The sequence below is a fragment of the Dromaius novaehollandiae genome, chromosome 6 (genome assembly GCF_036370855.1).
Source record: "Dromaius novaehollandiae isolate bDroNov1 chromosome 6, bDroNov1.hap1, whole genome shotgun sequence".
Lineage (NCBI taxonomy): Eukaryota > Metazoa > Chordata > Aves > Casuariiformes > Dromaiidae > Dromaius > Dromaius novaehollandiae.
This window is the reverse complement of record NC_088103.1, coordinates 37315003-37459181: the sequence shown is the minus strand read 5'-3', so window position 1 is coordinate 37459181 and position 144179 is coordinate 37315003. Positions and strand designations below refer to the sequence as shown.

The 144179-nt window shown below is 43.5% G+C and overlaps 2 protein-coding genes and 1 long non-coding RNA gene across 6 annotated transcripts; all 3 read right to left on the bottom strand.

Moving 5' to 3' along the window:
• Positions 1 to 48492: 48492 nt before the first annotated feature.
• On the bottom strand, positions 48493 to 50730 carry LOC135328809 (uncharacterized). Its single transcript, XR_010389846.1, has 3 exons — positions 50386 to 50730; positions 48967 to 49086; positions 48493 to 48675 (listed from the first exon to the last, which is right to left on the bottom strand). It is a non-coding gene; the product is annotated as an uncharacterized LOC135328809 (long non-coding RNA).
• Positions 50731 to 53217: 2487 nt separating this feature from the next.
• On the bottom strand, positions 53218 to 57225 carry ADRA2A (adrenoceptor alpha 2A). Its single transcript, XM_026117437.2, has one exon. It carries the CDS (start codon positions 56490 to 56492, stop codon positions 55158 to 55160), a length of 1335 nt encoding a protein of 444 aa, XP_025973222.2. The 5' UTR covers positions 56493 to 57225; the 3' UTR covers positions 53218 to 55157.
• A 15036-nt stretch (positions 57226 to 72261) lies between these two features.
• On the bottom strand, positions 72262 to 143704 carry SHOC2 (SHOC2 leucine rich repeat scaffold protein). 4 transcript variants are annotated; one of them, XM_064514216.1, is made up of 11 exons: positions 143546 to 143704; positions 131196 to 131299; positions 130225 to 130348; positions 115328 to 116260; positions 99398 to 99535; positions 86700 to 86830; positions 83305 to 83493; positions 81761 to 81883; positions 79487 to 79624; positions 78860 to 78977; positions 72262 to 76920 (listed from the first exon to the last, which is right to left on the bottom strand). In XM_064514216.1, exons 4-11 carry the CDS (start codon positions 116028 to 116030, stop codon positions 76712 to 76714), a joined length of 1749 nt encoding a protein of 582 aa, XP_064370286.1. In that variant the 5' UTR covers positions 116031 to 116260; positions 130225 to 130348; positions 131196 to 131299; positions 143546 to 143704; the 3' UTR covers positions 72262 to 76711. The 4 variants fall into 4 exon arrangements, with proteins under 4 accessions (XP_064370286.1, XP_064370284.1, XP_025973263.1 ...); XM_064514214.1 differs by lacking the exons at positions 130225 to 130348; positions 131196 to 131299; XM_026117478.2 differs by lacking the exons at positions 130225 to 130348; positions 131196 to 131299; positions 143546 to 143704 and adding an exon at positions 142986 to 143141.
• Between the last annotated feature and the right edge of the window lie 475 nt (positions 143705 to 144179).

Sequence of the window (144179 nt, the reverse complement as noted above, 5' to 3'; positions counted from 1 at the left end):
TATCGACTTCTTTAATTTTACTGCCCTCTGGCAGAAAATGCAACTGCTTAACTACAAGATACAAGAAAGTTGCCAGAAGTTTTTCAAAGGCCCAAGAATATATATAAGAAAAAGAGAGAGAGAGAGAGAGAGAGATCACATCTAGTGGACAAAGGAAGTCGTTGTGTTATTATTGCAAACTGATTTCAGCATTGCTGGTTTCTTACAAATGATGTTATATAAAGACTCAAAGTTTCACCCCAAATGAGTCATGATATTTCCGTAGATCTGTCGTTACATTTTACATTGGTGTGTCACAAAACACGCTTTAATTATTTTTACTCATAATAGTCTGCCAGACAATGCAAGATGACATCATTACATGAAGTCTTCCAGATTCTTAATACTGGATAAATGTTACCCTGGGAAAGTACTGGCTGCTGATCCTCTGACAGCCTAGAGAGAGGAGCTGTGATGAGTAGCAAAAAACCCAGTTCTCTGCCTCACTACTTACTCCAAGTGAAGGCTCTCCTGGGAAAGGAGAGCCCTTGCTGAGCAGAGATTGTCCTGGATGTTGTTGCAACAACCTGTACTGTACGACTAGTGTACATTTGTCACTGGGACGCTCAGACATCCTGACCCAAGGTATAGCCCACAGGAGGGGCTGAAGCAACCATGAGAACAGGACACAGGCTCAAGAGAACATGGCAATGGTGTGAGAATACCTCCCTAAGTGTATATATAACTGTATAACTATATAGTTATATATAACTTTCCCATGTACTGGATATAAAACACATACTGAGTACTAAGAGAGGCATAAAACCTTTAGATGTACCTTAGCTGCTTTTTCCTCTCTATTCATGCAGAAATTATCTTATCTCATCGGCTGGTGACTGCAGTCTGCTGTGAGGTCCAGACCACTCAGCATGGTGGCAGGATATTTAAATGCCACATTACACAAAGTCAATACCCCCATGCACAAAGAAAAGCTGCACAAAAGTTTCAAAGTTAGGCCTTCTCATCTTTCCTGTATGGCTGTTCACAAAACCAGAACAGGGCCTAAAATATTCAACTGCCTATCTCTTTAAATCAGGTCAGGCTTCATCCCCTCTCTAGTTGCCTTTCTCGCTGGTTCTGCGTTAGTATGATTTTTTTTCTCTTGCCTTAGACCTTGATGCTTCCTGCCCTTACATGATATTAAATACAATGCACACAACCAGGAATACATTTGATTAGTTATTTCCACTTGTCTACAATGACCTGTTACAGCTCTCGCAACACAGCCACTCACCTGGTGGGTAAATGTCCCCACATTGGGAATAGGGATAGTGTTGGTCCAGTTCTTGTCCCCCATCAGGCACTTCAAGAAGCTCAGACTTACTCTCCGCAGAGCGGAGTTTCCCTGAAGCCAGTCAAGCTTCTCATCTCATGAAGATCCAGACCCATCCGCCCGACAAGAGGGCAGCCTCCAGTCTAGCCTCTACCCATCTCTGTAGCCAGTGTTAGAGTTAGGATCGCTCCTTCAGTTTGGCCAGTTTTGCTCTTCACCCCTCTGACCTCAGAAGTGACATTCCTGATTTATGTCAGCGCAGAAAAGAGGAGATGCTGTATATTAGTGACACTCCTCAGTGTGACGACTGCCTGAAATAGCCACCTGTCACCAAATATGCTCAAAAATCTTCCCCCAAAACCCATAGGCAGGACATTGTAATCTGCGACTCCAAAAACCCAAGGGACTTTATAGTCACTGGCCCCCAGCACAGACATCATCTTCATAACTTCTTTGCTTGAGCATTTTTAAATCATGCCTTCTTTTCTAAGTTCCTTTTTCATTTATCTTTAGCAAAGATGGGCCCATTTTTTCAGGTCTGTGATCAGTCTTTTCACAACATCCTCTGCAAGGGAGACTGAAGAGAGGGCATCTCTTAGCTTCTCTGCCATGTCCTTATTCTCTAGGGCAGCTCTCCTCATTTCCTAGCTTGGCCAAAGGACCCATGGAGTCTCCCAGCAGCCTCCATCTGTTTGAGGTGCCACAGCCAGGATGCAGTGATACTACTCTGGTCATCCATAGACTGGTGGCTACACTGTTAGTCAACAACATGGGAGGACCAGAGTCCGGTCCCTCTGCTGCTGCTGCTGTGAGGTCCTGGCAAATCTCTGAGGCCAACAGCAAAGAGGATCGTGGGTCCTTGAGGGCCACTGAGAAAAAGAGATGTCTTGAGCCCCTACAAGAAAGAAAGCCTGATGGGATACTCCAGGGTATAAAGCCAGGTAGTCCCAAATGCATTCTTGGAGGGAAAGGCAATAAACAAATTATGCAGCTGAAAGCAAACCAAGAAAGTCTTCGTGAGTTTTAAAGGATCATAAGTCTGGCGCCGACTGCAAGAGAATAATACAATCAATGGCACCATTGGCCTATCCAGATGGAAGGATGCTTTTCATAATGCTGCGTAATGATAAAAGATTGGCTGGTGGCTGGATTTGTCATTGCTCGTGGTTTCTTGTACTAAAGAACATAAGAAACTCCAAGACAATTTCAGCAGCAGCATTCAAGGTCTTGGCAGATAACAACTAAACAAATGAGAAAGGTATAGAAAAAGATCAGGTACCTCCCAGCAAGCCGGAACTTTTTTCAGTCAGGACTTCTCATGTCATGAAGTAGGAGGGACAACCAAACTTTGCTCCCTCAAGTCTTGCTGCTGTCTAGTCCCTTTGAGTCCCTCAGAGAGCCAGAGAGTCTCCAATTCTGTTAGAGTCTGTCCCACTGTTTCCCATTCCCAGAGGCAAGCGTTACTATTTACCGGCAGAGAACCAACTCTGAGGTCTTGTGCTGAGGTGAAAAGATCTCTGAATTCTTCTGTCTTGCCTAAGATGAGACATTTAAACTTTTCCTTTTTTCCTTGGAGGCAGTAGACTAAAAGATGAGTAAACAATGACATATACAACAAACATAAAAATATATCAGAATATAGTGACCTCTACGACTTTTGTTTCAGATCTGCACACTGCGCACTGAGGGGATACTAGGCTGTGACTGAGCTCCTACATGCAGAAACCGTACAAATAGCAATGGCTGGAGAAATACTGCAACTGCTCTTTGACCAACATATTTCCTTGTTTTCAGTGTAACGACTGAGGTATATGACTCATCCTGCTTAGGCCATGCTCCATTTCATTTTAACATTGCATAGAGGGTTTTACTCTATCTGTATTCAGTTTCTGCTGTTACGTACACGGCTTCAGTGGAGACTGCTCTCCTGCTCTTCTCTGTGCTTGTCAAATTTTACCAGGCAAAATTTAGGTGACATAGAAAAGTTTGGATTCAAGTCATCTCATCAGCAGCATTGCTACACCATCAGAGCACTCTGAAGTGACTTTCCCCATATCAGAAATCTAACTTGGTTCTAAGCCTCCGGCGTATCAGCTTAAAAGCATTTCCAGTGGTCTCCTCATTTCTTTTGAGAATATCGTGTAAGTGATGTACAACCAAGGAACAAATACAATTTCTCAGAGTGCTTAGTTTTCACTTTGGCACAGTCTGTAGTTGCTATGTTCCAAAAACCTCATGGGAATTGAATTATCCCAAGGCTTACTGTCCTGGACCCCTTCATCTGATTTAGCTGGAATTGGCTAATATACTCAGAAGTATAAGACACACACACACACAGTGTAACTGTACAAAATATGTTGAACAAAGCAGTTGTGAGATTTTAAATGTAGTGGTGCATGTCGACATTTCATTAGCATGAAATCCCAGTGCTACCTGGCATAGCCTTCTGCTAAACCTGCCAAACGCTGCACTGCGCACACAGATTACATTATAGGCCCTCCGCTTTTACACCTGCACAAGTGGAGCTGTTCAGTGCAGCGGATGGCCATACCATTTTGTAGATGCATGGACCAGACTGATCTCTCAGCCACAGTTTCACTCCTTTTTTTTTTCCTATTTTTGTTTTGGACTGATGTGTGTTTTCCTGGCTTTCTATTTTGGGCTAAGATTGTCACTGCCAAGAGCCAATCAAATGGGGGAGTCTGCTCTAGAAAAACAGCATCTGCCTCTGTGCTTCCTGAATGATGCTCAGTGCTTGCCACATCCATCCAGTGTGTCAGACATCCTGGTACCCTGCCTCAGGCAAGGAATGGATAAGCACATCGTTTGCATCACAGCACAATACAAGTCGAATGTATTTATTCCACTGCTTAATGCTGTTGCATCTCTTAGTAATTTTTTTAAAAAATTGGCCAATCTAAACTTACTTAATACTCATTCAGTGAGTGAGGTGAATTCCACCATGGAATTAGAAAACAAATTGAGCCTCATACTTAATGTATCTGCAATTCCCAGAAAGAGAGTTAGACAGAAAAAACATAATTTCATACAGATATATTTCCCAGCTCCCTTGCCCACTAAGCAATTTTTCCTAGAAGCTAATAGAAAAAAACTTTTGTCTGATCTTCCGTGATTGCACAGAATGGACCTAGATTACCATAAAGAACTGGACATGAGGGGAAATTGGACTTCTGAAAAAGCAGTCCAGATTTTAACCCCAATAACACACACATGGCTGGACTCTTTGGACTACATATAAACACAGTTTTCAGTCTTCACTGAACTGATGATCAATTGATTTCTAAAAGTTTTGTAGACTCAGAAGAAGTTTGAGAGTTTAAATGATAGATCCTTTTGGTAAAAGTACATCATCATCCTTCACTTCATAAGCTGCAGGAAAAGTGAAAAATTTCATAGAAGCCCAACAGAGATGATGGTTTAATGGTCTAGTAGGATGTGTACTACAAGAGATTGAAAACACATGGATTGTTTAAACATGGAATGATGTATATGTCCTTGTCTTACGTGGGAAGAGGCAGTACAGCTGTATCCTGACACCAAATGTACAGAAGGGCAAGGCAAGATACACAGTGTATGATTTAGTTTTGCTTCTTTGGATCCAATTGTGGAGAGTAATGTGTAGAAGGCACATTAGACATTGAGGAGTTTTTGCTGAGCCTCCGGAGCAAAAACAGAGAGTGCAATTTTTCTTTCTCAAAACTCCTTTTTTCCCATGCCACTTTTGGATGCACAAAGATTAATAGCTAGTTTTGTGTTGTTCTTTTCCTACTATGTTAATTTCAATAGTATAGTTACAGCATTTGTAAGAAATCTGGCCTTTGCTAAAGGAACTGAAAATACTTATCACAAGAATTTCATAGGCACTTATATGTGTGTTCGTCTGATGAGTTTCTTTCTTTTTTCCTTTTTTTTTTGCTCTTATTCCTCATATAATAGATATCCACAACAAGCCATTTGGTTTGCTCGTTAAGAGTTGGGGGGTAGGGTTGTGTAGGTGACTAGAACTATTAAAATGGACATTTTGCAACTTTAATATATAGGGGGAAATTTTATAACCAAACTAATCTGATACAATATCTCATCAAAGAAGTAGAGAAAAAGTATCCAAAACTCCAGTTTCCCTCCACACATATATCTGTGACAGAGACACAACAGAGCACAATTATCCACCCCTGTTCAAATAGAGACCCAAAAAACTCTGAACTTAAAGGAAGCCTACGAGATATACTAGGGAGCCTCCCAGGGAAAGAAGACTTCAGAGAAACCAATGCTCACTTATATTAAAATCCACAAAATGCCCAGTTTCACTGTTTCATTCAGCCCTTCTTCATCAGCAGGAGGGTGTAAATGAGAGGTATGTCCACAGAATTCAAAACCACTATGATTGCCAAGTCTGATCTCTTCATAGCTCCATCCTTATCACGGTTTCTTCACCATATGCAAAAGCGTGGCTGAATAATGACTTTAAAAAAAATAAAGAAAGGCCTTTAATCTTGGAATATCCAAAATGGAGAAGTGATATTAGCCTCTCCAGTGAATGGACCATCTCTATTAGCACGCAAAACACATACTCACTCTAGAGAGGGAGAAGAATGGATTTGAATGAAAAATTACTTCAGATTGAGATTTAGTTGTGATTTTTTTATGGACAAAAACAAATGACTTGCTTGTATCCTGTCCATTGCTTCCTCAATCTCTTTCACAGGGATCTTCAGCACAGTAAAGCATAAGAACCTGTTTAAAGTTCCTATTTTGGATGAATCCATTCTTGCTTGTACTTGGAAACAAACCAAAGGACAGTGAGAACATAAGAAAAACCATACTAGTCAGCCTTAAGGTTTGTCCAACACACAGTCCTGCCAGCCACTATGGCCGAGAGTAGATGATGAGGGAAGAGTGCAGGGACAGGGCCAGCACAGAACAATACTTTCCCCAAATGGTTGTCCAGCCTCCCATAGTTTGCCACTCATGAATTTCCCATGCCAAAGATGATGCCTTTGTGCCCAGTAGCTCTCAGTGGATCTCTCTCTACCAGAATAGTTCCCCTTGAACTTCTGTGAACAAAACCATCACATCCACAACATCCTGTAGCAGGGAGTGTCACAGCCAGGCTACACATTTTATGAAGACCCATTTTCTTGTTTGTTTTGAACTGATTCCATCTGATGCCCTCTAGTCCCTTGTATTGGAAAGACTGTGAACACTCAAGAGAAAATAAAGCCAAAGACAATATTCCCTTGAAGACCTCTTAACAAGAAAAATAAGTCTTTCAGAAAAACAGACAAAGCTGCAAGATAAATGTAGTGTAACTGAACTGGTAACAGAAGCCTTATCATAGTTATCTGAAACCATTCTGTGAGTTTCATAGGGAATAGCAGCTATGATATAAAATGCAATGAGGTGATTCGAAATATGTAAAACGTGAGATAATGTTCACTATAAAACTGTAGAGCATGATCAGTGACTTCCTACAGGATGGCTGAGGACTAAATGGATAAAGACTCACTTTAACCTGTATTCTATTTGTGTCTCCTCCTCTGATAGGAGGTATTACCAGTGAGCCATATGTTCGTATCAGACCAAGCCTAAACAAGACAGAAGCTTCCAGAGAGCAGCAGACAGGCAGGGGAAAGTCCATCTGCTTACTGGCCTCCCTGATGAGTTAAAATTGGCCCAGCCTGGCGATGCTGTATGAAATCTGTGGGTGTCCTGAGCTCGAGAGGGACAGGCTATGCAAAAAAGCAGATCCTAGGGAGAATAGGTTGGGTCCCTTGAGACAGGGAGGCAAAGTCTGGTGAATAATCAGCACAGAGACCAGAAAGATGGACTGCCAGGACTGAGAAGTAGGGCTGTCAGGAATGAGAATAGCAGGAGGAATTAGGCTGAAATTGAGCACTGATTTTCAGCTGATAAAGTAGAAGAGAATTGAGAACCAAGGCCTCATGAAGTGAGAGCTGCCTTTAAGTGCCCTGACCTGGGAGAGAGCTCCCTCAAGAGCTGGAGGTTCACACCAGGATGGTGCTGTCCCCATAGCGGGTTTTCTAATACACCCTTTCCCCATTACAGGCACAATTAAATGTCTCTTGTTTTCTCTTATTTAATCATTTAGAAAAGAGTGAGTGGAAAAGCGAGAAGGTCTGTGACTGTAGAATCAAAAGTAAAGCATTTTAAATAAAATACAGGTGCCAAGAATGTGACCATTTTTAGCAAGCAGAAAAGCAAAAAAAAGATAACTCAAATAAATCTGAACATCCTAAGAAACTGTTAATGAAAAAAAATATCAGAAAGGTCGCCAGGGAAAATGCTCATGTATCTGGGAATAAGCAATTTCTTGGGGTCTAATGTCAGAGCACCAACTCACCAGGGATTTGAGAGATCTCTGAATCAGACGAGACATAATAATTATCATCTGAGAGACAAGTGCTCTAAAGAGCCTTGAGAAGGAGATTTAGATACTGACAGAAAATGTACACAGAAATCCTGCCACCAGCAACACCTTCAAGGCAACAATATTTACTGATCAAAATATTCAGAATAGGACATAAGTTAAGATATGTGAAGGAACAGAATGATAGGCAGCACAGAGCCAGAGATTAATGATGAGTTTCTAACCACCTAATCACAGCTGAATAGCTGAGTGAAGCAAATCACGCCAAATATAGTGAATAAAATCAAATGTATTTCCTGGACTTTGATGTGCAGGAATAATATCTCTTCAGGGCTCCTGTACATGCCCAGTGCAACTTGCCAGATAAATCCAAGTCAAATGCCCCTTTCACTCTACTCAAGCATTCTTGACCCAATCTAAGATGGTGTCCATGTAAGGGTATTATTCAGAGAAGAAAAGAATTGCAGAGAAAAAAAGATGCAGCTAAAGGGTTAACAGTTCAAGAAAGCTGCAGCATCTAGTAGCTTCATTATTGATAAGGAAATTCAATGCATTTGACATTTTAGTGTAGAATTTAAACAGATGAAAGAATAAATCATTTGCAACAGAATCAGGAGTGAGTTTCTTAACCCATAAGTCCACAGCAACCCACTTTTCTTACTGACAGACAGAGACAAGCATCTTCCTCCTTTGCAAGAGACATGGGGCCCCTCCCAAGAGGTCTCTGCTTTCCCACAGCCAGAGCTGCGTGAGCACTGTAGCATGGCATATACAGCCAGAACAGCTCTCATCCAAGTGTCCAAGTTTAAATAGCACCAAGGAGGTATGTCCATGAATTGCTCCTTGGGGTGAACCCTTCGCTCTTGATGCTGTAGAGCAGGCACGGTCCTTTCCACATCCCCCACATGCTCAGCAGTCCCTAGAGCTTTGTGAGCATGTCGAATGCTCCGGTGAAAGCAGCACTGCATCTTTGCAAAATTAGCTGTGACCTATCTGAGGAGCTCTGGAGACACTGCAGGGTTTTGCAGCCTGTCCCAAGTCCATCTCCACAGTCACTTTTATCAGAGCCAGCCAGAAGGGCCTAATCACTCCAGCTGCACTCATGACCAGTTTCATTTTAGACACATGCTGGGGATCTTTCCTTTTGACCCTACGAGCAACTGTTTTCATTGCTTCAGCTCATCAGGAGACAACAAAGAGAAGGGAGGGGGAAAGAAGGGAAGAGAAGGCAAGGCAAGGCAAGGCTGCTGACCTCCTCTTCCAAAAAAGGAAGGAACATTTCTATTGCAAAATTCCAGGAATGTCCCAAAGATTGAGGTTGCTTTGTCTGCAGAGCAGCCCTTTGCTTCGGGAACAAAACTGCTTAGAAACCAAGATTTTATTGCCACAGTTTTCAAAACAGTAGTTGGTGGTGAATGATGACACTTCACACTCAGGTGCTGAGAGAGTATTTTAGCTAGAGTACCTGCCTGTTCTTTTCTAGGAACCTACATGAACTGTAGGAAACAAGAAAACCAGATTTATTGATGGCTACTTCTTTTAGTGCAAATATTCTCGCTTGTGTTTCCCTCATCTTCAGAGCATTTTAGAGACATTCAACAGACGATAGTTTCAGCTCAGAAGTATTCTGTCTGGGTCAGGTAGACCCCTTCGGTCTGACACACTCTATCTTGGACTCAGATCTTCAGCTAAGACTCACCACATCCCAGACGGTCCAGAGAATGTTATATTCCAGTTCACACTGCACATTTGAGGAGACTGATGGCAATAATCCTTGCTCTGACCCATAAGCAGCTAGAAGGTAGTCCTGATTAATGAAGAAATACAGCCTCTCTTATAAAAACCCAGAAACATTGAATTCCTCGAGGCTCCTCCTGATTCACTCTTGCCAATATTCTAGACCACCCTCAAAAAAAATGTTACTGCAAGACTAATATATACAGATGCAAGGATTTTATTTGCTACTGAACTATTTTATGAGTGTATACCGCAGAGCCTAGCCTCATGGCAAGAAGATTTATGGTGTAATTACCTTAGTATATTATGGTACAATTTGCAACTAATGGAAAAGAAATTTACTGGCTACACTTCAACTGTCAGAAAGTCTGTCTGCAGAATGTTACGAAAGTGGAAGGAATAAGTGCCTCTCTCCATGAGTGGGAATGTTAAATGATAGGCATCACTTAACCTGATCAAACATTTTAAATTTGATCAGCTACCCATATCATAATAAGTAAAGTTTGCTACAAAGAAAATTAATTATGCTTCATAACGGAAACAGAAGCGTTTGATCTTAAGAAGCAAATAAATAAATAATTGCCCAGAACACCCATCCCCAGGACAGTCAAGCCCAGTCAATCATCTTTCTAGCCAAGTGTAAGAATTAAGAATTCCACATCCTCTTTTAATTGCTTTAATTGCCAGTATTTCCCAGGGTACTTTCATGTTTTACTTGGCCTTTTTCTTCAAGTTGAAGAAAATGCAGCTGATGATTAATAATCATATAATTAGATTTTCAGTTCACTGATTAATGTCTCATATCCAGTGCTTTAAAGGATGAAAAGCAGAGACTTGTCTTCACTCTTTGACATAAGACCTTTTTGATAGAGAAACCCTCATTCACACCAAATGTTTTGCAGCTACATTTCTCAGTGACTTGCCAGATAATTTCAAGATAGCTGCCTGGTACTAAACAACCCTTTCATTAGAAACATAGAAATTAGAAGCATGAAGTTGAATGTTCGAGAATGGAGGAGTTCAGCAATGGTTTGTGGAGTCACTAATATGTGAACAACTTAACTTAGTAGGAACCTAAAGTTAAGCCCCTCAGAAATCAAATGAAAGCTTGCCATTGCAGTGGAGACACATAGAGTGTTACAATCAAATGGGCCTATGTGAACGGATTAAGCCTATATCCTATCACACTGAATGTGAAAGTTTTTGTATGGCCCTTATATTTGAAATGGATGGAGGGAATGAAGCAGAGAGAGCAAGTATGACTGTCACTTTCTTTCCCAATTTCTATCCATAGTTCACTGTGTTTGGACAGTCCTAGTTAATAACTGTGAACTCCCAGCAGACTACTGCTATAAAAATGGTAGTAAGTCCACATCTTAAAACCTTCCTTCGCACTAATAGAGTTAAGATCTATACAAAACATTAAAAATACAGAAGCACCTTTGTTCCATGTTGAAAATGCAATCAAGCCAATGCAAACCTGGAATGAGGATATGTTAGGCCCCCATCTAGGATCTTGCACAGCGGGAAAGTCTTTGTATCCCTTAGTTCAGTCTTCTTACTGGCTGGCCTAAAGTAGATAAGATGGTAGTAGACTAATCTTGACAGATCATGGAGTGCAGCAAGCAGGTCCATAACAGAAGGAAACACTGCAAAGCTTTCAGTCCCAAGTATCTCCAAAAAATCAGTCAATTCACTGGAAATAATCAGCTCATTATTGCTCATTTAAGAAGAACTGAAAATCCTGAGGCACTATGAAAACAAGTATAATGGTGGTTATCTGCCATTTGATAAAGTCATCACTGTAGACAACAGAAAGATAGGTATCACCTTCAGCAAGTTCTGATTAAGGACTTTACAAAGGGTGGCAAAGTATTTACCTTGACTTCTTGTTGCTTGTCCATCACCCACCAAGCTTCTGATCCTTTTATATTCACGGACTGCCAAGCGGCAATCCTCCACCCATTCCCTCGTCTGTTGGAGACACCTACAGTGGAAGAGACCAGTCATAAAACATCCTTTGAAGAATTCAGCCAAATAAACGAGCTAACCAAGACAAATTAACATTAAATAATAATAACAACAACATGGCTTTTGATTGTCTCAGGGCACATGTTTAGATATTCCCTTAATATATCCCACAGACATATTTTAGTGGGAGTGTTATAGAGGAAAATCCTGGTTCGCTCCCCTAACCCCTGGAAGACTCTCTACAGTTGTTAATATACATAGCTGATTACACTTGTACAACTTCTTGTCTCCTCCCACCATAAGCAAATTCAATTTCATGGCATCTTTCCAGAGAGGGAGTCTAACTGACAAAGGAGAAACCGAGGCACTAAGAGGTTACATTACCTTGCAACCTGAGAGCTGTCAACATTTGAGCATATTCTAGTGTACACAGTACTTTGCAGGTGTGTATGAGCCTCTGACCCAATACAGTCAAGCACTGTGTAAAGGACAGTCTATTCTCCCATTCTTGGTCCTACTCTTTTTTCAGCCAGGGGAACTCCAGGGTGCCCAGAATATCAGCCGGTAAGGTCAAGTCCATCCAACACACACATCTCTCTCATCACTACTCTACTGGAAGCAAAAAATAAATCATTTAACCTCATCCTTGTCTGTTTTCCTTTGTGATAAAATGACAACAGTGTAAGTGCCTCTTCCAAAATAAGAAAAAAATCTTCAATTGTTTTTGCCAAATAAAAGAAACACCTTTTGTGGAAAAATGGAAAATATTTTAGGGAGGAGAAACTGCCCTTCTGTAAGTTTATTGATGAAGATGACGATGATGACATAGAACACCTTATTTTCTTTATAAAAGCAATAAAAAATTGCATGAGCCTAGTGGCTGAGGCCTAAAAGAGAAGAGCCAAATAATTTCCTAACTAATTACATTTTTAACAGCTACTTAGGGAAAGGTATTTATGGACCTGTTATGAGTCCCCACGGCTCTATAAACCTAACTGTGACCAGCATTGACTAAGGTATGAGATTCTTGGAACAAAAGTGCTATAGATTATTAATGTGGGCACAGAGATGAGACCATATATTTCAGTTTCTGGACCTGTGAAACTTTTATGTGTTGCTCTCTCTGTGTTAGCTTTCGCATAAGTACTTGGGTTGGGTTGTGAAAGTTAACACAGAGAAAGGAGGGAGTGGATCTTTTTTGTGCTCTACTGAGCTGGAGGCAAAGAAATCATAAACGAAGTTAGACCTTTCCAAAGGGTTAATTTCATTAAAACAGTGCAGATTGCTATGAGGCAGGCTTTCATATGATCGGTCTTCTCTTCCTCCTGTGAATTTAAACACAAAATGCAAGTTTGGAGGTGAGTAGAGCTAAATGATCTTGCCCTGCTGAATTTATTCATACAACATTAGTCCATTTCCAAGGGTGACACTAATGAGCATTGTGCTGTGTTAGGGAAAATCTGTGTATGGAATATTGACTTGGATGCCAACTACCTGAGCATCCTTCATTAACAAGCTGTACCCTAAATGAGTGTTATTATAATAATTATGTCAAGTAAACCAAAGCTGGCTTTGAAGATCTGCTTACAAAATGAATCACAGAACATCATAATGCATGAAGTCTGCTGCTGTGCCAAAGTTCATTCAGTACTATGTCCTTATTATCATTTTCTTTCAGTATGGCTTGCATGACATCTCAAATGCCAAAAATTCTGCTGCTTCTGCGATGCAGAGCTCTCTGTCTAGGAGGGGTCAGCTCAGGATGCCGGAGTGGAGAGGCATGCAAAATGTAAGCTCTGTCCTTGGCTGTGGTCTTCATGCTGATGTGGCTTCCAGCCCAGATTTCAGGCAGATGCCAGTGTCTGCCCATTTGCCCACAGCTATCTCACTGTATCATTTACAAGTGACCACATATATGCAGTAAAGGGCTCCACAAAGCATCTTTATATTTGTTGGACTAACCTGGGCTGTAAAAGTCAGAGAGGGCATTTTCCTGCTCAGAAGAGGACACAACTGCCGTGTCTCCTTGAGTTCCTTCATGAGTAGGTGGCCTGGAATCTAGCGCAGTCTTCATAAGAGCTCCATGAGGTGATGCCTGGAAAGATGAAGAATTAATGTGTCTCTTGACCAGAATGGCCATATCTCTTTTGGTTAGCTGTATCCTCTAGACAGATATGCGCTCCAGGCCCAGCAGGTTAACTTTGCGCCATCCCTGATCCAGGCTGACTTACCAGGTAAGGAGTTCATGCTGAAAATCCGGCTCACACGCTGAAAATGTTTCCCCTTCAAAGACCTCACCTCTCACTGTGTCCAATAGAAAAGCAGCCCTATCTGTATTAAGCTCCATCATCTATAGATTTTGGCAAGAACTGCTCAAGATGTAATGGACCACTCAGCAGATCCTTTTGCTTTCCATTAAACAAACTAGGCCATGACCCAGGTTATTGTTGCTGTGATGAACATGGACTATTTCTGATAAAGACCTTAGTTATTATTCCTCTTTAAGGCTCTCCATCCCTGAAAGTCTACAGTGTACTTCAGGGTCCCACCTGCAGTCCCCTCCTATCCCTCCTGTCTCTTGGGGAAGTTCTTCCTCTGTCCCTTCTTATGGCACTCACTTCTCACATTACAAGGTGGATGACCACCTGGTTACATCTCTGCACTGCTGGCCATGAGCTCTGTGTCTTGCTTCTGCACTTCTCCAGACCTGCTCCATGACATAGCACCAATCATTTAAACTAATGGCCACTAGGCTATTTTGGTACCCGTATCTCAAGCTGAGGACCTAAAAAAGGGAGGCACCTCTACCAGGGCTGCCCTGCCCACCCCAAGAGAGCCTACTCTCCTGGAGGAGTGAGGGATGAGGACAAAACTCCCCTCAGAAGTATGTTCATGGGACTAGGATAACTCACAACAAAAAATGGGGTGCCAGAAACAGGCCATGTACTTCAGCATCCTACATGCAGATGTGTTTTCATTTCCCAACAATTATTTAATCAAGTGATTCCAGGGCAACAAAAATATGCTATCCAGGAAATTCAGTTTCCCTGTTAGACAGCTGTAGCTTTTCAAAAAAGACTGTCAACTAAAAATTATCACTTTAACCCTTTTCTTACTATTACTATGTTTTCCAGATTGCAACACTAAAGTCCCTGCTGTTGCCTTTCTGTTTTATTTGTCTAGAGTGAGTCTGGTTCATTGCAGCCAGCCTCCCTCCCTCATCTCGCTCACGTTAGGCAGACGCCAGTAAGTAGCAAAGGAAATTCTCACTATGGTCAAATGCAAACCAGATCTGACTGGCTGCCTTCCATGAAGTTTCCCATGCAGACTTCTTCTCCACTGCCAGCTTGATAATGGAGGATGACCTATGCCTCAGTGCATTGGGTATTTGCCAGTAGCTGCAGGGGTAGCACCTCAATAATCTGAAATAAAGATTAAAGCTGTTGGGGACTTCTGTTTCTTCCTACGCGAAGGATCTGTGAAGCCTGCTTCCTTATTAAATTAAACCTGTTACACTTTTTCATGGACTTTTCTTTCATCAGTATTCTCTTCCTGGCCTTCCTCTCCCCTCCTCCGCAGCCTTGTCCACTGAGCATTCATGTTGTTGAGGAGATGCCTGGCAAGGTGATTTATTGATACCTAATCTCTGTTGAAGTCAATAATCTCAAATAGATCCACATGCCACGCTAAACTGAGAGGTTTGTGTTATTCAAAGGGAAACCCTCAAGCCATCCTCTTACACTTCCTTGGGCTCATCTAAATATCCAAGAACATTACTTAGGTTTAATTTTTAAAGTGGATGAATTAAACCATGTTAACAACCTGTGTAAACATTTTTGTTCAGAATCAATATACTCTTGGCACACTGAACTTAACATATTGTTTTGGAAATGACATAGTTAAATCAGATTCAGATGTATGTAGTTCTGAATTTTACTGAATTTGGATTTGCTGTCCTTCATTCCTCCTGTAGATCAGACTCCAGATTCCCTTTGAGCTATTTTGCTTCATCCAAGAGAAAAGAAAGCTGTATTTTTTTTTTCTGCATTAGCTGTACACAGGACAAGATAATGCACAGAAATGTAAGTTGAAGTAGGGCAGGAGAAATCCTTGACTGCTACTTCACTCCTCTTTTATATGTTAATCGCTGGAACTGCAAGTCCAGATATTGCCCACCGGACTGTTACTAGGATCCTTGCAGATTTTCTTCATACACTTAATTGCCAGAGAGCAGATTCATACACAAAAAAATATTAGTACTATGCCATTTTTGACTAGTCTCCATGCTTTTAGATGGCCCGATATCCTTGGACAGATTGTATGCCAGAACCAAATCCTAACCAAAGTCCACAAGCCTTTATGGTCACAGGAGTCTGACAGCCCTTTTGCAGGAGTTTGTTTATGGCTTGGAAGCCACCTCATTGTAATTACATGCTCTCTGCTAACATCCCCCCGCAGCTTCAAATGGATGCTGCACTCCTCCAGCTCCAAGGGGTGGTTTTGTTTTGCTGTGCTCCATTAAACAGTGCAGTTTTCCACCTTGGAAGTTGCTGTATTTAGTAAATAAAGTGATCCCTGATGATAAGCTGCAGTTTATAGATCACCTTGGGGAAGCAAGGTGCTGTAGAGACATGACTATATCCCCAAAAATTCAGCAAGGCCTCATGATCTGCAACTTTCTCCTCTGTACCAGAATCACTCCCTTTCCTAAATTTCATAACCCCTATACAGAAGAGCTTTATGATATTTTATGTGACAAGAGTTGCAATATGATGGGTTAAAAAATATAGGTATAAATAATACAAATAATGGGATAAATATGAGAGTCAAAACGTTTATTAGTGTTGGTCCACAAGTTTTCTAGCCTGGTGTATACCTATTATTACAGGAAATCACTTTTCTTCCTATTGGCCCCAAACATAATATTCATGATCCTAGTATCAGTAATATCAATCATAGTACCACTATGAAGCATAAAACAGGTTATTTGACATGTTACACACTCACCGGAAAAAATGGAAAACAATTTGTCCAACGCCTCGGTGCTCCAGCCTTGTTCTATTCATATTGCTGTCTCTGAATTCTTCATTACTTTCCTGCTCTACATCCCAGTTGAAATTAGACTGCAACCACTTCCAGAAAAAAGAGGAACCTCTGGTTCTGCTCCTGTAATGACTGTAGTTAGTACTAGTGTTACTTTCAACAGAAGTATTCAGACTCTCACTATTCAGATCCCATTCAAGACAGCTCCAAGAGAAAACTCTTCTTCATGTTGCCATGCCAATAGTCCCTATCACCCAAAGTCCTTCCTGCACTGTGGCCAACACTCGATACCTCAGAAAAGGTTACAAAAATTCCATAATTACATAATAGTTTTTCTTAAGGGAAGTCTGTTCCTAGTGACAGGATGTTAGTTGTCAGCTTATGTCTTGAAGTGCAGTGCTAATGGAAATAAGGAAAGGAATATCTGCAGTGTTTAAAAGGAAGCAGGCAATGTGATGAAGAAGGAATCAGAGATGCTTAAAAAGCCTCTTGGACCGCAGACACATTTCCTTGTTTTTAAGCATTCGTTCTGTTCCTCTCAATAATTCATGCCAAGCTGATCAGGGTCCTCAGAATTTGCACAGTCAGAAGGGAGGGAAATTATAGTGTATACTATCTGATCTCATGGTGCAAGTATATATATGGGTTGCTTATGCCTCAGTGGAAGACCATGCTTTCCACTTTCTGAAGGCATAGTCTTATTCAGAAGAATGATTTTTGTATCACCATCACCGTGTTACCTAGCTCCTCCACTGGGGAAAACACTGAGCCACCCAGGGGTCTGGACAGTGCCAGTGTGTTCAGGCGTGGCAGAAGACAGTTAGGTAGGTTGTCTTCTGATGGTCCCTTCTTAAACCAGAAATATTCAATGAGATGGAGTTGTGGTTGACAGGGCTATATTTTTAACACAGGGGCTGTCAGCACGCCCTCGAATAGCCTAGGTTAGCCTGGAGGCCTCTCCAAATGCCCTATTGAAAGCACAAATCAAAGCTACCATATCATGTCCTCTGGGCTGTCGGCACAGACCATGAGCACAGCTGAACTGGGCTGGACAAACGATCTATCTAACACAGTTTCCTGACACCAGCAACAGCCATGGTATTATTCCCCAGCACACTTTCGCTGTCTCTAATAGTTAGCGTCCTGAAGGCACATAGATTTTCAACCCCCACAGCACCCTAGAGCAGGCAGTTCCCCAGCATAACTCCCCTGAACTTCTTCATCACCTTTGCTTCAGGTGATGATAAGTAACTAAGCTAAGACTATCAAGGCAGATTTGAAAGGCTCAAATTACACACAAACCATAAAATGAGTAATATGCACTTACGCATCTTAATGGCTCAGCCAATGGCCAATTTGGTGCACTTTAGACCCCCTGGAAATAGCCAGACTCCACAGGCATATAGATGAATAAAGCAGACTTCACTGGAGCAATATAACAGCAGGGGAGGACTGACCGGGGATAATTCCTGTTCTTCAGAGTTGCTCAATAACGTGTAACTATTCTGCAAACACTGTTGTTGCTTCATCAGCTCCTTCTGGTTTTATCTGTTGCATGAATCATTAAGCATATTGACCAGGTGGTGCTTTTTGTGATATGTTTATTTTATTAGAACATGTCCTTGAACTAACACTGCATTTGAATATACCTGCCAGACAAGTGGCTGAAAGAACTCCGCATCTAGGACGAAGAAGTTAGGAGAGAAAAGGAGGGCAGGAGGGAGACAGGCTGTACCTCAGTACAGATAAGGAGCTGCAATTATCATATTCATGCACAAGGCAGGGACGGAAGCAGCTAGACTCGAAGAGGACACGTTTGGATACATTTTACTTCTCACATCTGACCTCAAAGTACCAGACTGGAGTAAGATCCCGTTTCAAAATCTCTCATCTACATTTTTTTCCCAATAATGATGCCATCTGATTTAGCTATTGATGCTGTCTCTATTAGGTGATACAGTTTGGTATAAACAGGTGTACTGAGCTAGCTCCCTACAGCTTATTTCTAGCCTGGGGGAGCTGGTGGATAAGGCACTTCTGCCTGTGAAATGTCACTGATGCTACTAGCTAAGGCTGGCTCTTTCAGGCTGGGGGGTTGGCCCTGGCATGCGCTTACGGCTGGAACCATATTTTTGGCCATGCCCTGACACATCCCAACTTACAAGCACCCAAAGGGTGTGCGGTCTGCACACACTGCATTGCTTGGATTCATTGCTTCCAGAGAGACAGCAAGCCTTGGACCTGTATGAACTCAGTCTTGTGCCTAGATGAACTTAGAGACAAAAGCCCAGGTATTCTAGCAGAGCAAAGTGTTAAGTACTCCACTGGCAAACTGACCTCTCTGTCCACAGGTCCCGCTTTGGATTTCTCTGAGGCAATCCTCAGCTATGCAGCTGCAATGGCAACTCAGCATCCTCCTCCCACTGAGTGGCCTTCAGGCTGAACTATAAAGCCAAGAACCAAGTGGGGCCAGCCCCACTCCAAGGATCTGTAGGGCTCCCTCTGTGTTGGCACCTTCTTGCTCCAGACACACTGCCTCTCCTCCTTCTGAGTTCTCTGGGGTATTTTTCCCTTTGGGAATGCAATTTCAGCAACCCTATATAGCAATGGTGCTATATAGCAATGGTGCCTGCACTGCCGCCAGTCCTCTCTTCCTGGAGTGTGCATTGCAAAATGGAAGCATAGCAAGGGAAACTTTCTGCGCTCCCCAGGGGTTTCTCTGAAGTTACATTGCTGTTTTGCTCCAGAATTAACAAATTCCTTTTAGTTTAAATAGCTTTCTTGTTAGACATATTTTATAGGCCACTACTATGCTCCATAGCTAGAAATGATTCTCTCTCCTTGCACACAGACTAGATTAGCAGTCAGGGTGATTTTCCCCATCCAGTTGCCCCAGCTAATTGCCTCACCTACATTCACTCTCATATTTTATCAGTTTGAGGGCTTGGCTTCACCAGCAGAAACTAAAAATGAGCTTGAGCAGAGCAATTCAGCTGGGAAGCCTCACCTGGATTCTCACTGCTTCTGGGTTTGTGTCCAGCTCACTTCTATTAGAGAATGAGCAAAGACCACTAGCTCATTTGCCATCTATCATTAAACATCACTAGGAAAATAAAATTCCCTAACAACAAGTGCTCTGGAACATGCTCTCAGCTCATTTGAATGAAACCAGGGCTGAAGCTCGATGCTTATTAATAACACTAGCACAATTAGCACACAGCAAACAAGTCTGCGATCCTGCAGTATCAATATCTCCCCAGCTTTCCTCCGGCTTGTCTGTCTTCTTTCTCCTCCTCCCCCTCCACACTGTTGTCTTTTCCTATCCCTTTCTTAAGCCTTGGAAGACCCTTTGTTTTTGATGTTCTCTCTTGTTTTTCTTTACAAGGGATTTGCCCTCCTCCTCTCCTTTGTCTTGGTCATTCCCCATCTGCCATGCGTTAGCCAAGAAATTCCTGACAGCTCCACTTCCCACCTTGTGTTTTGTCATCATCCCCAGCCTGTTTGTGTGCATGCATGCATGTGCATGACAGAGAGAGCAATCCAGCCAGAGGAGCGACAGTGCTTGAATCCAACACTAATTGGGGGGTGGAGCGAAACACTTGTATCTCCCCTTGCAGCAGCTGCTACCCCAGCGACTGACAGCCACAGCATGGCTGCAAAGAGCAGACTCAGTCCCAGGAATGCAGCTAATAGCAGGGAGCACCTGGGAGTACCCGGAGCTCGTTGCTTTGATACACACCACATTCACCACCGGATTTAGTGAAGCTTGACAGCCACACTCCCCCCTGCATAGTCCTGTCGTTGGTCTGTGCCGGTTTCTAACTTGCAGGGCAGATGGCTGTGCTCCATGAAAAGACTGAGCAAGATTTAATTAATAAATGTTAAAAAATATCCATCTTTTCCCCTTATTCACTCCCCGGACTTGCAGCACATCTTTCCTTCCTGTATGCACTTGCTGGCTGTTCAGCCACTCTCCCTCCTGCCCTGGGACCTGCACCTGCAGCCGGTGCTGGTGCTGTGCCAGGATCAGATGCTCTCCCCACATCGACCAGAAATTTTAACTGGCAGTAATCTGGACAAGCAAGCAAGCAATGGACTTAAATCACTGATTTTTAATAACAAAATAACTACTGAATCCTACAAACTCTATCCATAATCCATTACCTCTAAAACATGCCTCTCTTTCTTTATGACTCGGCATCTAATAGCCAAATCCAAACTTCTATAACACCGTATTATATCCTCTCCAGAATGATTTCTTCATATATTTCCTAGAACTGAACAAAACAACAAGATCAATTGAGTAAAAAATGCAATAATTTACAGTAGCATAGCAACAATGGCAAAATATGTGCTCCCTGTTTATGCATTTTGATTAAGAAAATTATTCACCGGGCGTCAGATGTTTGGGAAGAAATCCATCTTGTGGTTTGTTAATCAGAAGAACGATATACTCCACAGACTATTGAGAGAAGTGACTTTCAAGGCTGAAAAGCACTGCCAATTATTTTCTCTAGGAAGTCGATCAGACCCTACATGCATTTGTTAGCCTGATATTTGATGCTACCTATCGGTTAACATTCCCATCCAGAAAAGCCCTGAAGCATACACTTAACTTTAAGCATATAAGCATTGACATTAAATTCAAGATGACTGCTTGTGGCTTTCAAGTTAAGTCCATTTTTAATTGCTTTGTGGGAAACAGGCTTACTGTCTTAGCAGCTGAAGGGAGCTCAGTGCTTCTCCTCCTCCTCTCTCCACCATCTCCTTGCTCTGCATTCCCATTTGGTCCACCCCCGGGACCCCCGACATGCCCTTCTCCCTTGGACTCCTCCACTGCCACCATCCCGTTTGCAGGACTTTCCAAGATGCTACCTTCCACATTGCAGTCTCCTCACAACACTGCATCCTTGGACTTGCTCCCAGCATTGCTTCCTTACAGCACTACTGGACACACTGGATATGGGCAAAACCCAAGCAAAAGAGCCCACTTCAGCTTTTTACCTTGTGCTCTACTCCATACCTCCCCATCAGCATCGCACACCTCACCCAGCAGTATGCTTACCCAGCACAAACTGGTGCTTAGTTTAAACCACTGTGGATAGAGCACTTTTCAGTCCCAACCTGCACATGGATGGGTTTGAATGAGTAACAAATCGGTGCCACTAAGTAATGAATAAGGTATGAGAAGATTCAGTTTATTTCATTTCTGTTTCCTCTAAAGTAAAATGAACTATGGGGTTACTGACCACAAAGCTGGTGAAGGTTCCTTAGATACAACTGGAACCCAAATTAGATGAGATCATTAACAATCCAAAAAAAAAAAAGCATGGTGGCCACCATTACTCCAAAATTTGGCTGAGAAGTTTTATCCTGAGTCCTTCTTTTTTTCCTGCCCCCAAACATTACGCTGTTTTGTCTTTATGATAAGCACATGATGTACTCAAGCACGTAAAATGCCTCACTTAAGGAATGGCTACATTTCAGCAGTCTTTGCCCTGATTACCAATTTTGATGTTACTCTGGGATTCCAAGTAAAGTTGTCCCATAAAGGTGAGATTTCATTAATACCAATTTAATTTATTCTGCACATAGGTAGAGAGATGTCTCATACACAACAGATCTTACTAGTTGTGCTGGAAAACTTAGTCTGTTTTTAGCAGAACCATCAGCACTGAGTAACAAAAGGCAGATATGTCTCTGTCCTACCATGTGACTTTGTCAGCATGAGGCCAATGCATTTTTTTGGCACGTTCTTTGCTTTGCAAAACAAGGCAGTTGAAGACAGGATGCAGTCACAGAGGTGTGGTGAGTGGATCGGATCTTTCTTTTTCATCACTCAGGAGAGTGAATAACCCTAATTCTACTTCCAGGCTTCTGGGAGATCCAGTGGAACACAGTATCACCAGAAGGACATGTGTTTTATAAATAGCCAATAGTAGACAGAAAGCAATTGAATTAGATCCCCAAAGCTTTACTGAGATAGATGGTCCTGGAAGGTACAGCTAGGATATTAAATGTAGTGAGAGTATAATTCTTAATTTCTAGGCATCTGAAAGAATAGTTACCATTCTTTTGGGAGTATTGTGGTGACTGTAGCTGGTGGATCTCTAAATGAGACCATATTTCCTTTTGATATTGCATCATTAAGATAACTGATTCCTATACCCAGCCAAAGATTTCATATAACTCTTTCCTCCCTTTCTTAATGTGTACAATTGTAAAAGAGCAGCACTGTAGGGATTTAGCGGTGTTATCTCTTTATGAGTCTTAACTGTGGCAAGGAGGACTCAGTGAGTTTATTGATTTTAATTTCTGATTTTGGGGATTTATCTTCTCAGATTTTACTTAATGGCTGAGAGTACTCACAGTGTAGATATAGGAGGCTGCCTACCTAAGTGCAAATTTCAGGGCCTCATTTCTTTACCTGTGCACTTGCTTGTTTACTTCTGGACAGATACCAGCTGCCAGGCTTTGATCCAGGCTTTGATCGAGAGTGGCTAACGGGTGCACTCTCTGAGGGAGCATTCCTCTCTCTCTCTCTCTCTCTCTCTCTCTCTCTCTCTGCCTTAGTAGCTGGAGCTGAGGGTAGCAAGGGCCCTTAAGCGGATCTCCACGAGTAACAGAGTGAAAGATCAGGCATTCCCTTTGAAGATACTTTGTTGCTGAAAACTAGATTTTGGCCCCCAATTTGGCCCTAAGATTCTAAGCCACAGGGTTCACAGTATGGTCTAGCGGAGAGAGGGATTTGAAAGACTGGGGTTGCTATTTGTGGGTGGCAGGGTATTTTCATTGCTTTTTTCCCAGGAAGACAGCTGGAATGGCCCTGACAGCAAAGGGTAAGAAAACTTGGTGAGAAAAATCCCCTTTTCAGGCTGCTACATAAATACCACCATCCAGCTTTGCAGTAGTGAGGAAAAACTCATGGAAATGTTGGTCTAAACCAGGCTCAGCAATTTTTGAACTATTTCAGTACAGGAAGGAGAGCTCAGCCAGCCTGGCTGATTTTCTTCCTGGAGTATTTAAGGAATAAGCTAAGAAAGTGCTTCATGACTGAGAGTTACTGTGGCAATGAAGGGAAGATGAAGAGCTATGAAACAACAGAAGAGTATTTGTCATCCTTGGAAGAGGTGTTTTCTTCTGTGGATACAGAACAACACTGATGTCAGGAGCAACAATCTCTGCAAATGATTTGCTGTTTCACCTTTCCCATTTCACTGCTATGTTTCCCATCACACTCTGTTTTTATCTCTTTCAACTTCCTTAATGCCTTTGGGGCAAGTATTTGTACCCTGTATATCTGTATTTGTGCACTGAAGCACACAGAGCCCCAGCCGCAGGCTGGATATTGCTGCAACCTTAGGTATTGCTGCCAGAGAGAACTAATCACCACAGGTTGCTAGGTGTAACGAAATCTCATCTTGACTTTCTCACCCAGTCACTTTTTCTTGGTTTGCTAATACTGGAAGCTGATGTAAGCCTTGCTTTAAAGAGTGGTCTCCTTCCATCATTCCTTGCTTCCTTTCGCCCTTCCTTCCTTTCCCTTCTTTGTTCCAGTATTGTCAAGCCTAGCAGGTTTGTTATAGCTTTCTCCATCTTCTATTTTGAGATGGGACCAACACCAGCCAACTGCAGAGCAGGGCTATGTCCAGTGCCCTTTTCCAGTTTCCCTGCTAACGCAAAAGGCCAGCACGCATTCATGCCCATTGCGGGTGCTACAGTGGAGTGCCTTCATTCATGGGCTCATTTCTTTCTGCTGTGAGATTTCCTTGCCCCCAGTGCTCTGTTTTCCTTGGCGCAGCACGTAAGACAAGAAGGAATCTTTACAAGATGGGAATGTCTCCAGCTGTGGAAAACATTCCCCCCCCCTGCACACATCTTAGCAATAGACCCACAGCATCTCTAATTGTAGTCAGCATTTGGAATGCGGTGACCTCTCCACATTTCATGACCAAACATAGTCTTCGCCATTGCCCAAGGGTAAAATAGGCTTGGACAATGCCGCCCAATGGTCCCTTATCTACTGCTTTTGTCATTCTGCCCAATTGTATGTATTTGGAGAAAAGTCATGTTGTCTGCTGCTCATGATACCAAGCTGGCTGGCAAAGGAAATTTATTGTATTTATAATATTTTTGCTCTTAGCTCAAAATCTACAGCTCCTACATGAGAAAACGATGAGTCAGTCTTTTGCTCTGTGGTTCTCACCTTCCTAACCCTTCTGGTTTTGGAGAAGCCTTTCCTAAAATCCACAAATGTTCATAAGCTGACCTCTAAGATGACTCCCTCACGTGAGTCAGTGCTTCATCTTCACTTTCTTCTAGGGCAAAATTTAAATGAAGCCAATCCTCAGTTTCTTCTGATGAGGAGAGCACTCTCATACAAACTAGCGCAAGTCTAGAGCATAATCCTCTAGCCTGGACTTCCTGAGACCAGGAAAGCAGTGTCACATTAAACCTACTGTCAAAGAGGCCAGAATGTGCTCTTTGTACAATAGCTTCAGATTCATCCTGGTATTAATGAATCCTGAAATCAACCACAGCATATTTTAATTAAACAAAGCACTAACAGTTCTCACTTAGAGTGGGAGGGGGAAAGATCAGGGTGATTTCATCCTTCCGTGTCTAATGCAGACTATGACAGATGGAAAAACTGTGGGGAATACTAATGACACAGGACAGGAGGAGATCAGTACCGTTACTGCTGGGAATGCTTGACCTCTCAGTTATCCTTCACCCCAGGTAGCTCTTGGGTGGTTGAACAGTAATTGCTTGCTTTTGCAGCCATGATAGCATTAATTCTTTCCACAAACTGATCACATGCTCACTCCTATCCCTCTCAGTGCTTCTCCCACACACACACCTTTCCTTGAGCTGCTTCACATCTCATCTCCTCCAAGGGCAAGATTAAACTGCCGATTCAACATACATGCAAAGCATGCTTTCAGCACAAGAATTTTAAAAATTGCAATTAGAAAATAAGGGCTTTTCTCATAGCCTTCTCATTGCTTCACTCTTTTCTTCTTTCCCCTGCTCCACAGATTTATTCAGCCTATTTGTTTCAATTTCTTCTGCAAAGTGTAACTCATCTTGAGTTCTGGACAAACATCTAGACTGTACCCACTGGATTAAGATTTGTCTCTGCTGATCCGCTTCCAGGGAGGGTAAATTAGCCCTTTAGTAGCCCCATGGTAGCTTAGCTAAACTGTTTCTGGTGCTGACTAAATTCATTTATGGTTAGTTTAATAGCCCTACACTACATTGTGCAATAGAGATATAATTCAAGACGATGGAGCATCATTAGCCTTTAGTGATTGCACTTGAATCTAACTGTAGGTGGGTTCATGGGCTGAAGTCCAAGAGAACCAGTTTGCTCCAGACATCTCTGCAGAGAGATGGAACAGGAAGCCAAACATGGGAAAAGGGCATATAATTCTGGGAAGGTTTTCAGAGGGACTTTGGGCAGAAGGAAGGAGAAGGTTTGGTAGCAGAGAACAGGAACAGTGGAGGGCTGGATGAAGGGAAAGCAAACTCTGTTGGGAACACTTCCATGGCTCAGAAATAGTCATCCTTCTAGCGTGGAGTCCCAGCAACCATCAGTGGGGCTCCCAAGGCAGCCCTGGCAGAAGCAGTGGTGACTGTGCACTGACAGAGCCCTTTCACTGTCCGGGGCTTCTGCCTCCGCACCGGGGCAGACTGTGGCAACCCGGGGCACTGGGCTGCCAAACTAGCCCAGCATTCATGCAGGAGGTGTTTTTAAAACACCACACGCTGGCAAATAATTCTTTAGAGAAAAACTTAACAAACCTGCTCAGGGAGATACAAATCTAAAGAAAATAGAACAACCCACTGGTGCCCAGCCTGACAGAGAGAGAGTCCCCTGTTATCACATGCACAGAAGAAACCTCCTTTATTTAACCACTGTTCTGCCCTTCCCAGCACTTACAGCTGTGCATTTCATCTGCTTTTTGAGCAGCCTGTGTCCCTGCAGCCCGGCTCCACATGCTGCTGGAGAGGAAATGTGCAGTGCAGTAACAGCAAGCCCTCTCTAGATAGAGGAGGCGGAAGGCATGGGGCCCGTTTTGCAGGTCACTTACCCATGTCAAAAGGAAATCTGGAAGGGAGCAATGCAGGAGACGAGCTAAAAGTTGAGATAAGAATTAGCCACCACTCCATTGTGCAGGGAGGAGAAGATTCCCAATTCACCTATGCAAAAAAAAAAAAATCTGAATTTGTTCTGAGGTGCCACAATGACATCAGGCTGTGCCAATTTTTGGCATGTGAAACCTTCTCTGAGAGAGGGGAGCAGTACTCTGCTCAGCAGAAAGACTTCTTTAGCAGGGGGAAGGGAAAAAAAACAGGTAACTTGGGCTCTGCTGTTGGCAGGAGATGCTGTCGACACAATGACCCAGGGCGGGCTGGAGCCACTTGTTTCCTCCTCGCCTGGGAGAGGCTGCAGGAGGCACAGGACCAGCCACCCAGCCCCGAGTCCTGCCCTGCGGCAGAGGGTGCTGCGAGCTCTCTGGGGGCTGCTGCTGCCTGCACCATCCCTCTGCTCACCTCTCCTCTCCCACCGAGGCAGCTGAGCCCAGCTTTGCCCCTCTGCTGCCCAGAAATGACCATGTCACACCTGCTTTCCATTTCACCATTCCCTGTGCCAGCTCTGGTCCACATCTGACCTTCCCAGGGGCCAGTTCAGCTCATTAATCCAGCCTAAAACAAACCATTTCCTTTTTTTTTCATTTCACTGAAGCCATTTTTCTGCCAGATTAGTGAGTTGAATCAATTTAGAGAGGGTCATGCAGGTGCCAGGGCTTGTGCAGATAAATGGCAGGAACTTAAGGGCAGGATTGAAGAAGATGGTAGATCAGCGAGCAGTAGTCAGCAATGAGATCAGCTTACCTCATTTTATGACATCCTTCACCTGTAAGACTCTTGGGACAAGGACTGTGCTTCTACACTTCAGTGCACTTGCTCTGTACCTACGTCTGTAGAGAACAGAATGTATAACACAGCCTGAATGAAACGTAATCTACATACTATAATCTATGTAATACAGTCTTTACACAGGATATAATCTATATAATCTATATATTTATCTATTATATATATATATACTGCAATGTATATTTATTATCTCTCTATATGTTTTATCTATCCATATATTATAGTCCATAATATAATCTATATAAAATATTGGTGTTATATATAGGTATGTGCATGTGTGAAAAATGGTGATCGAAGACATATACAAGAGTTCCTGGTTCCTACAGAACCAGCGATCCTTGTTACGGACGGCTCAGGGCTTTTTCCAGAAGCAGTCCATGTAACGCTGAGCTTTGGCGGGTTGTCTCTAGCTGCAGCAGAAATACAAACAATTGCCATTTTCTGCTGCTTTGGTTACAGCCGAGTCTCCTGGACACAGAGCTCCTCCAGCCATCATGGCACTCAGCGAAGCCGCCTGGCATCTCCTGGGACCTGCTCAGCACCTGGCAAAATCACACCGAGTCTGGTCTCCTGTCTGTCAAAGAGACGGGCTGGCAGAGTCCTCTGGAAACGCGCTCCCCACACTTACCGAGAGTAGTAGAAAGCCGGCTTGAAGATACACACGGGAAAATGGCCTGGCTGTTCAAAACTGGCTCGACATGCTCGCGCTGTCAAGCGCAAAGTGTCCAGCAGCGCCAAGCTAGCCCGGTGTGCGAATGCCAAAGCCGCGTGGTGTGCTGGACTGCGACAGCCAGCCCGCAGCTTCCTCCGCGCGGTTAGCCCTGCTAGTTCAGAAATGAGTCAGGCCCTGGCCACGGCTTTCCTCTCTTCCAGAGAGCCCAGCACAGACATTTGTCACTTGCTGACCGTACGCTTAGTTTTTCTCTCTTTCTTTTTTTTTTTTTTTTTAAGCTAGACATCAAACCATATGGTGCATCTCTCTCTGATTAGCTAACAGCTTGCTGATGCCTGTCGGGGTTACGGTACCCAATGCCTTCGGAGCAGGCATTTATACTGCTTTTACCTGCCATGCTCCACACTGATAAATTCCTGCCTTCAAGATTTTCTTCCTGCCAGGTTACAAAGATCACCTTACTTTAGAACCACTCTATCGCCTGGATACAGTCAGCAAGAGAAGTATGGGTTGTGTTGTGTTTTCTTTAATTATAGTTATTTATTGAAAGAAGATTGATAATAATGACTGCTTAAAATGTGGAGGTGCAGCAGGCAGACTTGAAAATCCCTTAATTACCTTAACCAGGCTACTCTTCCTGTTGTATCCTGATCTTTCTTTTTTTCTTTTTTTTTTTTTTTTCTTTTTTTGCCTTAAGCAGTTTCCTTCTAGTGAAGGTAACAGCCCTGGAGCCTGCAGGCACATGCCTGCAGACTGCATCTCTCCTAGGAACCAGCACTTTCTGCTTCCCCCAGACCGTAGCCCCCCAGGTCCCAGCATGGGACCAGTGTCGGGGCTAGGAAGGGCGGCTGCCGGGGCTGCAGCCTGCGCAATGAGGCGAGCTGCTTCCCAGGGCCGGGACTGAATCACAGAGCAGTGGGAAGCGCCGGGCACGGGCAGAGAGACGCAGCCGAGTCAGACCCCCGAGCGCTGGGACTGCAGGGAAACGCAGAGCGAGACCTCTGCCAGATCAAAACTGACAGAGAACAAGGAATGGAGAATCCCCTCGAGCATACTGGGGAATGAACAGTATTTATATATAATGTTTTATGGTACTGAAATAATACTGTATGTAGTCTTATACTGGATGATACATAGGATATTAGGATACAGAGTTTTCAGTGTGTGAAAATAAAACTTCAAGAGAAGAAGAACAGTTTTTCAGTATTTTCCAATGAGTCATAGTCTTGCTCTTATGAGGTCTTCCACACCTCACGTCCTAAGACTTGATCAAAAATGATGCTGACTTTGCTGCAAGCCCTGGTGCTTCTGAATTGATCAAAATACTGAAATTTATAAGCTTCTCTTCAGCTTGGAAACACTAGTAGTATTTGAAAGTTTCTTAAGCACAGCTGTTATTACAAGATTGCTTGGCTGTTTGCCATTTTAGACTGAACATTGTTCAGGAGGGAAGACTTCATCATTACAGGACGTATTCGTCCAAGGTGTAGAGCTCCCTGAAGCCAGCAGCAATATTTCATGGATAAATTTAATCTATTGGATGAAAATCTTGACACTATTAGTAGCCACAGGCAGAGATTCTCCTGTTCGTCTCCCGTTCACTTCAGGGGCAACATGCCAGTCAAAGATGAAGTGAGACTGGGAAGAGCATGGGTGCCTTTTTGAAAATGCCACCTTGCTCCTTGAAAGTGGAAAATTCCTAGCTCATGTTCATTTCAGAAGCTGTCCAAAAATGTGGTGTCAGCTAGCTCTCAATTCCTGATGAAAAGCAAAAAAAAAGTTTCCTAGCTTATGAAAAAAAAAGAAAAAAAATCATATTGAAAATGAGATATAATCTCAATTATATCTGGAGATATAATCACTTCCTAGTCAAAGGCTGCCAGCATAGTGAGTGTTGCTGACTGCACAGTATCCAAGATATATTTTATTTTATTTTATGTTGATATTAAAGGAAAAAAACAAACAGATCGGGAGAATGGTGCATAGAAAAACTTCCTGGGTCATAAAGTCCAGACTTTTAGTATCACAGGCACCACATAATTGACTCCTTTTCATCTGAGTTATCTCTGGTCTTCTAGATAGATGTGGAAAAAATGTAAAACAGGAGAAGCAATACTAGCAATCAGAAAATAAAAAATGACATGTTTTCTTCTGTGCCATAAACAAAACCACATTAGCAGCGAGAGCAGCTGTAAACATAACAATCGGTAAGACTGTAAGGTTGTAAGAAGAGGAAAAGATCAAAGTGCAGTGAAGGGTCTGATGAATTTTTCAAGAAAGTTGTTGTAGTTTGAACACATTCATAATACAGGAGTGGCTGAAGATCTCTGGGACGGAGACGGGGAAGAAGACAGCAGTGGGCTGGGTGGGTGTTTGGTGCCTTGCTCCATTTTAGTTTGTGCAAACTGAGACCTGGGGCTCAGCTCTTCTTGGGCAGGGAGGAGACGCTGGGGGCAAATAGAGGCACTGACTATGTTGTTGGTTGGGAAGAAATGCCTGGAACCGTAGGCAGGTTCAAAGCTCCGCAACACAATACAGAGTATTTTCCAAATTAGAGAAGGCAGACAGTCTTATGATACACTCTTTCATCATCCTTCAGCTAGTTTGGGCAATTCCTTGGGGTGTTTCCCAAGACTGCATGCCCAACTCTCCATGTATATTAAATGGACCATAAATGGCACTAGGCAATGACATGCTTATAAACTAAGTGCTGCAATATTGACCTTAAAACGTAGTGGATTGCTAGTCAAGGTAAAAAACAGATCTCTTAGGGCTAATCACCAGATCACATTGTCACTCAAGAAGAACCAGGAAGAGTTAAAAAATGGCTTCTGGATTTATCTGTGAAGCCACTACTCAATAGAAATGAGGCCTTGATCCAACAAAACCCGTAAGCGTGCGCCTCTCCACAAGCAGGTGAACAGCATCCCCTCCCCACCAGCTGCTCCAAGGGGCCGGGCAGTTGCTGCGACCCTCTGCCCATCCCCTGCCACAGTGCAGAGACCAGGGCCGGTTCGCGGGACCTCCCTCTGCGGCCTTCGGACAAGGGCAGCAGGCTCTGACCTGCAATCACCGCTGCCTTGAATAATGACCCCGATTTCCCAGAGTGACTTGCTAATGATAACACCAGCATGTGCACCTGATAATAGGGATTTGTCTTGGATTTTGTTTGACATGTTTAAATAGAGAACAAAAAGGCTGATGAATATATTAATATCCCTGATCTCTTGACTGGAGGGGGAAGTAATTCATATGAACCTTTCTGACTCATAAAGCCCTTCCAGACCTATGCCTAGGAATAGATTATTTTTCAATATATAGTATTCTTAAACAGGCACTCACCTAGAAGAGACTAAGCTTTGGAAAACACTGTGTAATTGCAACCTAATAGATAAAACATTGCTCTGGGCTTTATGAAATCTAGAGTCCAGTCTCTCTGCTACAAACTGTCTGGACTATCTTTGGCAAGTTGTGTCCTTATCGCTTTCTCTGGTCTGCATATTGTGATATGGAAACATTAAAGACAGAATTAATTATAAAATAACAGGGAAGGTCTCTGACTTCTCTCTTCCCTAATCTGAGCTTAGCTGCATTATCCACACTAGCTGTGCCCTGCATGGGGCTTTTGATGAGACTTCGTTTCCATAAGCTGTTCCTGTTGAGCTGGTGGGTCCGTGTGGGAGCTGGAAATATCTCCTTTCCAGCCCACAGGGGAGATGAGAATCAGCCCCATGGCTTTTACAGCAAGGCAAGGAAAGGGAGAAACAATAGAGAACTACATGAGGAAGAGAGAATTGATTGCAACCAGCCAGGTATAATTGCATTGTGGAGGACATTTAATATTTCATCTGGATCTTTGCTTCATCGGAAGAGTTAAAAAAAAGAAAAGAAAGAAAGAAAAAGAAACCACAACACAATATGAGCTATAACTTCTCCTGATTTGAATTATAAATTCCTGCAAGCAAAATCAGGAGTTACTTTCAGACAATCTGCATTTCAGTTGCCTGAATGTATGTGACCCCAATTGCAAGGAACACCAAAAATCTTCTCCACCGCTTGGAGACAAAGGTGGCACTGAGCCATCATAGCAAGTCCCCCAGCACAGCAGGTACTTAATCCAATCACACTAATGAATTTCTCTCCGCCCTTCACTCCTGGGTAACTACTGACATCCTGGAACTGGAACTGGGCTCTTTGGTTCACCACTGCAAGGAGGAAAGATCTTTACATCCCACAACCTTAAGTGGCTGCATCCTCAAAGCCATACCTTTTAGACAGCAGAGCCTGGGTTTCAGTAATGATTGGTTTAGGGAATGTACACACACATGGGAAGAAACAGGAGAGTTCACAATGTTAAAAGGAAAAGAAGGTAAAAGACGGGAGGGTTAAGGTCAAACAGAAGGGCAAGAGGAAGACTAGAAACAAGGGCACCTACTATACTGAAGACATATATGTATATGACATATATAAATATATCAGGCAAGCCCATCCCATGCAAACCCTCTAAAACAGCACACCAAATCCCAGTAAATCCTCCCATCCTCCATTGGCTGCTACTTATGGTGTCTGGCCCAAAAAGATGGGCTGCTGGTTTACTGTGGTGGGAGAAAGCCAGAGGCAGCAACGGCAGCAACTAGAAGGAATCTGAAGAGGGGAAGCGAGGACAAGGAACACTCCAAAATACCTCCTCGCAGCTCTGACCGGACCAACTTTCTCTAGGCAGTTCAGCCTCCTACCACTGAAATGCAGCAGCTCGACGTGGATCGGAGCTGGCTTGAGCCAGGCCCCAGCCTGGGGAGGGAATAACATCCCCCAAAGCTGCATGCCTGTTTATCCTTCAGCAGCCCTACGATGCCAAACATTTGCCTTGCTCACTTCCACACTCACACAACTGACTATGATCTGGTTCTATGTGTTAATTATCTCAACAGAGGGAAAGATTTACTCATTACATCAGATGATTAATCAGCTAGTCAGGCATAACACCACCCAAGCTATTGTAACTGCAGTCAAATAATAACATTACTGCAATCACAACTGTCATCAAACACCAGAGGAGTCTGGCAATACAAGCATAACTGCTCAACGTTTTACTCTCTTGGTCTGATGAGCCAAAAGCCATATTTAAGTTTTACGAAAAGAGCTTCTTCCCACATCTTCTTATCTCTGCTTTCCCCCCCTTACGCATTCAAACACCAAAGGAGTGTAGTAATACAAGCAAATTTCTTCCCTTCACAATCTTCACAACTCAGAATGTTAAATTAAAAGAGGAGTTACGGGCAGCACTTGGTGATAAGGATGTAAATACCTTTCATCTGTGCTTCTACTGACAAAATGCTTCATGCGTGTAGACAGGAGGTGGTCTCGAGGCCTAAGCACTGCTTTTCTGCCTGCTCACTGCTGCAGGGACACAGCCCCCCACCCCAAGCATCCTGGTCACCCCAGCAAGGGGGGCAGCATCCCTGACGGAGAGGGAATGGAGAAAGGAGGGCGGAGTTCCTCAGTGCCCAGTGCATCCTAAGGGCTGAGGCAGCGATCTGGAGAGAGAAGACAGATTTCATGGCCAGTGGCTCCCTTAAAATACATCCCACTCTACTTCTTTTGTTACCCACTCTGTTTTTAGGAGAAACAGTCCTTCTGTAAGGCAGAGAATCTGTTTAACAGAATTTACTTGCATCCTTCCTCGTAGCTGTTCCTGGTTAGCTGAGCACGGACCCTAACTGGTAAGTAACTCCCTCGAACTTTCTTCCAAGAAATTCTCCTTTCATTTGCCTCTGTTATCACACTGACTTTATCTTATCATTTAACTTACCTTATTGAATGTATCTTTGAAATGGCTGTTAGTCTTATCTCAGAACTCAAACCAAAAAAGATGACTATTTCCTGATTTTATTCCCTAGCTATCACAATCAACATTTCTCCCTCCTTCTCCATTTTACACAGGAGCAATTTCTCCTCAAACTAGCAATTTCTGACACAGGAACCCATTTACTTTAGGTAAGCCTACCACCTGAAATGGGCTTTTTCTTCCCCTTTCCAGATAGACTGGAGTTAGTCTCAGAATCTGAAGCTCATCTGCAGCAAGGAGCAATTTTCACTAGTTATATATTTATATGATTAGTCAAAGTACGTATCTATTGGGGAAGGCAGGTGGGAATGCCCCCAGGCCAGGGCCTACACAAACACAGTGATGCTAGTGCTGTCCCCAAGGCCTTACAGCATAAAATGCACAAGGCAGACAAACGCACTATCTATCCAGCAACCTCAACCCCTCTCAGACTCCAAAACTTCTTTAAAACATCTTGTGCACTTGCAAAATGTCCTTAACTCACTAAAAGTTTGAGCCAAGCACTTGAGCTCCATCTCTCCACTCGAGAAAAGCTAGACAAAGAAGATTTAGCTTCCAGCCTCCTAGTACTAAATGTCACGTCTTAGCACTCAAGCCAAAAATGGTAATCACATAGCCAGAGCATACAAGAAAGGATGTAACATGGAAGCAGCACGAGGACTTGCATTCATCACACCAGCTGTAACAATATTGTCTTTCTTTTCTTTCCAGGGGTTATGCTGCCCCAGGCTGATGGTGTTCACTTGTTGAGCAGCTCTTTGGTGGTCTGCGGGAAGCTGATCAGTCTTCTCAGTGGGGCGGTTTTAGTTCAGCAGGATAATTTAAGACAAACACTATCAGTCTGTTGTCCAGGTTAAGAAAAGCATCTGAGCCTGCTCAGGGGCTGCCTTCCAGTGGAATGAATAGCTGCTTGACACAGGGATCTTTTCTCAGCTAAGTAATGAGCTGTATTGATTTCCTCAAAAAGAAAATTGGACTTTTACGAACAGCACATCAAGCTGCTTGAGTCAGGATGTTGCCGAAGTGACCTTGTGACCACAGCAGACTCTCATTCTTACCAAGAAAGAGAGAAAAAAGTGTCAGTGGGTTTATTCCACAGGGGCAGGTTTCACCAATAAAAAACAAATCTTATTGGGAAAGTACCAGGCTAATCTGCCCTGGAGGGACAGTTCACATTCACCCATTTAGAAAACAACTGCACAAACCCCAGCACTTTTCCTACGTGTCAAGGCAGAAGGAGCCCATGTCCCTTCATCAGGTGGTCTCTTTGTGGAGATCACAGGAATGCTCTAACTGCTGGCCAGACATGTCTCCAGCAAGGACTGCTGAGCTACTTCATTTGGGCCACCCAAGAGCCACCTGATAGCTGATCACTGCCAGTCTGAGCAAAATAACTCCAAGGGGGAGTCAGACCTGAGGCAGAGCACCTGAAAACATCTCTTTCCTCATTCTTGAGCTGTTGAGTATCTTTGACCTCCTGAGAAAGACTCTTCACATGGCAGAGCCGATGAGATTGCCCTGTTTACTGATATCGGGTTATTTAGACTTGGCAAGCAGAGGTTTGGGTGTAATACTAGTTCTTACATCCTAAGCTTCTAATTCTTAGTTATAATCTCCATTTCAATTCCCATGCTTCCAGCATAGTGTTGAAGCTGACCTGACAGCAGAAAAATATTCTGCCTATTTCTAAGCTGTCGCTGGAATACTATTTCTGCCCTGAAACTTCTCCAAACGTCCTGGCGGCCATGCAGCACTTTCTGCCTTTCCACAGGACACAGGCCAACAGCACTGAGGTTTTTTTGTGGCTGGGAACTGCACTCCTTTCCTTCAGTACACGTGGAAATGCTTCCTCTGCCTTTCCTGCCAGCCTTGTCACCCAGGTGGGACTTGAGGCGCTCCACATCTGGCACCAGGGCAAGGAGATAATGATGCTGTACTGCCCACGCAAAATGCTGAACAAGCACCTGGCCAGTGCTGAGCTCCCTGCTGTCGCGGCTCACTGGGGTCTGTTATCTGAGCTGGCTAATTGCAAGTGAAGAGAACATCATTCTCTTCTGGTGTGTGGGTGTGCACAGGTCTCTCTCTCTCTCTCTCACTCCATCCTTTCCAGACCCTACCAGCTCCTTCTTCCATCCAGCCACTATTGGTCCTTTCAGCCCAAATGTGTGCACTCACTCCTGCCAAGGGCCAAGCGCTCCCCAGGGCCACCGCACTCTAGCGGCTTGAAAGAGCTGAGCCCTGAAATCCCCCACTCAGGTGGGAAAAGGCTCCTATTGCTAAGTGTGGAGTTAAGGCAGCTTATTTTTCTTAGCTTCCTGCAACAGCCTGATGGGCAGCACTCTGGGGAGGAGCTGGTGCTGGAGAGCCCTGCCTTGGGTGAGCACTGCAGAAGCGCACAGCTGGGCCCGGCTGCACACACCAACAGATCGAGATTTGTCTGCAGCCCTCATCCCTCTCCCTCTGCTCCCTCCTGGCTGGGGCAGAGCACCCCGCTCTCTTGCAGAGGGTGCTCCCTGCAAGAGCAAAGGCAACCCCCCACTCTCTAGCCAGAAGGGATGGTTGCAGAGTATCTGCAGAAAGAGGAAATGCAACCATGACATGACACATGGTCTCGCAGCATCGGGCTGCCCCCTGAAACCCAACCCTGGCACTGGTTCACACTGTGCCCCAGCCCCGGGGGCTGCCCCAGCTGCCACCTCTCCAGCCGGCAACACCAGCCTCCCACGTGGCCCCCAGCACCACCTCCTGCTCCCAGCTCCAGCACTCAGGCCCCCCTGGGAGCCCACCAGTACCGAGGCAGCCGGGCACTCACACCACCTCCAGCTCTCCCACAGAGCAAGAGGCACCTGCAGGCTTTTTGGCTGCGATAGGGCAATAATCAAGAGCCTGGCTGTTAAATGCCATGGCACCTAATTACTCTTTATGGTTTGATTCAGAGATCAAAAGATTCCTGTCTCCGGCTTAAATGAGATCTGCGGACTGTGGGATTAAGCACTTAAAAAGGCAATAATTTCTCTGATCGCGCACGGACACTCATAGAAACCTAATAGGCAAAAAAACCTAATCAATGTTCACAAAATTAGAAAACTAAAGAGAAAAATCAATAACAATAAGCTCAGTAACAAGAAGTGTTAATTTTGTGTTGGTAAATAGGAATTACAGGAAAATGGAAAATAAATAAAAATGCAAATTCAAAGTCATAAAAAGCCCAGTTAAAAGAAGCAGCTGACATACTTTCCTGCATCAGAATGGGATGCAATTATAATCACAGAACAGACTTTTCCCATTTATCATATCAGTCATTTTTGTGTTTTACTTAGCGCATCTGAAAATCTGGAGAATATTACCATCCCTCCAGTAAACCAATGTCTTATTATTTATTTTTAAAGGGGAAGCAGAGGGGAAGAGAGATTTACAAAAACTCCAGCTTATAAAAGAAGATAATGTTTTTCTTTCTAATGTGGTACAGAAAGTTTCTGCCTGTAAGCCGTGAACTTACCATTATCGGGAATGGTCAATAAGACGCCCTTGCCGAATGTGTGGGCACAGTACAGGTAGCTGTATCTGCCTTGGATTTAAAGAGAGCAGCTTTGGTGACAGCGGCAGGGAAGACGGGCACCGGGACGCTCCAGGCGGCACGGCAGACCCCGGCGCGCTCAGCCTGTCGTAAAGCCTACAGCGGAGCGCATTCCCTGGAGCGGCAGATGCTCCACCAGGGCGATGGCCACCAGGCCCATACGGCCGCGGTGGCCGTGCTGTGACGCCCGTACCAGACCCAAAGCGTTACGCCATCACCCCCGGCAGCCTCGTGACCTAGTAAGGGAGCCCACGAGCTCCTCAGCCTTCCTGCCCGTCTCCTGCTGAGATTTACAACCGCTCCACTGAATCCCTTTAATACAGGTTGTGTTGGTTTGACAACAAGTGAGTTCCTTTTGATCCTGCCTAGGGCAGCAACAGGAGATCTCCAGAGCTCACACTAACACCACCTTCTCAGAAAAAAAAAACAAAAAACAGTAACAAATTCTGCTCCCTGCCTTAAAAATGAGATGCCTGATCTCAGCTGACCATGTTCACACAGCACCTGACACCCTTCCAAAAAATGGAATAAAAGCAGCAAAATCTCTCCTCTCCCCTTGTTATCGTCCCTTTAATAACCCTGGAGAATTAGCCTTAATGTGCTGATTACTTTCCACGTGCACTAATCATGGACGAATCAGGCTAGTGAAGGGAAATGCACAGCCCGCTGTTCCCTCTCAGCACCCTCCTCTCACCCTGCAGTTAGAGTTTGTGTCAGCCCGGCGGGCATCCTGCTGGTGCAGTTAACAGCAGGTGCAATGGGGAGGAGACAGAGGTGAGGCGATGGGGGAAGAAGCCCTTTTCTTAAAAGTTAAGTATGGCTTTCAGCTCATCAGACCAAGAAAGCAAAATGTTGAGTTATGAAAATAAGGTGGTGAGTTCACCATGAAATGGGGCTTCAGTAGAGCTGATGCAGCCCACTGCAAAGGGGAGCATGGCACCACACCCTGCACTAGCGGCCGCGAGCTTCCTTAGTTCACAAAATCAAGACAGATGCCGTGAGCAACTGCTGTCATCTTCTGCAGTCATATTCCAGTCCTTGACCAGAGCTCCACTCCAAGCTTACATATCCAAACATGAGGTGCATGAGAAATACCTGCCCAGCTACTTCTTTTTCAGCTGTAGCTCTGCTTATTGAAATATTCTGTAAAGGCTTAATAAAAGTAAGTGGTCAGCCTATTGTGTTAGATTTGGATGGAGTCCACCAGGACAAAAGGCAGGAGGAAAGCAGACTGTTCCCTCCTTGACAGGATTTCCCTCTCCTAACTTGCCACTCTACAGTGCAAGGGTTCCCCTCTGAGCTAGCCAGGAGGTTCCCTTCACTGTCAACCAAGAGAAAGCGAACAGATAGAGAGTGACTCAACTCATCTTAATGCAGACATTTAAAACAGATCGCATCCATCAAGCTCTGGACTTCACTGAGGAGATTCCTGGACTTCCTTTTGGGAGGCCTTAGAAGAACATCACCCAGTTGGCCGGGATTCAGGGGATGAAGTGAAATCGTGTATGTCTAATTTAGAGCTTTGAATGTAAAATTTAAGGTTTGATTTGGCCATAACTATTCTCTTCAGGAAGGCAGCCTGTGCTACCAAGCAAGGAGAGAAGCACAAGCTCTGATCTATAAACTCCTCCAAGGAGGAGCCCTGCTGAGGGCTCTCCTCCACAGCAACTGCTGCATTGTAAGAATAGTTTCTGCCAGGAAGACTTTTCCATTTTCCTTTTCTTTTGCCAGTACCCTTATTGGCACTTTAAAAAAAAAAATGCATTCCAAAGAAAGCAGATATGAAGTGGAGATGTCTTGGCAGAAAGGATTTGGTAACTAGGCCAGGAAATGAGCAGTTTGAGCTGGGCTATTTCCAGATGCATTGTGGTCATGCCATACACTAATAAGCTGTGACGGGCATAAACGTAGGTAAATCTTTGCCTAAGAAGCCAGCTGCTTTGTACACAGATACTGCCACTGAGAAGTTCAGTTTTTGGTTATGACATAGGAGCATGTTTCTAGTCTCTGTATTTGCAGAGCAAAGCTAGACAGTGGGGACTCAGAAGAGGGAAAACCCAGAGGTCAAATAGAAAGCATTCAAAGGCTATTAATGCAGCTAAGCAAGTGCACATACACATACACATACACCTACACACACACACACACACACACACACACAGTTCTCATCTCCCATGACAGAAGATTTAAGATGTCCATGTATGTCCAAGAACTGAATACACAGTGTTGAGTTCTTCCCAGGCAAGTGCAAAAGTGTCTCCCCCTGCTGAAAATATCTGAGAGAGATAAAAACAAGGCTTTGGAGATGTACTATTGCTGAAGGATGTTCCTCTTATTCCAGCACCTGGGAAATCCACATCCTCATAAGTTGTCTGCATGGGAGGTTCCTGTCCTGTACCCCTTCCCCACCTGGGTTTTGTTAGCCTTTGAATGCTGCAAGAGCTGCATCTGAAACCTGCAGAGAAGTCTGCACTGTGATGTGGATCAGGCTGTCAGCAGGTGTGCAACATGGCCTGAAATCTCAGACTTTCCATGGTTTGGTTCTCTGGAAATACAGACCTAGCCAAGCAGCTCGTCTTTGGAGTTACTCTCAGCAATCTGCTGTGACAGCAGGTGGCTTGAGGAGTATTTACTGAAAGATGGATTTTCCTCCCCATCATGCCTAGAGCAAAGCAGTTCGGCAAAGCAAAAATGATCACAAAAATTACACACAGTGACAGAGCCAAAACATGTCACAAGAAAAATGCCTTCTGGTGTTGATTTTGTGAGGGGTATCCCAGTTGGGTTCTGAAAAGCTCCCAGTGCTCCCATCAGTTATTTGATCTGTTTAAAGCAGCTCAAAGAAATACTGCAGCTTTCTCCCTACAATATTGATCAGACTGTATTTTTGGCTGGAATGACTTCTCAGTAGTGAGGAATTCTTTTGCAGAAGTCCAGCATTTAACCCAGAATGCAAGACATCCTGGGTTAAAAGACCCAGATTAAGGGTCTATTTAAGTCCTGTGTTAATGTGCTCCTGAGTGAGTCATCTTTGGGGACCAGCCTGCCAGGCGATGGCACAGAGGATGCTCTGAGCTTGCAAGGTGAAGAGCTCGCATTGCTCACCACCCCCAACCCAGGGAACTTGGTGGACTTGACTGCCTGGCCCTCCCTGTGCCATCTTACAGCTCTCTTAGACTTACGCATCGTACTAAAGGATTTGTGTAATGGTCTAACAAATGCGGTAATAGTTCAGGCCTCTAGAAACTCCCTCGAGAAATGGAGCTGACATTTACTAACCTTCTCCATTAGATCATGCATTGCCAACTCCTGATGTGAGCTTGACTTCTTGGTCCCATCATGACATCATTTACGTTTTCATACAGGAAGAAGGAGATGAACTGAATGCCAGCAAGCAGGTCTGAGTGTAAATTTTTTCCTCTAGACTCGTACTCTGTTTCAGACAAGCTGGTTAGGAAAGCCTCCAGTTCTGCACAATGTAAAAGTTCCTTAGGCCAGCGGATCCAGGGTCTTCTCCTCATTGCGTTCTCCACAGACACTGGTTATAAAGGTATCCAGGACCTTTGCTGACATAAATCTAAAAGACGAGGCAAAGTCATCAGGCAGGGATGGAGAAGTGTGCACTTCGTAGGGTGCATGTGTCTGTACTGCAGCCTGAGGTGGAGTGCTCTGATCAGTACATTGCGAATAAAACAAGCTCACGTTCATCATCTCCACTGGAAAAGAATTCCCCTGTAACTTTTTAGAAGGAGGCCCAGAGGGCTGTTGGATCACTGCTTGGAAAGAGCAAAGCTGGAGCAGAGATTAATATTAGATTAGTGAGAAGTTTAAATGGAAAACCCTCCAAGACTACTTGTATGCTATTTGAATGAGTACCGAAGGTTGTCAATCATTTGCAGGGCTCTGGCACCAGCACCTATATTTGCAACCTGAATTCACTTTGAACACAGTGTTCCCAGCAGCAGTTGGAGCTATTGGCTTAAGGAAGAAACCACTTGAGAAGCTGAGGCAAAGAAAGGTGAGAAAAGGAGAGAAACCAAGCTCCCTGCTTCTGCAGGATTCGCAGAAACAGCACACCAGAGATGTCTGGTTAACAGCGGAAGGACTGCAAGAAGGGACTACTGGGGACTGAACAGCAAGATAGCTCTGATCTAGCCTCTCCTCTGTGGATCATTCCCTCTTGTCCCTCATCCTTTAATATTGCTTCTGCTTCTGCTTTAGAAATAAATTTTAAAAATCCCAAAAGAAGAGAAGTTAATAACATGTGACTCCTTTTCTTATGCAAAATACCGTCACTTATGGGAAACTATAGATGTCCTCATGCCATTCTCCTGATTCTTAGAAACTCTTATACGTACGCCCACAAACATCCCAGAACTATGACTAAAGATGGTTGCCAACACGGCAAAGTAGGAGCTTGTGATTCCTCAGCCTCTTCTGCAGGCAAACCCTGCTCATTTGTATCCATGCTTCTCCCCAAGGCTGAAGGCATCAGATTGTGCACAGCCCATTTTCCAGCTTTCTCTGGACAGCTTTTCCCATGCCTACAAGCACATCTCTTGCCTCCAGTGAGAGCTCGCCATCCCTCCCCCTCTGAAGTGACAAGATGCGTTAGACTATTCGGAATCACATTTGGTTCTCATTTTCTAACAGACATTCAAGATAATATTTTTAGAAGAAGCTGTATTGGTATTTGCAAAAAATAGCCTTCTATGCTTTTATCCCAAATGGGGTCTTTTCCAAGTTTCTTTTCCTACTTTAGTCATATTTCTAAAACTGTTTATGTTAGACAATCCAGTCCTGGAAGAGCATTAAACAGACTTTCCTTGTGCTCCTGTTGCTTATGTCTTTCTCTGTGTCAGACGGCAAAAGCGTGATCAACTGAGCCATAACCCAGTGTTCTTACCCCACGGATGAAGCCCCAATCTGAGAGCCATATATGGGTGACAACAGATTCATTCAGTGTTATTTGGGTGCTGCTGGTGTCCACACAGCAAGACGATCAGCTTCGCAAGACTGACCCATCACCATCGCCTACGCTTGCTGCAAGTCCCTCACTAGTTGAAAAATGCTGATTGACAGCTTGGCGCAATCCATCAAATGGAAAGGAGAGCTGCCAGCAGCACCCACGGGGCCAGGGCTGGTATTTTCCAGGTGCTGGACCTGCCCACCTGGCTCTGTTACTATGGGGGCTCTCAGAAATCTACTTTGGGAACTGTTTCCTCTGCTTGGCTATGTTTTTGGCTCTGCTGAAAGCCTGGCAGGGTGAGGGAAAAGAGATCGCTGCTGGCTGCGGAGGCTCCGCTGTGGGCTAGGAATGAAGCTTGAGGCAATTAAGCAGCACAGAGAGCAAGCAGTAAAAAGAAAAGATTGATTTTTTGGCAGATTCCTGAAAAAAAGGGGCCTGGGCTTAATGAGGTCTTGCAGCGATGTCCAGAGGAAAGAAAGGCATGATAGTCTTAGTCTCTGAGGATGGGCCAGCACGGAGCTTCAGGCAATCTGCAGCCGCAGGAAAAGAAAAGCAGAATAAAGCAAAGAGAGCCCTGGGCTTTGGCTCCTTCCCTGAGCATTCGCCCACAGGGCATCCCGCAGCCACAGGGAGGATGGTGATGGATCTGTCACTTTTTCTCTCAATGTCGCAAGGATGCCCGTGCCCAGAGCAAGGACCATTGCACCTGGGCCACCTCAAGCCTGTAGCAGGGCTCCTATCCCCATCGCCAGCAGGGAGCAAACCTCTCCTTCCCCAGGCAGGAGATGGCACACGGCCCCACAAGCCAGCCCAGGCCAGTGGGTGCCCTTCAGCAGTGCCATTTGCTGCGCCTGGGGGCTCTGTGACAGCAGAAACCAGCTGGGCTGCAAAACCTCTGGAGAAAGGCGGGATAGGAAACCAAAGGAGAAACTGGGCCTGACCATAAGGATGCTGGAGGCCAAAGGGCCCAAGCACCGCCATGCCAAACACTCCTGCCTGCAGGCAGGCAGCAAACTCCCTCTCGCTGTGCTGCCCCCAGTAACCACGGACAGATTAGTGAGGGGACGAGCACACGTGTCCACTGAGCCTGAAACCCCAGGGAGGACCTTGGCAAGAGGCCTGGCCTACCCTCTGCCAAAAGGGCCGCAGGGTTCATCCCATTTCTGTCTGCAGCACTGCTTTTGGGAGAAGTAAAAGCAGGTTGAATGTTTCCGACCTACGCTGGTAAGCTTTGTCAGCTGACCCGCGCTCATTTATTAAAACATTGCATCTACCCACAGTCTCTGCGTTCAAGGGAATGACCCACTCTTGAAGGCACAGCAACATCTTCAGGTGGGTGGTAGCGAGGACTCTGAATCCCCACTTTTCTGCCACAGCTTTTTTGCCTGACCTTTTTCAAGTCACTTCGCCTCTCTGAATGGGTTTCGCTAGCTTCACCCCCATGCAGGAGGTGATGAGAGGGACAAGCCATTAATCTGCTAATGCTTTTGAAGCATTTCAGATGCCAGCAGATGGAACTGGTCTGCTGGATAATTAGAGCACTCTATTTATCCACATGCTTAATGGGACAGCTTGTCTAAACATACAGATCGTATTGCTGTGTCCTGACAATAATTTTATTTAGAAAACTCCTACCAAGATCTTGCACATGCTTTTAAAGCACAGCTTACTGTACCCAAAATGAAACAGAAATCAGCTAAAATACTGCCATAGGACAGGGCAGATGGAGAGAAGAGAATTGTGCTAGGGCAGGGGCACTAAAAACCTGAGCGGTGAGGGGCATATATCCCCAGCCCATCTACTTCTAGCGTCTATCATCAACCGTTACCAGCACCCTCGGTATGTGACAGGAGTTGCAATACCACAAAGCCATGAGAGGGCTGCACATAGAGACCCCAAAAAATCAGGCTGTAAAGGACTTTGGAAAATAATCTAACCCACCTTCTTGCCCTAAGGGACAAACTCTGAATCACTGCTAACCTACCTTCAGCAAATTGTAGACCAAACGTGGACACCAGGCTTAAAGATGGGTGACTTCAACAGGGTTTCATCAATTTACTCTCACTGGGGAACTGGCCTCAGCCAAAGTCTTCATAAGGGCTCAGCTACCTCCCACATGCTCTGCACATCCTATTATTTTTATTCCTCGTTTGCCTTTTCAACACCTGTCTCTGCTGACCACCTGCATGCAAGATCTTCAGGGCAGAGGCATTTCCGTACTACCTGTGATGACGTGTGAGACCTCACAGATCTGGCACTACCTCAGTCACATGGAGATGGCATGACCCTGCCCATCAATGCCAAGCATGATCAAACACACCGCCTGGCAAAAGATCAGGCAAACCTGGTAGAAGTGCTCTTGGGACACAGAAACCTACATATCCCCCTCCTGCTTTAAGTAGCTAGAGAGAGGACACGATTGCACATAACTGATAATTCAAAGTGCTTTAATTCACATGAAAAACTCTAAATAATTTACCTAAGTAAGTGCCTTTATGCTAACAAATGAAATTGTATCTACTCCTGCAGGAACAGAATGGATTTATTTGTCATTGCACGTTATAAAGCAATGTCAGGCTCTTACAGATAAAGCAGGATGCTGCAATATTTATTAGATATCTGAATTTATTTTATAAATGAGACTTGATTTCCTCTCTCATCTACAGGTAACCATATCAAACTCTTTGCCAGCAGGCAGGCCGGCAGAGCCCTCAGTCCCAAACAGATCTTTGGTTTGATCAAAATGTAGACCCCTTTTTTTCATTTGTCACTCGCTGGCAGATGTACTTAGGAAAATGAGATTTCTATGTAAGTGTCTACATCCAAGACCAAACAGCTGACTTCTGACAGCTACATATAAAGGCTTGAGCAGGGGGACAGAGTGACAAAGGTGTGTAGCAAGGTCTTAGCATTTCCGAAGGTAATAAGCCATGAGCAAAACAAGTCAAATCCTGCCCAAAGGAGGGTTTTGGAAAACCACAGGGGGAGAGGCAAAGCTGATTTTCCTAGATAATGAATAGGCAATAAATAGTCCAACCAGCACAAACTGACTAGGGTAAGGAGGTAACAGGGCAGGAGCCAAGTGGGTTTTGTCTAATGCACAAGACCATAGCTGAGGTTTATAATGAATTTCCAGATAATCTAGTTCATCTCTGGCCTATTCAAACGGAGCTGAGGGCTGAGCTCAGCTGCAGGCTGAGATGGTGGTTTTGCTGTGGGTTTCTTCCTCAGATTTGACAGCAAGCAAAATGCCAGCTGTCTGTGTTGAGTTTTATTAGCTGTTTTCTTCCCTAATTAAGCACTGCACACCCAGGCAGAGGCCTTTCCTGGCAGCGGCAGCAGCGCTGTGGGCTGCAGCTCACGTGTCCCGCTCTCAGCCCTGCACTGAGGTCGCCAGCAAGCACAGGGAAAGGGCGCCCAATGTACGACCGGGGATTTCCTAAAATAGGCGCCTTGACTTCAGGTACAGGAAGTTGCAACTAAACAGTCGATCCACTCCTGGAAGGGTCATTCCAGGGCTGTTGATCGACTGAAGCACAGGCCCAGCACCAGTCCCTGGGCTGGGCACACGCAGCTCTAGCAGGCAGGTTCCTCACTCCCTGCAAAAGCCAAGGAAGGTTTTCATCTGCTTATTGCAACAACCCCTGCCACCATGCCCCAGTCAGCAGCACTGTGGTCCTGTAAAAACCTGCTGAGCATCCCGGTCCCACTCCTGCATCAATGTTACTCACCAGTGCTGAGAGGAGCTAGTGCCTGTTGGCACTGCTAACGCCAGAGAAGACCTGACTCCGCACACGCGTGGGAGAGATCCATTACACACCGAGCTCACATTTTCTCATGTCTTCTGCTGCCTCTGACTGTACTTACATGTCCCACGCATGGCCATGGATTGCATCAGCCCCTTCTTGCTGCATCTTCCACAGCCCAGAGCTGTTTGCTTTTCCTCTGGGAAGCCCAAATTGCCTCCCAAAGGCTCCAGTTTTCCACTGCTCTCGTGGCTGACCATGTCCTTAATGTTTCTGTGCAATATGCTCCACACATGGAGGCTTTTCCTGCAGCTGGCTGTGGCTGAGCTTCAGCTGTGGCTAGTGCTGAGCAAGACACAAACCTTCCCTCGTCACTGCCTAGGAAGTGCTTCACAACAGAGTCCCATATTGAAAGGCACCAGCACGGCTACTAGCATAAAAGCATTTAAGTCCCAAATTCTCAAAATGGTTTGGTTTGGACAAATGGGGAAAACATCCCATTGGCCTCTTCTAGCCTTTTAGGCTGGATTTTTCCCATCTGGAAGTACAGCAGTATCATCTGCTTTACACCAAGCATTTCCCCACCTTGCTTTGCCACCTCTCATTTTCCATGCATTTCATTTGTATCCCCACAAATGCATTCCTTCTTCCCACTCCTTGTCAATGCTGTATCATCTGCAGTGGTAATCCATGGAACTAAGGTGATGAGAAAAGTTATTTGACTACGAGGAAAAAAAATCCATCCCCCTCACGGATGGACATGGCCATTGCGAATCACTTCCCGGCAGCACCCTTCGGGTGTCTGGGCCACCCTCCTTACCCAGCTGCACGTCTCGGAGAAGACGTTTTCATGAGAATCACGCAGCAGCATAGGCAGGAAGGAGCATTTCTGGGGACACCGAGCAATACCTACCACAGGAGCAGGTCATTTCCATCGCAAAGGACTTAAGCCAATTAAGCTATAACTGTCGAGTTTTACTGTAAGAAACCCTAATCAGACCAAAGCCCATTCATACCAGTCAAACACATTTTCTCACTGGTGATTAGCCCTGGTACAGCCACCAGTTACAGATGTTTCCCTACCTACAGCACTACTTACCTTGCTTTCCGCAGCGCATGCCCAGTTTAGCAGAGCAGCATTCGGCTTTTCTTTTCCTCTTTGCTGCGTTATTTTAAAACCATCTCCTCCAAAGGTTGACCAGTGTTCTTCAAATAATTACTGTGCTGCTCAAAATGTGTTGAATGTGTCTTCATTATCCTGAGACAGCAACAGCAAAGGTCCTATGATGGTAAATCCTTCACCGTAAGGAAGTCTGATTATTTAGTTTAAACTGGCAATTTTAACTCTTCTGGCCCCACAAAATTTTGAGGCTGGTTTAAAAGCCAAAAAGGTGCCTTAAAAATAGTAAATGTAGGATTTAACTAACTTCTCTGAAGTTTAAGTGTTTGGATTACACTTAGATTCCTGGTCAAATGCATAACCAAGAGAGACATAAACAACTTTTCCCTTTTGCCTGCAGCAGGTTCCTATCTCCCCCTAGGACTTCTGCATTTGGGGTGTAAAGAAAACTGTACAGTCCTTCGAGCTTCCTGGCAGGCAGGGTGGAAGTGGTGGGCCGGCACGCTGGGGACCCTGCTCTCTCCTCACCTCTGCCACCGGCTGTCCAGCCTTGGCTGACACCGGTCATGTTACTGCTCCGTGCCTTGGATACTCCTCTGGGAAACAGGAATCCTTAGTAATTTATTTGGAACCCCCTTCAGAAATGTGCCTTTCTGGTTACTTAGTGCTGTCAATTTGCAGCAGCACCGATGAGCAGGGAGAGGCTGAGCTGTGCCACGGCGAGGCTGCAAAGTGCCAGCACAGCCCTGCCTAAATTAACAGGGAGCTTGTCCTGGCAAAGCACGTTCAAGGAGCCATTTCAGGTCAGATGTCTGCATCGCAGAACCAAGAACAAATCCAGCTTCACAGCAAGATGCCTTGCCACTCGATTACCCGGAGATCATGAATGCCGGGATAATCACAGGGGCAGGAGAAGCTGCACAGCAGGTATAAATCAGCAGCACTCCAGCTGAGCTCTGGGGGCCTACCTCAATCAGGGTCTAACCCTGCACATTTGGGTCTGGGACAGGAACCGTTCATCACAATTTTCGTGGTGGCAAAAGTCATTCTGGCGATAAAAAGCCAGAATTCATCATTTCACTCTTTAAAAAAAGTTCAGTTAATTCTGAAAAGCAGAAGGTCAGCTGCAGAGTGTTAAATATTTATCTTTATATTTATTTTATTTTTTAACCCAGGGAATTTTTCAGTAACACCGTAGGGTTTCCAGCTTCAGAAGAATGCTTTGCAGCATCTCCAAGCTTGCAGATGAAGGCAAAGCATTCATTATTTTACCAAAGATGTCCAGCAGTGGGAAGTTCTTTTTTTTCTTTTTTTCATGGAGAGCAACTGAAAAACAAAACAGCAAAAAGGCCATAAAGTCATGGTCCAGTAAAGCAAAACTGTTTCAGTCAGCAAAGGAGCAATCAATTCTTTCATGTACCAGCTGATTTAAAACAAATGTTTTTCGTCTCTGGGAGCAAACTCTACAGCGGGTCACACAGCCTGAGAGGACTGCAAGGCTGCTCTTGCAAACGCAATGCCCTGAGCTATGCTTAAACCAGTAAGGGCCAAATGCTGCAAGAAGCTCGCCATTTCCCATGCAGGAAAGCCAAGGACGGTTGGGTCAGTTTGTCTCACCTCCGGCAGCACTCGCCGGCCCCCGAGCTTCACCCCATTCCTCTTGCACAGAGTCAGCTACTGGCATTTGACTCAAACACGTTTTTGAAAGCCATCCAGATCTCCCAATCTAGGGCATCGCTGAAAAGAAACACATGTTAATAGAATTTCTCTATTAATGCAAAATGCATTGCTGGCCAGGAAATCCCTAACTGTGTAATCACACTAGAGCCTCCTGGGAAGGGACGTTTTTCCTCTGTATTCCCTGAAATGTGCTACAGGCCACTCCCCAAGCCACGGAGGGCAAGCAGGACCTTAGACCCGACCCAGCCCTGACAGCTTCTCCTAAGCTTGACCAAACTGGAATTTAGCCCCATTGCACTAACAGACTAAAACACAGGCAGGGACATTTATTCCTTTACTGATACACTTCCATGCCTCCACTCATGTGAGAGAGACACCTTCCTGCTCCTACGGCTTGTCCTCACGCCCCTCTGTTGGATTTCGGGTGCTGAAGCCCATCTCGCCTCCCTGTGCACCTATGGGTCCGAGGCTGGATGCCCCCAGATGCTGGTGGTCCCCAAGGGAACAAGCGCTCCTGGAGAACTGTCCAACGGCCAAGAAGGTCCCTTGACCAGGAAGGGATGTTAAATGACCAGCTCAGATATCAGCGTCTCCATTCACCACCTCCCAGGGAGAGGTCCAGTGCCGCGTCTGCCTAGGCTTGCCGGGCCGTGCGGACGCACCCCACTGAGCCCGTACGGGGGCTCTGCTACAGCCTCGGTGGATGAGGGACGTCCTCCCTCCTGGGACCAGCCAGGCCGCGTGAGCCTTGCTCCGAGCGCAAGGAGGGTGTTTCACGGTCCTTCTGCTCACCCCTCAGGACTCAGACTACAGACCTCTTCGGCCAGGATCTGGCCCTGCGTATCCCTCGACAGAGCGTTCGTGAACTGATTGAGCGTTAGTGGCTAATGCCGGCGATGGGCTCTCTGTTAATCATAATCTCTCTTCGCTCCATTTCTACAACTTGGGATAAGGCACAGCAATTGCAGCTACAAATATCTAACAAGTCACGAAGATGTTATCACAAACCAGCTGCAAAGTGAGGTTCACCGTAGAAACAGTGACAGAGCTCAAGTGTAGCTGTCTGCCAGGGCACTGATTGTACTAAAGAACTAATCTCCACAGACTTTGAACTTCTCCAGGGGTGAAAGAACAGGCAATGTTAAGAAAAAACAAAATAAAACAAAATAAAACAAAATAAAACAAAATAAAACAAAATAAAACAAAATAAAACAAAATGCTCCAGTGGATGACAACCTCACCCGGCTCCCTCTCACCTGGGCCAGCCACCAAACCCCGAGGGACATCCCAAGGCCAGGAGGCCCAGCAAGCCCTGGGTAAGGAGCAGGGGTGCTGGGTGGGAAGGGGGGTACTCACGGCACAGCACGGCTGAAGGACGTGGGCTGGAACCTCTGAGGGGTCCCCACGGCCTGGGAAACTCATCTTCTGTGAGCAGAGCCACGGGCCAATGCTGTTCCTCGCCCAGGCGTGCTGCCCGTGGGGCACCTCCGAGCAGCTCCTCCCCGTGAGCAGCCTCTCGCCCCTCTGAGCACGGGGCCGAACCCCGCAGCGACAAGCGGGTGCATTAGCAGGATGAGAGATTCGGAGACAGGTGCAGGCAGTCACCGCTCTGCCCCACACAACCCTGCTGCTCCCGCGCTCCCCAGGGACATTTCGGGACACCTGCCAGGCCAGACCGCCCGGGCGGACCCGCCGTGTGTCGCTGAGCTGCCACCTTCAGGCTGAGCTCGGGGGGGGGGGGGGGGGGGGGACCGGGGGGGGGTTCCGAGGGCTGCCCCACGCCGCAGGGAAACCCGCCAGGCCCCAGCCCGGCCGCGGCACCTCCGCACGCCGGCGCTGGGCTGTGTGGTCAGCAGGGCCACCCTGGATGACACCCACGCCGCGCGGGAGGCAGGTCCCCCCTCCCCGCCCATGTGCCATTAACCTTTGAGCCCCGAAATAAAAGATTATCAAAATCAGCCAAAGTCCATTACGCCCCATAATGTGCCATTTGCACGGGAGCGAGCTTGGAGCCCGGAGGTGGCTCTCCCCCGAGCCCAGGGAGGAAGCGGCTCCCGCAGCCCGACGGGCCCTTGCCCTGCAGCGGCACAGGGCCGAGGACGCAGCGGAGGCTGCGAGGACCCGCAATTCAGGGAAAGCAAAACAAAAGCTCTGTCAGAAGCGGCAAATGCAGTAACATGTTGGAAATTCAGACAGCGGCCACGAGGATGGGCAGGCAGCTCTGCCGTGTCAGACCCAGGGAGTCGCTGCCCCCGAGGGAAACAGCCCCTCGGAGACTTTAACTGACGGGGCTGAACTGCGAGGAACATGCTGATATCGGGAGGGACACAACCCTGAAAGTGCTGTTTCAGTTATTTCCACTTTACTTTTACCTTTGTTGGACAGTTGGGAGCAATCGGACACAGTTCATTGCACAAAGCTTCATTAACTAAAAGTGCATTAAAGTCCCATCGCCACCCTCAACCCCACCAACACACTCTCCGGGCCATGCTAGAGATTTGGCCACGAGGAAGACAGAGCACCAGAGGGACAGGGCAAGCGTAGCCGATGGAGCTGAATGATGTCCTGCCCCTGGTGCACTGTCCCCTACGGCGCCCAGGAAGTCTGCTGTCAACTCCAGAAAACCCTCCAGGGCCAACGGTGCCAGCTGAGATGAGAGAGACAGAGAGCAGGACACCATGCCCAGATCAAGCCCTCCTGGCCTGCAACAGCCCCCACAAGGAGGCCGGGGCAGGAGCAGCAGCTGGCCCTGGACCAGTTCATTTACCAGTGTCACCCCTCACAGACACCTTCCCACTTTGGCCACAGACACTCAGAGCCTGGATCATTTGCGCAGCCCAGGTGGGCTGAGAGAGGATGAGCTGGGACATGGAGACATCTCCAGGGATGGCAAGGTCATGGCTGAAAAGCTGGGTCTCCCCTCCACTGGGAGCCCTGGGCTATGCCCTCTCTATCACTGTCCACTCATCCTCACCCCATCTCTCACGAGCTTCAGCCTTGGACACCACCGAGCCCCTACACCGAGCAGCAATGCTGCTCAGCAGCCTTGGCCCATCCCCAGGCTTGCCCAAGCGCCTGTGGCCGCGACCTCAGTGCAGAGCAGGCCCCTGTGGCTGCACGCCCCAGCGCGCCAGCTCCATCACAAGTCTCCGTGCACTTACTTTCCACCAAAGCAGAGGCAGAGCATGGAAGTCGGGTGACTTCAGGTGCCCAAACAGCCAAAGCAGTAGGAAGACTGGTAGCCAGAAAGCTCCTGCACGGCAGTGGAAGGGGAAGGGGAAGGCATTCAGCACCTCTTGGAGCCAAGCCCCTTGAATACATCCCTCATCCCCGTTCCAGCTGAAACAGCAGGAATTTACCTCTAAAAAGTTACCTCCTGGAGGTCCTCAATGTGCAAACAACTGCACACAAGCTCAGCTGCATGGTTACGTGTGGTGCTGGGCAAAACAAAGCACACGCTAAAGCACCCACAGGATCCTGCCTTTGGGGCCACCTGGCTTTTGGGGCAGTGAAGGAGCACAACACAAGCGGGTGCTGATCCAGATCCCTGCGTCCTCGTGAAGGCAGGTGGCAACACAGCACCGTCACATCCAGCCAGAGAGCAACCTCCCGGCACCCTCCCGCAAGGACAGGTCTCAGCAGTGTTGGCTCAAAGACAAGCAAGCCCAGCCGCCCTGCTCTCGGGGCCTGGGAACAAAGCCCACATCTCTAGTCAGATGGACACCCTCGCCCGTATCAAGAAATACCCCTGCCTGCCTTCCAGACGAATAACTTCTATTCCCATCATCTGTGACATAACTATTAGCAACCCCCTCAACTAAGCAGCTGTAAATACTGCCCCAGCCAGACATTCCCACGGAGGGGCAGAAAAGGTGCCGGGCCACACTTCCAAGGAGCAAACCGCTCCGTGAAACCCTAAGCTCTTCTTTTTTTTAAGAAGCACAAGAATGCACTTACTGTGGCATGAAAGGGGAAAAAAAAAAAAGAAATATCAAGGACTCATTTGTTATTATGCCACTCCGCAATGAACTGAGCCATTGTTTCTTACCCGGTATAACAATGCCTCTCAGAAAACACAAGTGCTTTTCCCAATACGTTCTTTAAAAGATGTCAAGACCATAGCTGCCGGAGAACTGGTGAGCAGTTAAAAAAAAAGTACAGCTAACATTATTCAGAGAGTTTTCACACTTGATCTGTAAATGCTTTTTTTATTTAATAAAAATAATCATCCATTATAGCAATTTCCTTTTTTTTTTCTTTTTTTTTTTTTTTTTTCAGTAAAGCACAGCTTATTTGCTTTCCTCACCTCTTGAGGATTCAAATCTGAAAATGTAAGTGAATGTAAACATTGCTCTCCAGGTCCCAAAATACATCCAGGGACCCTTGGAGTTAACTACACAGTCCAAAGAGAGAGCAAAATCAACAGAACACTTCCAAAAGTAAAAAGGTATTATTCTTTAAGTCTCTTCCTGTGCACCGTACAACTCCAGTACAGAAAAATTCACTTTATACAACAGACTTAAACTTTGCCTTTTCCAAACAATTTCTGTGATTTGTCAGCATTCAATAAAGCTGTTCTTATAGCATTAAAAGGCTTTCCAACCCATTTATTGTAACAAACAAAACAAGTTTTTCCTTCTAATATTCTCCAGACACTTCTTCATGGCACAAGGATGCTCGATTTGTTCTGTTCGGGTTTCTTTGTTGTTGCTTTTTGGGGGTTTTTTTTGTTTTGTTTGTAGCAGATAGAGCTGAAAGAAGTTTCAGGAAAGGCGTGTAAGAGCAGTATTAACACTTCCTCTCCTGCTCCAGTCTCTTAATATTTACATATTTCTTTTCTTTAAAAAAGCATAATTACACTATAAAATGCTAGGAAACCTGCCAGTAAGTTTCCCACTTCAGAGTTGTGCCCTGTATAAGACCGAAAGAGGGACGGGTCAGTATCTCCTACAAAAGATGAGAGTGGCAGATTCAAAACTTAACTCTTGCCACGTAACTCGGAAAGGCAGAACAGCCTCTGCTCCCCTCCCCCCCCCCCCCCCCCCCCCCCCGCAGGAAATCCTGCTGGAGTTGAAACGTGGGAAATCAATGCAAACCAGGTAACATGGTATGTGGAGCCCTGGTACCTGCTCTGAAATGTTACCTATTTACAGTCGGCGGTGGGGAAGTGAGCTAGCGTGGCGCACGTTTCAGGGCTGCAGGGCGGTGTAACACAGAGGGAGATCAGCTCGCTGCAGCTGGGCCAGCTCCCGAGCCTCACGCCGGAGCCGAAACGGCCTGTCACAGCCCCCGGGTCATCCCTGGCGACGCGCAAAACCACGGGTCTATTCGCATCTCTTCTAGTGACTCTACTCTTCTCGTTAGGTTATCTCAACTGTATCATATCACAGACAACGCAAAAATTAAACAGAATCAGGTATGATAAAAAAAAAAAAAATGTAGTGTGGTCTGTGCGTCTAAGCTTTATAGCCAAAAAAAACTACAGGGCATTTGAAATTTTGGTAATGGGATCAAACTGCCAGGTAGGGGAAATGACCCTAACTGTTCGCGGGAAGGGGGGAAGGAGAACGAGCAACTTTTAAGATGTCCAAGATTACGAAAGCATTCACAGTTTCAAAGCTGCTTGCCTTACAAAAATTAAGACATTCAGATTCAGGGATACAATACTGTATTTTACAAGGGGTTTAAAACTAATTACACATTCAAAAAAAAGAAAAAGATACAACAACATAAAAAAGCCAACACCTCTGAGGTGGTATACTCCCTCCTGGTTGTTCATCTCATGGAGTTGCACATCAGTTGTTTTGTCTTTAAAGAGTCAAACTGAGCAGTCACAAAAATATCCACTGAGAGATTCTGGCAAAAGAAAAAAAAAAAACCTAACAAAATAACCAAGCAAGTGAAAAGCCATCCTCTCCGGAAAGCTGAATGCCACGGCTCAGACTTCCACTTGCCTGCTGCTCCTCGCTGCTGCTGCCCAGCGTTTCGACAGGCTCGTCTCAGGTTTTAAAGGCTTCCAGCTTGTGAGCTGAAGGAAACCATCCCATGCAAGCACAGCCCAAGAGACCCATGCCTTACTCTCCTACGAAGTCTTGAATCATTTAGTCCTGCTGGTAGCAAAGGGTCCTTCAAACAATCCTTTTCCTCTCTATCCTGCAGAGGATCCTTTTGAATGCCCGTCTGAAGTCATGGTTGAAAATGGTATAGATGACAGGGTTCAAGGAGCTATTGCAGTAACCAAACCAGAAGAAGAACTTGAAGAGGGTGTCGGGCACTGAGCAGCTCTTGCAGACGGCCAGCAGCGTGTAGGTGAAGAAGAAGGGGAACCAGCAGATGACAAAGACCCCAATCACCACCGCCAGCACGAAGGTAAAGCGCTTCTCCCGGTTCTGCCTGCCTCTCCACCGGGACCCTTTGGTGTTCCTCTCCTCCTCCACCTTCCTGGGCAAACTGTCCCCAGGCTTAATCTGGCTCAGCTTAGTCTTGGCCTTGCCCCTCGACGGTCTGTCTGACTTCTTACACTGGTTGTTCTCCTGGTGCTCGGAGGAGGAGGTCTCCTCCATGTCTATGCCGTTGACCTCTCCCTCCTGCCCACCGCTGCCTCCTGCCGCCTTCTCCCCATTGAGCTGGGCTGTTGCTGGCAGGTCCTCCTTGTCGGTCAAGCCGTTCTGCCTCTTCTCGGGGCACTCCGCCCGTCTGCTCGGCGGTACCCTGGTCCGCCTCTTGGCTATCTGGTAGATGCGCATGTACACCAGGATCATGATGAGGCAGGGGGCAAAGAAGGAGCCGATGCAGGAAGAGATGATGTACCACTTCTCATCATTAATCTTGCACTGTGCCACCCCCTGATCGGCCTGCTGCCCACTCTTCTTCTCAATGGAGATGAGTGGCGGGAAGGAGATGACGGCCGAGATGACCCAGACGATAAAAATGATGCACTTGATGCGGCGTGGGGTACGCTTGAGGTTGTACTCGATGGCTTGCGTGATGGACCAGTAGCGGTCCAGGCTGATGGCACACAAGTGCACAATGGAGGAGGTACAGAAGAGGACGTCCAAGGCCAGGTAGATCTCGCACCAGACCTTGCCAAAGTACCAGTATCCCATGACCTCGTTTGCCAGGGAGAAGGGGATGACCAGCGTGGCCACCAGGATGTCTGCCGAGGCTAAGGAGACCAGGAAGAGGTTCTGGGGGGCTTTGAGCGCGCGGCTGGTGAAGACGGCGATGATGACCAGGACGTTGCCGAAGACGGTGAAGAGCATGAGCAAGCCCGCCAGGCTGATGAGCGTCGCGGTGGTGTGCAGGGGGTACGGCGTGCCCCAGCCCAGCCCGGCACCGCTGTCGTTGAAGGTCCCGTTGGTGCCGGGCGGCGGGGAGCCCTCCTCCTCCTCCAGCTGCCGCTGGTACTCCATGGAGGGGAAGAGGCGGCCCCTCTCCGTGAACGGGCGCTCCAGGTTAAACATCAACCCCGGCTGCGCGGACGCCCCCGCCCTCCGCCCCGCACTGCCCCGCCCGGGCTCCGCGCCGCTGCGCCGCGCCGCGCTCGGCTCCGCGGGGCTCCGCGCTGCTACTCGGCCGCCCGCCGGGGCGCGGCCCCGCGGCGCATGGGGGGCGCTGCCCGCGGGAGCGCGGCCGGCCGCGGCGGCGCCGCTTACCTGGGCGCGGGGCGGCGCGGAGCGGGGCCGGGCGGCGCGGAGCGGGGCCGGGCGGCGCGCGGGGCGGCGGGGCTGCAGCCGGCGGCGGCTGCTCTGCCTCGCTCGCCGCCGAGCCGCTTTATAGCCCCGGATCAGGCCGGTGCTGCCGCGTCAGCCCCACGTGGGGAGCTGCCCCCGGTGCGCGCACACACACACACACGCACCGCGCACACCACGCACACACACACATGCACACCGCACACACACTGCACACACACACACACACACCCCCCATGCACACGCACACCCGGCACGCAGCCCTCCTGGCTGCTCGGACCCACACACCCACCCCACTCAGCACACGCAGCCCCCCGAGCCACCTTACACACACACACACCGTCCCCGCTCAGCCCCACAGGCACGCACAGCCTCTCGCCTCACCCATTGCACACTCGCCCTGCTCAGTGTTCGCAGCCACGGGCGCAGAGTGTGCACGCGCACACACACACACACACACACACGCACACACACACACACACGCACACACACACAGCCGCGCCCCTCCCGCGCTCCACGGGCACCCGCAGCCTGTCACACCGCCTTCCCGCACGCCGCTGCTCTGCCCAGCCCCACGCACGCTCCCCCTGCGCAGCGTTCGTGCCCAGCTCGCACCCCCGCACCCGCACCCCCGCACCCCCGCGCACCGCTGCGCAGCGCCGCCCCCCCGCCTGCCCCACCCGCTGGGCGCCGGGGCCCGCCGCCCCTCTCCAGCCGGCCCCATGGCCCCCGCGGGGACCCGCCGAGGCCCCGGCGGCGTCAGCCTGCAAGGGAGCAGCGCAGTGCCACCACGCCGGGGGGGCAAGCAGGGGCCTGTGTCGTGCAGGAGGGCTCGGAGGGGGTGACGGGGGGCGGCTCTTTCCCCCCGGGGGTTTCGGCTGTCGCTACGTGACTTGCGCCGTGCCCGCAGCGAGGGGTCTGCGCGCGGAGGCCCGGGGACACGCGGCCGTGGCGCCGCGGGGGCTGGTGCAGCCGCGCCGTGCGCCCCCACGGCAGCTCGCGGGCCGGAGGCGCGGAGGCCCCCTCCCTGCCGGGCCCCGAGCGGCGGCGCCGGCACGTGCTGCCGCGTGGCTGCGGCACCGACGCGACGCCCCGACGGTGGCGGGGGGCGGCGTCTGCCCGGCCCCGCGGCCTCGCCAGCCCCGCGGTCCGCGGGGCCCCGCTGCGCGCGGGCTCTGCTTTCGCCCCGGGCGAGTCCGGGCTGCACCCGCCGCTCCGGGACGGTTCTGCATCGCCGGCGGCCGGAGGCGGCCGAAGCGGCGGCCGCAGAGCCTCTGCCCGGCGGCGGAGCGCGGCCGGGGGCGGCAGGAGGGGGCGGGCTGCAGGCGCCCGGAGGCGGGGAAGGGGCAGGGGGGGCCGGGAGCTGGCTGGCAGAGGCCGGCGGGGAAGCAGCGCTGCCCGGTGCAGGGGCGCCGGGAGCGGCGGCAGTGCCGGGCACCGCGGCCGCGTGCGGGGCCGCCCGGCGCGCTGCGGCGCGTCCGCGCCCGGTGGGTGCCGCGGCGACCCGAGACAGCGGTGAGGGGCGTCGCCCTCCCCAAACCCCGCGCCGAGGCGCCGCGCACCGACCGCCGGGCGAGGGAGCGGAGCCGCCGCGGGCACCGCCGCCGCGGGCGGGCAGCGAGGGCGGCCGGGCCGGGCCGGGCCAAGCCGAGCCGAGCCGGGCCGAGCCGAGCCGGGCCGAGCCGGGCCGGGCGCGGCGGCGGCGCGGCCCCGGGCAGCGCGGGGGGGCAGTGGCACCTGCTGGCGGCGGCGCCGCACTGCACGCACCGCCGGGCCGGGCCCAGCTGAGGCAGCTCTGCCCCGTGCGCTGGGCGGCCGGGACGGGGGGGAGCGGGGACGAGGGACGGGGCGGCGCCGCTCGCTCCCCGCCGGCCCCGGGCGTAGCCGGGTCCCTGCCGCCGCCGGGGCCAAGCACACCAGGCGCCGGGCTGGCTGCGCCCCTCTGCCGGGGACCCCCGGAGCCGCCAGCTGGGGGGCAGCTCCACCGCTCGCCCTGGCCCGTGGTGAGCCCCGCAGCCCCACCGGGGCAACCCCCGCTCCCTGCTTGAGCGAGGGGATTCGGGGAAGGGGCATCGGCTTGGGCAGCCGCCCGGGTGGAGTCTCCCATAAAAGTGCTTCTGCCCCCGAGGTGAGCAGGCCCTGCGGCAGCGCTCGGGCCGCAGGCGAGGCAGCAGTCCCAAACACAGTGGGAGGAGGGACAGGACCCCACGGGGCACGCTGCCTCCGGGCTGGGGCCAGCATCCCTGCTGCCAGCCCCAAAACCGTGCATGCTCTTGGCTACACGGCCTCGTGCCCAACAGCACCCACGGGTCCTGCACCATGAGACGGCTGCCTTCCTCACAGGGCAGCGGGAGACAGAGGCCACCAAGACAGCAGAAGACACAGCCCCCTGTGAAGCATCACCTGCTGCGTGGCCACCCCCTACCCTGCTCCTCACTGGCCCCACACAAGGAGGGGGGGAGACAGGCAGCGGGCTGAGGTGGGGAATTGCCCACAACACCCTACCGAGCCCCAGCGCTGGGGGACCATCCTGGGGCCCCTCTGAGCTCCTCGCTGGCCTGGAAGCAGCAGCAGCAGCACAGAGGCTACCGTCACCCGCCATTGCAGCTGGAACGGCAGCGCAGAACGTTTTTAATAGAGAAAGAGCAATCGTGACGTACCTGGAAGTCGGTCCAGCCTCAAAAGCTGTCAGCTCTGAGCATGTACAGATTACTCACCAGTATGGCACGTTGACTCCAGTGCTGATCGCTCACACTCACGGTCTCTTCTCTTTCTCCCTCATTTTCAGGTGGCTTTAACGACGCTCGCTTGGTGCTACAGATTCAGGCAGCTTTCAATTAATTGCCGTGCTGAACGCATGGGCCAATGAACGATATTTCCTCTGCGAGATGGAGGAAGCCCTGTCATCTTTGTCCCTGCACCACACACCATGTTATAAGCCAGGCCCAGACTGCCTGATGACACCCAGGAGAGACGGAGCAGGGGTGGGAAGAGGCAGGCTCTGAGAGCTGGAGAGCGCAGCCCCTGGGAGCCGGCCAGGGACCAGGGAGGGGAGAGCAAGGGGGGAATCCCACTGTTTGAGAAAGTGAGCACAGGGTCACTGTGCTCTTTTGCCTGGGAGAAGAGCAATCTGCAGATGTGATTTACAACCTGGAAATTGAACTCAAGGTGACTGACATGCACTTGACTGTGCACGCTGTAAAAATCTCTAGCAGAGAGTAAACACACGAGTGCAGGGGGGTGTGCATGTGAGACGACAACCACAGCATGGTGGCATCTTCCCAAGGCCAGAAGAGCAGGGGCAAGTACTGCAACAGCCATTAAAAACAAGATCAAGTGCATAGGGAGCCCCTTCAAAGTATTACCAGATGCCCTGTGCTCTGCTGCTGATCCAGGGCCACGGTATAACCGCAGACTTTGTAAGCAGCAAATGAAGACACAAAGGATAAAGAGACTCACGGAAGTCTGTGGCAAGGCCAGGGAAGGCATCAAGGAGATGCTGAACTGGGCCGTCTTCTGCTTTCTGCTCGTTGCAGGGGTGACCTGCATGCTCTGCAGGAGGTGGAGCTCTGGGCCCTGGAGTGAGTTTTGTTCTCCCTTAGATGTGGGATCTGCAGGTCCCTGTGATCTCCCCCAACAGAGGCCTCCATGGTCACTGCTTGGATGGAAAGACCCAGTAAAGATAGGGTGCAGGCTATGGAGTGCTTGAAATGCATAAGCCCTGCTCTGGCCCGGCTTGACCTCAGTCATAACAGCGCACCAAAGCCAGGGCAATCACAAGCTGTCAGAGACCCTTTGCTGCAGACCTGAGCTGGTGCCTTTCTGGATATACGCGGTCTGCACTCGTGCTCCCTAGAAAGCTAAGCTGCATTCCCTGACATGAGCAGAGAGCACATATAAATAATGAAACATTACCAGCTGCCTTGATTTTGCTATCTCCCTTTGGTAGATGGCTGAACACCGTTCGTATGCCTGAAGCGAAACCCAGCCAACAACATTGCTCCCAAGGCACAACGTCACAAAAGGAGAGCTTTGATCCAGGCTCTTTGCTGGGATGAAGAATGCGAGAGGGACACGTGAGGCCAAAAGCCTGAAGAGGGCTTGTTCCAGCAGTGCAGCTGGAAAGAGCTTTCTGCAAGCTGGGGACAGCTGTGATCTCGTCGTATTCATGTCTGAGAGAGGGAAAAGATGAGAGAGAGACCACCTGCATTACCGATAGCACTTTCCTTGCACCATTACCATCTTTGTGCGTGAGACATCTTTGTGATTTTATTGACTCTGGAGCTAAAGCAGCACTCAGTGTCGTCTGCAAAGTGACTCAGTAATGTCAAATCTCCCCTTTATTTTCTCTCCAGGTCGTGTCATGGCTCTGCCCAGTTCTCAAGGTGTACGGTAGTCAGAAACTGCCACGGAAAGGACCCTTAGATCTCACGTGATGACCTTTGGTGCACCCTGTCCTACAGGATGGCCATCTTTACGTGTCTATCCCATGCTTTCTGGTAATTTGCAATATTCATTAAGCCTCAACTCTCAGAGCCCTGGGGTTAAATAAGAATCTCAAATTTGCAGCCTCTGGAAGACTAGAGAAAAGCTTCAGGGAAAAAAAACAGAGTAAATAAAAGATTTTTGTATCCATCTTCTGGCATTTGCATCCAGATGCTCAATTTTTGAACGCGTGCTGCTGACAATATTGATACAAGTCATAAGGATTCTGCAGTTCAAACTGAGTCAACAAGTGCCTGATGAGACAGCCCCGAAAACAGCTTGTTCTCCCATCATTCTGGCAGCATCACACGTCAAACTGCTGCAAGGACTTGCCGCTTCCCTAGGAAAGCAGGCTGGTTTCACCACAGAGCCTCGTGCAGAGCCAGGCTCGCCGGGCGAGGGGGGCCCTCCTTTTCCGACCACGTTCGCATTCTGCACTAATAAGCGAGACTGAGCATTATCGATTCCCCTGCTGACAGCTCCCCTCCGCCCGCCGCCCGTCCCAGGGCGGGCGTCTGTGCCCTTTCCGAGGTGCAGCCGAGAAGTTCTCATTCAGCACGTGTACGGGAAGTACGTTCTTCATAAACAAGATGACCTTTGCGGACAGCTTGAGGTCATTAATTAGGCACACTGCTTCCATATTTATACACCTCTTTGCCAGCTAGCTCTGGCGTTGCTTCCAGCAGAGGCGGGGGGAGCTGGGACCCTCCCCAGGTGCCTTGCAGGGAGAGGGAGCTAAGAAACGCTCGCGGGGTCTCAGAGCTGCTCACAGCATAGAGCAAATCACATATGGGGAGATAATCTCCGGAAAGAATCATTATGGTAATAAGGCTGCAAAATGTATGTTTTGAACCAGCAGTCCCAGGAACTGTTTATTTCCCGAACAGCAGCGAGATTCTGACAGGAGAAAAAGCAGCGGTAGATACTAAAGGGCTGCGAGCTGTCCATGCTTTTGGTAGCGGTCTAGTCTGTGCAACAGACAGTCTAGTCTGGTTCAGGGTTACAAAGGCTGGGCAGATCAAAGGGCAGTTCACCTCAAGACACCTCAGTTAAATAAGGATTCCCAGGGGGATCATACAAAAGGGGCAAACATTAGACGAAGTGCAGAAATACTTTCTACAAACAAGCTTTCAAGAACATCTCTCTGCTGACTTGACACAAACCATCAAAGGGGAGGGAGCCTTAGTTTCAGAGCCAGGTGTGCTCTGCGCCCAGAGGTAAATAGCAGCTCCAGTTTGCTTTGTGTGAGAGCTGTGCTTAGCTCATTTGCACTGATCTCAGTATTTGCATACACATGGCAGGAAGCTCTCCTTGGAGCTGCGTACCTGTGTTGCCTGTGCTACGGGATGCATTTGAATAAATCACAACAGGGTGTGTTTAAGGAAGATTTGCTTTAGTAACTGGGCTCCTCTGGGGGTCATGGAGTGAAATCCTGTGGGTTGCAACACTCCATAGACTGATGATTGAACAGCCCTTCATGGCAGCTTTGAGTTGGCCACTTTTCCTCCAGGCAACGGCTGAGATATGCCCGAGTGGCACAAAGTAAGAATGCATATCCCTCTTCCTGCTTCAACCCCTGGAGGAAAAGTATCTCAGAGAGAGAGGATCTGTCGGGGAAGAGGTACAGCTCCTCTGCAGGCAAACCGGGCCCAGCTGGGGATACTCACGGTGTCACGGCAAAGTAATATAGATGTCAGCAAGCACAAGCATCCATCTCCAGGGAGGTGTTGCAGGTGCTGTGATTAGTCATTTTCTTTTATTTTAAATTCTATTTTTTTTTTTAAATAATCACAAGCTTGCCTGATCTGACCGCCCAGCCAGCTGTCACCACCACCTGTTTTGGGAACTCAGGCACTCTGCCCCCCTGCACACATGTTAAAATCTGTGGACCTCCCTTTCCCATCAGATGCTGCACTTGGATTTTGCTCTTTTCACAGCTCTCACAGCAACTGCTTCTACAGAGCCATGTTTCTCCACAGAGTTTGTCTGGACTCAGCTGCTGGATGTACTTTTCCTAGTCATTTGAATAAATCAGTATGGAAGAGATAGCTGCGGCAATGTTCTGTGCTAGCACCTAATCCCCTCGCGAGCAGGGCCGCTGCTGCTGGTATCAGATGTTCAGACAAGAAGAAACGGAGGCGCACTGAATATTACCTACCGGGGCAGTCCTTGCCTATCCCCACGATTGCAGAAAGCTGGCTCGCACAGCACAAGACAGATCGTGTGTGACCACCTGCTCCTCCCGCGTTTTTGCAAACGGCTTTAAAGCTCTGCTCGCGTTTCCTCGTTAGCCGGCGTTTCGGTTGCCTGCCCTGTTCAGCAGGATTTTAACTACCAGGTTTGATTGCACAGCCCTAAACCAACAGCTGTCTGGCCAAGAGAAACATTTCCACGCTACAGATTATAGCGTGGCAGAGTTCGGGGTGAGGCGGAGGAGCAGGGAGAGCACTCGTGTGAGCCTCCGCTTTATTTATCCATTAGTCTCCCTCTTTCGCTTCTCCCTGCGTCTGCTCCGGAGCCAGCTGGCCCCGAGGTCCGCGAGGAGCCGTGGATGGGGGTAGCTGTCTCCCTGCCAACAAACCTCCGGCTCGCTCTGCCGCTGGCTTTGCTGGCAGGGCGCCAGGCAGCTCGGCTCCCGGAGCTGCGGATGACCAGCCAGGTCCTCGTGGGCGCAGGGGAGCTGGGCCCCTCTCGCTGGGCGCAGAGCAGCACCCCGGCGAGGCGCACGCCTGGCACAGCCGCGCGGGGCCACCCCGGCTCGGAAAGCACCAAAGCCTCCCCGCAGCCTGGGGGGCCTCTCGGCGGTAAGGGTTGTTTCATCTCTGCAGAAGAAACGATGGGCAGCAAGAAAGCTCGCGGGCTGCCTGCCTGCCGCTGACCTGCGGCTGGCCTCGTGCCCCTCAGGCACTTCACGTCGAGGGGCGAAGGGAGAGAAAAACGTGCGTCGCAAGGGCGACGTGTGCCCAGGGCTGCGCTGCAAGCAGCGGCGGTGCATAAACGGCCAGAAGGGTTTTTCTAGTTTTCCAGAGGAAAAGCAGGCGGCGCAGGCAGGTAGCGAGGCGCCCGGGCCAGTGCTCAGAGAGGGGGAACGCTGGGCATCCAGCGCTCGCTCTGCCCCGACTTTCTCTGCAACCTTCCCCTAAATGAAAACCACCAAGTTTCCACAGCTTAACAAGTTACGTCTCATGGGCAGAGCTGGCCCAGTTGGAAGGCAAAATCGAGGCTGCTTCACTTTAAAGCATTTAATTTCACCACTGGGACAGGCCAACATTTAATCACTCAGGTGAGAAGCAGCACCTCATTCAAGTTTCACTCCCCAGGGCCCGACCGCATGTCTCTGCCCTCTCCCTGCCTGTTCTTCACCTCCTCCGTCCTGGACTTCGGCACAACGACACTACCTCTGGCCAGGGGCTGCAGTCAGCAATATTCAATCAGTTCTTATTTTGAATTCAGAAATGCTCCAGGAGAAACATCCCATCACTTTCCATAACTCTCCTTTTCATTGCACATGTCTCCAGGAAGGTCCTTCGGCACAGCTGGAGCGAAGCTGCCAGCAAAAGGGTCAGGAACAAATAGCTCTGAAAAAAGACAAAACGAAGTAGCCAAGCAGGGACTGAAAGCGGCAATTGCCACCTTGCATCAGCAAGTCCCACGGCAGTTTTGGGTCATCAAAAGAAAAGAGAGAAATGGGGGAGTGGATCGTGCTTCTATGGCCAGACTGCTGCAAGCTGCTGCACCAGGCTTTCAGGAGACGGCTTTCGGCGCACGCTTGCATCAGGGGGGCTCACGCTCCCCGTTTAACCCAGCTGATGCACCTAAATGAATCAAGCATGGCAGCACTAGAGCTAAAAAGACCAAAGAGCCAGGGTGACAGCAGCGTTTTTTGGAGGCTGAGCCATATAAAACATCCACGGGATAATTGCTGGGTTCCCAGCGAGCAGAGCGCAGCAGCGTGATTTTACAGGGAGGGAGCGAGGGAGGCTGCCCGTGAATTTCACTTATTTCACCATCTAGTGGCAAAAGCAGATAACGCTGAGGAACGGTGCCAGCGTCGCAGCCCGCTCTGCAAGCCGGCTGCTCCTCGCACCAGCTCCCCGGGTGCCCCGCAGCCGGCACGGCCCCGCACAGCACCCAGCACACGCGGCCCCCTCCAGCGCTCCCCTGGCCCCACTTAGTGCCCCCCAGGTCCCATTTAGGCACTCGGGTGCCCAGGCTAAGCGCTGCCCCAGACCTGCTCGCCACAGCTCTGCCCCGGGAGATTTAGCAAAGAAAAGCCCGTTTGTCAGGATCAGGCGTCTTTTGCTTCCGTGGGACTAACGAGGACCTAAAGGGACATGGACTGAATGCGCTGAGCGGCACGGCTGGCCACTGCTCTCGTTTCAGAAATGGGCACAAATGCTGTTAGTTCCCTCGCTGGTGGAAATAGCTACCTGCCCTAACGCTGAGGGCCCACCCAAAAGGCGCCGGAGCTCAGCCAGCGGCGCAGGAGCCCTCCGCAGAGGCAGGCAGGCAGCGAGCTCCCGGCTCAGCGGGGAGCTGCCCCACGGCGGGGTTTGCATGGCGCTCGCAGCCCTCGCTGCAGGGCCGGGAGCTGCCCCGCGGTTGAACCCCGGCCGGCAGATGGTCCTGCACCTTCCCAGCCTGCGTGATAAGAGCCAGGCGAGTGGAAAGCGGACAGAAACGTTCATCATCTGATGGACACCGGAGGGAGGATCCTTCTTTCCAAAGCCAGGGGCTTGGATGCAACATGCCGCAGAGGGAAATCCATCATCGTTACTGTGCTCATTCCCTCATTGCCTCCAATACAATTATCCCTATGTAGATTACAAAGTACAGCTTGGGGTTTTTTTTTCCCCTCTCTGAGAGGCTCAAATTAAGTTTAAACACCAGCTTTTGATTTATTTACTTATTCAGCATTATCAGTTGCTTCTCTGCAATACAAAATAGCTCTCTCCCCAGGAAATGTTTATCCTGTCTGGGAATACTACACCGAGGGTAATATGTAATCAGGACCGAGCCCTGAGAGAAGGCAGCCTGGTACGCTGGGTGCTGAGAGATGAGTTACAACGCATCTCATCTTGTGCTTTTTTGATTCCAATTTCCCTTTTCCCTGGAAACATCATAGATAGCAAGGGAAATTCCTGCTATACAAAATTCAGCAGCAAAATAATCCACATCTTGGCCTGAAACGTCACATAAGACTATGCGCATACCAGCAAGGATTAATCTCTGTTGCTACAAGCAAACTCTCTTCCCTTCTTTCCTGAGAAATCGTTTGCACCCCGGCGCAGAGCAATGGCAGCCCGTTCTGCCGTGGTTTTGCCTTTGCACTCGGACGAAGGATACTGTAGGTCAGTGCTCTCATCAGCACAGGATGAGCACCATCATCACAAATCCCGACGTCTTTAACAGCCTTAGCCACTCTAAGCAACTGATGGGAGCTGCAGGGTGAGAGGGAAAGGAGAAATCACTACTATTTCAATTACGATTCAGCCTGTCAGTGCAAGTTAACGGCAGAAGGGTTGAAAGGGAAAATAAAATTTGTGAGAAAGGCTTGAACTTCCCTACAGATGGTCAGAGCTGAACTCCCTCTGAACTCTTCTTTCCACTTGCTCAGTCCAAGCAATTTGCTGGGTCACAACTGCGAGGAGGTGGCAACTGCCACGCAGTGCCCAAGCATCACGGGAAGCCTAGTCTCACATGCAATCGCATGCATTGACAGGAAAACAGGACAACCTCAGTCTCAAGACTTGCAGCAGCCTTTCGGTTCAGCTAAGCTAAAAACATCCCACAAATCCTCAGGAAGACAGCTCATTTCAGATTTCTGCTGGCTTTAATTGACAGCCCCTCAAAACTGTTTTGTTAAGGACGCCTTACTAGGCCACGCAGCAATCGGCCTCTGGCCACGGACAGTCCGTGTGTGAGGGATCAGCCACCCGCCCAGGAACTTGTGCCGTGCAGACTCATGTGCTACTGAACTGCATTCCAGGCCTTCAAATGCGGGGACACCTCGCCCAGCCAACACAATCCTCTGGAATTGAAGCTGCTGTTTGAAAAATCACCACCAATTCCTCACTACAATCCAGTCTCAGTTTTCCTTAAGTAGAGCAGGGGATGAGTGGTAAAAAGTAATTGCTGCAACTTTAACAAATACCTTTAAAAAAATCTAAATTTTTTAACATTTCTGGGGAATTAAATGACATTCTCATTTCATACGCACATTTTCCTGATTAATATTTCACTAACAATTTAGCTGTGGGAACACGTGGGCTTTCCTAAAATAAAAGTAATGAGTATTATTAAATATTATATATACTTAAGAACTCTTTAAGGAACGTTAAATGTTCTGTGTCATTTCAAGAACTAAGACATTCATCCTTAGCCCTAAATGGCTTGGGACACAGATTGGCCATAGAATTGTTATTTAATCAAAATTCATTCTTTCTGACTCTTGATATCTGCTCCAGACCGAGTCTTCTATTCGGTAAGTGCTCAGACATCAAAACCCTTCACAGAGACTTAGATAACCTGAGACACTGTGAAAAAGCTGGTTGTGCTCTAGAAACCAGCTGTCCAATGGACTAACAAGGCAAGCCAAAAACCAACACACAGCTGTGCCAGGCATCATCAGATGCATCTTTTATTTCTCCTCCTCCCAGACACCTGTTCCCAAATTCTGTTTTTCTCCTGGTGCCTCCATTCACCAACAGAACTAGAGAAAAGGGGTTTGTAACTGATAGAAAGCAAATTCACAACAGGAACTGGCACCAACAGGTACACAGACCAGAAGCCACAGGTCCCACATCTCTTATTTGTTCCCTCTGTCCTGCTCCACTTACTTCGGCCCAGCACAGTATGGAAAGCAGAGGTGAGATAGCAGGGTTTTTGCAGAAAGAGGGAACCCTGAAGTAGGAGATATGGGAGGTTGGAGGTGAGTGGAGAATGAGATCAGAAGTCCCATGGAAGGAGCCTGCAAGAAAACCAGGCAGGGCTGGAAAAGCCCCTCCTCTCCATGGCAGATTCTGCTGCTTCCAAATACGGTTCTGTTTTAGTGTGGCACCAACCTCCCCGAGATTTCAAAAGCTTCTTCACAAGAAGTGGTGGCCTGGCTTCAGGACCATCCATCTGGTGGAGCCACAGGCCCAGGAACCGTGGCTCCAGCATATTCTGCCTGACAGGCTATCCCTGGAGCCTGACGCTGCCAAGAAGCTCGGATGTGAGCTATCAAAGGCACCAACCAGGAAACACTGGCCACTGGGGACCCACTTACCACTTTGCTCAAGTTACTTTCAGGGAATTTCCTCCAGTCCCTTTCACCACTTCCAGGCAAACCTCCGACTGCCTGGCTCTGCTGGGAGTCTCTCCTCGTCTCCCCCACCCGTACCGTGCCACGCTCCATGGTACGGCTTCTTGAGAGGCAGGAAAGGCCCCAGAAGTGCAGTGCTTAGAGACGATGAACAAACCTGAAGTCAGAACAGCCTCACTAACCAGCAGCTCCTTACTGACTCCTTGCTCTTTGCCATGCTGGCAAGGAGAGATGATTCAAACTTCTTAGTTGTAACTTTCCACTCAGGTAACATACAAGGACAAAAAGAGCTAAAAGACGTCCAAAAACCTTGGGTCATATAGAGCAACAGTGAGGAGAGTTTTACTGTGCTATTCTTACCATGGCTGTTTTCAAACAACATTTTAAAATTTTCATGAAAAAAATAATTGCCATTAAAATTGTTCCCATGAAGTTTGGAAAGCACTTCAGGTAGCACAATTGTAATAAGGCAGGACAAAAAGAAAACCAACTACTAGGTCAAGTGAAGTCACTTACAAACATACAGCAAATTAAGGATTCGCTATGAGTTTTGACATCAAAATGTTATGTCAATAGAAAGAAAAAGATGATGCTGTGAAAAGCGCTTTTAAAAGGGAACACTTGTGTGCAATTTTGCGGATAGCATCTTACTCAGAGGCAGTGGGGTAGATTGATCTCTAAAGACTCTTAAAAGGTTTTTCACTGGAAAAATAGTTGCGAGGCATACAGTCAGATAATTAACTGTGCAGCCCAGGCTGCCAGCTGCTCACTCAAATACTCCAGATGGCTCCTCCTCTAAAACCTCATCATTTGATCTTGGCAATCTAATTATCTCCCACTCTAACAATCCTAAGTGAGGCAAGGCTTGTATGAAGAGTTGATATATTTTATTTGACTAACCGAGATGGCTTTCAAAACCAAAACAAATTAGCTTTCAAGGCACTCAACCTCTTCTACCTGTATCAGAGCTAACCATCTCCAGCCCTTTAGCACCTTTTTTTCTGACATGGGTTGCCATTTGCCACCACATACAATTCAAAGGACTAGCAGTAATTGCCACCACATACAATTCAAAGGACTAGCAGTAATCTATAAAGCTCCTTGGGGTCCAGACTTTTGACAGTATTTGGCCACTAAGCACTCCAGCATACGCTAGGTGCCTAAATCAATAGCTTCCACCAGTGGAAATTAGAACCTGGCACAGGACAGCAACCTTGTGAGACTAACCACTCCAAAGCACTTTATGCCTGATTAAAAGCACTTTATACCTGATTAATTATACAAATGCAAGCCTTTTGTCTCACCAGAGTCACCCAAGACCTCACCTGGACATTTTTACAGGCCTTACTACAGTGGTTAGGACACCGGATGCCAGAAACTGGTATTTTCTTCATTTCTCAGCCAGAGACAATGCGTTGTTCTCCTGAGGCTAGGCTCATCCGTGGATGTTTGCTCCGTCCTTTGAACTGAAAGGGAACTGGCAAGTTTGCCCCAGTCTCAGCAGCTGCTGAGTGCTGCCTAGCTCACACTGATTATCGGCAGGGCGTTACAAGGGGGATGTTTTTACCATGGGAATTTCTTACATACATAGCTATTCTGCAGAGGCTCCGAGGAGGAAAATCAAACTCAGCCAGAGCATTGTCAGTCTCCAACTGAAAAAAAGAAACTGTAACACTAGTGATTTCTCAATACTTTCAGAAAATGTTGAGTTTTGACAGTTTAAAAAGGCCAACTGGAATCTTCAAGTCACGTCCTCCAGCGCTACGGACCCTGAACCTGACGTATAGAAAAAGTGCTTTTACTATGACTAGAGTCTTTAAAGTGCTGGCGTTGTATAAATCAGTATATTTATATAAAGTTTAACTTTAATTTTGGTCTCTCAAACCTACTTGCAAGAGACAATGAAAGTCACAGTATTATAGCTAGTCAGAGGAAACAATTTATGATTGTAGTGGGTGGCTTGCATCTGAGATATAAACCTCCATTTGATCATTTTGCGGTGGAATTATTCCCTCATTGGAATTTAGCACTAAACTTCATCACCCACTCAGCTTTAATTTTCATAAAAGAGCTGTACTTTTGTTTCACAAACTAGAGGAAGTATGCAAAGAACAAAATAACTTGCTAAAGGTCGTGAAGAATGAAAAGGAATTAAGAGATGGGACTAGAAAACTGCAGAGAAAGGCTACAAGGATTATGACAGAATGGAAGAGCTCTGTCTGAAGAGAAGCTAAATAACTACAACTCTATAGTCCAGAGAAAAGTCACTCCCCAGATCTTAAGTGGAATCATTTATAAATAAATGAATGAATACATAAATAAATTCAAGAACAGTAAAGAACAGAGGAACAGGAAAATAAGTGCTTGTAAATTTCTCAGGATAGAAGAACTGGGATTCACCAAATGAAATAAGGTGTTGTGGGTTAAAACAAACAAAAAGGAAGTACTTTTTAATCCAGCACATAATTATATTGTGGAATTATTAGACACAGGATGTTGTGGAGGCCAGATATACCAATAGATTTAAAAGAGAGAGAGAGAGAGAGAGAGAGAGAGAGAGAGAGAGATTGAGAGAGAGAGAGAGAACGAGAGAACCCCAGTTTCTACTGTAAATTTGCCTAATCTAGCAAGGGCTACTACATGCCATGATGCAGACACTACTTCCCTCTTAGGCAATCCTTGAACTCTAGTTCGTGAGCTCTGGAAGAAGTATGCCAGAGCAAGTATCGACCTATGCATGTCCCTCTTACATTCCTTAAACATCCGCTATCCAGCGCTGTTAGACAGGGGGGCGGCTGGTACATGGCCTGGCCCTGAATGGCGCAGGACAAATACTCTCATGACGAGCCTGAAGCATCCCTCAGCCTGTGTTCAGATTGCTAGATCGCTTACAGTAACAGGGATGGATACTCAGCTCAAAGACAGACTCTTAGGCAGCTTGACCAGACCCTCTACTGATTTTAATCAGCAAAGATCTGACATGAGTGTACCTGGACAGACGTTCAGATCATCGCTGTAACGACTGCTGCAAACCTGGTCCACTATTTCAAAGGCAACCACCATCGCAAGTATTTTGACATCGGTGCCCTCACCGTCATCATCACATCTGAGCTCCTAAAGCCTTTCTATTCTGATCTCACAGGATATAAGCATTTTTTTTGTTTGTAGAACATGATGCAAGCATGACCTTCTTGAAACAGTGTCTATCGTAATGAGTTTTGCAGAGTTAAAAGATAACCTTTTACAGTTATGAAATGTCAGCTTGGAAATACTATTTTTTATTAAACCAGAAGATAAAATAATACAGGTGACTGTTGCTTAGGCACTGCAATCCCATACCTATTTTCATTTTGTTGTTGTTGTTGCTGAAAAGCATTTTGCACTAAAAGCCATTTTCAAGATTTATTTTCCCTTTCAAAGAGAAAGATTATTCTATTTTCTTTTACTTTATGCCTTACTGTACTATAACAAAATGAAAGTAAAAGATTTTACCAACATTTGCTTTATAAAGGTGTGCAATTTACATGTCTTTTATGCATAAAGCAGTTACTATCATGCAACTTTTGAAGTTCCCTCTAATTGCTATACATGAAAATTTGTATTTTACTTGAAAACACATCTTTTAAAGAGTGCAGAGGATATCATGAGAAAGCAGTTCTCAGTAATTTGGGACACTGAATGAGTATGACTTACATCCAGGTTAAGTTAGACTAGAAACACTAGAAAACTTCCAAAAGACTCAGTGGCAGCTCATTTACAAATATACTATTTATAATGAATGCATTGATACAGAATGACTCTTATAAAAAAGCAAGGCAATCTTTTATATAGACATAACAATCAACATTACAATAATTCAGATTAAAAGTACATTTTTGTAGACTGTTTACACTCTTGTTTAGCTTTTAACCACAAAATTAGTGTGGTCTTGTATTTTTCCACAGCAAATTCCTGTGAAGTCCTCGTTAAGACCTAAACATCAGAATAATAAACATAATTTTCTGATCTTTGCTAGCATAGAACAAAAACTGTTAGATACCATTTGTAGATATTATCATTTGTTTGTAATTGTCTTTACTGTGCCTTGAGTTTGTGTGTTGTGCAAATTACTGCCAACTGCACATCTAATTAAAAGCAATTCTGGCATGCCGATTTGATACAACTGACGTGTGACATTGACTGTACAAAAATACTTAGCTGCATCAAGATATGAAGACAAATCCTCCCCTGATATGAGTTTGTACTGATTCAGAAATTAAAAACAAAAAAGGACAAAATAACCTCTGATAAAGTTTTCTAATTTTTAAATAAAAGGTATTTTCAAAACGCCCAAGATAAGAGATGGTACTTGAATTTCAGCTGACAGAATGGCTTTAAGTGCTAACCAGTGAGACAGTTTGAGTAATGTTTTACTAAATCATGTACATGAGCAAACACAACCTTCAAGAAGTCTGAACATGCACTTTCTCACACAACATTAGCAAAACATGGACAAAACTGCAGAGAAAACCTAAATCCAAGAGGCACTGAAGCAAGTATTCTACAACACAAAACTCTTTCTAAAAAGGGAGTATGAATTTAAAAGTTTCCAACAGCATCGGACAAACAAAAAAGTGCCGATTACATAACTGTGTGACCCAACTTTACATGGGCTATTTCCACTGCATTTATATTACAGATGATTTTTTTTTTTTTTTAGGAAGTAGTCCAGAGACAGAACTTCAATAGTTTTATACTATTTATACTAAAAGAAAACATTTCTGCAGCCAAGAATTAGCAACCAACTTTCTAATTTAGCAGATTTAAGTGCAATATGTGATCAAAATCTGAGTCACAGTAGCAATTATTCCTTCTTTTAATTGTTTAATAAATCCTTAATCTGCTTCATACCTCATCAGATTTTCATAATACTATTTAGTCTATAGTACAGTAATTTAGCTTCTGTTAAATCATGGCACGATTCCGGATAGTGTCTTTATAGAGCATGTGCGTATGCACATATTCATATGTACGCAAGCACAGACACATACCAAATGGATAATATTTTGTCTATGGGCAAGCCATAAAGGTCATGATTTTCACCCAAACTCAAGATTGTCACACTTCAAAATAATTTAGAAGGGATATCTGAAATACAACAGTTCAGCAAGGGGGTCATAAAATTTTTAATACCAGTTTCTGGGAATCATCTGTTTATCAAACACATCCTAAAAATTTAATTTCTCCTCCTTGTCTATGATTTCATACATACATATTATACATATATATGTATTTCTACACACATACATATGCACACTCACTCTTGTCAGAATGAAGTTCCTTCCATTCATATTTTAACCGAGTAGGCCAAATCAAATTCTTCAATGTGTACAAGCCAGCATATGTCCAAGTGAATGTCATCAGGCATTAAATACAATTTAGAAACCGCACCAGTTAATAATTCAGCATCCTGGGAAATGCAGAAGTCTGTTATGTCGGGATGTAAAACTGTCTTGAATGATCAAGCTGTCAAAAGCTGGACTTACATGGATCTGGATATAAATCCAGATATGTAAATATATGGATTTATATGCACCTATTCCCAATCCATGACACATATTTAACACCTAAACTTCAGGCTAATTTTAAAGAACTTTTCAACTTTTTTCTCTGATTCAATTTTTCCTGTAGCAGAACTTCTCTCACACTGCTTTTATTCAAATCTCTCGAGACACCAAAAAAGCAAGCGCTCACCTCAGAACGTATAACACTGAATTCCTAAAACAGGGCTCAGGAGTATCTGACATTGCAACAACCATACTAGCACAAAGATAGTTTGAAAAAATATCCTGTTTTTAATATCATAATGAATTAAAACATAGCTTTATTTATTCCTATAAGTGTACTGAAAAGAATACTTTGTTTTTAAGCAAGTGTATCAAGCACTACTTTGGTAGCCAACTTCTCCTCCACAAGGATTTACGTGAGAGAGTGTCAACTCCAATTATACAGTCATTAATCGTGTACCTTAACAAGGTGAATAATCAACATATTTACAAACTAACAATTTTAATCCTGTCAACTCTTATAAAAATGGGATTGAGGAGCAGACAGGGAGCGAGACCAAGATACTTCAAAACACAAGGGGTCACCACCTTTGTTTTAAGAATACATTAATCAGACCAGTTTCCCCTAGTGACCTGAGGGCACAAAGTATGGGTTTAGCAGTAAATTCAGAAATTAGATTACAGTCTTGAAATTACACATTTCAGCATCTTCATATTTTAACAACTTAATGCTGAGAAAGATAAAATTCAGGCAGAACTGTCAGAAACTAGCCTTTTATAAACTAAAGTCTAAACTGAAAGCTACAGCAGATGGAAAAAAAAAAGAGTGTGAGAGAGAGAAAGAAAAGGACATTACTTAGTAAAATCCAGTGACATCTACAATGGTTTTACAGCATGTTTAAGCCCTCTAAAGTTTTATATCTCCACCTGCCTTCCATTTAAACTTACTCCTTGTTAAGGAAAAGATGTAAGAAAACAGATTGCGATGCTGGAAAGAACTAGATCAAGGCAATACACACAATTGAGCACGCCTGAAAGCCAGAAATACTATTCCCCAAACTTCTGCACACAAAATAGATTTCAGTCGATTGGATTTTGTTCAGAAGATACAGTCCTCCAAGTCACCCTACCCCAGCAGAATTGCAGTGAGTACAAACTGGAGAGCTCTTCAGTAAACGGGTGGAATGCAACCGCCTCTACAGTTTCTGTCCTCTTAAAAAAGGTCAACTGGCCCTACAAGTGCAGCAATAGTGTAAAGTTCCCTGAAGCATCTTCTGCCTTTTAAGCAACCAAGAAAGTCAAGATAAAACTGAATGTCCACTACTTACAGTGTTTCTCTTGAGCTATCAACATCTATGCACAAATGAAAAAGGTGCCTCTTTTTTAATAGATCGGTTTAATACTGAAACAGATAGGATGAAGTTAAAAAAAGAATACTCAGGATACTGAACTGAATATTTCGAAGCAAGTGCCCCAGCTGTGGGGAAAAGTGCATTTAGTTCAGCAGCAAAACAGCACAGTGTGAAGATATTGTGCTTGGACACAGAAGTTCCATAATGGAAGGAGGTACAAGGCAAGTCAAGATATAAAACCATAGTACATTGTTAACCAACCTTAAAACTTACATATATTGCAGTGTTTAAAAGTAAGACACATTCATTTATTGTACAAGGACTATAAGGAATCCTTAAAATTGCCCGTGGTAGTTTATGACTTAACATTGTAATAAAAATGTACATATATATTATTTCCTTGCCACTTAACTGTACTGTTAGACCTCATGGAATTGTTACTTCACAAAATGAAAACTGCTTTTCACTGAGAATACTCAACATTTTTACCAATCTGAAAAGGTTTACTTGTGCTAGAAAAGACCAACCGCAAAAGGCTCAGTTCAGATATGTTATGCCTGCAACTGATAACTCAGGGAAGCAAGACTTAAAAGAATTCAAGCTTTTTTTTCTTTCTTTTTCTTTTGTTTTGACTGCATCCTTTTCACCTGCCAGTTGTTCTGATGAGTATGGTTTTAGTACACAAACCGGTTGATAAAATTTCGTCAGCAGAGGCATATAAATTCTAGATATGATTGATTAAAACAGAGCAAATCAAAATAAAACAAAATCCAGTGATTTACTCTGACTGTAAACAATATAAAAAACACCATTTGCTTCAAATCTCAAAATAAGTTAAAAGAAAATCCCAACCTCAGGACACGTGACCCTTTCAGGTTTTGACACAAAAAAGAGGGAGGATAACAGAAAAGTTCATTATATAAAGGTTATACATTTCTCTTAACTGAAAGTAAATCTAAGCAAAACTATTTTTGTCCCTTAAATTTAACTTGGAGTTCATTGGCAAATGCTTTAAATGAACTGGTATTTCCAGATTACTCAGACAACTTCCATCAAATTCAGCAAAGAAAACTTAGATAAGCATTTTTACAGAATTAAAAAAAAAATCTAAATGGCTATGATTCCTCTATTAGCAGAAACACATAATGCAGTCTTAAATTTGCCTTTTTATATTATTTATATATTATATATATATATAATATAATATAAACCACATATATTATATTATATATACATATACAGACAATTACAACATTAATGCAGTTTGTATTTTGTACAGTGTATTGGACAATCCGATCAGCATCAGACCATGGCACGATATGGTCCCTGCATTTTTAGGAACTGGATGATGAAGGAGGGTCCTCCCGCAACAATCTGAGGTGGAAGGTGGCTGAGCGGGCAGTTCTCAATACTCATTATTGACAGTTTGCTGCAAAGAGCCAGCTCAAAGGGAAGGCTGTGCAGATTGGGGTTGTCATTCAAATACAGTTCTTCCAGATTCTCCAGTGTACCTGGTTAAAATAAAATAACATAAAGAAACAATCTTTTGCTTACAAAAAACTTGGAAGAATAAGTCTGCACTGCTTGGAGATTTTTTACTATAGAGAACCTACATTCAGTGACTCATCTAAACTTCCATTTACAAGCACAGCAACTTTTAGAACTACATTTCTTTCAGTTTTCTGTAAAAGTGTCCATTACAACATCACCTTTAGATAACAACAGAGAACACACAGAATAACAGAACTGAGAGGGATTACACCTCAATTATTCAGTCTAGCCCTTTACAATTGCAGGCCACATTGAATATCTATTTAGTTGGAAGGGCCTAGACAATATTTATACCACACAGTTTCTATATAAAGATATCTATACCATACTTTTTGTGTAATTAGAACTTATATATCAAAGACCTAAAGCTATAACTATAACGTGCCACAGGAAGAAAGGGGGAACTCTACAAAGCAGTGAATTTATTAAATGGAACAAACCTGGGTGAAAAAATTCCTCCTGATTTCAAACTTTACAATTTGTCTTTACTACTGATACTGTAACATAGATTAACCAGAGCTGGAAAACAGAGTAATTTCCTCTTTCTTAAGATTTCCGTTCCTCCACATCATATCAAAATAAACTCTTATCTTTGAAATACACTCCAAACATGCAAGTCCTTTCTTCACAACATTCCCAATCAGTTTTTTTTATATATCTTAGCCATTTCCTATAACCTAATAGACTATTTCATCTTCCACAAGAAAAAGAGCAGCAGTCAGCACTCAAGACATGGAAAAATCAACAAGATGGAAAGCATACAGAAAAAATAATGAGAGATGGCTGATAATTTTAGATGAAGCATTTGTTTCTGGAATAGTCAACTGTCCTGTAATCTGTTAAAAATACCAGCTTTAATAACAAAGTAGTACACCTATAATAGTATTTCAAAGGTAGTCACTGATTTAAATTCTGCAGGTAGTTGACAAAGCATCAGAGCTATCTCCACTAATTTATGAACTAACTATATTACAAGGACAGCTCCATATTTACACTGTTTTAGGCCCTTCTCACACTGAAACACCTACATGACAAGCAGAAATTGTAACGGCTCTTCACTAGAGATGCTAGGAGAGACAGATCATGTCCCAGCTTCCCCCATCTACACACTGCTATGCTTCTGACCATATTTTGTTTTGCGTAGGTTCTCCCATCATTGTTTGCCTCTATAAAACACCTCTAACTTCAAGACACTTTGACACTGTAACTTAAGGACTCAGAATCATGCTCTGGAGGTACTTCCAACTGGATATTCAGAAGCTTGGCCTCTCAGTTTTATGTGCTGTGAATCCTGCTTATTCTGGATGTCTCAAGCGGATGGAAAGAATCCCACTCATCTCTTTCCTTCTGTAGATCTCCACTTCTTCACTTCCTTTTCTTATCTCGTCAAGATGAAAAACAATATGATGCCTTACAAACGGCAAAAGTGTGTGCAGAAGGACTATTAGTAAAAATGTTTGCTTCAGCTGTCTATACCTTACACAAGGTTTTTGACTACACCACGAAATTTAGAGTGATCAGGACCAGTGCATTTCCTTTCTTACACTGAACTCTTTCCAAGAATGTTTATGAAGTGACTGATAATACACAATCTTGTCAGAGAATTTTGAGAGAAAAGTACTCTCACCATTCCAAGTTAATGTGCGTTTGGCAGCTTTTTGCATGAAGAACTGAAAAAAGCTAGATCATTCATTTCATGGCAGTTCAACAAGATGATAACGATCACACACTATAGTGCTGTTCCTGTGGCACATGTTTCACATCGGGTTGTGTATTTCTGGAAATTTCACATGAATTTTGTGGCCTCTATTCGCAAGCACTGTAGATGTCTATCTTCTGTGTCAGGCACTGCTTTGGCTGAGCCACACTGCATGAAACCAGAAACAAAAAGAATCTTACCAATTTCCTCAGGAAGGTGTGTGAGAAGATTCTCTCCAAGCCCAAGGTGCGTCAAATTGGTAAGGTGACCAATACCTCTGGGAAGGGTGGTCAACTGATTATTAGTCAGAACCAATTTCTAAGGGAAAAACACATTTTAAAAAATTAGCTTAACTTGGGACTTCAAATAACAGCAAATAACAAGATTTGCAGCTGACAATTGATTCTACCCTTCAGCAATTGAACAAAAGATGTTCTACTCTTCTGCAACATTTCAGACCTCTATTAAGCATCACCAAACTTAAGAAGAGGGCAGTGCATGAGAAAAAGGTGCATAAAACAAGGGCCTTCCATCCTAAATATAAAAGCTTTTACGAACTTTACTGAAATCAGAGGATATTCCTGCAGTAGTATTGAACTTGTGGTAGAACATGGTTGAGCTCTTTAAAATTTGTTTATTCAAAATCAACTCGTGAAGCTGTAGAAGAACTGGTGGGGATAAACTGTGGAGGAAGCTGAGTGAGATTCTTAACTCTTGGTTCTATATTCCAGTCTTGAATAGTTTTCCTCGTTAAGTAGCCTATAATTATATCAGCATAGTGTAAATAAAGGACATAAGATGTTTATCTCTGCCAATAATTGTTTCACCTGCAGATCCTTGAGGTAAGCTATTTCATTTGGCAAGGATTCCAGTTTGTTTTCCTCTAGATCTAACTCTCGGAGTTTCCGTAGATTTCCAATTCCATGGGGAAGTTTCTTTAGGAGATTGTTTGACAAGATAAGAACCTTAAAAAAAAATACAAACAGAATTTCAGTAATGCAATAATTAAATAAGAATTAAGACAGGATCTTTTTATATTTTTCAAGTAATCAAGTGCAAGATTAGCATACAATCAAATTATTGAAGAAAACTGAAAAAATAAGAAAATCAAATCAGTGATTAATATGATTTCTATTAAAAAGCAGTCTGAATTAGTGATACAAAAGCATAGCTTTATGATGGGATTCTTTCAAATACTAATTTACATAATGATAAATGCAGAACAACAAAAGAACACCTTATTTCTTCAAATAACCAAAGAAAAACATTTTTCCCTGGATTTCCCTATCACTTTGTCATCCTTCTTTACAGCTATCTCTTTGCTGTGCTTGCTAAGTCCTCCTTGAAAATCCTAATCTCTCCATATGTCCCTTTGGTTGGAAGAAGCAGCAAATAAACCTACAGAGCAAAGAACCTAAGCAGAACACTGCACAGATATCTACTGGCTTTCCAGAATGGTCTCCTATGACTCTGTAGCCCCCACTAGAGTATTACCCTTTCATCTTCCTGCTCATTTCCAAGTTGAATTATAAACATCTTAGATTCAGGAAATGTATCCTTACTTGCAATGTCAATTAACAAAGTTATTCATTTTGACATAAGTAAATCAAGTAACTAGGTTTACACTAGTATATCATTTTTCTCCAGAGAAGCTCAACCACTCCTTAGAAACAATCAGGCCTCAGAGCAACCCAGTAAGTAGTAAGGTAATTACTGCTTAAACATTGTTGTTATCCAGTTTTTTTAATAAGGTGCATTGAAACACAAGGATGTGAAAGAGCACCCGGGACAGACACTCCTCCAAGCCACTCCCCGCTGAGCCAGCCAAGCTCGCGGGAGCCTGGATTCTAACAACCCCGGCTCTAGCTAGCTTCATCTAGCCTGGAAACACAAAAGGCAGAAAACATAGAGCATAGAAAACAAGACTAAAATCAAAGTGAAAAATCAAAATGAGCAGAAGCCAGAAACTTAGCATTACCATGAAGAATATAATGGTGGCCTGTCTTCATGTTCTCAGATAGACACATAACAATAAGAATAGTAACACTCTAATCGCGTATCAAAAAACAAAGGCAGGAACAGAAAATACTACCTATACGCAATGCAGCTAACTTAGCATTGCTGTGGGAACCTTTGCTTTTGTGTAAACACTGCCCAAACAGTGCTTTGTATTTGATCCTTTAATTACAGAGAAAAACAGCGCTAACGGGCTTGCGCGCTATGCAGCTCTCTAACCTGAGCAGCCTGCAGGACACCCACCAACTCCAGTTGTCAGAGGTTACTGGCTCCCCAATCAAATCAACAAGAGTCTTAAAGAAAACTGGGCTAATAAATAGCTATTAATCTGCCATATCATTTTTGCATCGAACTGTAGGAAATTATTAATTATTCAGAGCAGTAGTCATACTGGAAACTTGCAATTTCAAATATGCCATTTGCTTTTGTGCTTCAACAGATTTTTCCCAGTGACTCACAGAGACTATAAAATCCCTTTAACAATATGTCAGAGTCGTCCAAAAAAGCACCTCTGTCTGTACATCCCTGACTGTCTCTGCTGATGCTACCTCAGGAGACAGGACTGGGGACGAGACAGGATTAGTTCATGGTTTCCACCTCCAGAGTTCCTCCCCCTCAAGGATCCAGCTGAACGCCCACATGGCTGCCTACAAGGTTCACAGCACTACGGTCAAGCCACCTCTGCTGAAAGCCATTTCCTTACATTTTTTTGATCCTCTTCATTTACATGCTGGTCTCCTTGGGCCCCGAACTCAGTTTGAATCCATTTCAGTTGCAACACTAATTTTCTGTCAAGAAGATTTTCTTTCTACTTAGTTAAATATAGATATATATACACACGTGCATACGTACACACACCTAACCCTTCGTGCACAGATACACATTGGAAGGCTAAAGAACAACATCCAAAAAGCTATCACAACAATCATAAGCAGATGAAACAGGCCTATTTAAATAGCATACATATCCATATTCATTTGACATTCTTCCCAAGATGACCCAAAATACCATGAATTAAACCCAAAGTAGAAAATGCCTGTTTGCATGGATTCACCTAGTCAGCCCTTCGTTTATACTCTTCTCACCTCAAGAGAAACAAGCCCAGATACATCCTCAGGGATTTTTGTGAGCTGATTAGTAGCTAGGTTCAGTTCTACCATACTAGTCCAAGTCCCGAAGTCCAAGGGGAGTGAGGTCAGCTGATTGTCCTGTGATTTAACATATCAAACATTTAGGGCTTGCATTTACAAGAGGTCAACAAGGTATCCGAGGGGTTAAACAAACTGCTTATATAAAGTAATTGATAATAAAAGTACAGATAATTAAATAAGAAGAAAATGTTTATAATTGGTCAAATAGTTTTCAAATTCCTCAAAACAAAATAAGCAATATAGAGTTACAGAATCAACTCTGTGTTACCAATGTGAACTGAAGTGGAATAGAGGCACATAATTCTCAAGATTTCAGATGTCCCAATAGTTAAAACAGTATTTTTGTCCTTTCTGTGTTGAATACAGTGGAGGCAAAAAAAAAGAACTCAAAATTCACCATAACTTGCAAAGATGCTATCAGCAATGCTGGAATCCTAAAAACATATGAAGTTTGCTATAAAAAACAACACAAAATGAAAAAACTCCAACTCCTCTTTTCCCAACCAGTAAAAACAAAGGTCATGTACAGTCAGAGAATAACATAAGCATCAAAGACATTACTCAAGATTCTGGCTACTTGGCTGAGCTGGGACACAGGGAACAGCCAGCAATGGTTCATAGCTCAGGTCTGAAAACAACAGGTACACGTGGTTTAGAAAACAAAAATCCCCCAGAGCAACCAGTAAATATACCTTAATGGCTCAGAGTAAACACATCTGAAATGAATCTGAACATCTTACTGTTCAAAATGTTGCTATGAAATTTGATTTAGACCAAACACAATAAATTCTAAAAAAACCCCATGTTATTCAAAGAACTGGTAAACACATAGAATAACAGACAACTACGTGCTAAATAATAATAATGCAAATTAAGGACACATTTGTGCCAAAAACATTCAAAAACAGTAGCTGAGCTTGGCTACTGCTGAAATAGGTTTTATGATCTGTACTTGCATTTACCAGAACTTGAAACATAAACCCATTTGGAGAGGAACACCACCACCTTTCCCCAGCTCTTCACTCTGTGTGGCACACACTCCAAGGTCCTCCTTCTGTGCACTCTGCAACTACCACCAGAAGTCTCCAAACAGATTTGAAGGAATATGTCCAAAAAAACCCTAACATATTTTACATAATTTTGTTTTTAATCTAAACCACAAGAGTAGTGAAAGAAATAAGCCATTCTGCACACTCGTGACTCCTTTGAATATTAGAGAACTCTGCAACCAGCGACATTGCTTTCATTGTTCAAACGCAAGCAAACATGTCAAAAGCTGGATTAACAAAAATAGAGACAAATCAACAACATTTCAACAGTATTTCTCAAAATTCATAGAGTTGCTTCTGTATCTGACAGCAGCAGTGTCCATCTCAGCGTCATAAATTTATTCCTTATATAATTAAGATTGCCAGAATTCATGGAATGAGAAACTCCGCTCCTCATTGATTTTACGAACAGTAGTGTCTGTGCCTCACCTTCATGTTCAGCTTACTTAACACTTTAGCTCTAGAGAAAATTCCAAAGGGGATTTTATTGATGCGGTTGTGCTCCATATTGAGAGAGTAGATTGTGGAGAACTGGGACGGGCCACCCACAGGATAGGACTGGAAGCAGTTCCTGGCCAGTGTTAAACTAGTCAATTTGACAAGACTGGATAAAAGACCCTGCAGAGAGAAGAAAACCAGCCAGGAACTTAGGACAGGTTTATTTGAACACACATCCTTTCCCACGTTGGTCCAATTAGAAACGCTTCTCCCCAAGTCCACCCCCTAAATACAAACTGTTGTAGCACATAAACCACTATTAAATTTGATGAAAGTTCTTTTAGCAACAGTCTTGCCCTCATAATCATCACACTTCATGCTATTTCTCATTTCTCCTTATATATTGGCAGATACAAGAAAGCAAACACATCACATTCAAAAGCAGAGTCTTCGGAGGTTTTGTAACCCTTTTCTTCCCTAAAAGGAATTTCACGTAACACATTGCTGCATCTTGGGCAATGCTGAAGAGTGCAGAGGTCGTCCCTGGCAGGCCCAGTTGGTCGAGCACCAGCCCCAACTTTCGAGGAAGCGTGGCCAGCGCTGCTGAACTGCAGTTCAGTTAATTTTGATGTCTGCTCACAGTTGAGAGTAGGGCTCAAGTATCAACTGCATACGCTGTTTTTTCAAATGTGTGTTTGATACTTCCAGTACAAATCTTTGTTAATTTAATAATAATAATTTTTAAAAACTATATTATGAATGAGAAGTTTCCTTTTAGGCTATAATGGTTTCAAGCAACTGGACAGGGCAAAGAGAAAGAATGGGGCGGGTTCACAAGGGTTATTCAGTGAGGGTTTCAGAAACGCCAGCTTTTTTCCTGTTTTCAAATACACTCCTAAATAATATTACTCCACTTTTTTTTTGCACTTAAGAAATGAAAAGCAACAATCCTGGAGTTAAACTACCTATCAAGAGTTATTCTTTGAACCCACAGTCTCATTCTATTCCTCATCCTAATCTTACTAGTTTATAAAATCTCAGCAGCACAGATCTCTCAGTTTATCTGCCAGTTATGTGCCAAGCACGTTGCTGGAACTATGGAGATGAATAAAGAGAGCTAAATTACTGCTGAAGCATCACCTTTGCTTATCACGATGCCAACTAGAATTCAGCCCTATTTGCTTAAGTATTACAGAAATTAGAGATTTATGCATGGCATTACACGCCATAAATAATGCAACATCTGCAATCAGGAAAGAGCAGTAACAAGATAATGATTCCAACTGTATTCTTAATGTCTGTATGTCTGGGTTGCAATTTTAGTGCTATATTCACCTTAAAAACTTTGAGAACATAGTTTTGAGGCTTTTACCAGGAAAGCTTTGATTACTTTCCCATTTCTAAATAGTTTATTAATGTTACCATAAATAAAATGGATTAAGTAGGGACTTGTCTACATGTCATGGCTAAAACTTCAAAGAATTGAAATACAGTTCTTGAGGCATCTCAACAAGTATTAGTGAAGCAATTTTCCCCCTAAGGATCAAACAATAGATCTTCAAATCAGTACTAGCCATTAAAATCTAATTGTTAGCTAGTACCATCTTTGATTACAAAATCCTGCTTCTAGCTATTCTTTTAACTGATACTCTTCTTCCTAGAGTTAGGCAGTCTCTGAGCTTTGTTACAAACACACTTTACTGCTTCAAATGGATCTTGGCATTTCCAAAACTCATTTTTGAAGTCTGCATCCATACAAAAATGTTAAAAATACGTTAGCTAATATACTCTAATAGCCTAGAGTAATCAAACACACACATTTGAAGGGAAGAAATCAAACTGTGGCCGTACAAAGAGAGCAATGCTCTTGGTATCTATGAAGACTGTGGCAGTGCTGCCTTCTCCCAGCCCATCCTTCTAAGATAAAATATTTATTAGGCATTGTCAGCAGCTTCAGCTATGTTTTGAAATTCAGAAGTTTCTTCTGCAAATGTAGTTCTTTGTATCATGGCAAAGTATGTTTCCTTTTATACAGACTGCACTACTAAATTACACACTGCTGCAAAGTAGCAGCTTAAGTGTTAACACATTGTTGGCAAATACATGTGCAGAAGACAACACAATCTCAAGGAGTTTTGTATTATGACAGAAGGTTATTTTAGAGCAGGTAATCACCTCTCACAGTATCCATTTGTAATTGCACTGCAGTTGCTTTTTTAATATGTCTCAGTGGGGTAGGCTAGTTTAGCTTTCTCCTTAAAAGCAGCCTGGTAGCTTTCACTCAATAGCTTTTTTCTTAAATGACAGTTTTACCTGAACATTTATTAAATTCTATGTTTTCAGGCTATCATTCCTGTTCAGTAATTTTAGCTGAAGGAAAGTAGCGACTGCACTTGGTTGCTATGAATGCTTTGCCTAACTCCAGGTGCATTTAGTATTTTTCCCCCCTCTATGCATAGTGTCCTATATTCCTCACTACGTAAATTTTAATTATTTAATATTAGTAGTATACACACACACACACAACTCTTTCTTTGAAGAGGTTAGGAAAGCTTAAAAATACAGTGAAAAGTTTTTTCTCTATATGTTTAGCACCAATCATTCCCAAGAAACTGCCAAAACAAACAAAAAACCAAAACAAAACAGGTATAATGCTCTGTAACCAACTGCTCCAGCTGCAGGGGCTGGAGACAACAGGGGCACATTTCAGAGAATTCTAATGGAGGAGCACAGAAAAAGGTAAAGATGCACCAGTGCCTAGGACTTTGTCTGTCCAGCTCAGAGCTAACAACAAAGCTCTCAGTTCAGGGAATGTGTTACTTCTATAGACTCAAAAGGTGGCTCCAAAACTTCTAACTATTGCTATTTTCTTTGCTTCTAAACTGAACTTGAAGCAAGAGAGAAGAGAGTAGGACAATCAAGTGCAACAACTACAAAAAGAGGAAAAGTGAGAGAACTGTTTCTCTTCCTCCTTCTCCCCTGATCCTTACAGAGTTACTTGGAAACAAAAATAACCTGGATTTTTTTTCATAATTGACGGATGATGTGTCAACGAATTGGTAGACAATTCCACATTGGTGTCAACAGCACAATCCTTTTCACATTAAAATAGAATGCTAAGGCCAAGTAGCTATGCTATGACAGCAGCTATCACAAGTTGTATGATATAAGCTCCTCTCTACTAGTTGGTTAGATATACCTGAGATCTACAGAATTGCGATATTTCATGTTACACACACATAGATTAAAATGAAGAGATAAATTCCTTAGAGCTGTGATGCAAGATGAAATACTTTCACATGGTCCAACCCCTCTGCAAAACTGAGAGATTCCTTACAACCACAAAAACAACATTCCCTCCCACCTTTACCCCCTACAACTCTCACCTCTGGTAAAGTAGAAATGTTGTTGTTCTCCAGGTTCAGCTCATCAAGTTCACTGCATTTTGCTAAGGACTTCGGAATTGCTGACAGTCTGTTGTACCTTAGGCCAAGACGACTTAGACTGGACAGATTTCCTACAAGCGCAGAACAGGTATTAATACATCATTAGATTAATACTAAGGAACAGGAAGACACCTCTACACCTGAAGCTTTTCAAATGGTGAAAGGGAACTATCACCCCAAAACAGGATAATCATAGTGTTTACAGTTTTTTCTAATGCTCAGGTACAGCATACAATAAAAGTATATTACGCATATTACATATGCTTCTTAAGTTTGGCATGATATGGTGAGGAAGCAAGGCCTACATCCAACTGTAGATGCTCCTCTATCCTGATCTTTCTACCAACAAACAAATCTTTCTTTATAGTTTTCCAGATGTCCCCAAAATAACTTTTTTTAATTACAGATATCATCACTCACAGTGTGACTCATACTACCAAAACTTGGGCATACTTTACACAGTTCAGGTTCTGGCAAAACAATTTCCTCTACAGGGACAAAAAATCCTTTACTATCCTCCAAAAGCAACACGGTCTTTAAAAAGAGATAGAAAAAAATACTATTCCGAGTTTTCTGAATGATACCAAAGGAAAAGTCTGGAGGAAATCCACAAAAATCTGGACAATGGTGCATTTAAAAATATTTCTGAATATTGCCAGGCTGACCGTCCCAGTTGACATATATTTCTGTCAGGAAAAAAAAAAATCTCTGCAAAACTTGCAACTCGAAAATTTCCCATCTGAAACTGCCTTTAGCCGCAACCTTTAAATGTTTAACATGTACTCAGGACCACAATCGACTGCTTAAGGATGTCTTTGAAATGTATGGTACCAAGGGCATTTAGGACTCTCCTACACGTAACAAGATCTTGAACTTCACTGAAAAGCCAGCTGGCAAACAGTATAAAGAAGAGCGCTAAGTCTTCTGGCATCTATGTGATTAGAAAACGTGTCTGTGCACACACATACGTTGCACTATTGGGAGCTTTTCAACAGATTCACACAATCAGGCCCTTGCAAATATTCACCATTTTATACTCATTTTTACAGCCACTAGTAGGACAACACATTCATTCTGCATATTGAAATACCAGAAACATGCATTAAAAAAGGGACAGAAGATTAAACAAAGAGCAGCAAGAATACACAGAAGTTACTCAGAAAAAGATAAAAGGGAGCTCAGTATGTGTAGTCTGAGTAATTACTCATTAAATGGAAGATATATGAATGTCTATACATACATTCATACACAAAGGTAATTGAAACAGCAAAGGAAGAAGCAGATGTAGTATTTGAGATATGCTTGGAAGCTATGGATGAATTTAAACAAAAAAAGAAATGAAGAATGAAAATCAACGTAAATGATACAATGGGAATCTACTAAGCCAAGGAAGTCTCAACAAGGAGAGTGGCAAAACACCTCTTTCTTCAAATTCTCTAGACTGGTCAAAATACACTTTAAGAATGACCATAAATCATTGAGTAGCTAGACTGGGACTGTATCTCATACAACACTCCCAATGTTTAATTTTTCCAAAATGGAGATTCACAAGAACAGTGAAAGGCAAAAAGTTACCACAAAACCCCACATAGAACAAAATTATCCAGATCTTACAAATAAAGAAAGAATCAAAGATACATTTTCAGTGCATATCTGAAATTCTGAAATCTGAAAAAAGTTCGCATTTGATTGTTAATAACAAAACAAAAGTTAAAACAACAGGTAGCAATCTGGAGCTACTTAACTAGTAGTAATTCCCATTGGCATTTTTCTTTATATTTTTAAATGTTTTCTTTCAGAGCAAGTATCCAAACCTCTTTTGCAGAACAGCAGAGTAAGGCTTCCCTTATCCAAAAAAAAAAAGGGGGGGGGGCATTTAAAATCCAGAGCTAGCAATATTGCTCTCAGATGCATAAATATTGGCCTTTTGAGGTGCAATTCTATAAAGCATATACAGGCTAAACAGAATAACTGTAATGACCTATTTTGATCCTACACTCCACTAATAAACACTGAGCTTATACATTTGTAAGTAAAATAGTTACTTGGTGCTGTGCTCGGTAAGGCCTGACTGTACGGGAAACTGGCCTCACTTCACTGCACAAGATGCACATCCAGGGCACCAGGAGCGTCGGGATTCAGCGCTCCGGGGATGGAAAAAGCACATTGACTGTGCTTCTCTGAATTAGCAGCTTACTTGCTAAATGAATGACAGACAAATGTTACACAAGTACATCTCGCTGTATCATTCTTCACTACTAAAACCCTGAAGGAGATGCTGATCTTGATTTTTCACCAGGCGCCCTCACGGAGAGCGAGCAGGACGCAGCTCGAGCGATGCACGGTGCCAACTGCTGCTCAGCAACACACCGCAGCTCCGCTGGCTTCCAGCTTGTTACCCCAGGGTGTAGGAGCACGGCTCTCCTCCTACCAGCAACGTGGCACTTCAGAAAAATGGAACAAAGCAGCCAGTACAGAGAGTCAAATTATGCCCTAATTTTCCAGGAGAGAACAATGCACGCTGGCTATCCTCAAGGCACTGCCAGAAAGCAGGTGTAAATAGCTTCTCTCCAGAAAATTTTATCGTTATTCCTCTTTCCTAGACATCTTTGTGCTCCGCGGGAAAGATGTGCCACGGGTGCAACCAAACGTGCGACCGGCGTGTGCTGCACTCTTCGTGGCTGCTTTACACCCCACAGCAATAAATGCTGTCAATCTGGAGAACAGCAACAGATACAGTAGTGCCAGGTCTGCAGCTGTAAAATCAAGTTCTTTAAGTGAAATTCACCCAGGAACACAGGACTGGACCTCGTGCGTGCTCTGAGCCCAGCCCTGCACTACCACAGGCAACTGCGCCGTACAATGTCTTTCACTAGTAGGATTTCAGCCAGAGCTCTGGCAGCAGCGGTGCCTCCACAGCTGCTCCGGGAAAGGCTGTCCTGCAGTCCGACTGATCCAGGCGGTAGGGGCTGCTTGCTAACTCCAAGCCTGAATTTGTTTATGACTAATTTATTATCATTTATTCTTGTGCCAATGTTATACTTCAACTTAAATATCTTTTCAACCTCAGAGTTTATATTCATCCATCACTGTGAACGTACCTGGTGAGCAACTGCGTGCTTTACCAGCTTGTATTTTGATAAGCTGGACAAGCTGGATCTCTTAGGCTATTCTTCACAAAACAAAATGTTCCTTATAGTTCTTCCACATGCTCAGTTCGTTAAAATCCTGCCCCCCCCCTTTTTAAAAAAAAAAAAAAAACAGGAGAGGCCAGAATTTTAAGGAGGAGGAGGTCAGATTCAGTGTCTAGTCCAATGATGTCAAGACTTGCCCCCACTCTCCTGAAAATATTTCCTGGTCTATCCAAGCGTTACTCCTGCCGCCTTCTCTGCACCTTGGCCCAGTCATCGGGCCGCTCACTAACACATGCAGGTCTTTTATAGTCTCTGATGTCCCATTGATAAACTCCAGTTTATAACAGGAATTACTGCAAGTTCCTAACCAGCAGACCTTGCACATTTGTACAAACAAAAATGATCCCACTTAGAGCTCTCCGATCTCAAGATCATCATCCACTTCTGCACGTTCTGTCCACCTTCCCCCCCCCCCTTTTTTTTGGTATCATCAGCAAGTTTCATTTACAGGTATTTACTTTAGGTGTCAAAAGCATTAGTGAAATTATTAACGAGACTGTTTTCAAGATCAGTCCTGTAAGAACTCCACTATTAAAGCCCCCTTGGGCCCACATTTCCCCTTGCAGCGCAACCTGCTCTCTCATTTCCTCAACCTGTTCTTCACTCGTTCTACAAGTCCTGTCCCAATCTCCAGGTTACCTATTGATTTCTGATACAGCACCATACCAAGCACTTCACTGACATACCGTCAGACTAAATCTGCTCCATTAGAAGACAAGAGAGGTAACAGCTGATCTTGATCAATTCAGGCAGTCACAAAATCATCACGACCATTTGCAGCCGTACTTCTGTCACTGAAGTCGTACCTCGGCGGTTTGTCCACAGCATAACCTTGCAGGCTCACAGGTAGGATGACTCAGAAAAGAGCGACACTAGATGTTCACAAACGTGACAGTTTGATAACCACAACTGAAAAGCAGCTACTGGCAGAAAAAGTGACAAGGAGAAAAAACCTTTCCAATTTTTTTCTCTAGGAAGCCCATTACCAAAAAAAAAAAAAAAAAGTTTGTGAACTCAATTGCCCAGTTCATTGGCACTTCTGAAAATAAGATATTAAAGCGTAACTAAGCCTTAAACTTATTTTTTTCTTAGGACAAATTGCCAGGCATACGAAAGTCACTGCAAAATTGTTTTAGTTCAACTTTGTGCGCAACAGTTAAACAGCCTTGGGAACCAGATTTCATACAGCCACTTCTGTAGCAGTTGTTTCAGTCCCATTTTACTATACACAAAGTGTACTGACACCTATCAGGAGGCTTCACTCCTCCCAGTGTGACACCTCTTCTCTGAATGCTCTGCATGAGTTGGAAGCAACATAGTGCAGAAATTTGCAATCACTTCATGGCCGTGATTACATGTCTCTCAGGGTTAGCTGTTTAATTTGCACAGAAATGAATTAAAAATTACTTGTAAGAACGCAAATCCAAAAAAAGTTACACTAAATCCTGTTACTAGAAATGGGACTCTAAATAAATTGTTTAAATTAAGTTCTTTTTTAGAGATATCTCAAAAATATTGGTAAAATAAAAAACAGGTGTTTGCCAATCCAAATAAGAAGAGAAGAATGGAAATGCATCAGAAAACCATGCTTACAAAAGTACACTTGTTTTTTAGAAAGACCACCTCAAGTGGTTCTGTAATTAGGAGCAATAAATCTCTTTCTCAAATATTTCAAGATCAAGAGAAACAGAATCTGGTGTGTTGAATACTACAGTGAAATCCAAACCCCTAATTCAACGTCCTACCAGCATCTTCTAAAGGGGCTGAGAAATGCTCTCTTTTTCCAAGGTCCACCACACACCACCCCCTTCCCTCCCTCTATTCAACTAATCCTTCAAATTCTCTACCCTTAGATAAAGAGCCATTTCTTAATAGCAAAATATTACTACATCACAGAACATGAAATAGTCTGTTTTACTCAACTTAGTTCATCAAGCTAGTTTAATATCAGGATCAGTTCCTTTTTCTTAAATACACCAGGAACACACAGATCAAGTTAAAAGCTGTCCATTAGAGAAAATCCTTTCTACAGATAACATTCAAACATAAAGTGGACTCATAAGAGCTGTGGATATCAAAAACCCTTCCCTTAAGATTGTAATCGAAAGTACACAAACTTTAGCATGCAGTGGATAATTACAACAGCTTGCTACAAACAACATGGCTCTATTTCAAAATTTCTAACTTCTATAAATATTCTTAGATTTTGATTTGATTAAACTTCACAGTTTATAAGTAGCTATCTATTAAAGAACATATTTCGCATTACTACACATTTCATAGAGCACAGTTGACTAAGGGATCATTTTCTAAGGAACATATATTGCTGTTTTGCATACAGAAGGTACCAGATGCCATTTCTAACAAACAGAAAACAAGAAGTACATCCAGAAATAATCTAATCCAAACTTCATGCCATTTTTCAAAAACCAAACATACATCACGGTAAACTTGATATAGCACATCACCTTAATTCGGTACTGAGAATATCAAGGATGATAATATGGAAGCAAAAGTCAAAGAGGTTCAGTGTGTATTAGATGTTACAACTGAATATAAAACCCAAAGCAGATGGGATCTAAAGACTTTGAAAGAGTTGAAAACTTTCTAGCAGAGATTGGGCAGTCTAGAGGTGGCCAACAATGTATATAGATTAAATACTGCGTTCAAATATATCAGCAGTGCTCCTAGCCTAAAATAGCCATGAACAGGTGAGAAGATACTCTGTACTTATTATATATTAGTTTTTCCAGATGTCAGCCATGCTCCATGGCAAGTGCTGAACACCTTCACAGATATTTAGGTTAAAGAACCTATTGACATGCCTAATCTAACCTTTTGCAGAAATCAAGACATCTCACCTGATAGCTATAGAGTAAAATGAAAGACTTCTGATTAAACCATTTTAATCTTAAACTGCATTCTGCAAGCAAAGACAGTGTCTGTCAATGTCCAGCACTGCTACAGCGAGAAATGACTGGTCAGGTAAGACATCCTGAAAATGTTCTCAGTAAGCATCTTGCAGAGGAAAGCAGAACAAAATCCTAAATCTTTACTCAACTGATCTGGGGGAAACTCCTTCCTAAACCAAAGCTTTTAGCTTTGTAATGGTCTAAACCAGCTTTTACCAATCAATCATCTAAGTGCAGGCAAATCCTCTGTGACTTGCATGGCTGGAACATCCCATGTAATATTCTCTGGTTAATCTCTGATGTTTTAGGAAGAGTTGGGATGGGAATGGGGGATAGGAGATGGGACATCTCAGGAAAACTATAGGAGGGGAGGGAATCCCTGCTGATCAGTGCTACCAACCACCAAAGCCAAAGCATGACACGTAATTACACTCTTCCAAAGGCAAAGGTGCAGGAAGTTTAAGAGTGCCGCATGCAACACAAATAACGCTTTACTTAGGAATTCTGGATTTTATTGACTTCACAGCTAGATGTTTTTAATGTATTTTCATATTTCTTTCCAGCCACCAATCTCTCCTTGCTATACCAGGCTAGTGTAGGAGGCAGATTCAGACTCACAAATTACAAGGTCAGAAGGGTCCACCATTTTTGTCCTGTTCAAACCCGAGTGCATTATCCTTCTCATGCAAAGTCTAGAAAATCTCCTAAAAGACAGGTTAATTTTAATCTATTAAAAATAACAACTAATATCACTTCAAAATGAATCTCTACCACCTTTATCAGTTTAAGTGGCACTTGAAGAGAGCAATGCAATTCCTCTCTACTTTCAATCTAATACTTTCAACCAAACACAGGTTTCCCTTGTTATTTCAAGATTAAGACTAAAGCATGACTATTTCAGCAGTTATTTATTTTTCAGCTCTGATTCAAGACCATAACCATCACAAACTGCATACATATGAAAGATACACGCAAGATGCCAGCAAAAATCAAGCAACAAAGGCTAATGTATCTGACACGCACTGTAGACAATGCCTGTATCAGGTTATGGAGCACAAAGTCTTAGTGACACATTTCTGAAACGGTCTCTAAGCTATGAAAATGTAACTTCATTTAACATGCTTTCATCAAAACACATATAACCGTAATAGACCTGCTTATCTTGATTCTGCCGGGTTCCTTTGAATCGCTCCTCTCTCATGCCTGCTTCTTACATGAACAAAGTAAGATTAGGGGTTTCTTTTTGTTTCTACAGCATACAAATCATTCTGAAAATGCAGAGCTTCAGTTATAATATGTCTATAACTATTGGTGTCCATATACAAATACTGTGTGATGGTATATGCATTTCCTAAAATAAACTTTCCCCATCCTAATCCTACCATAAGGAATATACAGCCAAAATAGAAAATGCAAGAAACAGTTTCACAAAGAAACATACAATAAATGAACTGAGAGTTAATAAGCCAAGAGAAGCTAGCCTAATTTTTTTTACAGAAGAATAGTACATATTTAACTAGGTAATGTTGGATCAGAGATTTATCTATTAAGACAATAAAGGAAAATTAGAATTAGCTTGCATTTCAAAACTGGAAATGATACAAAAATCACACAAAACACTGCACATTGCAATAGAGTCAAAAGCAACAGTTGGGACTTTTATTTCAGATTTTCAATTAAATCATGTTTTACTCAATCATTATGTTTCGCTCAACTCATATTTCCTAACACAAAGCAACTGAAATTTATTTCATTGTATTTTTCATTGGTAGTCATATTTTCCTTTTGAATGGAATATTAAAATCTTTTCTTGTGAAATTAAAGATTTATATCAATATAATTCACCACAGAAAAATTTACAGCTAATTGGCAATGCAGAAAAATGTTAAACATTTCTTATGTGATAGATGTGTGTAATTTTTAAGTCTGACCAGCTATATAGAGAAAGCATATAAAAGTATATAACACATGAACATATAATTTTTTAGCTAACTAATGAAAGTGAGAACGATTGCACTTAGACCACAGATCTATCTAGCTGAGTATCTTTTCTCTGGAAAAAATGCCCAACAGCAGATGCCAAGAGAAGAATCGAAGGAGAGGGAAAGCACACCATGAAACTTCCCCAAGAGTCTGGGGAGCATTCAACAGTGTGGCTCGAGGACTTCCTAAATTTAGCAGCAACAGATACACTTTTCTTCTGCAAAATTGTCAAGTTGTCCTGTGAGCCCGTGGGCTTTCAGCATCTACAGCAACCTGCGTGAACACTGACACACAAGTGTTATCTACCCAATGCAAGCAGCGCATCCTGCTCTCAACTGTTTTGTGGTTGACAACTTGCAGCTCTCCTTCATAGCCACCAGTTCTGCCATTAGACGAGACAGTGAGCAGTCACTTCCCATTTACCTTCTTCGTGCTACTTGTGATTTTCTAGACAATTTCATTGCTATATATTTACCAAATATAGAAGTGAAACCAAGAACCAGAAGCTTCATTCTGTTTCTGAGAATACCGTGAGCACTAGCAATAGGCTTATAATAACCCAAAAATGTCAACAGTCAAGAGGCTCTAGACTAAGAGTGAGAGCTACTGCTTTCCAGGAGGTAAAGAAAAGGTAGAGCGTCTTGTGATTGACAAATTATAGCAGAACCTAATTCAAAATGTGTCATTAACAGCGCAGTCCAACATCAACACTCCAGGTAGAGCACCGAATGCTGACCAGAGCTCTCATGAGTCTGTGGAAATGGACTTGGTCCTGCAAAGTACTGCACACACGTAGACCCTGACTGACCGAAGATGTGCTCGCGTGCTTCACTTTTAAGAACATGAATAGTGCCAATATTGGAGCAGAAGCCTATATGCTGGGCTACTTCAGAATAACCGGTAATCAGAAACATCAAACCCATTAGTTGTGGAAGGCCAGAGCAGCACCCCTCGGCCTTGAAGGGCTCTGCTGCTTTTCACAGAGACCAGCACATTCATCACAATTTTCAGAATAAAAATTCTCCTGGAGAGAATTACAAACACACTTATACAGAATGCTAAAATTAATTAAATTTTCAGAGAGAGAGAGCACTCGCAATGCGGTATTTACAGAACAATATTTTTAAACTAGCTTGTAATCCAATGGTCTAGCTAACAAAAATGCTTTACTCCACCCAAAATTTGCTTTTTCTCCATCTCCAAACTGCAAGTATTAATTTTAATATAAATGGTGGGTTATTTACCTCCATTTATGTATCTTTTGGATATCCCCTCTTATTAGTGTGCCAGCTAGGCACACAGAGATAAGACATTGTTTAAATAAAAGTAGTTCATAATTTCCTCCCTGCACCCCCCCCCCCCCCCGCCCAAGAGCGAGCCGGGGCGGAGAGGGGGATCTGCAACTAAAACACTAAGATCCCCCTTTGATTTTGCTTCTGGACTCGAGACTCCTGGAATGTGCTAAGCCGTGCCACAAAGCTCATTTTTCTGACAGGAAGTGATCTAATATACAAAGTACTTTACAATTTTCAATCAACAAAAATACAGATATGAATGTATTAAGCCAGTATCTGTAAAGCAAGACATTAGGTCACTTCCTGACAACTAATATCTAAAATTGACATTAGTTACTGTATGAAAGAGTGTGCTTATAAAGTATTAATTGAAACAAGAACTTTGTATTTGTACAGAGCGACTATATTGGCTCCACCACCTCTGTAATCGCTGCGGATGCCCCATGCCTTCCCTGCCGCTCCCCAGGGCCTGTCACCCTCCAACACCCTTTCCCTGCAGCTCCTTTGCACTTCAGTACCGTACTAGTAGCTAGAAAACAAGCCTCATTTTTTTTTTTTTATTAGCGATCTTATAGCAGGTCCAGAAATCTCTGTGGTTAGATAGCCCAGCAGAAAATTTAAGAAGCACTTCATCAGTTTTTCTGAGATTTTTGCTCTGGGATTTTTTCACAGGGCGGGGGGAAGACCTAGGAAAGGCAGAGGGATGATTGGTTTTCAAAGCAGCTTGGCAGACCACCCCTCTCCGTCAAAAGGGGTTTGCTGGGGGAGAAGGGGATTGAACCAGCAGTAATGGAAAGTCTTTTCCACAACAGGAGGCTCATAGTACATTAAATATTTATAATGAGCAAATGCATTTGGTCTCTCTTGTACCCAGTCTGTGACTCCCCCCATCTGACTAAACCAGGGAAACATTAACAGCGCTTGTACCTCAGGCGTGCTGGAGCCTGGCAAGGTGCAAACGCTGCGAGAAACGCCAGTCACGCCAAACACCGGGCAGACGGCCGTGGGAGAGACAGACACAGAAGCTCAAGAGAGGAAAGATTCAGGAGCTGGAAAGGCCATTCGGCAGCTCAGGACGATTACGGCTCAGAAAGAGCACAAGCCAGCCTCTGCTCCCAGGGCCACATGCGATTTACTCTGCGTTTTTCTAAGTACTAAAACTCTCTCGCCGAACAATCCTAACCACAGAGTAAGCTGTAATCTAAAAATCAAGCCACAACTTGCTTTAATGTTGAACCAAAACTGTGATGACTAAGAAATAAAGCCAATGTTGCTGAACTGGCTAAGGCTGCCTTTTTTGTAACATGCATAAATGTAGGTTGATCATTATCATTTAAACTGGAGTTTAAATTTTTCCCCTTAAGTATTCAATTTTGGCTGCTTCTGAACTATATGTTATGTGGCACAAACACTGACTTCTGGTTTTAAGTTTTTACTTTAAACAAAAATACTCATGTTGGTCAATACAAAGAGCAGATGTTTTCCAGCGGTGCGAAAACTTAACAAGCATAAAGTTAAAAATAGGATAGTACACTCTTATCTCTTATTATTATTCATCTGCCTTTGATAGTTTGTTCAGCTATAAAGCATTGATGTTCTGCTCAGATAAGCAGTGCAAAGAGATAGCTATATACATTTAAAAATAAATAACTTCAAAACATTATGAAAATGCCTTATAAAATGCAATAGGAAACCAAAATAGCAAAAATTTGCAGAAATCCAGTCTCTCTGGGTACAAACATGACTCACCATAAACAACCTAAAGTTACAATAAATTAAAAAAAAAATAGATGACTCAAACCATTTTGACTGCATTCTCAGTAATTTCCTATCTCAAATGACTTAACTGGCTAAGTAACTACTCTGCGATCGTCTATCCAAAGACCTTTCTCCGTAAGCACACTCTCACAGCATATTATAAGTAAGATTTTTGTATTCCTCTGAGAAGCTTAATCACTGCCAGTCATTAAACATCTCAATAAATTATACTAATATTCTGTACAAGAAACAACAATAATGGTCTATTAACTCTGACAGTGAATATCATCAACTTATTAGAAAATTTTTCCCATAATAAGTAGCTCATCCAGAGAACCAGCTCCCTAAATACGACATGTACAGCATGTGTAGACTTCATTTAAAACAGTTTTCATTAAGATTGACAAAAACAGCTACAAAAATAAGGCTGTACTTATGAATGGTATAAGTTAAATGCAAATTTCAGATGGAAAGAGATCTTCAGAGTTTAAAAATATCATCAACCCAGGAAGGAAATTTAGCTACCGTGGATACTTCATCAGTGTAAACTCTGTTCAGGTCAAACTTTCTAAATAAAAAGCTACAGTAACTCCACAGTCAACAATTTACTGCTAAAAGAAAAGCTGGAGTGTTATCAAGTGGTTCCTCACTCTTCTGCTCATTCACTTCTTCACTAAAGTATATAAATGAAATGTTTAATATTATTGTCCAAGTGGTGACATTGTGTTTTCCATAAATGTTTGGGGGACAAATAAGAGCTTAAAATCATTATCGCCTTGCTTTTTTCTCTTTTTAAATATACAGCATGCATCTTTTTCTGCTATCTGTTCAAAACAAATTTAATTAAATAGGAAAGTCATCTTTTGTTCTCTCATCCTACATGAGATTCCGAAACCAACTAAGAAAGAATATGTTTATTTCAGTCTACTATTCCCAAACTAAGCTGGAAAACCCTGTATTTTACTGCATTAGAGCATGATAACTTTGTGGACTCTGAAGAAAGTTTTCAAATTATTCTGCTAAAGAGCGTAAAACAAAGAATTCATTTAAAATGTATATCCTTTTAGTCTGCTCTATTTTTCTCTAGCTAAAGATGACAGTTAAAAATATCTACCAAAGTATTAACTAATACTCCTTCAGCCTTTATAAATGACCAGTTTCACTACAGACTGGAGAGACAAGCCGTAGATATTTATACATAATCACAGAACAGCTTAAATCACAGTTAGAAGTGATGGATTTTCTTATAACTCGTATGCATACACAATGCCACAGTCCACATCATAGCCAGACTTAATAATAAAATTCAGAAACCTGGAAACTACATTTAAAGCAACACGCACACACCTCACTTTTGATCTCAAGTGTGAAGTTGCCCTGAGCAGAACACCATTTATTCCATAGTCACCAACCAAACACTCATCCTTAAATTTATTCCTCTTGCTGAGCGTATTGAAATAGTGATTTATTTTCCCCTCTCCAGCCTCCTTACATACCTATGGTTTCTGGCAGGTCCAAGAGCTCATTGTGCTGCAAGTCAAGGTTGGTGATCTGCGTGCAACTTCCAATCTCTTCTGGAAGATGTTCAAGCTGATTGTGCGCTACATCCAGCGTTATGAGGTTACACAACTCACCTAGAAGCACACAAGAAAGTCAAAACATCAGATTCTTTATTTTAACATACAGCTGTATTTACACAGAGATAAATTAACCTCCACATAGAGATGAACAGAGTTAGCAATAATCTGAAAAAAAACAAACTGCTACCATAAAATCATAGATACAAAATAAGGCATTACAGGATCATAATTTTATCACTCAGATCTAAAACCTGAACAAAAATTTTTAAAAGCTCAGATAGAGCTTTATAGATTCTCTGAAGAAATCTTACTTATCTATTTACTGATTTTCTTTTGATAATTTAAGGTGTGAAACACAAAGAGTAAAAAAGAAACTATACCTCATACTTGTTTCAGGTTGACCAGAAGTTTAAAATATCATGGAGTGAGTGGTTTGTATTGATTTTGGAGAAATTTGGATCTCTTTTTATAGCATGAATTACTTTCAGGCACACAATAAACAGTTAAGAGACGTCAAAATTATTTTGCTGACAACCTAGAAAACTCCCCTGAATTCCTGAGTGCTATCTTTAATCATTACATACAAGGCAAATTATAATAATTAAACTCTAAACCTATTTCTACAGACTATTATATTTTAAATATGCAAGCAGAGTTAAAGCGAATAAAAGTTTGAAATAAAAGGCTTAAAAAGACCGGATTTGGTTAGTTTAAAGCTACTTTACACTAAACATTTTCATTCCTGAACTTTATGCATGAATCTAAAAGTAGAACTAGGCACAACTTGCTAGCTACTCTAGTTCCACTGATTTTAATGACAAACATACTACACTCAAAGCAGTAGTTTTTTGGGTTTGTTACTTTAGAAAAAAAGAAAAAACACCTAAACGTGTGTGTGCAGGTGCATGTACTCATGGGTGTATGCATTTGTATTCTTTGCTTCTGGTGGAAGTGAAATTCATGTGAGTTACTTTAATAGCTTCAACTCTATCCAGCAAAGATGAGGTCACTATATTCATATAAAGCGCATCCCTCAATGAGTAGCAAATTCAGAAGAGCAGCAAATTCCTGTTGAGGAGTGAATGTCTATTTTAAACTCTAACATTATATTTTTGACCCAATCCTTTAAGGATTTTCGCACAGACCTACAGAACTATATTGGGCAAGTTCTTAAGCATAGACTGTCTATCCATCAGATCAACCAGTCATCCCTGCTAGCACAAATCCTGAGTTACTAAAACACACTGTATTTATGAACTCATACTCTGTATCTAAGTTGCAGATGGCCTATATCCACAATACTTACTCTGTATCTAAAAAAAGTTATGAAAGTTCAGCAGTAAAAAAAACCCAACCCCAACAGCTTCATTATTCTGCTTTTCTTAGATTGTTTATATACAACTAATCTTATTTTCTGTATTTATTGACCCAAATCAAGACAGAACTTCCAGAATATATGCAGAAGAAAATGTAAAGGTGGTGCTTAAGTAGCTGCTCTCTCACAATGTGTGCGCTCCATTCTCTGAAGTCAGAATTCAAGTCTATTCCAGGCAACCCCAGACATGTGCTGCAATGCCATTAATACGCAGAAGAAAGCAAATTAAGAGGTTGAGCAAGGTGCAATGTTCTGTAGTGGTAGGCTCTGTTTCATAAATAATAAAACTGTAGAGCAGTGTAGAAGGCAATAGGAAGTGGAGGAAAAGCTAGAACAAGCCTTTAAATACCCCTTTTTAAACAAGAAAACAAACAAAAAAATCCACAAAACTTTACAAAAATAATCCCATATTTTGTGCAGAACTTCAGGGCAGCAGTTTTCAATTCATGATTAAGTTCAGACCTGGCATTCTTTTTTCATTTGTTTTCACTTCAGATATAAACCAATGATGTCAAATTCAAAACATAGCATAAATTCCATTTCATCACACTGATTTCTCTTTTACTTGACTTTTCCCACTCTACATCTGGTGAAGTTGAAGAGACACTTGGGTTTTTGAAGTAACATTTGCTGCACTTCCTTTTTGCACCTGCTGAAGACACTGACAACAGCAAGACATGTTTGCCACAAACATCTTAATATCTAATTCTAGAAGAGAAAAAAAAAAAATAGATGTCCGTGTTTGTTTAGCCAACTAAAGGCAAGCTAACACTTTGGTTTAATTTGTTTAAATGGCTATATTAAGTACGGCTGTACATAGTTCACATTGCTCACTAAAGAGACATAATAATACTTGTGGTTTGACAGCATGTCATGAAAATGGTCCAAAATGAAGTGAAACTTCATTTTAATACCCTTTTTCCCCTAAAGGCAGAAGGGGAGAAGGAGAAGACTGGAGATGAACTGTTGTTGGTCCTGAAGCTCTTCAGTATTTTTGTTTTGATCTCAACAAACCAAGTCAATGTGCAAGTCAACAAAAAGCACATAAGGTAAATTTGTCCTGTTGTTCTCTACGGCATAAGGAAAAAAATCTTAAATCAGGTATGCTCCTCTTACCAAAGTGAAAAACATTAGGTTAGATGATAAAAGGCTCATCGCCACACATATGAAGGAGCACAGAGGACAATGGCAGGGGGGACCCAAATACCCTGCCCTGGTTACTCCCAGGGCTATCCTAGGAGAACCATGAGCCCCATGGCCCAGGGGTGAGACTCGCCATAGTGAGTAAACAGAGAGGCATCTTTCAGACTGATGGGTGTTACTGCTTGCGGGGCTTAGACACTTACTATGGGATGCAGGGAAGAGCATTTGAGGATTGACTTATCATGGGATGTTTAGGGAAACCAAAGGTGGGGGAGGAGGATGGAATCAAGGTGTTTTGGGGACGAACAAGCATGGGAAAACAGAGGGATAAGGGGATAAAAGGGTGCAGCCTCAAGTAAACAGATCACAGAATCACAGAGCAGTTGGGGCTGGAAGGCACCTCTGGAGATCATCTGGTCCAACCCCCCTGCTCAAGCAGGGTCACCTACAGCAGGTTGCTCAGGACCACCGGGGCTTTGAGTATCTCCAAGGACGGAGACTCCACAACCTCTCTGGGTAACTTGTTCCAGTGTTCAACCACTCTCACAGTAAAAAAAAGTGTTTTCTTATGTCAAGGGGAATTTCAGTTTGTGCCTATTGCCTCTTGTCCTGCCACTGGGCACCACTGAGAAGACTCTGGCCTCATCTTCTTTACATACCCCCGGTCAGGTATTTATGCACATTGGTAAGATCCCCCCTGAGCCTTCTCTTCTCTAGGCTAAACAGACCCAGCTCTCAGCCGTTCCTTATACGAGAGATGCGCCAGGCTCTTAATCATCTCCATGGCCCTTTGCTGGACTCACTTCAGTAAATCCATGTCTCTCTCGTACCTCGATGCTGGCTGGTAAGTTTTTCTGGTCATGTCATATGCCTGATCACTGCAGTCTGGCCTATGTTCTCATTAAATCCCATTTCTAACCACTCTCCTGCGTGAGGGGCTCTGTTCCGTGTGCCTGTGAGCACAAAGGCCTGACGGCCAGCAACCGGAGTCAGACCATGGGCTGAAGGGGCTCATGTGTCCAAGGCAGCAGCAACAGGAACAAGTGAAGGTATGTATGTCAGGGTGTGATCACATTATCAAGCCGAACCTGCCAGCAAGTAGGTAAAGTGACTTGAGAGCTGCATATCAAACTGGCCATAAGTCTGGACCAGATCCACATGTCTCTCTGAGTGAGACAACTGGAGGAACTGGCTGCCAGAGGGGCCAGGAGGTCCAGGCCAAGTACTGAAGAGACCAGAGGGTCTGAAGCTCAACTGAGATGTGTGTGCACACACATGTGTGAGACTGGGAGTGGTGGGAGGGGGTGCATGTGCCTGTGTCTGTACCAGCAGCTGGAGTGGGGCTGCAGGCCTCAGGGGTCGTATGTCTGGGTGTCAGCAGCTGGGGAGACCAAGGATGCAGGGTCAGTTACTGCACAGACTATGATTCTGTCTGTGTTGATCCAGCTGTGTGCATATTGTATACATGTGTTTTTGTGAGTACCCACTGGGAGCATGCGCTCAGCCTCGCTACCGGTTGGACCTGCGGAGCTGCGGCAGCCTCACCTCTATCAGGCTGCCAGATTCAGCAGCGCCTAACATAAAACACTGCAGTTAATGCAACCAAAAATACGGAAAGCGTTCCACTACCCAAGATGATAATCACTTAATGCACTGAAAGCACACTGTTGTCAGGGCAGTAGTTAAAGAACAGGGACTGCTCTTTCAATGGCCAACTGACAGCAGTAATTCACCCGATGAATGGATACACTGTACACGGTACTGCTGCACAACAGCAGTTCTTTCAAAAACGATGCCAGGATAAACACATGGCATAAACAATCGATACAACAAATAATGAGCTGTAAGGACAAAGAGGCCAAACTTAAGGCCAAACATCTTGCCATCTGCACAGAGTTGTTCCTAGGACCAGATATAAAGACAACTTGTTTCAGTGATGAAAAATGTCCTTGTCCGAATGGTGGTCACTGTACTGAAGAAAAAGCTTCTCAAAAAGGTGAAAATAAGTTTCACCAAGACTGCAGTCTTGAATTTTTTGCTCAGGCAGGGTAAGAAACATATGTCAAAAATCAGTAAGCAAGTTTTCCTAAAAAAAAGATTCACGCAGGCATGAGAAGAAAAAAGGCTGATGAATGACGAACTCATGATATTCATATTAACAGATTCAAAGCTTGCTGACTCTTTTCTAGTGTACTGCATTGACAAACTTTGCTGTGTACCGCATTGACAAACTTTGCTGTGTACTGCATTGACAAACTTTGCTGAAATACATTTGTATCTTAACCAACTTAACAGAAACATGCTAGCCAGAAATGTGCTGCCCACAGCTTGAAATAAGCTTTACCAAGAAAATGGTTTACTAACGAAAAACACGCTCCCCCTTACCACGTAGGCAATTCCAGAATCACTTCACCAAAAGACTGTTCAAACACCAGCAATCACTGAGTAATTCAAGCAGTAATTTTGGGAAACACTAATTACAGGTAAAATTAACTTATTCTTTCAGCCCCAAATAACGGCGAAAATATACAAATCTTAAGCTAACAGTAGTAAATAAAGGATTCTGCTACGGACTATTCCAGCTGCGTGGAAGAGATGAGCATCCTCAGGACAAGTACAATACAAACTAAGAAATTTCTGGGTTTTGAAGGGTGTTTTAATAATATCTTTCACTGTAATTGACAGGGGGGAAAAAAAGCTATTGAAGCTTAAGGTATGTCAAGAAAGCAGACAAAAATTTATGTACTACCTGGTTTGATATGAAAAGAGGCTAAAACAAAAGTAATGCCACATGAAATACACAAAACAGTTTCTCCATAAGTAAAATAATCTTCATAAAAAGGTTAATTAAGCCTACTATGTAGTGTTTAAAAACTTGTATTTTAAAACATTCAAAAAGGTAAAAGTTTTTAGATAATTCATATGTATTTTTCAGAGAAAGTGGTTTCTGGAAGACTCCCAATGGCCTTCCAATTAAAAACAGCCTGAAGTATGCATCTAACAATGTCCTTAAAACTTGTTACAGATTTTATAAATAAAAACAGCAGTCATCTCAGTGTTCCTCTCATACACACTGAGATTAAATGTTATAGTATGAAAGCTAAATACACATGCTGAAAAACACAGCATTATGAAGAGACTAATATTTTCTCCATAGCGAGGCAGAATTATAGTCCCATTACATGGCTAACCTTGAAAGCCTGGTGGGACAAGAGGACCAAGTGACATGCCCTGACTCCCATAACTGAAAATTATTCCTGTCCTTTTAGAAAACAAGATACAGGTGTGTTAAATATATAAATATATATTGCACACACAGGTTAAGGGTAATGCAGGGAGAAAGTATGTGTCAATGTCAAAGAGGCTTCTGTGACTCTACCATCAACTCACTTGCTGGGTAATACTCTTGGATAGCAAACACAATTTGTAACATAACCTGTTTTCCCCTGGATTAAATGCATGCCTGTGCATGCTTAAACAGATTGAATATTGTGAAATCCTTCACAACGCAATAAACTCTGGGCCAGATGACATGGCAAGAGGACAAAGACTCTTGCTGGAAAGTACAAGGAAGAGGAGAGTGCAGACGTTGGTGGAACCTCACTCTGGTGTGTCAGAACACTGCTTCTAAGTTAATTTTTGTCTAAAGAAAAATCACCTAAAATTAGCAGTACTAGCAACAAATTACAAATATTTCCCATGACTCTGGTAGTGGTTATTCTCTCACTAGATTATCTGCTAGCAAAATAAGGTAAAAGAATTTTCAGTCTGTCCATAGAACTATTTGAGGTAAGTGTCCCAATTTTAGAAAAAATTAAAAACAATTCTACAATTTCAGAACAAATTAACCTTTTCCCTCTCAAGCAGATTTGAGTACATCATTGGGATGTACTCAGGCCATTGAGACAGGATGAACTTTTTGCTGCTTATTACCAACTGTGCAAACAAATGATTAAGAAATAAGAGCTATTTTGAATTATCACAACACAAATACAACTTATGCAGAAAAGTTATTGAGTAAAGGAATATAATTTTTATATGGTCACAAATGATTTAGCTTTCTTTACCAAAGTTAAAATATTCATGTAAATAGGCATTAAGTGCGGTAAAATACTTAAAACTTGCACAACTTGCAGCAGGATCTCGTTATGGGAAGCACTCAAAAAGCACTGAAGCTAAGGTCAACAAAAAGAAAAAACTAAAAATCTGGTATAAGACAAGATGCACAAGACATACAAAAGCAGAACACTTCTTGTTACTTTCAGTTATAAACAAATAAATAAATAAAATAAATAAAAATAAAATTTAAAACGTTTCAAACAACACTTTAAAATCTGAGAAGAAACAGTCTTAGCAAAGGCTCAAGACAGGATTTGAGATGGGCAGTAGAATAAACTGACAGAGACCTCAAAGATCAGCAAGGACAAATGCAAACTCTTGTACCTAGGATGGCATAACTGCGTAAAACAGTACAACCTAGGGACCAGCTGGTGAAGGAACAGCCCTGCAGGTGAGGACCTAGAGGTCCTGGTGGAGTTGAACCTGGGGCCACATCTTGGCTCGCATCCGTGTTGAACGTGAGTCAACAGCGTGCTCTTGCAGCGATGAAGACTAAGCACGTATGGGGCTCCATTAGCAAGAGCAGGCTGAGGGAAGTGATTATTCTCCTCTGTTTTGCACTGGTAAAAGTACTCAAACAGTTAAAATAACTGTAAAATTGATACTAAAAAAAGCTCAAATGCTGGACTTGTAACAAGCTGTCAGTATTCATTGGAATAAGCTGTCAGTATTCATTGGAATTACATTTGGGGCATCATCCCAATTAGCCTTGCAAGTAGATCAAAAAGGCAGGATTACTTAATCATCATCCTAAAGTCAGCCTGAAGAAAATGCAATCAGAGGAGGAATTTGACTAGCTGACAAGACAGAAAACTGAGTCCCCACTTGAGCTTTCACAGGAATTAGAACCCAGACAGCAACACTGCAGCTGCCCAAAATCAGGCTCTTGACCCTTGCTGCAACTGAAGAAAGCGACCAGAACCAGATCCAATAAGGAGTCATTTTCTCCAATTTCTAGCGAATGGCACATACCTATCAATGCCTGTATTTATTACGCCTCTGTTCCTGACTTTAGGCTTTAATCACATTAGAATACGATGCACACGAAAGTACTGTAAAGCTCTGTGTTTGCAGCTAATACTGTGACAATCAATTCCAAGAGACAACTTGGTTTCTTCCAAACTGCTGAAACAGAAGAAGGGTTTCTCAAATAAAAAATAAATAAAAAAAAACTTAAATTTCTCTGTATCATCAGGTCTGCTAGAACGAGGGAAAATGAAATTCAGAGTATCACTAAGAAGCTCCACAACTGAAAAGTCATTGAAGAAGGAGGCACTAGATTCAGGATGGAGGGTGTAGACATGCACTAATGCAGCTGCAGACATCTGGTTTGCTGTTTCCACTACTGAAAACAAAACAGGTGCAAGTGTTATGAAAAAGAGTTTCAAAGTAGCATAGAAACCACAAATGATCTAAATATTGGGCAGATGGGGGAAGGGAAGAACAGAAGAAAGTCTTAGAGACATTCCAAGTCTGCTGTAGGCAGATTCCCTGAATTACAATCTAAAAATGTTTCCCTTGCAGAACAGCCCTGACCAGATTCTCCACAGAATAAGAGTTACATTCACAGACAGAAAACACAATATTTGGAGTCTTTAGAAACTTACAGAAACTATGCGAATGCAATTTCAACTGTGTTAACAATCTACTCTTGATCTGTGTGTTAAAACAAAAAGAAAAACTTATATTTGTCTCTGTGAAGAAAATACTGTCGAATTTGTTCATGCAAAACAATTCCCTCACCACAATATGGAGGAACACAAAAAAACCTAGATATAAGAAATGCAAAAGGTTAGCTGAAGTAACAGACTGCAAATTGAAGTATTTGGCCTCGTTCCAGCACAGCTCCTCTGGTTTCACTGTTCTCATGCTCACCGTCTGACTCAGCACAGCTTTCGCATTCTTCCATTCTGATTGTCAACTTTTTGATCTCAGTGGAATGGACAATTTACCAGATATGGTGATGAAGCTGGAGTCCACCTTGGGAATTAATTGCCACAGTTATCCTTGGAGTCTGTCTTTTGGCAAAGCTTCTGCATGGGGATCTTTCCATTAATGTTGTCCTTCATCAGTGCTACCTTATATTCAACACCCAATTGAACAAGTAAGTTCGGCTTTTGCAGTTCGTATGTATACATACTCGACATGCGCACAGCAGTGACTTAGGAAAAAGTGCTGAGCAGCAATAGAAGTCATCTGCTGATTGATACGAAACGTTGCATGACAGAAAGCACTAGGGCAGAGTGAAAACTGCAGAACTTTACAAGACGAAGCGCCTGGGCAACAGAATGACAGATTAAATTCAGTGCAGACAATGTAAAGCAATGCTTACGGGGAACTACAGACAACCCAAATCTAGCTTCACACCAGAAGTGATGGGCTCCAAACCATCCCTTACCACTCAGAAGCAAGATTTGGAGGGATGATTTAAAAATCACAACCACCACAGACAAAAGGATGACTGCTGACCATGTCTTTGAATGTGAGAACCAGGGGCCATTAAATGAAGCTATCAAGAGCCACACTTAAGGCAAATCTGTGGAGCTTGCCAAACATGCAAATAGCTTATGTGAGTTTAAAAGTGAAAACAGTCAAATACTTGGAAGAGGAGTCTACTAAATGTACAAGCTGCACCAGACTCAGCAAACCACTGAACTGAAAATAGCTGGATCTGGGAAAGGACTCCGGACAAGCCTCACACACACTTGCCCTGTTTTCACAGACGTTTGCCTAGGCTACTGTCAGAAGCAGGATACTGGGCAAGATGCACTCCTGGTCTGCAAACGTATGGCCGTTGTTATGTAGGATGCAATTTAGAAGAAAGACTAAATAAGAGAATAGTTTTGCCATCAAGAAACTTGCATAAATTAATTCTGACCACTATACATGAAAACATAACAAAAATTGCTTCAGGGAGGTGGGGCGAGTTGATGCTATCAGGACTCCAATAACTCACACAGGATTTGTGGAACAAGAGATGGAAAAGCAACGGGAAAGAAGAGGAGAGATTCCGAAAATGAAACATGGTGCATTTTCAATGGCTTTCTGTAGACAGTAAATCATTTGTCATCAGACCAGTTGCAGTGCATTTTTATATACTTTGATATAACATAAGCAATTGTAACTGAGATTTCACAAGCAAGCCAAGCTGATTTAACAGCTCGGTGCTGGGGGCGGGGAAGAGGCCCTGCTTTCCTTCCCCATTCCAGTCCAATCCATGCTGTGCCACCATTCCTCTTACAGCAGTTCTGGTCTTACCTGAAGCCTCACCGAACTCAACTCACTAAATTACTAGAAAACAAAAGCAGCAAAAACCTGCATAGTTTTCTGCCAGTTCAGTGAGATAAATCAGCTCACCAAGGAGCAATTCAGATGAAGGAGGCAGGAGGACTGAGCAGCTGGGAAGCTAGGAGGAAGGGAGCGGATACTGCCCCTTACAGCATCATGAAACTGTTACACACCAGCACAGCCATTTCATGAAAGTCTCTCCTAATTCAGCCATTCTTGAAATGAAGTTTTGGCTAAACATGCAAAAGAGAATGGATTAAAAAAAACTCTGAATGTGTTTTCAGTTAAATGCATTCTTAAATGTATTTATTCAAACAAGTCCTATTTATATCTGAAATTACAACAATGCATATCAGAACGTCAGCTTACAACGCAGTCTATTAAATTCTTTTCAATCATATTAAAAACGTATAAGCAATATATATGTTACTTTAAAAGTGTTAAGGAAGCCCAAAAAATGACTAGTAGCAGTGACCTGCTAAGTGCCTAGAGCCTGAATTTGCTGAGCTACTAAAGGGACTACTCTCTTCCAAAGTGCAGAAACATCTTCTTCATTTTTGGTTTATTGAGCAAATTCAGTTCAGTAAATGGTTATTTAAAGTTAAGAAACCTTCTGAATGTTGAAAAGACAGGAAAGCTTATTGCCATCATCCTACCTATAGTAAAACAAACTAAACACATGGGAATGAGATATATTACATTCTGGGGGGGAAAAAAAAAAAAGAAAGAAAGTCTTTAAAAGACACACTGACCAGAAACAAACACACCATCTAACTACAGATGATACTTCCTCTTTTTTATTAAAACTGTTTGTTTTAAATGCAAATCAACTCTTCCCCCCCCCAGTGTAGTCACCTCACTTAAGTTTGTGTTGTTTAACTATTAAAGGCAGTTTAAAGCCCAAAACAAAATCAGACAAATACTAGGTTACTTCCTAACAGCTTAGTGCAGCATAGGTTCACCTCTTCTAAATTTTCTTCAAGACAGTCCATACTGTGAGAGTTCCAGTTTTTTTTAAAAGCACTTTCCAGTAACACTGAAGATCTGATCAACTATGTTTTGCAAACAGCATTTTGTAAAATATTTTACCCTCACTTAGGCTTTTAAGAAGTGTTTTAGAGTTAATCCCAGGCTTCCCTGTAAGGAATCTCTAACAAGTACTAATACTGTATGCTTGCACAGCAGTAGATGTTCTAGATAAGTATTTCTAGAAATTCAGTTTCAAATGACATGACCAGCAGTATAGTTTCTGCAAGACATCTATCAAGCAAGAAACGGTACCATAGGACTGGAGAATACCAATTCAATACTTAAGAAAGAAGAAGAAACAGTGGGAGCATTTGAAGGCCCTTACATTCATCTGAACACAAATCAACACATTTTGCAGGATACAAAAGGCATGAATGTAAGCAGAAAACAGGCAAAACAAAGGATTCCAAAAACGTAAACCAATCTTAAATTAGTCCTGCACAGAGACATGAATGGTTTTGTACAAAAAGTATAGTACAAAAATCTAATTTATTCAGTCTAGTCCATTTAGACTCCACAAAGATGTCGGATGCAGTAGCACGTAGAAAATAAATGGAAAACTCGGATAGCAACTGCTACAAGAAGTCAAGATAGTTAAGGAATCGCCTACAAGTTGTCATGCAGATAACAGGACTGAAAGTAAGACACCAGATTGGGTGGAAGTTACCCCTTCAGGATTCTTGAGGAATCCACCTCAAGACCAATCTTGTGCAGTGTTTTAGCAATGGCCGCATAAGAAAGTGCGGGTCTTCCAGGAACTTGGAGGCACTGGAAGAAACAGGTAACTGAACTAACAGAAACTGCATGAAATTTAATAGCACAAAGAAGTAAAGCCAGACACTTAAAGTCTACATTTCTATTAAGGGGCTGACCACTGGAGGAGAAGAGAGAAGGCAAAGAGTGCAGGTGTTTTAGATGACCACAAGGATATTTGTGCAACACCAGCGTGACACAGCTATACGATCCTTCGACTGCATCGAGGGAGGTGCCTCCAGCACAAACAGGGAAACAGTCACCTGGGACGGCACATGCCAACTAGCCATGTACGCTCACCAGCCAAAACACAAGATGATGGAGAAAACAGATGATAGAGTGACTGAAGGAATGGAGATTTTACACAAGACTAAATATTCCAGTCTAAGTAATGGCTAAGAGAAGACACAATTGCTGTCTACAAATACAACGGGAGAGCAAATGGTACGAACAGAGGAAAATCACTTTATCTAAGAACAGAGCAACATCACTGGCAGAAAAATAAACTGACAATAAACATACTGGATGCTGGAAGAAAGGTCTCAAATATCAGAGAACTTTGACTCCGGGGCCTACTTTCCATGCCTCCAAATGAGAGTAGCAGGAAAAGAAACATTATTGTATAACGCTGCAGACTCAAGATTTAAAAGAAAATAATTATATGGGATGACCGCTTAAAATAGAAAGTCACCTGCTTTGCAAGTCAGCAGGCTTCTAAAGTTTTTCTCATGGAAAACCTTTTACAGTTACACACATGACTGATATATAGTTCAGTGGGAGTGAAGGCCATCAACAGCTCTCTTGCAGCAGGATAACAGCACTCATTAAACTTTAATTTCATCATCTCAACCCCAGATCTTGAAGGGCTGTTCCTTCTTGCTCAGGAGCTGTAGCAGCATCCCACCTCTCAAGCTCAAGGTTTTTTTTGTCCAGGGCAACTTTTTGCAGCACGTCTGCTACCAAAAGACAAAGTAATTAAAACCCAGGGTTTTTAGCACAGTTGCATTCCTGAATAGCTAAATGAACAAGTCATAGCTAATAGCTGGAAGACTTTTCCTTGCTGAACAAGTCAGTGGGTTATATAAGCTTTGAATTTTTAAAAATATGAACAAGCACACTAGAGCTTACCAACAGATATGTGAGCCTTGGGCCCTAGAACAATGGAGTATTTTTAAAAAAGAATTTGAAATGCTCCGCATGATATTGCTTTATAAAAGATAATGGCCTCATTTTACTTCCTGCTTTGCAGCAACAAAACTTTGTTATTTACAAGCTGATAATACAAGACTGTTTACTTTTAAGTTCAGCTTTGTATACAGTATTTAGGAACTGTATTATAAGTGCAAATAGGGATTTAAATCATTCTGACTTAAAAGACTTTGTTTCTTTTAAACCACACACATGCAAAACAGATATAACAAATGTTTAAAGAAACGGACAAAAATTCCTTTGGAAAGTAAAAACTACATTTCTCAGCAGTTTCATTTCTCAGCTGCGTTTCCAACTCAAACATTCCACTTTTGTGCTAGCACACAGATACATGAAAGGGAGTAGAAATCAATTACAAAAGTGAAACCATCTTGTCTGTTTTTATTATTTGAAGAAAAAGGTTTTCAAATACTGTTTTATATATTTTGGCAGAGTAATATTATATGTTACTTGAATTTAGAAATCCTTTAAATAAACTAATTTTTCAAATCGATTCATTTGTAAGCAACCTAGTCAAAGAAATTCACTTTATATTTAAAAAGTATGCTGCTAAACACTGCAAAACCCCTTTGAAATTCCTCAGAAGACTGACAGTCTTTTTGCTTTTGTGCTTGTAAAACGATTACCGTAAGAGGTGCTGATCCTTAACAAGAAAAGAGGCTTTATCACAATACAAATAAAGGCCCAGGTAACTTTTGGATACAGAGACAAAAGTGAATCACTTACCCTTCTCAAGCTAGGGTTTAATAAAGAGCTGAGAATACTGCCAGTACGCATATCACGATAAGAATTTAAAAAAAATGGAATATGAAAGATGGAAGCAATACATACATCTCCTATTTCTCCATGAAACGATTATTCATGATTTCTTTCAAGACTATTGAGAACCAATACATATTTAAATTACATATTTTAATGGAAACTTAACTGTAAGAATTCAATAAACAAATAGGTGAAAAACAAAGTTGCTCCAAGAGATATAATGCTCCAAGACAAATAATGCCTGCAGTATCAAGCACACCTGTAAAAAGGTTTTAAAGGGCAACACCAAACACTGGAATGCAACATCTCACAGGAGTTTTTTTTCCCACACACTAGTATTAATTTGAATTTATGTAGAACTATCCCCAGCTGAAATTCAGAGGCTGACGCTTTGCTAGATTATATTTAACAACTGAGCCACAAAACAGACCCAGGTAAAGTGCTGACAATAATGTATCAGTACTGTATCACTAACGATTTTTTCCACACAGCTAGTATCGCACAGTATGTTTTCTGTTGCAAATGCCAGCCCCATGGTTTCCAGAACGATTCTCTGATCAGGGAAAGATTCAAAGAGGCTGTTAGATTTAAACTGAAATGTCAAAATAATAGGTCAAACTTATAATTCCTTAGTTCTCTCAGGGGAAATTCCCAGGATTGCTGAGATGCTAGTGCCAACTGGAAAATCATTTTTATCAGAAGACATACCAAGTTAACTATTTAATTCTTGCCTAGAGAAAAATATGTTTCTGCGGCTATGATAGAATCTGTCACAAATATACCTGCAGGGAACCAAAGACTGAGACTAAGAATTGACAGTTTCATTACATTTCTTCAGTGCCAACCATCCTGCAGAAGCTGTCTGCGCTGGGCACTGCTGGTAACTTGACTAGCAGCTTAGGTAGCCCCCAGGATTTCCTGCCATCGAGAACATGTTACCTTACATCTCTTATATATCAAGGTACAGAAGAAAGCCGCCAGCACTGCTGGTGCAAAAGATCAGTAAGGGATCCACATAGGAGCATTTCTCAAACTTTCCAAAATTATTGAATACAGGGACAAATTTCAGTGATGATTAACTCAGCCATGCAAGAGTATATTAACAGGAAAAAGTCCCACACCAGTTTTTGAAAACAGGACAGAGGAATTATCGCTAGCAGTGCAGCAGGGACTAAGTATCTTTTGCAAGTTTTTTCTGCATTTAAAGTAGTTTCTTAAATGCATGAAGTTTCTCTTCCTCCTCCTCCTAAATGCACTAAGCTATGCTTTCATTTGAAAATCTGGAGATAGAAAAAAGCTTGTGACAGAATCTCCTTTTTATGAGGTACATAAATAGTACTGGAATATTGCATTAGAACAGTCTAATAAGGAGACGTTTTCATGCATCAGAACCCACTAGATGCAACTTTGGAGACACAGCTATTCCAGCACATTTTCTGTAAAACACAATTTAAATCAATAAGCCACTTTTATACTATTTCACATTTATCTGTCAAAATTTTGTAACAGTTTTTGGAAAAAATAAATATAATTCCTTAAAAAAAAAAAGAAGAATCATCAACAACACACACAACATTTGGTCACTTTATATTAAGAGTCCATGTATTAACATAATATATTCATGACTTATAAAAGGCAGTCGCTTTCATGAATCATTAACCTACATTATCAACTGTTTTGGCTTCCAACAGCTTACTCACGACAATAGCATGTAGCTACCTATTCTACCTTCTATTACCATGGTCATACCCCTCTGTAACATATTATTCATGCCCATAATATGTTTATAACTTTTAATAATTTACAACAGTTCATAAATAATTTATAAAGAAATCTTAATTTAAAATCTGACTCTGTATCTTTGTTCTTTAAAACTATTTGGGCTCTGAAGACAAAACATGTGATAGAACAAGGCAAACATGATAAAAGTTACAGCTGATTTTTAAGATTACAGAGGAGGAGAAAGGAGTTTTGTTTAAGAAATATATGCAAGGTAGTGATTACTCTCAGTACAAGCTAACATTGCAACACGATGATCAAGGGCATAATTTTATGCAAGTTTTAAATGCAGAAAGGCACCTCAAGAAGTGGTAGCTTATGCATACTTAATTGAATTGCAAAATGAACTTAAGCAAAAAATTACACTTTCAATCAGTGTAATTGCTTACCAATTTCAGCAGGTAGTTGCTTGATTTTGTTCTCTCGTATGCTAAGCATGGTGAGTTTTGACAAGTTTTTGATATCCTTTTCCACAGTAGTTATACGATTAAAGCGTAGGTAAAGAGTGGCGAGAGAGTTTAGCCTATACACCACCGAGGGGATTTCTCTAAGTTTGTTATGCCGTAGGTCAAGCATGCGCAGTTTCTTCAAGTTATCGAGAGAGTCAGGCAAACTGGTGAGTGAGTTTTCACTCAGGGCCAGTGTCATCAGGTTCACAAGACAGCCCACCTCTGCTGGTAGAGACTGCAATTTGTTACTGTATAAATAAAGTTCCGTTAACTGCGTCAACTCTTTGATAGCTGATGGAAGCATGTGTATAGACCTCTTGGACAAGTCCAAGCGCATTGAATTCTCTTCCCGGCATTTATTTAGCTCTTTGATCACTTCAGCATTGCTGGATTTTTTGCGGGTACCTGTGGCTGGATTAGGTCGTTTTATCGTATTGTCCACTGAAAAGGCTACCCCAGGTTGCGTGCCACTGGAGTCCTTCTTTCCGTCTTTGGCATCTTTCCCTTTGGTCTTAGGCTCCTTTTCTTTGCCCTCTTTCCCAAATCCTCCAGAGGCTTTGGCCTCCTTCTCCCTTTCTTTTGATGATGGGACTTTTGGATCCTTCTCTTTACAGTCTTTTTCTTTTCCTAGATTACTACTCATGGTGACTCAGTGTTCAGCAAGCACCACATGAAATCCACTTCTGACGTTAACAATTCACTGCTGAGGCTACAAGGATCCTTAAAACACACAAGCGTTGAACCAAGCGAGGAGCGTCGGAGGTGCGATACCCATTTGCTACATATTGGTTCTGAAGGCACTCTTTCCTACTCCTGATATCAGAAGATTCAGCTATTAGAGATTAGAAGGTCAAATGCTCCATATTAGTATTTCTGTAACATAGGAGAGAAAAGAAGCCAAAGTTAGTGTAAATATAAAACTTCTCTTCCAATTAAATGCTGAAAGTTTCTACACCAAGCCTGTTCTTGCTGATTCACATTAATAATTTGCTCTTGTCTTCAAATGCCAATGAAAACCCCAGTGATAACACAAAAATACTATGCACATTGCTCAGAAGACCCAGTGTGGTATACACAAGACCCACTAGTATACACAAGGAAAGAAAAAATACAGTTATGAAACATTATATTGCCTTCGTTAGTACGTTTTAGTCACTACCTTCAGTCACTGGTCTTATATATTAACTATGTCTTAGTGCAACACCTTGGGCATCAGCATAAGTATTCTCTCTCCCCTTCATGCCTCATCGGTCAATAAGGATCTGTTACAATTTTAAGTGCCCGTCTCTTCAGGCAAACCTGCAGAGCCTCATTCTTTCAGGACCAAAGGTCCTTCAGTTCAATCTACAGTGACATAGTACATGGTACTGTAATACGAACACGTCACTGCAAGATCTCTCTTCTGACCTATCCTGAATCACAGCTCTCCACCTTTAACACGAAGCAGAACGTTGCCAGTGATCACCAGGTTCACACACTTTGAAGATGCAAACACAAAGAATTTTAAAAATGTGAAGAAGTAGTCCACTTTGCAATAATCCTATCAAAAAGTCAGCTGAAAGCTCGGAAGGAATATAACACATTATGCTTCAAGACAAGCAAAATTAGGAAGGAATTTCTCATGAGAGTACGATATGACATATCTTAAAAGCAAACAGTATCTTGAGTCTTTCTCTGGTGAATACGACACACGCGAATTACTGAAGGGATGGGCTGAAACCTACAGAGTCCTTTCTACACTCTTATAAAATCACCAGGCATCACAGAAAGTCAGTTTTGATTCAAAACCCCTGAAACGCGCAAGAACGTCGAGATTGGGAATACTCTGACGAGGTCTGTGAATGCACTTTCGTGGAAGAAAATAAATGGTCAATCAGTGGCACCAGTAATTTTGTGTCCCCGTGTTAGTTCACCTTTTAGCCTAAAATCAATTTTCCTTTGTTATGCAGCATTCAGTGATGACAAAAATTTTATTTGCATTTAAGAAAAGCACCCAGCCACAAGAGCTATGTAAAAATCCTCTTAAAACCACCACAGGAACTCTGTCCCTCTTCTGACACTCTGTCGTCCACATCAGTTCATAAAGCTCCCAGTCAAAAATCAGTGAAATAATATTCTGTATACTTAAGTAAGCCACCAGCAAGAACAGGAGATACAAACATCTTTTAGGAAAGCTCAAATACCTGTATTCTTAACTGCACAGTTACCTACCCATGCTTACCTTCACGTATGCACTCATGCTCAAAAAGCACACAGGCGCACACTTCGCTCAGTATATTCACCCATTTAAAAACCAAACCTAAGAAAAATCTATTCAGGGATAGAGTAAGACAGGCAAGCCACTTCACCTCCGCTGCATTGCAAGCTGTTCAGTAACAAAGCTCCAAAGGGAAAATCCCAGGAGGTAACTTCCAGTCCTTTGCTTGGATTCATTACTGGCACGGTATCGCAAAGTGCGTGCTACAAAACCCGTAATATCAAATAACCCCACTGCCTCCAGGTACAATGTTTGAAAGGACTTGGCTGCAAAGGACACTCGCCGTTTGCTAGCAGCAGCCCAGCATAAACAGCTTTTAACTTTGCAATCTTCTCCAGCGCAGAGTCCCCCAAAGCAGCACAGGCCGGTTTCTTGTTGTACGCTCTGGATTTTCACCCAGCGTTCACACCATCCACCAACCTCTGCTGTTCGAGATTACCAACCTCTCTGCGCTGTATTTTAAACCGTGTTTTCAGTGCTGTAAAATCTAAGTACTTGCAAACCTCCAGCAGCAGGGAATGTAATTACTCCGAAGAGCAGAAACGCGAGAGGACAGCGCCTGACAGAAGGGGAAGGACCTCCACAGGCTGCCAGCTCGTTTTCACTGTGTTCAGAAGGAGTCACAAACACAACCGAGCACCAACACACGCAGTTTCTCACTCTCTATAAATACAGGGAAAACTGTAGTAATGCAGCAGTGCCAAACAGCTACTGTTACAAATCCAATACCTAAAGTGCAAAAAAAGAGGAGCTGCTGCTCTCAGGAGCTTTCAATTTAGTCAAATTTAAGACATACCAGAAAAGATTTGGCTAATTTCTTATATGCACTACAGCAGATGTTGGTTTTGAAGGAGACTCAGAAAGAAAAGACAGTTGGAGGTTAGTACTAGCGAAAGGAGCTCAGTAATGCAAACGTTTTGGATAATCTTCACACATTTCAGTGTCTTAGTTAGCAATTACTGGTACCGGTACCTAAAAAGGGGGAGGGCTTCCCTCCGCCATTACAATATGCCAGGTTAACATTTATATTCCAGGAAGGAATAAAAACATACTTTTGGCTATATAAAAGGATAAAATAGAAAAAAAAAAGAAGAAAGAAAGAAAGAAGGAAAGAAAAAGAGTTAAAACATCATCTGAAACACATAAAGAAAATTCCTGGCAGTCAGGAAGCATGTCAACTCGCATGCAAGCAACAGGCGGCTGCCGTTTTCTAGCACACCGAAATTAGAGCTAAGCTCACAGCGCAGCAGCTACTCTAAACATACGCCCTGTTCAGAAAGGCAAAAAGGTAACAGCTAAACACACTTGCGGCCCCCGCCCCACAGTCTGGCGCGGAAGCGGAGCCGGCCGAGGCCTCTGCTCCCTGCGGGCCCCAGGGCCGCGACTCCCGGCGGCACAGCCCGCGTCGCCCCGCGCCAGCACCCGGTTTTCCTCCAGTTATTCTGCGAAGCAGCAAACGCCTCTGCCGTATCGTAGCGCCAGCAGCCTGATCATCCCCGTCACCACCGACACACCTGGGACCTCTCCTTCCCAGGCGGCTTTATTTTGGGGGTGTCCCAAAGAGAGCAGGGTGCGGGCAGGGGACCCAGGGCTCAGGGGACAGCCCTCTAACCCCTCTCCTCCCACAGTCCTCTCACTGCCATACTTCAACTTCCACAACAGGTAAGAGAGGGACAAGTCGCAGCTCTTCCTGGCACTTGGCATTGCAAACTGTCTGAAATTATTTTAGCATATTTATATACAAGATAAATGAGAACATACCTCATATTTCTAGAGAACTTCCATTTCCACAGCAGATCATTCAGGCTAACGGGGTTACTCCCATACATGTATGCAAACCTTTGGAGGACGTGAGCTTAATTACATATACTACAGAGGAAGCTGAATATTTTTCAAAAGGTTATTCATATTTTTCAAGCCCTTTTGATTAAAGGACAAGAGTCACCATCAATTCTAAACTTTACTCAAACAAGCACTCATTGTATCTCAAAAGGAGAGCTTCTTTTAGAGTTATTTTTAGCAAAAGGAAATTCAGTGAAATTAGCCAGTTCTGCCAACTACTTCCATTTTCCAATGCTGCTCAAACCGACTTCCTGTCAATACTAATTGACATAAAAACATTTAACTATTATGTGCTGGAGAACTTGGAAAACTGAATAAGACTCTTGCTTGGTGCAGTGTATAAAGGAAAATAAAAGTCTTAGAAAAGTTAAGGAAAAAATCTCTTTCCTGTTCAGAGTATTTTTTTAAGGAAAATAGCTATAAATAACCAGCATCAGAATTTTCACTCACTTATTCTTATGGTTGGTGAGTATAACCCAGATTTATTTATTTGTTTCTGTCAATTGTAACTGAGGAAACTTTAGAAACAAACAATTTCAAACTAAACTGTATCACCTCTTCAGATGCTTGAAAAAGAACAACACATCAATCTTGCATATTTTTGTTCACTATTTTAATATGCATGAATAATTGAAGAGATTTCTCTTACTCTGAGCAATATAACCCAAAACATCTATGTAGTAATTACTTTATAAAAAACTTGATAAAGTAGGAACAGTAATGTCTGCAATTCTAGGAGTAATATTGAACTAATCACCTGCATCTTGGTAATATAAATACTCATGTTTCCTGGTCATTATCTAATACAATATGAGTCCTGAGATAAAGTGTTTCACCCAATTGCTATGCAAGGGAGGCTGTGAAAGACTTAACCGTCTCCTACCCACTGCGATAAAGTAATTTTACAACAAAAATCACCGTCAGTATCTTTTAAAGATGGTTTTACATGAATTAAAAAAAAAAGTGTTATCTGTTTTTAACAAAGTATTTATAGGCACAATTCTGTCTCAAAATTCACAACAGACCTCTTGGAAATTTCTTAGTCTTGTGACTGTCAGTGACATGGAAGTGTCCTGTATGTTCAGACAAGGGGTCTGAAGAAGTCTTTAATTGAAATAGTGTTCCCCCACTGCTTAAATACCCCCTCCTTCTCAGCTGATGAGACATGACCAACAGCAGTCCTTGCTGCAAAAGGAAAAATCACCATGGTGCATCATCCTACAAACGCTCCCTTTGCACCTGTCCTTTAACATTCACCGGTTCCTGTTGTACACTTCACTAGACAAAAGAGACACTTTCAAACCCAAATATATTGCATGCTCAGAATATTCAAAATTTAAGGCACCATTTTCAATAAAATTTAATACATTAAACTCAAAGAAAACAGGACTTCTTCTATAACGTAGCAGCAAGTCTATAAGCCAGCATAGAAAAGAAGAATACTTCATTATGTGTGTAATTTTGTGTCATGGAATAGGAATGATTTTTCTCTTTGTTCTACTTTTGTACCAAACCTAACCCAATGGGGCACACACCATGGCTTGGATTCTTCAAATAACAGAAGAGGATCATTCAGAATATTACACGTGTCAAAGGAAACAATAAGAAATCAGCTTATATTTGACACTCCAGAGTAAGCAAACAAAGATTCCACTACATAGGGGGAAAAAAGTGTTTTGAGGTGGCAATTCTGATCAAGTAAATTCTAATTAGTCAGACATAAGTGGCTTTTAAACAACAAGGCAGAGTTCAAGTGCTCTCTAGTAATTTCAGCAAGCCCTGTTCACAAACAAATAGCAGATCAAAAAAACACCTTCTTAAAAGTATTCACCATTTACATGGAATAGCATGGGATATATCAAAAATATTCTGCTACACCACAAACTAAAACACAGCAATACGCAATGGATGAGATTTTGAGCTTAGCCAAAGTGGCTACAAAGACTTTCCATTCTCAATACCACATATGCAAAAAAAAGATTGTCACTACTTTCATTTCAAAACCCAAAAAGCTTAAGTCAACTAGTCACTTGCAAACAAAGCAAATTCTCTCCCACAATTTACTAGCTTCAAACATCTGACCTACAGAGTTCCCATCTGCAGAAGTGCATTTGAGCTTCTGCTGCTGCAGCCACCACCAGCCCAGCTGGCAACAAACTGCTGAATCAGTCACCAAGTGGTTGCATTACTCCTCCAAACACAAAACCTCACTGAGAAGGTATGGAGACAGCATGAGAATAACCAGCCATCACAATGCCAGAGATCAAAAAGTAGCCTCGTCTATGTTGATAAATGCAGTGCTCCTGAAATATGCCAGCTAGCCACATTTTCTTTCTTCTTTGGAAAGAAAAATCCTTTATTTCAGGGTATGGGACTGTCAATGGCAGCAGCACAATACTGCGATGGTTTTCAGTGCCAACTGCAACGGTTGGTTTGTTCAGTAGAGAAGACAGACTGTTAAATTCATCTCAGTCCCGTAAGCGAACGGCCAGCAGATGGTAGTTCGGCAGACAACCAGTCCAGCCTGATGTCAGCACATCTGCCTGTGGCCGCGCTCGCGCCCAGTCCCCTCGCACAGAGGCAGCGGCTCGCTCCCCCTGCACGCCGGCCCGGGGCTGCGAAGTCGGGGAAGCGAGCAGGCACAAGCCGTGACAGGCACTAAGCCCTTTCGGATATCTTCATCTGCTGAAGGACTGCAGCCAACACTATTGCCGGCCTCCTGCTACTACCCAGGATGCAGAACAGCCAAGCACAACCTAATCTTGCATCAAAGCAAAACCTGGAGGTAGAGGGAAGGACTGGACAACCATTAGAAAAAGGGCACTGACAAATATACCATTTTAAGGCTTGCAAATGTTTTGCTCATAGTTTCTTAAATCTGTAGAAAAATCTTAACTGTGAATACATAATTAGAAGCATATGTGCAATTAAAGCTGAAATTACTATAAATGAGCAGATCAATTTCAAGAGGTGTTTGCAGGTTGATCACTTTGTACTTCAAAAATCAGGCATATCACACAGCACATCTTATCCCAGACCCCTGCACAACCACTCTGTTACACAGCCCGTGCACAGGTACGCATGCGCAGTTGTGAATAACTGAGCCTCAGAATTTGTCTTTTCATTCACTGGCCATCAGATTTGCTGCTCGCTGGAAGTCCTCGATTGCACTGTATGCCATGTCACAAACCAAAGTCCAAACCTGGCGTGACAAAAAGGTTACACACTAGTAAATAGAAAATCACCTGTGCTTTAAGTCCTTAGGGGGCAGAAGTAATCTTTTGTGCCCTCGTGAACTCATCTAGCATAGTATAACCCTGACTGACCGTGAAGTACAAAAATATATACAGACATGATTTGTTTTATACATGCTCCAATACTATTTTATGAAGCATTCTGGCCTTCTTTTTTACAATAGAAAAAGAACACTATTTGTTGGCCAAATTACAAAATGCCATTTCATGTTTTTGCAGAAACAGGCTCTAAGAGCAAGCAGTCAGGATTCTGCTAACTCCACAAGGCAGCTTATTTTAAAATGTAAAAAGGTAGTTCCTGCACGTGTGGTCCCTCAGCATACCTTTCGGTCTGCAAGTCTCTGTTCCCATGGTAACTTGTAGTACCAGCAGGCAATGTAATCCTGCATAATACATGAAATTCAAAAATCTTAACTTGCTAGACAAATTTCTCTGCCTTAGTACAGGTCCTAATAACTAGATACGTCTAAAAAATACGTTACCCAAAACAGACAGCTTGGTTTAGGAAAGTCCAAGAACAAAATAGGTACAAATTACATTAGTGGAGACTAGGACTGAGATACATTTAAAAACAAGAAAAAAATAGCATCTCCTTTACCTGTATGTTATCTCATTTTTCTTAATAAACAAATTCTGCATCTACAGCAGTAAACTATCTTCCACAAAAACAAGCGGTACAATCTACCTGTTATCCTCCTTTGATCAAAGATCACCTTGCTGCAGCAAAAGCTTACTTCTTCCTGCAGTAAAAGAAACTTCACTGTTACCCCCACCCAGCACCCAGAACTACCACTCGGGCGCCCCAACAACTCCCTGAAACAAGGCAGCAAACCCACCGCTCCCATTTTGTCACAAACCTGATAAGAAACATCATTGGTCTCACTGTAGGGGTGATAATGCAAGATTTTAAACCATTATCAAATATTTTTTGTTCATCATTTCCTCTCAACAATTAAAAACAACATATCAAAACAAAACCAACCAAATAGGAGATGAGAAAAGAATGATGGGTAGGAGAAAAAGTAAACACACAAAGCAACAACGGGGCAATATATTTACTAACTACTTGTTATGTTGATCCTACCGAAATAGGAACTAACCGCATGCTAAATCCCAATTCAGCTAAATAAAACATTGCTCTATTAATATCTAAGGTAGCATCCTATCCTAGTTTCTACCAGCAACACAAAACTATCTAGCAAAAAAACCCCAAGAATATTGTCTATTGTAGCATTTCTCCTTATTTCTTTGTCTCTAAATTTGGCCCACTAAGCCCACTTGTCATCTTCAAAATGCTTTTATTGAATAATTTTGACCCATTTCACAAAGTTCAGTGCTGGATGACGTTCAGTCCCTTGCATTTTCAGACCATAATTAATGACTGCGTAAGTCACAAGATCCCTTTGCAGAGGGTTACTCTGCTAAAAAAACAGCCTATCTGAAAATCAACTTAAAACGTCTTCTAACAGAATTCTGGACAACAAGAAAAGAAGAAGGTGTATTTGCTAGAATATATGATGTAAAGGCCCTAATGCCACAATATACAGCAGCTTGTCAGTGCACAATATTCTGCTCCTGTTAAGTTTTTTTCTAGCTAAGATTATTTGTAGTTCTTGATCTTCACCTTGGAAGACAAAAGCTTTGATTTAGTCATTTCACTGAGCAGCTAGTTTAAATGATTAACATATAGAAGAGGACGTACACAGTAAGATTTATTTTCCAACCAGTACAGGTATGTTTGGAAGACATATACATGGCTGATAAAGCCCACAAAAAATGCATCCTCATTTAGAAGTTTCCAATTATAAATCTATTTTCTTTTAGTAATCATTAACACATTCTGCATCTAACCTCTTTGAGAAAACAAACCTCTCCTAGAAAAGATTAGCATTCTTCACAGAGAAAACATAACCATAATCATATTCACATTTTCCCCAACTGAAATGTACATTTTAGCTTCATTACAATTAAATTAAAAAAAAAAAAAAGCATTTGAAAACAGCACAATGATCAGCTAGGGCTGTTTTCTTCAGGATGTCATACTTTTCATGCATTTACATTATATGCCTAAATAGTAAGGGCTACAGGAAACCAAAACTTAGCAAATTCAGAATATTCTAAATAAAATTTAATTTAAAAAGAAGATACACACATTTGCCCCCATTACTGCCTAATTCTTTGGATGGAGGGTTTTTTGTTTATTTTTGTAATCTGATCATTTCAGATAAATATATTATACCCGCTCAAATCAAACTGATTCAGGCCAAGTTAGTACATGCATAGAGCAAGAGCACAAAGAAACTGTCATGTTTCAGATAATCAAACGTAAATTATAACACACTCGTCTCTTTTTGTCCAGCAAACATTTTCTGAAACATGATGGGATGGACCACCCTGCCTTATGGGCACCCTTATTCAGATGCAAGTATGCTAACTACAACTTGCCAAAGAGAAATATTTTCCTGCAATACATTTGTCCACTCCAGCCAAACTAATCATTAACTGTTACATATATTTCTAAGGTCGACTGCATTCTGCCTACCCAAATTCTCCCTGCAGCTTCAACTGGATATTGTATTATTCACCTCCTCTCCTCACCCGCTTGGGCTACGTTGCTGCGCGCTGTTAAACTGCTTCCATGCTCCACTGAAAAGCCGGCTGTCCTGCAGTGCTGCGGGAAAACATACTTATGATACCTTGAGAAACAAACGCAATTTAGAAATGCCTTTGGGAACTTTGTAAATTAACAGCACCATAGAAATGCGGGCTCATTATACACCATGATAAGGTGATGCACAATGAAACTGCTCCCAAGCCTTTTTCAAAGCTTTCAAATGTTTTCTCCCAAGAGCAAAACAGATTTAAACATAATGACATAAAGCAGTGAAATAGTATTTAAGCAAACAGATTCGTATTACAGGTGACTCAGGTGGTACTGTACATAGCTATACTTAACCAGTGCTATCTGTGGTAAAAGCTTCTTCAATCATGTTGAACTTTTTCAGACTCCACTTCTTATAGTCTGATACTTACCTGCAGCTGCGTGCCCACCCTTGGGGCTGCAAGGGGGGGGGGGAGGGGAGACAGACAGACAGACAGACAGACAGACAGACAGACAGGAAGGATAAGAACTGAATTTAAAAGGCTCGGCTGTTCTTAAGACAGAGCCGGTAGAAGTATGCTGCTTTGTTCTTGTTGAAGGTAAGTCTTACACTGATTTCATAAAAAGCTATGGCATAGTTTTGTTTCGGATTAGGGACCTGAGGTCTATCAAGAAGCTGTTCTGGTGTCCTGGTGAATTTCACCAGATACTCACTCTGGCCACTCCAAAAACCTCTAGAAAAACCCTGTAATTTATAGGTGCTGAGCAAAGAATTCTGAGTCTGGCGACTCAGAACTGAATATTTCATAAACCCTGAGCCTGTTTCACCTCCTCAACTCCTACACGCCAACTTCTTTTGATATAAGGTATTCCCACAGAGCGAGTCAAACGCAGCGGCTGCACAGGCCTTTCCTACCCGGCTGAGAAACTTTCTCCTACACTCCTCCACCCTCTCCATGGGGCCACTATGGCCAAGCAGAGGAGAAGAGCCAGCAGCCTGCCTGGAGCACAAGAAGCTGGGAAACAGCGGGAAGGAAGAAGTGGGGAGGAGCTGAAAAAAGAACGGGAACAGGAGGCTGAGGGCACAGGTGGCGGACCAGAGAGAGCTGGTAAGAAGTCCAAATAATATCACAGACATAAAAACATGGAGACAGCATGCACTCAACAAGCACCATTCCTTCTGCACACTAAATGAAGTGGAGGTCCCAGAGAGAAGACATAAATATGAAGTAATTAAAGATTTATTAAAGACACATTCTGAAAAGTGTGGGTCACAAAGCACTAGAGGCAATCCTATTCGAGCTTGTCTAATTTTGTCTAATATGACAAACTTAATTTTTGTAACTCCTTAGATACAGTATCTTCAGCTTATTCAGTTTTGACATGTTCTTTTCCAATCAATGTTTAATGCTTTATCACTTAAAAAACAAGAATGACAACATCTGAATTTCCTGCAAGTTCACTCACGCTCTTAGGGACTCCAGCGAGGATCACACAGATTTCTTTCCCAGTACAGAGGATAAAAATCAAAATAAACACAGAAGAGAAAGAGAACTCTGTTCACCTTTCCATGGAGAACCATGTGAAGCCCAGACCTGCAATCAACACTCCTCACGCTCATTCCTGCTGCAGAGGAGCCTTAACCACGCAACATTTTAAGGCCCAGTCTGAAACCTTCGCCTCTTTAGACAAACATCACCCCAGGCTAACTAGCTGCAGTACGACGCGAGACCAGCCGTGATGGTTTTTTTTTTTTAAAAAAAGACAGAGATGGACATTCATATGGCTAAAGCTGACGCTGACTGTCTTAGAGGGGGGAATACTAAATACGGACTCCATTCCCACAAGCATTTTCAAAAACAGAACAAGATGTAATTTAGGGGATAAGGAAACAAACAAGCGAGAATTTGAACTTCCTGCACACCAGCCACTCCGTCAAAGCAACACGCAGACGTGATTTTACTGATTAAATGCAAATTAACTTAGCATCACTCAGTGAAAGGAGGAAATCTTGGCTCATCTTATATTTGCTTTATGCATCTTTGCATTTCTACATTAGCTTGTTAAAAGAAAATAGTCTCATGGAGCACTCCTTTCAAATGTTAGCTAAAAGTTTACAGAAGCCTAAGAGAGGTCAAATTTTTAGCCTAAACTACTAGTCTTCCTAAATACGAAAAATAAAAAAAAAGAAAAAAAGTTTTGCAAGATGTATATTCTTAGGTTATTTTTTGTGTTGCTGATCCTACAGGTACACAAAAAGAGCTACTTGAAATACAGCAATGAGCACCAACACACTTTGAAGTAAAAAATGACTGCAAATTAACAGGTTAACAGCAGTGTGAACACTCTTCTGCTCATCACTAGGAGCCTGATTAAAAGATTATTTCACATACAATAACAATTTTGGAAAATGCCTGATAAATTGGGTATCTTCACAGGAACAAGATGTTTTCTTTCAAAAGAGAAAAAAAAAAAAAAGACTATGATCCTTTCCAAACAGATTCTTCAAAATCTGTTCAAATGAGGCTTTTTTTTTTTTTTGAAACAAATGTCTTCAGTGACATTTTTACTAGAAATAGTGAAAAACATATGATTTCTGCTTGCCAAAAACCAACTGCATGATACACTCTTTAGCATGCTTGAAAGGTTTGCGTATTGTAAGAGAACACAGTAGCAACAACATAAGACTGAAAAAATCTTAGCTCTTTTATCGAGAAAAAGGTCATGGAAAAAAATTCAGGCACAAACTTAATTGAACAATACTCTACAACTGTCACACAATAATAAGCTTTTTACCTCATCACTTTCTCATAACTTAAATAAGATACTGGAAATCTGAGAGACTGATAGATAAAGGATAGCTCAATGCAATATGGAAGTTCATACCACTACTTTGGCAAAATAAGAACAGGAAAATTTTACTGTGTGCATATTTGTAATGAATAACATATTCTTGCACCTTGCTGCCCTTCATATTAGACAAAAAACAGATGTCATTTGTAAATGCTTAAGTAATTCAGCAAAGAATCATCTGATCTGTTCACGAGCACTTAAAAGTTATAATAAAACAAGTGACTAACAAAGAAAAATGCAACCTTTACACTAGCTCAGCACATTTTCAACAGTAATTAAGTCAAAAGCAGAGGACGCAAGATTGACTGACATCCATTCAAAGAGCAGATGTATTTGGGTCTGAGAGACTAGCGAACGGTACAAAACACATCCCAGCGCAACACATTTTCTCGGCTCAGTGCAACACAAGATAGCGCCTCATCAGAGGCACTTGTCTCCAGGCACTCGTATCACGCAGTATCTGCCCGTATTAAAGAAACGGACTAGGGGGACTGAGCGAGCAGAGAACATGATTCACCGCTACCGCAGCGCCCACATCCCTCCCCGCCGCACGGCGCGGAGGCGGGCGCCACTCCAAGCCCTCCGCACCCGCGGCCCAGCTCCCCGCACGGCGCCCTGCTGGCGGACCTCTGCTTTGATGTGCCGTGGGGCGGACGGAGAGGAGTAGTTCAGCCGCCTGAGGGGTGCTCATGCTGGTAGTAACGGAGTGGAAGTAAACCAGATTAAAAGAGAATTAGCCATTCTCAGAATAAGTGTAATCCAAAAAAATACGCAATATATGCAGAGAGCATTCAGAAACAGTATGCAGGCTCACAAACCTACTCGGAGGACTGAACAGTTTTCAGTACAATATTCTCCAGAACAGTATGTTCAAACTGAGGGCACTACAGTTATGTAAGAGCACCATGAGGATATAAGGAGAATATCCGAGGAAGGGAGAAAAGAGCTCGGGAACAGAAGGAAAAGAAAAAACTGAAAGGATGGGAGAGATTCACAAACCTCTGGAAAAAAAGAATTTTAACAAGTTTGACAAGGAAGTCGATATACCAGTTATCACATCTACTTCCTACCTATCTGTTGCTTTTTTGCTGAACCATTCTCAAAACAGTGGGAAAGGAAGAAAAGACAAGGAATGCCACTTCCTAGGAGAACAGCGCCAGAAAAGGGAGCAGGAGCACAGGTAGAGGGTAGCAGCAACCACGAGCACCTCCCCAAAGCGAGGGCAGGAGTGCTGGCAGGAGTGCTCGGTGCAAGCTGCAAGGAACTGCAGATGTGACAACCTACAGGTGTAACCAACAGAGCGCGGTGGAAGACAGGCAGGCGGGACTACAGAGGCAGAGAAGACCTGCGGTGCTGGGTGGGAGTGCAAAGACAAGAGGCCAGGCATGGCGCGTGTCTTTCCTCAGGGCATTCCCTGCCCCAGGAGAGGGCCAAGGCCACCTCCTCAGCAGCGAGGTGCAAGGTGACACTGCTGAGTCCCCCCACCCTGCCCCAGACCTTTCCTGGTCCCTCTTTGCTGCAAGACAAGAAACAGCCAAACCATATCAAGTCTTTTATTCCTCCAAGGGACTGAAGGATTGGCATGTGGTCCATGAAACCTTCCCCTACCTGCCAGCCTCCAGCTCCCCCAATCCTTGGACATGAGCTTGTTCAATTCGGTGCAACTTCTCTACCCGATGATTCCTCCTTTCTCCCCTTCTTCTGTTCTCTGATAATAATTCTTCAAACAGAAGGTGGAGAAGTGGCTACAGTCCAGAGAGCTGAGTATCACCCATCTGTATCACATAAATTCCTACCAAACCAAAAGCTGCTGTCATTCTTACAAAGACAATGAGTAACATAACTGCTCTGACAATTGTTAGCGTTAAAGTATAATTAAATGCTATAAACATATGCTTTAAATAAAAAAAAGGTCTATACATAAAATCAGCTTATATTAAATCAATATCCTATGAGGATCAAATTCAGACATAATGTGTACAAAGAAATTTTAAACTAAACATTCTTGCTTGTCAAGGCTAAATTTTACCTGTGGTAGCAGAGACTGACGGTTGGAAGTGTAAGTGGGAGAAAGAGTTTTCCATCACATCTCTATTATTTGACAGTTTTTGTGTTGTCCTCTATAACTCCTCATATGATTCCTCATATCGGACCTGTGCAAATGACATTCTTTCACTGCTCCCTTCTCTCATGAACAACCTCTAGTTTATTTTACAGAGCAAACAATGTTACCACTAAATCCAGGCCAGAAGATCCCTACCATCACCAGGCTCATTACTGCAGGTTGTATTCAGTATACTTAATTTTTTTTCACAGTATATAATCATGTCACTTTCCTACTTCCTAGCATTTATTAATAAACTTGCAATTCAAGAGCTCTTAATCTCTCCCCAGAAGACTGTGATATCTTAATGAGATGATTTTGTGGGTCCAGTTCCTCTCCTATACTTACAATCACACCATAATTCTGCAGGAAGTTGCTAGATGCCCTGGCTCTTCTGTCCTTTGACCACGGTACTACTACACACAGCAACCTGGATGAGGCTACAAAGAGGTATCCGAGGAAAGTTCAGTGCTTGTGAAGTATTTGTTGCCCAAGTAGCCCTGCCACCTCTCCTTCAGAAAAAGGAAGCAAGTTATTTGTATCCTGCAGGCCAGTTCTGATCTGTGGATGCTGCTGAGCTGTTCTGCCCTGTGCACTAGAACATGATACTCATGCTTGAATACACAACACATTAAGTTGCTAAGAGAGAAACACAGGCTCAAACTTTACACATTGAAATCAAAACCTCTAAAATGCAACAGAACTTACTTTCACCATTCGGACAACATTTTTCAAGCTGAATGAGAGCAAAATGAAGAAATGAAAGATATCCATAAAATAACTTCAGCAGAAGTCAAACTGAAAAACTAGCAGTTTTAAAATTGTTCTTAAAAGGTTTAAGGTTTTGTTTGTTTAAGCAAAAAAACTGACAGAGTTCATATGACCCCACATCAGACCTTGGATGTCTGGAGATGGCACCATGACTGGAAGAAACCAGAAAAAAAAAAGTGTCCATTTCACTTTCTATTCCACATTAGATCAACAACAAGCAGATCGGTATCTATAAAAAAGAAAAAAAGGTATATATTTATTAGATTTTGACCTTTCTCTGAATTTGGATTTCAGTTATCAACTATCAGCAACCAGTTCAAACACCAGCACAAATCCAGTTTGCTATAAAACTGCAACTAGTGCAGACTCCTAGGACAAGAAAGAAACCTGCAGGTTGCACCTATTTCGGTTTCCCCACAGGAATAAAAAATAATTGCATTTGATCACTATTTTAGGGACCTAGATTCATATATCAACAAACAGTTCCTAAATGCATATGCTGAACTAGGGAACAACTCCCAGAAAAAGTAGCACTCAATCAACAGTGAAACAGGCTTACTTTCAACAAAATTATTATTTATTGTAATGCTAAAGTAAAATGAGAAAATTTTACTGTTTTGCATGACAGTACTTTTCTGTCATCTTTTATGAGAAGATTCAAAAACTTGCATGTGCCCCTAGACTCATCAAGCAAATGGAGGACACTTAAATCTCTTCACTAAACAAACTATGTTAGGAAGACTAGCTGTTCGCCATAGTTGTCTCAAGAAAAATATTAAAGTTTGAGACTACTGCAAGAAAACAAAATCATATTTGGCTAAGTGGAGGGTTTTTTAGACATTAAAATCTGTGTTTTAACTGGATTTTAACTATTAGGGACCTAATAACTAAGATGTCTTCTTAGGAGAAGTAGCATAAATGCTTTAACAAGAAGTAGAAGCTGTGACCTGGATTATCCTTTTAAATAGTTTTTCAAACACCGAATCAGCAGAACTGCTTAACTTAAAAGATGTATCAAGCTGAAATAAAAATTAAAAATATAGGGCAATACTTCAGGCATTTCCAGAAAGCAAGACTAAGACTTCAGCATGCTCGTTGTAATAAAGTTTTACTTTAAAAAATAAATAAATAAGTAAACAGCAAAGCCAAAGCAAGTTGGGAAAAAAAAACAAAAACCCTCTGTTCCAGTTAAAATCTCTTCTTTCCCTGTATTATTGTCAAGAGTTCTCAATTCGCTAGTTATTATTTCTATATATTGTTTCATATATCAGAAGACTTGCATAAAATGCACACTAGTTCTTCAAGAACCACTACATGTCATCAGAAGTATCAAAAGAAAACTGAGAGTGACCCAGCAAAAAAATGTAGCAACCTTTGCAAACCATTGCGTGAAATAAGCTTTAAAAAATAAATTTAAAAAAGGTAATGGTACAACTGCAGGAATATCAGCATCTCAGAAACATGCTTCCAACACCTCACATAGAACAAGCTTTACAGGCAACAAAAAGCATCATTTAAGAGAATCAAATTCATCACCCTGGCTGATCAGTCTGCTCTGCGATCACATGTTTAAGCTTGCATTTCAAGTTGTCACTATTTGTAAAGTCTGGATATTTTATTTTATTTACATTAGGCTGCAAATACTAGGCAGTGCTAGAAGCTACATATTAATAATAATCAAAACCAAACAGTACTCTCAGATTTAAAGTGCCCATGGTCACATTAGATGAAAGAAATGGATCACACAACCAGCCCCCCAGGATCTGACTGGTAACAGGATTTATACTGCTCACTAGCTGCTAATAACCACACTGGTAGCAAGGAAAATCAGACTCCAGTCAGCTCCTACATTTTGGAAATCTAGAATTATCATCTCTATAATCGATCAACGTATACTTCATATTGAGTAGCCACCTTATAAGTGATCAAAAATGGGACCTAAAGGAACATACCCAGCATTAATCAAGTTCTGACCATTTACTTTTGGTTAGTGAACAGCAGCATGCATTTGTACTGAATGGATATATACACACACCTGCAGTACATCTGGAAGAGCCACAGTACTATCTGCAAAAATGTAAACTTCTTAACCAGTCAATTTGCCCCTCCATCAGTTCACAAAACAATTTACACCACACAGAATTTATTAAAAAATTTTTATTAAAATAGATAACCAAGGCTTTCACCCATCTCACCCTCACTGCTTGAGAAAGCTGCTTAGAGAGGAAAGAAAACTTACTCTCTATCAGGACGCAAAGGTCGGGGCAGTTACTTTACACTCTGCACTTAGACCGTGACCTGAAACTCGGTGCATGAGCTTCTACAAGCCAAACCCAGCCCATGCACGACTCGCTGCAGCGCAGCATCCCTTGCTCAGCCTCTCGAAACATGTCACGCAAGCCAGGGACGCGTTACTGAGAAAAAGCAAGTGACAAGTTCAAACCATTATTAGATTTCTTTTTAGAAAAAGCACCAGACAACAACCAGCAGCATTTTAAAACTACCACTCACAAACCTTCCACTCTCCCTGCCCCTGCTTTTGTCTGAAAAACTTTATACCTCCAGAGGCTCCCAGGCAGAACTACTCCAGGGCCGACGGCTCCGGCATATCAGTTACTTGCAGAAAGTTAGGGCATGCACACACTTACTCTTGGGTTAGACGAATGGAGGCAAAACACCTCATATTACCCTGGGATAAGAGAATGCAGACAAGCAATCTTAGTGAGTAGCTTTCATGCTCTAACTTCACACTGCCTTACCTTGCAGGAAGTTGTCTGTGTGCCAAAAAAGTAAGATATTTATAACAAAAATTATGGAAACTTATTTTAGAGCATTCTTATTTGTCAGAGCTTTGCGCAGTGTATTTCCACTGTTGTGGAAAGGTTTCAAAGATAAAGAGTAGCAAAAAAGGGCATTGTAAAGCCACAAAATGTGATGGGAAAAATCAGTAGATACAGCTCTAGAAATACATTTTTAGATTACAGTTGTAAGAAATTGATAACTTTACATTACATATTCTTGAAACCATACTTCAAAGACAGCCAACAAGCTGGCCCAAGAGAAGTAGCTGTGTGCAAACTGTTAAAGGCTGCCTGCTTACATGAAGCAGGTTTAAGTAATAATAATAAATATTTTATATATATATATATATATATATATATATATATATGTAGTTTTAGTAGACACTGGAAGTCACAGGACTGGAAGTTGTGACAGACACAGATTTCTCATTACACAAATTTACATGATGCAAATAATGCATGAACATTTGCCTAAAGAAACTAAGTTGTATATCCACGGTTTACATACACCATTAACTCAGAAACTGATATGAAACTAAGAAGTTAAGAAACTAACCCTCTTTTAGGATTATTAGTAAAGATGATCAATACATTCTTTCTGATTCACAAGTTTATGAACAGAAATTATTTTAAAAGAATAGGCAGGTCACATCTGAGGCCAACCAATCTTGACAGAAAGTATTTCTGCAACATGAAGAGGTAGGATAGAAAAAAAAAAAAAAGAAAAAGAGCCTTTTCACATTAGGGAACAAGAGGCTACATATGTACCACTACTACCTCAGGATCCTTTCAGGCAACGTTACTACCTGTTATCATACCATATATTGTACTGTGCCAAATACCTCATGTTTTACCCTGCCTGGCTTTAATTCTTGATACGAATTTCACAGCAGTAAATGTTTTGCACCCATTTGCCTTGCTCTGCCCTTTCCTCGTCTGCAAGAAGTGCGGAGTTCTGGGCTGCGACCCACCTCCGCTCCTTGCTCCCCGCGGCCTGGGAGCGGGTCGCCAGCCGCGCCCCCTCTCAGAGGCGCCCGGTGGAGCTGGGTGTTCAACTCCCACTGACTCACAGCACGAAAAGCAGAGCAGTTCAGTCCCATTTCTGCTTTTAAAAATCTTCCCTATAATTTCTGTGCCTTAGCTTCTCTATTTCAACACAAAAGGGACAGTACATATCAGAAAAAAGGGTCAGAAGGTTAATTCAAAGCTATTGATGTCTACAAGGTATTTTTGATGGCAGATACCATAAAAGCAAGTTTAGAAATGACTCCGATTTTCTATAGCGCTTCTGAAGCAGAACACAGCCAAAAGCAAACATACAGTTTGAGAGATGCAAGCGGCCGTTATAGAGGAGAAGAAGTAGTTCCTTATTCTCACCTCTTTCCCTTTTATTTTTACACAGCCTGGTTTTTGAGAAAAATGTTTAGGGTTTCATTACCACAGGAGGGCAGGAGCATGTAACGACACTACTGATTTCTTCTTGGAGCAACACTACTGATTTCTTCTTGGAGAGAGCAGAACAAACTGGGAGCCAGCACGCAGGAAGAGCCAAGTCAGAGACCCGGAGCACGATGAGAATTCAGCCGTACCAGCAGAGTTAACTGCCTGCTAATGAAGGCGCGTGCATCCCATCTGCTTGCTACAGAAGAGCTGGAATACTTTCAGAAACATCCCAAGATATTCATGCCATCAGATGTAGGATGCAAACGTGTGATCGGTACTCAAAGTTTATCCCACTGCTTTCAGCAGGACCGACCGTGCACACACTCAGGCTGCAGGATATGAACCACATCCTTGCCACACATTAACCGTCCCTGTCCTTTGAGAATAAAAATCTTTCCGATGCAATTTGTTTATTCATTAATTCTGATTTCAGGAGAAAGTTCTGGCTTACACCCAACAGCTAATTGGTTCAATAAACAGAATCTTCATTTAGAAGAAGAATAAAATATATAATATTACGGTTAAGCATGTAACTGAAACCTTGATATCTGTTTGGATATGACTTAGAGCTTCTCGAAAGAGTGGATTGCAAAAAGCCATTTTTAAAAGACAAGACACTACACAGCTTATATGCAAGAAATAACTACCAACAGTTCTCTGAAGACTGCTTCTGGGGAAGGGAGGGGAGAAATAATGACTAATGATAAACTAAAAACACAGGAAAAAAATTTATGCCTGAAGTCATGAAAAAAGCCCAGGTTGTTATATTTACTCTAAAAATTACTACTCGCAGTAATACTAAAACTTTTGTTTCTTTCCTAGCTAGGCCTGCCACACACAACATGTTATCGAGAAAGCTGCCAAACAATTGTTTAAATATTCCAAAAAGCAAATACGTAGCCCACTATGGAAAAAAAGTATGATAGCCCGAAATCTCCCTTGATGAGCAGCACTGTACAAGAGTTCAAGAGTTAGAGGGACTTAACAGAACAGAATTTACCACACAAACACAAGTTCTCAGATATCTTAATTCATGGTATATAGTAACATGTTTCTTTTTTCATGAAAAGAGGTAAGTTATCAATAATCCTCAATGTAATTCACATAACCTGCCAGTATTATAAAATTCTCTTTGATTAGAAATATTTTAGGGTTTGCAAATATTGTGTATTATGCACAGTCATTAGAATTTAGACTCTATTAGAAAAATAATTGTTACAGATTTAACACATTAACAGGGACATTTGAACTTAGGCTTCATTTGACCCATCTAGTCCTTCAATAAGAAAATCATGTAAATCACTCCAAAATCTGTATTTTATAGGATTTTTCTTGTTTTTCAACTTGTTGATTTTATAATCATTTGTCTACAATAAACAGAGTAAAAAAAAATGTGTAATCTAAGTGCTAAGTCAGAGGCAACAGCAAAACAGATTTTCATGACAAGTCCTCCGTATTCTGCTATGATCAGCACTTTGCAGGACTAATAGATAGATCCTCTGGTAGCCCTCCATTTCCTTGTTTAGGAGATCACTTTTTGCACTGTTTATTTTTATGAAGATCTATTTTAGACTGCTATGGGCTTTTGCTTACATACTAAGCCACCTGATGCCTCCAGGAGCCATATAGTTTGCCAGTGAAGTCATCTTCTCTCTGCTACTCTCAGTGAACTCCATGTTACCAAAAGCTTCTAAACAGAACTTAAAATGTATGGAAATCTGAAGAAGAGTCCTCTGCCTGGGCATCCCTTCAACTGAAAAGAAACGCATAGTTCTGCTTTTCTGCAGCAGCTGACTCAAGCCGGGTGGGGGGAGGTTATATAAAAGCACTGTCCAAAAAGCACAACACTCTACAGTTACTATTTCAGAAGTACAACAGCTCACAGAATGAAGAAAACGAGGATTGTTCAGTTATTTTCCTTGGGCAACTGAGGGGTGGGTGTTTGGAGGGTTTTTTGTGGTTAAAAGATTTTCTTTTAATGAGAATTGAATAAACCTCAATATTTTACTGGATTACATGTAACACGAAGGAGAAAAAAGCCTGAAACTCAGTGAAGAACCTGAACCTGCACATTACTCAGTTACCTGCAGTAATCGTATGTATAGTATTCAGCTGATTATTTACAAACCTACTAAGAATTTCACTGCTTTACCATACCAACCTTTAAATTAGAATGACATACTGAATTGCTTTCTCTTGGCTAAAAAAAATAAAAATAAAAAACACTGTTCTATGTAAGCTCCTTTCTCCTCCCCCCCCCCCCAAGGCAGTTAAACAAATATTTTTTTTTTTACTCCAAGTATTTTGATACAATGTGACTATTTCCTTCCAGAAAAATAATCAATAAGCATGATTAATTTTACAACATAAAATTATTACAACAGAGATTACAACCAAACTTTCAGCATCAAAAAAACACAACAGTAAAAAAAAATCTTTTTATACAAAAGACTGGACAGGTCACATATCACAATTACACAGGCTGCCAGCACTGCCAGTCACAGGAAAGCAGCCTTATACTGAACAGAACAGAGAGCAAAACCCCCATTTGCCAAGATTTAGATGACTAGGACGCGGACAAGAAAAAGGAAAAGAGAGAGGTGTCTGACTGATGCTGCACCTAGTCTAAGAATAAATAAAGGGCCTTGGCCTTTTTGGTTCTCACTGAGGTAACTCTTCATCACTAAGAGTAATAAACAAACAAGTTATTTTCTCTCTCCAGTCAACACAACATGAAAGACCAATAGATCTTTCTGACCATTCAAAATTTCAAGAATCACCTCTTCAATTGGTAGGATTAATATTAATTCCCATTAGAATGGAAACACTGCAAGTATAGCTCTAAATCCAATGGCAAATCCTACAGTGGTTTTGCAGCGCTTCTTAAAGTACTAAACCCAACATTATCATTAATACCCAATGGATGATTAAAGTCTATGCACAGGTATAGTACAAACACACTACCTCCCAAGTTTCTCAAGTGTAAGGGTTTCATGATTATTCTTCCACTTAACGTTCTTTAACTTATGCTTCCATGTCTGCCACTAAGAATACTTCTTCTACACCTCAAGTTGTCACAACATACACATAAGTGTTAAAAATGAGGTATTTTAGTAATATACTGCAATATACTGTTGGCAGCGCTGTGCAAAATGCTTAAGAGGTCTATGACCACATGTAAGTTCAAAGCAAATTTATGGTTTCTTGAAATACTATCATTCACTGTTTCAGAAAATTATGTTTTCGCAGCTTTAATAACAGGGTCATTCATCATACCATGAACCTGAACAATTACTATTCCTTTGAAATGTGTAAACATATGAAAGAGCAGCAATCTACTAACATCAGGTGGAAGAAATAAATTTGATTTAATATACCTTTCTTGGTGCTGCTTTCATGAAATAAGGTAAACCATGTAAGACAGAGTGAACTCTAAGATTATAACCAACTAGCAAAAAATAAATAAATTACAGCTAACACCTTACCCATCCCAAAATTTGACAAATACTACATCAATAACAAGGTTGTAGCTACATGAAACAAATTCAAATCTTTGAAGTATGGCATTCCATATTAGTTTTAAAAAGTCACTATGTACCTACTAATCAGTAAGAGTCAGGTAAGTATCGTCAATCATTGTGCTGTTTAGCAACTTTGAAAAGCAATCTTATGACAGATAGGTGATGGCAATCTGTTACCAGTTCTCAAAAAGAGTGCCTGGTTTCAGTCACATCACTGTATTTACACTTTTAAAGGGAATTCAGAGTGTGTTTGGTAGAGTTAGTCATAAGTCAGCACCAAAGCAATGGGGGCACCATATTTTGCATTTCTTACACATAAAATATTCTCCTAGATAGCTACAGCAGTTTTGGAAATGGAAGAAATGCAGAACTAAGTCTCGAGCAAACATGCTTTGCAGCCCCAAATACATAGTCAGTTTAGAAATAGTTGGTGGAAAAAATGCTCATGCTTTAATTTTCTTTTTCCTCCAATTGCCTGTATCAACCTGTGGTCTGAAGGAGTGGGAGACTAGAACATGGATAAGTTAAAACTGCACCTCATGGCAAACAGGCTTCACTATTTAATGAAGATGTGCTTCAGAACCCCTCTCTAAAGTAGTACCAGCCATACAAGATCTACGCTACAGAAAGAAACTATTTTAAACCCCAGCAGTCAAAGCAGTGAGAGAAAGAACTGAGATGTGCTGCAATATTTACGTAGCCATTATAATGCAAACGTGGAAGGTATTGGAAAGGCTATTTGCACTGGTGCACAGCCGCTTCCGTCCCGCACAAAGCCAGCAGAAAGGACGACCAGAAGACAGGCAGAACAGCCAGCAGGGGCACCCAGGTCCACCCAGCCCCACACAACACCCATGGGATTGCCAGGGCTCTGTGGAAATAGCCTTTGGGATGGCTTCCTATCTCCTGCTCGTATTTAGAGTATGAATCAGTTTAAGAAACAAACAAAAAGCACATAGGAGATTAGCATGGCAAAGGTAAGAGCAAGCCACGTCCACGCTACTGTAACCACAGCCAAATGTTTCTCAAGGTGAAGCACTGGGCTGGAGTACAACTCACAGCACCGGCACTGCAAAACCCTGACGCCACTACCAGACAAGCAGCAAACTTTCAACTATGTTAAAGCACACATATGCACCCCTATATATGGTGGCAAAAAAATGCTCTCCACCAGAAGGAAGATCTAATGTACATCCACATGGAGAACACAGGCTACCCTTTTGCAGGGAAACCAAAAAGCAAAAAAACATGTTCGTGTCTTCCTTTTTTTAACGTGTCCACGTTAACAGTAAAACAGTACTAAAAGACCCAAGTATATAGGCATGCCAGATCATTATAGAAAGTTCCTTGACCGGGCATCATAGTATTTATCTACACCAATTCAGAGCCTCTTAACATATTCTCAGGCTAATCAGCACGCCTACGATTATATGATAGACTGTGTACTCAAATGTATTTCTCTTGTAGTGCAATACAGATTAAGTACTTCTTAAACTGCAATGATCTTTACACAGGCCAAATTAACTATGTGGCATAAAGCTACGTGTGTGTGTGTGCGCGCGTGTGTGTGTGTACACATACATACATATACACACGCAGAGCATAATTTCAGTACAAAGCACAACCATTACCTAGAGGTTTACAATGGAAACATTCTTGGTAATTAAAAACCCCTTTTCACCACGCGACTATTGTCTTGCTATATTGAAACAAAATTTAGTGTCGGAGAATGCCCAGATTTAATAGCACGTTATCTGTATTTCACAACACTGTCAAGCCCAAGCAATGCAGCAAAAAAACGAGCAAATTAAGGTCAACGGCTAATACCGCAAACATTACCTTCTTATTATACAACCTGTTACGCTTTGTCTCAGTACATTTTGTAACATACCCAGACTACTGTATCAAACAGCCTGAAACGTGTCAGCCGGTACAATCTTAATGTAAACACGGCCTCGTTTTATCTCCACAATCTAGCTACAACTGGCTGTTTAATCTTCGCCACCGCGTCCTCCCGGCCCTCCCACACGCACACCCGCACCAGCCACCGCGAGCAGAGGCAGACGGCCCTCCTCCGAGACGCGGCGCTGCAGGCAGCGAAAATAAACACGGGGTTTTGCAACGGCAGAGCGCAGAGCAAGCAGGGGCTCGGCTAGCAGAGCCCCACAAAGCTCTCCCGCGGAAGAATAACAGCAACGATAAGCAAGTGACGCAGCCGCGCCGAGGCGGCCCCGGGGCAGCAGGAGCAGCCGGGGCAGCGGGGCAGGGCCGGGCGGCGCAGGGAGGCACCGCGGCGGCGGCGGCTGGCGTGGCGCTCGCTCCCTTCCCTTCCCCGCACAAGTTTTCATCTTTCTTCAGAGACGAAAGAAAAACCGCTGCCGGGGAGAAACTGCATTTTTAGTACCTACCCAAATTCCCGGTGATGATGCTTTAGGAACATCTGAAATCTCTTAAGGCAGTTTGATTTCCTTATGGTCACACTGAGAGAGTTATCTGCACAGCTCCCTCAGCCTTATCGGGAAAAGATCAAATGTGATCCTTCTCATTCACAACAAATAGAAGATACTTTTGCAGTCTTAATCCAATTAATATGCACGAGCAGTATGCATGCGTACATACATGCAAACACAAACATCCACCTATTTCGTGGGCATTATACAGAAACTACTACCAGTTGGGCCTCACAGTGACGAGCAAGGATCACGGCACATTGTTTCCGCAGAAACATGCTTTTCTCGAAAGCCACAGCCAAGCAGCAATAAATCCCGCGGTTCCTGAAAGGAACACACTCTGCAGCCTCCCGAGAAATTAATTTCTGCATTTAAACCGAGAGTGCGCGGAGGCGACTACAGAAAATACCTCAGCGCCTGGCGGACGGAGCCCTCCCGCTCACACACAGTTCTTGGAGGACAATACGGCTGTCAGCGTGATTTAAGTGTCACCATAACAAAGGGACGCCCCTCCCAGTGCCTCCCGCCGCACACGCATGTCACCCTGCAAGGGAAAACCAGACCGGGAACAGCAGCCATCCACAACCAACGCTGTTTACCAACCCTACCCCTGCTATTACCCTTATGAAAAAAACGCTGGGGAATGTTCAACGTCCCTGGAAAGAGCAGAATAAAGAAGAGCAGGACACGGAGGACATGACAGCAGGCAGCGTCCTCTGAGAATTCCTCAATATTCCTCAAAGGAGGGCTGCGGATACAAGGAAAGCTTTGTCTGGAATCATCTTTTGGTATTACGAGATTACATATAAAATTAGTTTTGCCTGATGTACGTGTTTTGCCTTGCCACATATACGGCAACCCTGACGACTGACAAACATTAGCCTAAATTAAAAGGAATCCACCTTCAAATTACTAAAATAATCTTCCATTTTATTAATCCAGAGCAAAGAATAATTACATAGAAAACCAAACTAGTCAAGCCAAATCATCCAACAGGAATTAACAAGATAAGGGTGTTACTAAAATTAAAATGCATGCACAACAGTGTATTAACAAATTCATAGGATACAGTAAATCTTCCTCAAAACAGGCTAGGATTATATCAAGATCATCATATAACATATGCCTGAAATATGGCTGTAAATAAGTGTGACTTAATTTGACCACCACCTACTTTTAAGCCCTTGATTTTATAAATAGAAGCATCCAATAATGTCTAATGATGAAAACCCACTGTTTAGAAGGTGAAAAGGGGAAATAAAAAGTAGTAAATCAAACATTAGTCACATACAAACAAGTAAATGGTAGGAATTGTGACCCTGAATCTAATTATTAGAAACACTGTTTAAGCTGTATTTTGATAGTTCCCCCCCCAAAAGTGCTGCAGCAATTGCAACACACACAACTAAAACTCCATCACCATTAATATTCTGCACGGAAAGTGCCTTTGTGCGTGCACATGTGCAGAGCTGCACAAAACGCATGCCTTCACCGTGCCATCTCCAACGCGGGGACCGAGAACTACGGCGGATATTCGCAGTACTTTTTAACTGTTTTGCGACACATCGTGACTTTCATGCCGTTTCTGTACCCATCCTAGAACAAACCCGTCGAGCAGCAGTTTCGCTGAACTTCGAGTCACTGCCGAGTTACCGCGCAGCTCACCCCAAGCAGCCCGGGCCGAACCCGCACCCGCTCACCTCACTCGCCACCGCCGCTGCTTTCGGCCGTTCCCCGACGAGAGGCGGCGCCGCCAGGAAGAGCCGAGCCCGCAGCACCGCCGCGCGCGGGAAGCCGCCGCCCGGGCCCCGCGGCACCTCCGCGTTTGTGAAAGCCGGTGAAACCGCCACGCCACGGGGCGAGGCGACGGCTGGGGCGGGCAGAGCCTCCCGGCCCCGCCGCCGCCGCCGCCGCCCCCCGCCCGCCAGCGGCACCCGCACACACACGACGGCCCCGCACCGCCGGCGGGGCCGCGCCGCGGCCGCGCGACGCCGCTTCCTCCTCCGGGCGCCGCCGCTGCCCCCGGGCGCGGAGGGCGCCCCGCCGCCCCCCCCGCCCAGCCCCGGCCGCCGCCGCGCCCCCGCCCGCGGGCCCGGGCCCTCCCCGGCGCCGGCCCCCCCGCGCCGCCACCTGCCCCCGGGCCCTCCCCGCCTTTGTGCCGCGGCCTCCCGCCGCCGGGCCCGCCCGCTGTCAGCCGCCGCCCGGCCGCGCCGAGCCCCGCCGCCGGCCCGCCCCGGCCCCGGCCTCGGCCGCCCCGTACCGTGCAGGCTCCGCCATCCTCCGCCGCCGCCGCGCTCAGCCTCCGCCCGCCCGCCCGCCGCCCCTGCCGGCCACCGTCTCTGCGCACCGAGCCGTCACGGGACTCCCCGCCCACAGACCTCCCGCGGCACCATAGAGGAGGGCGCCGCCGACGGAGGGACGGAGCGAGGCAGCGCTTCCGGGTCGCGGCGCCGCCGCCATCTTGGCCCCGGGCGGAAGTGGCCCCGTCGCCCCGGGCGACGGCGAGGCGGCGGGGGTGGGGGCGGCCGTAGCGACTCGGCCTGCCGCGAGGCCGGTGCGGCCTGGTCGCGCCGCCCGCAGGGGCCGGGCGAGGCTCCCGGGGCTCCCAGCGCCCTAGCGAGCCGAGGGGGGCCGGGCTGCTTTGGCAGGGCTGGGCCCGCCGTTTGCAGGCCAGCCTCGAGGTCTGGCCCGGGCAGCGGAGCCGACAGACCGCGCTGCCGCGGCGGGGCAAGGCCTCCTCGGCCGGGGCAAGGCCTCCTCGGCCGGGGCAAAGGCCCGGTGCCCGGGAGGGCCCGCTGCCCTTCGGGGCCCCGCAAGCCCCGTCCCCTCGCCCCTAGCCCCCTGGGCCATCGGGGAGGGCCCTGCTCCTGTCTGCCCTCACCTGCAACGACCCC

Bases quoted from the DNA above. Each gene is read 5' to 3' on its own strand.
- ADRA2A (XM_026117437.2), bottom strand. From the start codon at position 56,492: ATGTTTAACCTGGAGCGCCCGTTCACGGAGAGGGGCCGCCTCTTCCCC.
- SHOC2 (XM_064514216.1), bottom strand. From the start codon at position 116,030: ATGAGTAGTAATCTAGGAAAAGAAAAAGACTGTAAAGAGAAGGATCCA. The intron at 83,494-86,699 runs GTGAGAGTTGTA...TTCTCTCTGCAG, and splicing joins ACATTTCTACTTTACCAGAG to GGTCTTTTATCCAGTCTTGT. The intron at 76,921-78,859 runs GTAAGATTCTTT...TATTTTAACCAG, and splicing joins ACACCTTCCTGAGGAAATTG to GTACACTGGAGAATCTGGAA.